The following is a 114,824-nucleotide window of genomic DNA, read 5'->3' as shown; positions in this document are numbered from 1 at the left end:
TCTTAAATCCAGGTACAATTTTTAAGACAGCAAAAAACATCAGAACAAAATGGTTTAATTTCTTTTCTTCCAAGGTTGTTTGTGGTTTTGAAGAGAACAGACACCAAACTATTTTGCTGTGCTCCAAGGGAAAAAAAGAAAAACCCAGCCCCCACCCAGACATAATGTCTTCCCCCTCTTTAGGCAGGGCTGATATTCATGAAATATCTTCTTTTCACAGGGTCAATAACCATCACCAATGAGATGGAGTTTTGTGACAGATCCTCTGGCCCCCTCCGAAGCCCAGCACCACAGCACCCCCTACACCTCTCCCAGCTTGGCACAGACCCTCAGCGGGTACGGGTACCCCAACCTGGTGGCAGGGCCACCTGCTCAGCATCCCCCTGCCTCACCCCACTCCAGCTGCAGCCGTGGGAGGAAGTGGCCATTAAGGGGAAAAAGCAGAAGTACCGCCCCGTGCCACTCCCCCCGGGTGCAGCATGCACCAGGCTGCAAGAGTTGCTGCTTCGAAAGCTTTTCACTCGTCTTTATGTGCCAAACCCACATGCTGCCTTGCTGCAGACCATGGCATCTACTCTGGAGAAGTTCATTCATTCTCTGGACCCCAGAGCCCTTCCCAGGGTCCTCCAAATCCAGGCAGGCATCTATTTCCAAGGTGAGCATTGGGTACTTTCTGGCAGGGCTTTGCAAGTCCCTCTGACAACAGGTCTCCATTGGGACTGGGATGGGGGGGCAGCAGGAGGATGGTGACAGAGCTGTCTCCCAGCAGTTTCCCACCAGCTGCAATTTTCCCTGTGAAGAACTAGCATAATGATCAATGGCTTTGAAAATATCTTTGGTATGGTGTGCATCTGGTTTTGTCACAGGCAGTGAGCAAGGAGCTGTAATTAGTCCTCATCATATCCTGGAAAGAATACTGGAATGAGTCATGAATTTGGTTTGCACTCATGCAGAGCCATCAGTCCAGCAATCACAAATCACCTCACAGAGGTTAATTGCTTAAGCCTAGCTCTGCTCTTCTGGGGTTGGCATGGAGAGGTGCTGTCTCAGAAATAAAGAACCAGGGAGTCTGGAAAGTGACTGTGAGGGACCATAACGTTTTCCTGAAGTTCTGCCCTGCATTTGGGGATACTTCAAGCGGTGCAACAATACAAAGGGATGGGTATGAGCCAGACAGGGTTTTCCTGCTGTGAATCTTTTTCTGATGTTTTTAGTTCTAGGCTTTCCTTGTGCTCAAAACACAGTGGAAGGGTGGTAAAGAAAGAGGCTTGCACTGGAGGGAAAAGTTCTGCACTCGGTCAGGGCATGGACTTTGTTTAATGACAGTGAAAACAGCATGTCAAGCCCATGTACCAACCTATGAAAAGAAAGTTACCTCCCTGCCACGGCAAGGGAAAATGTGGGGTCACATTAAATAAAACAGAGAGGGCTTCATGAAATTAACTGAAGCCTGTTTCAGCTTCAGCCAAATACCCACTTCAGGATCCACAATATCTATCTTTACATTAGTCTAAAAATCCCCATAGTGCTTCATAGTAGGAAAAGAGAGGAGGTGGCCGCTGTTCGCTGTGGCCGTGGAAGGTTTGAGCTGTGATCAGCAGCTGTGGCCGGAGTGGGTGATTCTTCCCTGTGTAAGAACAACCTCTTGGGATGGAAAGAAAATGGGAATGGGCAGAATTAAGCTGAGATAGTAGCGTACTGTCCATGTTCTCCTGATTGCCCATCCTGGCTGCTCTGGAAACTGCCTAGGATGCACGAATAGTACTGATACACAAAAATACATTCTGGGAAATAAACAGCCAAAATTACCAAAAACTTTTGAAAATATGCTTTTCCCAACCTTTGACATGTGGCCTGTCTAAATTTTACATTTTAAACTGGCCCGAGAACTTGAACAGAATTAAGTTCTTGGTAAGGAGGCTATTACCTCAGTGATGAAGAGGGGAATTTAAAAAATAGGAAGATCACCTCCTTAAGTTAGAGTAGCCACCATATTTGTCTCTTTCCACACACCTAGGAAGCAGAGGTAATATAAATAGAGACTGTATGTATATGTACATGTATATATGTGTATATGTGTACACAAAATACTGTGAGATATATATGTATATACAAAATGCTATGACAAAATTGTGGTAGCCCAGCTGTCGTCAGGTTTCTGAGTTCCTACAGTCTGCATCCTACTGCTAGTGGATGGTAAAACTCATACCAGTGCATCTGTGGAGCCAGGGTATTCAGCTTGTGGTTCAATTTACTGTGTAAACCCTTACACACAAGCCAAAAAAAAACCCCAGTGAAGACAGCCCACAGATCATTCTGCAGCAATGTCCTTGCATGTGAGAGACAGCTGATGAATGTCTACAATAAAAGAGCCTGCACAGCCCTGGGAGGGGGTGGTATGTGCTCTAGAGCCAGGAAAGTTTGCACTAAAAGCCAGAGCCATTGTGCTGCCCCGATGCTTCTTCAGTCTTCAGCAGCACACCTCTTCCTGTCCTCTGCTCCTGGTGGCTTCCTCTCAGCTGTGCTCCTAGGTGTTTTCACCAGCAGGCTAGATGCAGCACTAACATACATGCAAGTGTTTCTTGCTTATACAACCAGTAAGGCTGAATCAGACATGTCACTTGGGCCTTTGCCCTCACAGTCTGTGTATCCCCAGAATGCTTGAAAGTACCTAGAAACACCAACATCCACTAGCAGGTTGTGTTGGTTCCTCTCTCTTCTTCTTTGCTTCAGAGGAAGCTTGAGATGCTTGAGGCACTGTGCCTGATAAGTTTGCAGGATCTAGGGCTGCAGAAGACCTTCTCAGGCCAAACTCTCCCTTTTCCTCCCTTCCTCCTTCCCTGAGATCTCTGTCCATGTCAGACCTCTCCCGAACACTTTTCTCCCCTCCATACCTGGCAGCAGGGGTGAACACACTGTTCTGTGATTGCATTATGATTTATGTTGCATTTGCTGAAGCGAGAGTAGTACTTCAGACAGAGTCTGAGGTAACTCCTGTTATATTGCTAAACAGCAGAGTGGACCACTTTGTGCACTTTGAATTTCCATTAGGACCATTCTTTGGTCCTTCCTCAGGCAGATCCTCCTGTGCCCCCAACAACCCTTTTGATTTCTCTTACCACATGCAGTACACCGGCAATCACATTGCGGGTAATGGCAGGTCTATTGACAGAGAACACAGGTTTATTGCTATGGTTGCAGGGACCAAATCAGAGCATTTGTGCACTGATTGTAGTAGCTCCCACACAGCTACAAAGTCAGCCTTGTCAGCTGAGTCCTACTTGGATTAGTGGTTTTATCAAGTTGGATTTCATAGGAATCTTTAACCATTCTTAGCACAACAGGCAGATAGTGAGGGAGAATATTAATTTTTAAAGCATTACATGGGATTTTTTGAAACTGTTCAGTCACAAGAGATAATTAATTTTCTGGTGTAAGAATTTAAAATAGCGAGAATTTTTACATATGTACATGCTATGTATATTCCCCTCTCAACAACCCCAGAAAAAAAGTGCTAGGTTTCTTAATGTCAGCTTAGCCAGGTCCATAGAATGGCTAATGGAGTAAATAACGGTCTACTAAATCCATTAGAGCTGTCACGTCAAAGTTGTACAGCCAACCAAAGAAAGCTATAGTAATTATGTGGTAAGATGACAGCAGTGTAATTCATTCACTGGTCTTCTGTGGTGGACTATGTCCTGTGGGGATGAAACTCCTCATTTACTCTATCTGGAAGCAACATTTTGCACACGCTGCACTTAGGTCTAAATGAATTTGCAAATATAGGACCTGCAAATTAGCCACACTTTTCTTGACAGTTTTTCAGTACCTCTGGAAGCATAAGGAAAGCATAATGCTGGAAGTCTTTGTAAGGATGGATGCATCTTTTTCCGTGTGGTGAGGTATTTTTATTAGAAGCTGCAAAGTCAAGCTCTAGGGAAAGAGTGGGAATTTGCTTGCTTTGGGCAAGGTGAAAGGTCTAAAAGATCCTATTCTTCCTTCATACCCATGTTACACCAAATGTAATCCAGGACTCTGTTTTGAGACCCAAGTCTTCCTGATGCAGTTCCTGGTGGAGAGTAAGTTGAAAACATATTGCTGCATGCACCCATTCCACCATTAATCTACTGGCCAACAAAAAATTATGTTCCTGCTGCTATTAATGGAATTGTGATATATTTAACTGTAGCTCCCCAAACTGCAAATGCACAGGACTTGCTTCCATTCAAAACACTTTCAGCTAGAGAAGCTGCAGGCAATTGACCTTTTGCTGTTGGTAGTGAATACTATGACCAAGACACCTTTCTGAGGAAGTTCTGTTCCTGTTCACCTCGCTGCCCTGAAACAGAGGAAAGGGTTTCTCTAGGATGACATCAGTGTTTTTCAAGCTATGCCTGGACTTTGGGGGTTGGTTAAATCCTTATCCTTGTCTCAGGCAGGATAGTCAAGGTTTGAGAAGCTTCTTCATACTCCCATGTTCCTCCTCCCCTTTCCATCCAGCGGTGTGTGGCTGCATAGTCAGTGCCCCAGCCTGCAGTCACCACCTACAACTGTCTGGCACTATGCAGAGTCAGGAGCATGGGAGGTTAGTAATAGCCCCAAGTTCTTCTGAAGTGCTTTTCATTCATCACACTCAAAGGACCATACAGAAGTAGAGAAATTATTGTCATCTCTGGTTTGAAGGCAGAAACATGGGTGAAAGAATAGGGTGGTTCTGCAAACACCAGGGATGCCTCTCAGAGCAGTTGTTTAGGACTTTGCAGTCATAACATCATTGCTACAGAAACTGGACTGTTGAATTTCTGGAGGGAGTAGGGAGGCTGATTATAAAATGAGAGCTAGTTTGCCAGATACAAATATCTTGGTAATCAGCACTGATTAGAAAAGAACTACAGTGCAGACTGAAGTACGTGACAATTTAATAGCTCATTAGAATATATTATTAAAAAAATTAAACTACTGAAAATCCATTGGAAACTGATTTGATTGATTGAATATCTTTCTTTGAACATTTTAGTAAATATTGATGCTTAGTGAGCTGAGTACTGTATGACCACTGATTTTTACAGATAGCATGCAAATATAGGCTTTCATCTTTATGTTGCAAAAATTATGTCTGTTTTAATACTGATATAATTATTTTATGGGTAATTGAATTTAATATTATGCAGGCTTAATTTAACCAGTGGCAGGACAGTAAAAAGTGTCAGATTTTAATCGTGAAAAATGCAAAACTGCTCAAGGTACCTATTCTGTTGGTGTTTCTTGCCATTAGCCATGTTCCCTACCCACAGCCTTCCCGTTTTTGCTCCACCTAAATAGAAATCCCACATTGCCTTTTTTTATTCCCCTAAAGCTAAATGCACACATCAGCAATGGGATTAGGGCCCCAAGGACTGGGGCTTGCCAGAGTACAGCAAGATTTGGTAGCTCCTCTCTGCAGTTCAGCTGTTCAAAACCAGCATGTGTTGTGTAAATCCCAGTGCCAGGACATGTCCTTATGACAGCCCCGTGAAGCACATCAGGAAGGCGTACGCTCTGCCCTCGTTCTCTGAGGAGAAGGGAACTCTAAGCCAGCATGCTCCACCTCTGCAGGTTGGGAGTGCAGTGAAGCAGCATGCTGCGAATGTGGTGTTCCCCTCTCTGCTGCATCTCCTGGGGCTCTGGAAAGTGCCAGGTCTCTCCACACAGGGAGAAAATGGTGGGAAGAGGCAACAGTGGGGTCACATGCACACCTCTGGTTAATGACCTTCCAGACCTAAGGGAGTTAAAGATGCTTAGTATTGCCAGGTGGGGATCCCCCCTCTGGGCAGCTGCTTGGTGCTCTCTGACAGCTGCGTGAGGGGCAATGCCAAACAAAACCGCTTGGTATTTTCTCCTTCTTTGGTAACAATGAACAGTTCCATTTCAAAACTCCCTTTGGTGAACCATAAAGAACATGAACATGCTTAGGCTCGTGGTTCCTCTTGACTCTCCTTTGCTGGCTGTGTATCCATGTCTGCTCACCCTCTCTGCAGTTTCAATTTCACTCTTTCTGCTTCTGTTACTGGGAAATGGCATCTTTCCAGCATGTGCTTCTGTGAGCCTTTCAGGGGAGTGATGGGTTCTGCTGGCCATCAGCAGACTGCAGGAACCACTTGCGAAAGTCCTGTTAACCCTGTGACTGCAGCTAGGCAAACTGAATAGAAGAACACTTGTATATCAGGTCCCAGCTGCCCAAGTCCTAATTTAGACAAGAATAGCTCTCAACACTAGAAAACGATCATGTACGATTGCTGCGACGGAGGGAAGACACAGTCACTCAATATGAGTGATCAGCAGACTTCGTTATTGTCTCTTACAGTCACCTTTTATGCCTTGTTATAATTAGCTCATACATATTACAAAAGTTAAGCTCATTATTGGTTAGTTGCCTAAATACCAAGCCCGCCCCTAGTTTCTCTTCTGTAGTTATCTGTTCCCACCTGCAACATTCTTTTCCCACCGCAATCTTCCTGTTACTGTGTAACAAGAACAGCCAGGGATAGTGTATTTTTGCTTTACTTCAGATAAGCTGAGAGCGATGTGCATTTTTGCCCAGCCAGCTGGACTATGTCTATGTGACCCTTTTCAGCTAGCCAGTTACCCACATACGATGGAATGATGTTTTACTGTTTTTAAGACAACCTGAAGGGAACAAATTCTGCTCCCTTATCAGTGTGAAAAGCCAGTGAGTCAATGACAGCTAGAATATGCACTCTGTAATACATACGAATATAACAAGCAAGCTGCCTCTTTAGGATTAATAAAGGCACTTTTACTTATAAAAAGCAACAAGATAATTTAAATATAGGCTAAGGCATGGACAACTTTGAATGGCTTTGATGAAGATAGTTAGGGTTATATTCCTTAGAGGTGGAAGATCAGTAAAAATGACCTATGCATTTACTGGGGGAACTCTCAGCTGAATGCATGCCAAAGGGAGAATTGCACATGAAATTGGTGACATTTGTGATACAATGTTTGCACTTGCTAATTTGTCTCATTTTTTTAGAGACAGAAGCCAAATGTGTCTGTAAAAATGAAAGGGTTTTTCCCTTGAACATAGTTGTTTCCCTTCCTCTTGATTGAGCAGTTAGGAGCAAGAGTTCTAGGTACAGTCAGAGTAACAGATAGTTTGGATTCTTTTTTGCGGTCAGCAGCTGGAACATATTGGTAAATTTTCTCTATTAATATGTACCACTGAAACTCTCCTGCACTTTTTCAGGCTGATTCAAAAACATGTTTTATTCTGAACAAGAAGGAAAGTGCCCTTCAGTGAATGCAATATGAGAACAAAACCTGACTTTTATGGGTCAAATATTGCTCGTTTTATTCATGCCGCTGCCCTCAATGGATGACTCATCCAGACACAGTGAGAAAAATCTGACCCTGGGTAGCTGGTGCTGAGGGCAAAGCTGTTTCGAGGATCTCCTTGTGGGGATTTCCTTTCTGTGACATTAAACTTTGGGCCTTTCTGTGGATAGCATAGGAGATGGGCAGAATACCCAAACTGCCTGGCTTGCCTCAAAGCAGGGGTCAATCCTCTGCCTTGGCTTACTGAAGCTGCCCTCAATGTCCTGGGTTCCTGCAGTGCAGACGGCTCCCCAGCTGTTGCACTTTGGCCTCCAGGGATGCAAGGAAGAGGTCTGCAGCAGGAGGAGCCATGTTTTCCTACACATGAACCTGCTATTCTATAAAACCACCAAGACAATTTTCACAGACTTGGGCTCTAGGAAGATAAGGGGACAACTATATCAAATGACAGAGTAGGGAAGATCCTGGGATAAACATCTCATGATACACAAGCCTATGACCATGCACCATTTCTGAGTCTCAGGGCTTTTTGTAGGGTATTTTTTTCTTCCGTTACCTGGAGATCTATGCACGTTGGAACATGGCATTAATCCAGGTTCACTGTTTCTGGTTAGCTCTGTTGGACGCACAGTAATGGTACAAGAGGCAGCATGCTGTGACCTCAGAAGGGCAAGATGCTTAAATATATTTCCAGTTCTGGGCTTCACGTGTGAAGTGCTCAACACTCTGGTCTGATCCTGCAACTTAATTTAAGCAGTCTTCTTAAACCTAGTACAACAAATCACAGATTTTCTGTTAAACATATACTTCAATAAACATCCTTTAGGTCAAAGTAATCAACGCTGCAATGAAAATGAAGAAAACTAAATAAATCACAAACAGTGAAAACAGTGACTAATGCTGTTCAAAATCAGCTTTTAGCATTCTCTTGTCTGCTGCAGTAATTCTGACTTGTGTGGGTAAACCCAAACAAAAGGTCAAGGGTGTTGCATTTGGAGTTGTGGTTTCACTTGCTCTTTCTATTATAGTGGGTGCTGCACGCACAGAGTTCTGCTGCCACATGCAGAGTGTGAGCCCTCTGGATAGATGAGAATCAGAAGGAAGTATAAAAAAAAAAAAAGCATAAACCTATCAGGAAAGCAATAAATCAGAAACTGCAGAAGTAATTTTTTAAAAAATTCCATTATGATTGAAATGGCTTAAAGCACTTGACATTTAAAGTTTGACTCTATATGGCTAAAGATAAATCTTACAGCTTTTGTTTTTTGATGGTTTCGTGCTGGCAAAAATCAGACCCTCTGCAGCCTAATTAGGTATGATCAAGACAAGATGCCTTCTTTGTGCAGAGCCTTTTGAAGGGAGTTTACCCCCATGGCAATTCAGCAGCTGAACTCCTCGGAGGATTTGTGTCCCAGACTGACCAAACCTGCACATTTTTGTTGCTTAGGACATGTTAGAGAGAGGAGAGCTGTTACAAACCCCAGTAAGTTGCTCTGTCACTTGATAGAGGATCTTGACGCAGATTCCTACCGACTTCATGACCACTGCTAGCCCTGGGCCTCTGGAGCACCATGTGGGCATGGGGCAGCTGGGCTCACCGGGGTCTGGATGGGTGCACCTTCTAGGAGTAGGGAGGAAGGGGTGGATAAGAGCCATACACGTACTTTATACTATTTGCAGCCACCCTCACAGCCTGGGATTGGAGAAAGAAGCTAGGGCATGCTTCCTGCTTTGCCTGCCGTTGTGCGTGTGATAGTCAGCTTCTTTGTATCTTCCCCACAAGGTGTTAGTTCATTCAGGTTTAGTGGGGAAAGGCCAGTGTGCTGATTAGCATCTTTGGTTCGCAGGAGGTATCTGACTGAAAAATAAGGACACCTAACTTCTCACCATCAGACATCGGTTGCTTTTCCCTACTGCTTAATCACAGGATAATATGATTAAAGTTATTAAGCAAAACTCTCCTCCCTGAAACTTTAAAATAGGTCTCTCTTCTTGCCAAAGAGCATAAACTCTGAACAACTGGCTAACCCCCAAATAATGTCCATAAAGAATGATATCTTTTTTATTGACGCTAATTATAGATACATTATGCCCTTCATATTACTTTGGGAGCCTGCAGCAGCCTCAATAAAACTGTGATTTCAGCTGAGCTACGTCGTAGGGGAAAGCAGGCTATTGCAATTCTGGCTGAATGGCTGCACCAGTGGGTCGTGCCTTTATGCCAAAGCAGAACCATTTCACCAGCCCCTGAAACAAAGCCATCTCTGATCTGGGAATACAGCACCCATATGGGCAACCGATGACAACTTAATAGTGGAGAAAGGAGCACTGGGAAACGGATGTTGGGACAAAGTTCTACTCTTTCAGGACACATAGGGAGATCTTTCATCTCCCTGCAAAGCAGCCAGGTTCCCGATTCTTTGGATCTTTTTTCAAAGACCGCTCAGCCTGCCAGCTGCAATGAATTCAGTGGGTGCTACCGAGAGACGAAAGGGAGAATTTTCTCCTTCAAGGATTCAAGCTCACGGGGCTAGGGAGTCAATGCCTAGTGTTTGGCCTGCAAAGTCATTTGTTTTTGTTAGGAGAAAAGCTTGGTCTTTGTTAAAAAAGAAAAAGAGAACGGGGGATATTTGGAAGTGCTTAGCAGTACCCTGTAGCAGACAGATGGTTAGACTGGGAGTCAGCCAGCCTGGGCTTGAGCTGCTCCAGCCCTGCTGAATGATCCTCTGTGCCACCTTAGTCAAGCCTTTTGTCTTGTTTGCATTGCTCTCCCCAGCCCTCCTCGCTAAACTGCCCAGAGGCGTGCAGCGCGAGAGGGATGTATTATTGCTGTTTAGTCATGGGCCTGATTTTGAGCCATACTTGCTATCAGCATCAGTGAAGCGTTCACTCTGAGAGCAGTCACCGAATGGGCCTCTAAGCTTCTGCAAAGGAAAAGGGCCATATGACTGATATATTTGCTGTTCTATCAACCATTATAAAATATTTCTTTCAATGGTACTGTCATCCGCCCTGACATGAAGAATGACATTCTCCATCTCAGGCTTTCACTGTATTTTTGTTTTATATTGTTGTTTTTAATACAGAAAGACCCTTCTCGTACCTATAATGAGAAATAAAGGCTCATGTTAGGGCTCATGTTAGGGAGCATGGTGGTATGGCTGCTTAGCATTTTAGGAAAGATGGAGGAAAAAAGTATTGAACAAATTGTTATGGTTGCTTTGATGTGATCACAGCAGTTGCTAATATGGATTGTCAAAGTAGAGATGAGCTTACGAAGGGATAGAAATGTGTTTTTTATTGAACAAAGTAGCAATCCAGAAAAGGTGGTTTCAAAGGCAACAAACTCTTTAATTACAGCCTTCAGGGGCATTGCTTGATCATTGTAAATAAGCTGCTTTATTCTGGGTTCTGCTAAGATGTTTTTTTTGCATTACATTGCATACCTCTTTCTCAAATCAAAAAGATTCAGTCCTTAAGGTTACTCGATTTACATTTTCAACATCTTACACTTTCTTTGTGGCTTGAGTGGGAAAAACAAGTTACCATTGTGCAACAACAAATATATGTGCTAAAAGGTCCGTTTTGATTTTAATTTTATTTTTCATTATATCGTGTTTATCAGTCCACGTCACACAGCTGAAGTAAAATCTTTCAGGGTCACATTGTCACACAGTGGGTATTTTCACAATGTTTTAAGACTAATTATCATGGTTCTTAAAGGAAAAAGAATTTTTATTGTCTCTTTTGAAAATCATGCAGTTTCCCTCCTTCTCTTTTATCAGCAGAAATATCTGCTGCAAATGCCTAGATGACAAATCACACAGGTAACATTTTTCTTGTCTGAATGTAATCTTCATTGTACTATTCCAGGCAAACCGCCAAGCAATGGCTGAAATAAGGGCTAAGGCCAGCTAGCTGCAGAAAAATACATAATTACAATCAATAATGTAAGTGAAATTGCACCCCAAAAAATGAATCTGTTCTAGTATGGCTAGCAGAGTTTCATTTTTTAATGGGGTGTGTGTGTGTGTGTTGGTTTTTTTTGTCATTGTTGTTTTGTTATCCTGGTATGGTTAAAAATGAGGCTTCTGCAGTCATGGTCTCAGGCCATTAGCCATCCTCCTCCCAATCTCGCACCCTCATAATCTTTCAAACTTTTGGTCTATTTCAAATGAATCTAATAAAGGAGGAGGTAATTAAAACACTACAAATTGCCCATGAAAATGGTCATCTAGGTAGATATCTATCTACGTGTATATATATATACATCTATCTGTCTGTCTGTCCACTCATATGTATGTTTTACTTCTGATAAGCTGTTGGAGGTTGGTCTCTGACTCCTTTAATTGGATGAAAAATGTGGTGGCATACCTCTGTTATGAATATGTTATATGAATAATTTGTCCAATTTCTCTTCTGGGATGAAAATTACCATCCTATGGCCATGAGTCCTGGGATTCTTGGGCACTCTCCGTTTGTATTCTGCTAAAAGCTTTCCTCTCTGCTAGAAGACTTAAAACATCCTTCCTAGCTGCTTAATACCATTTCCCTTCTTGATGATGCCAAAATATGCATATTTTTTTTCTTTCTTCTTCTTCTTTTAATTCTAGAAGGCGTTCACTTTCCTTGGTATTATTACAAAGCATTATCTCAGCCAGTGCATTATGTACCCATATAATAGTTTGCAATGTAATTTCTTTGACGGTAAGACAACCAGCTCCCTCGATTTACTTTTTTTGTTTCATTTTAATCAAAACCATGACTTTCTTTTGTAAGTTCTAATTTTATCTCACTTTTTCCTAGAACTGATACTTTTAGATATATGATCCATTTGTTTTCCTCAACAATGTTATGTTTTGTTCTCATGAAAGACCCTGAGAGTTAAGGTGCTGTGACAGCCTTGTGTGTCTATTCTGTGCACACTCTTCTGTGGCTTGCAGTGTGGCATTTATAATCCATCTTTTTTCTGAATGCATTATCTTGGCCCTTGATGTTTCAAACAGAGCCTGCAGCTCCATGTAATGCTTTTTGTAGACTCCAGCTTGCACTCCATATGCTTGTCTGTCTCAGGTACTTTCTCTCTTTTATGAGTGCAGATTTTCTTTTCTTGTGTATTTTACCCTTTTCTTGTAGTGTTTTAGATTCCCCATCATCTGTACAGTGCTAGGCTACTGTTTACCCTGTGTAGGTTGTTACCTGCATTTCTCATGGTTCGCAAATTTGGATTGCTTTGTCAAAAGCTAATTTTGGTGTCATCCAATCATCTATTTTTGAGCGTTTAGCAGAGCTAGTCTCTTCTCATGCGTATTGCCAGGCTGGATCTTCAGTCTTGGACCTGTCACTAACTGATCAGTGTTTTTACTTTTCTGCAAACTCCATTTATACTTTTTAATTTGCAATGGAGAGCAGGACTACTCAAACTCTCTGCCGTACAATTTGTAGTTAAGCTATTGTGTCTGAGGAAAAGTAAATCTGATAGAAGCAGTAAGTCCTTCAGAACCATCCATGATCAGAGACAGGGTACTCCTCTGATTTCTCTATTTAGAGGAGTCTATATAGAGATGACCACTCTGCTGCAGGTATAGACTGAAGTAGTGGCTAAGTATTCTTCAATCACACCATTGTTTTGAGTGGTGCAGCCTCTTAACTGCTCCCTTCTTCCCCTCGGGGCCGTTGCTTGGGTTGCTCTGCTCCAACTACCATGTTATTTGGAAATCAGCCAGAGCAGGGAGGTGGGGAACCCGCCTGGCTCAGTGCCTGTGTGGTATGGAGCAGCACCGCCTGCACCCAGCTGCATCAAGGGGAAAGCTTGCAAAGTCTGTCTAGCAGAGATGAAAGCAAACGTGCCCGAAACCCATAATTAGCGTAGCTACTGTCACATGTTAAATGATTTCTAGGGGTCTATTTTCAAGTGAGGTGATCTGGAGAAACTGCATCTAAACCTGCACTGAAGAAAAAAAGCCTCTAGAAGCCATGAGCTCCCATTTTGACTAGATTTTCACAAATGTTTTTTCAGAGGTGAGAATATTGGAATTCTTTGCTCATCTCTCCATGTTTCTATAATGCAGAGCTCATTGCGCTGGGTCCTCTGGGATTCCCTAATAATATGGTTGCTTGTGATCTCTACTGTGTCTGATGTGAGGAGCGAGGTGGTTCAGCACAAAAGGAATATTACCCTCTTCACGGCTGCTCAATCTTTATCTCCCTCTCACTCTAATATGAAATCAGTATTGCACATACACTTTTCTGACTGTCATAAAATATCCTACAGAGCTCAGCTAAAGCAATGAGAGCTATGATAATTCCTCATGTGTTTATTAGAGCAGCAGCCAGCCTACTGATGGGAGCTGCAGCAATATCCAGTGGAGACATCTGAGTTACTCAATGTTGAATTGCTCAGGGACCAAAGGGAGAGCAAACAACTATGCACTATCTTTACAATAAGAAAACCAGGCTGTTCTTTTTTAGTTAAAGGGAAGCAGCAATCTTGTCTTCTGCTGAGGTACCAGATTGGTTGGAAGCATGGATAAACAGCGTATTTCTTCACCTGGCTGTGGTTAATATTTGCGTGGCACTATAATCCAGAATACCTCTGTGCTAATCATCATCCTGCTGTGCAACAGAAAGTCAGTAGCCTGGTGTGGGAGTTCAGAGCCTAAGTACAGAAGTCCCCTTGATCCTATGTAGGGTTCTCAGCAAGTGAAACCAGGCAATGTTGTCACATCCAGCCTGCCAAAAGCATCTGCCACACGATATTTAAAAAAAAAAAAAATTAACTGGGATTCCTTCGACACAGGGTTTCAAACCTACATCAGTACCTGTCTTCTACAGGGGAGCAGCTGGGGATTTCCTGGCATCCGTCTCATTTGTGAGAGCATCGCACAAGTAACAGACAGGTTTGCCTTGGCATGTCTTCACAACAGACTACACAACCTGTTGATCATTGTTACCCTCCTTCATCTTCCTGTCCTGACACAAACCCATTGTTCTGTGGTGCCCTACTGATGCTTTGAGTTTAGCCTAAAACCAGAGCAACTTATGCTCAGGTCAGACTCCCAGTGACTTCCAGTGAGGCTGGGATGGTAACCAAGTGGTTGTCACCTGCAAGTGCTGCAGCAGAATTGATAAATATATCCCAGACTCAGTAGGAGATGCTTATTAGCCCAAGCTGTGGTCATGAGTGGAATTGATCTAATCTTGAGTAAGCATTAGGAAAATCATTCAGCTATTAGTTGCATTTCTGATATGACATGTGGAAAAAAAAAAAAAAAAAGGTGCCTTTTTTTTTCTCCCCACCAACTCAAGGAGAGCTGTGAGGTAAAGAATGTTACTTTCTGTGGGAAGTGAGTTCTGCAGGCAGTGGCAATACTTCAGTACAGGCCATCTCAACTATTAGTTGCTACTACACAACCAGAGGTCAGGTTTTAAATATTTCATTGCCTGAGACTGTTCTGGTTACTTACGTTAAAAGGAAAATAATAAGAAAAGACTTCAAACTGAACAAGATTTGAGAGAGGACTACTAAAGGTATTGTGAGAAGGGAAATTGGTCTTCTTAGCAGGTGAAAGGAATACGTTTCTTCTAAATTTTTGTCAAAAATGTGACCAGAGAAGGGCAAAACTAACCTTGCAAACCCTTTGGGAAAGGGAGAAATGAAAATGAGAAAAAGAGCATTTTCAGTAGCAGAGCAACATTAGTAGCAGAGCAAATGAATACACCCACCAATACACTGGGAGAGGAAATGAGAATAAGGTTTCTCACCACAAGGGAAATGAAATTCTGAGACGGGATTCCAGAAAGGGTACTTCTGTACTTCCACGTCACTTCAGGACCAGGCTCGATAAGTTCTTGGAATGAACTGCACGGTATTGCAAGAGCAGCAGCTATCATTAAAATCAACATTCTGATTTTCTGGGCTCAATGCAATTCTACCTACAAATGGAACACCATTTGTAGGCTGCTCTGCCTTTATATATAGTTAGTTGATCCCATGCCTCAAAGCTGCTGCTAACCTCCTGCAGCAACCAGGATGCATTTTCCTTCTGCACAGCTTGGCTTTTGGTTTGGTTTTGCTTTGTTCTTCTCCCCCTGCCCCCACTTCCGAAACAGCAGAGACTAACCACAGCTAGAATGGAGAAGGGAGAGTTCTTTTTGGCAGGGCAAGCTGCAGTCCCAGGTTTTGCTGGGGAAGCTCTGAAATACTTGATTGGATTGCCTTGTTCCTGCTCTCAAACTTCTGAACATCACAGACAAAAACCAAATTTTTTTGCTGCTGGGTCAGAATCAGTAGGCTTGTTTCAGTATGGGGCAGGGATTACCACTGTTAATTTGCCAGTTTTCCAATTTCTTATTCTTCAGGTTTTCAATTCTTCAGGTTTTCTGTTCCTACAGAAAGCTCAAATGCTGGTTGCACTTTGATGCCTCCTGGCTTCTCCCTGGGCACCTTCTAAGGTCTATTGGTTTTTGTCTTCTGATACAGTCTGTTGTTTCCTATGGGATATATTATGCCCTGCACCTTTCCTGCCCAAGTTCCACTGCCTGCTGATTTCAGGAGGCAGCTCCTGATGACCCAGGTGAACCTATGCTCTACCTCATTCTGTTTTGGTCTAAAGCTTGGAAATGCAGGTTTTTCAGACTTTCTCCTTACATGAATCAAAGAACAGTGTACACACAGAGCTGACCTAGAGATCACTGAAGCCACAAGATGGATTTTCTCATGACACTAAGGAAGAAATGAAAATTAGGTTAGTTATCACAGATAAATATTATTTCACATAACTTATTTTAAGTATTTTTTGCTTTCATTCAAAGAGGTAAAGACACTTGACAAAGTGAGAAAAAGCCAAATAATGCTTTTCTTTCCTTTTGTATTCCTTTTCAGGCTCCATCTATGAAATGTTTGGAAATGAATGCTGCCTGTCAACAGGAGAAGTCATTAAAGTTATTGGCTTCAAAATTAATAAGCTCATAGCAAGTATCTGTGAGAATAATGAAGTCAGCCGGTTTTCAGCCAAAGTGGAATTACCACTAAATTTTCCTGGTACAGTATTTCATCAATACATGTTTTTGAGGAATCATAACCCTGAGTAATCACCTTTGTTAATTATACTGATTTGCTGTCTTGATTTATATTTTTTCGACGTTACAACTCAGCTGTCAAGGATACAACTTTATCAGATGGCACAGGACACAATGAACTCATTCGTAAATTTCAACTTTTACGGTTCTTTTCAAGCCTGGATAGAAATTATTAATGTTATAGTGTTTGGTAGTAATGCTTTCTATATTTGAGGTCACTGTGTAAGAATTACTACAAAAATCTTCTTTTCAGTTCTTACGACTTTGCAGAACCTTGTCTGAGCTGAAATCTTCCTTTCTGTGTGCACAGACTAAAATTTCTTTATTATTACTATATTTTTATTTTATTATTTTGGTTATAAAACATTTTTAATGCTTTCTTACATTTTGTTTTTATTTTAATGATTTATTTTCATTCCAGTGGCCAAAGTGGCTGCTCTGTGCCTGGAAGAAGTATTAGAGGAAAATGGATGTGGTTTTCTGATTAAAAAACACTTCAGTTGTTCCACAGAGAAGTCCAAAAATATTCTTATATTGGTCTTGAAACCTGGCGTGTGGTACTGACTTGTTATTTGAAACAGATCTTCCTCTGTTCGTGTGGCCTTGTTAGGGAGAGCTTACCAAGCACTGTACCTAGTTCATCACATGTCATATTTATTCATTTTTCAGTTCTGCTCTCATCTCAATTCCTCTGCTGTTAGGGCCCAGCTGTGTTAAATAGGGAAGTGATTGGAGTGCAGAGGGAAAAGTGCTGGACTGTGATTATCCATGTCTAGGTTAGGAAACTGATAGAAAAAGACTGGACCTCAGAGCAGGGCAGAAGCATGAAGATTTGACATGCAAAGATCAGGGACTGGAGTTGTTGGTGGAGGTGGTTACTGGCACCAGAGCAGGACTACACTCACACAGAAATAAATACGTAGGGCAATTCCTATGCTGGGATTCTTGCAGGCAGCAGAGGTAATGGGAGCCCCTCAGGGAAAGGAGAGGAGCGGGCTGGAAAATAGCATGAGGAGGCCAGTGGGATGTGGGAGGGAGCCTGTACAGTAGGAAACACTGGGACAGAGCACACACAGGACACAGCAGCCCTCAAGAGACTGCATCCAGAACTCACTTTGGCCAGCAGTCTAGCTAATGCACTGAATGAGACTACAGTTTTGTAGATAAAGCAGAATGTAAACACTTAATTGACACTGTATTGTACTGTAAGCACATGGGAGGTTAAAATGAGACTGCACAGGGAAACATAATATGAGTGTTTTCTAGTGTTTGAGTGCTTGACTTAGTAACCTCATAGATGTTCTTCTAACATATTGCTGGGCATGTGAGAATCTGTGCACATGCATAAAATATATATTAGGTTATACCACTGCCCAAACTGGTACGTGCTTTTTCTGCAGAGGGAGACAAGACACACTTCTTGAAGCAAATAAAATGTCAAAGCACATGGGAATGCGATGTTTCATCTGAATTCCACAGGAAAATACCTTCTACCATGCCTTCATTTTCCATCTCCAAAATACAGATTTCTCTCTGAAACAGTCCTATATATCTTTTTCTTTTCCCCAGAAGATCCTCAATTTACTTTCATGTTTTTCTTACTCACTGAATCAGAACCATTTGTATGACCACTTATTAAAAGACTTTTTTGGAATGCCATTTTCAAGTGCTAGTAGGGCCCAAATGTAGCGATCAAAGACATTTTAATTATCTATGGCTATCTAGAGATATTGAAGTACTGCTGTACTGTGAACTCTCAAGATACTTGGTATTTTTCTTGAAATCCAAGCTTCTTTGCTATTATTAAAATTTCTTCTACCTCTAAAATATTTACACATATAGGAAGTAATATTCTAAATCTTGATTGGCAGATGACTTAACATTTTAAGCCTAAAATATCCAACACAACTGAGTGATAAAAATAATCCTATATTTATTAATGTTGAATCTCCCGATTTTTAAAACACAATGACTTGTGATTTCGGGTGCTTGAATCTGGATTTGTTTGTATTCAAGTGATCAGTTTTACAACCTGGCACGTGAATGTTGTTGCCCTACTGAACACATTTTCAAATTCGGTCTAATTGCTACAATTTGTATGCATTCTTATGAACTTTCCCAACCACTGTTCTAGAAAACTAGGGTTTTTTCACTAGAAAAATAAACTCGGAGTTCATTTCACTGAAATTTATCATTATCATCCTCTATATGACATGTATTACTGCACATCAGCACTGAAAAGGGGCATAAAAACACTTCTTATTAGCCCAACAGGGACCACTACTCTCGTTTCTCTCTTTTTATGTACTCTTACACATTCCAGAGCTTTTTTGTAAGATGTAAATGTCATTTCTCTAATTCAGTTCTTAGCAAAGAATGATTCTGCTTTACAAAAAGTCAAGATGTCCCTGTCTGCTTTTTCTCAACCTTCTTCCTTTTCACTTTATTACATACACATGCTAAGCTCTGAATGAAACATCATATTAGAGCATTGCTGGTTTGCCCCTGTCTCCAGAACAAAGCACAGAACCAAACCGCAGATGATCTTTTTCACACTGCCATTGACTTACTTCAATAAAAATATTCACAGGTCTCTAGGAGGCTGGCACTGTATTTACATTGCATGTACAGCACTCTCTTGTCAGCATTGATGCAAAGAAATCTGTTGCTTTGATGTTATTTTCCATTTTCTCTCTTGTGAGTTATCATTTGCATGTGATGGGCTCATGTATCCTTTCACCATGTGCATACTGGCATAAGTAAGTAACACTTCTATTTAGGTTACTCTGGGGACAGCATCTCTGCAAGTGAAGAACTGGGCTCACTGGCTTTAAATGAGCCTTACCCTTTGTCTTTTTGAATGCATTTGCAGTCTACAGAATTCTTTTTTTTCCTGCTCTGGCAAATCACATCCTTGATAAAAGCCTAATCTGCCCTTTGCATTAGAGAAACCACTGCAACCGCAAGTTCACTGTATTATTTCATTTGATCCTCATTCTAATTTGTTCTTTTTCATGCCTCGGAGGGCCAGGCTGTTCTTTCTATGCTCATACACTGGGTAAAATGGCTACGTGTAACAGCCTTTTGAACCACAATTTTCACTAACAAGTTAGCAGACAGATAATTTGCACAACACCTGAACTGTGTGCCAGCACAGTTTTTCATGTTGCTCTGTTATATTCCTTCTTCTGCCAAAGTATTGCTGGACTGTCCCTGTTCTCAGGGGGTCCCTGGCAGCTGCTGCTGCTCATTCCTACATGGTCTGACAGACACATAGCTGAGCACAACTGTCCCTTTGAGATCTCAGCCTCTGCGAGCCACAAGACAAGACACTTGCCTGTGGCCATGCAGCACATACATGGAGGAATAGGGGTTAAGTGCTAGAAGGCTCATCAGGATAGGAGATGGAGAGAGGGCCTTTGGGGCAGGGTGGGGAGAGGAGGATGCTGGAGCAGAGGAGGTAGCAGAGTGCATGGTACAGGTAAGGGAAAGAGAAGAGTAGCAATCTAGTCAGCTCCAAAGAAGTTGGGAACTGAGCTCTTCCCTGTCTTTTGCATTACTTTGGGGAACAGAAACTGCTAGTCAGGGACAGAAGGTTGTCATGGTTTAACCCCAGCTGGTAACTAAGTACCATGCAGCTGCTTGTTTACTCTCCCCAGCCCCCTCAGTGGGCTGGGGAGGAGAATCAGGGAAAAAGGTAAGACTCATGCATTAAGATAAGACCAATTTAATAATTGAAAAAATATAACAGTAATAATAACAAAAATAATTGTAATGAAAAGGGAAGAGAAAGAGATAGGAATAAAACCCAAGGGGAAAAGACCCAAGGGATGTACAATACAGTTTCTCACCACCTGCTGACCAATGCCCAGCCAGTCACCCAAGAAGCAATCAGCAGCTCCCAGCTGTCACAGCACTATCAAAACTACCCAGCTACAACAAGGCTTTTACCATCCCACACCAGGTTAACTTCAATAAGTAGCTCCCACACCTTGCCTCAGTGCAGCCACCAATACCCCATAAGGTTTCAAAAGTTCATCTACTGTCCATGCTGTTTCTTCATCCTCTTCAGGCCAGTCCACCCTGCTTCTTGCCTCTGTTGCATCTGGATTCTTCTTCTCCAGGCTCCTCTTCCAGCCAGCCTCTCCTCATCCAGGCCTCCTTCTTCTCCCACAGCCTCTCCTTCATCCAGGGTGCAGGCTCCCTCTGCTTCCCCCAGGCCTTTCTTCATCCAGTGCTCCTTTTTCATGCCCCTTAGAGCCATTTAACTACTTAGCAGGAACCAGCCACAGCTGCACCTTATCCACGTCAGCCAACCCACTGCCCCTGATGCCAGCCCACAGCTGTATATTATCACTGTTAATTAACCTGCCTTCAGTCCTCTACAATTCCTCTACACCTGGCAAACTCCCCCAGATTATATACTGAGCATGACATTCTGTGGTATGGAATATCCCTTTGGTAGTTGAGGTCAGCTGTCCTGGATCTGTTCCCTCCCTTCTCACTGGCAGAGCATGGGAAACTGAAAAGTCCTTGATCTAGAGTAAGTACTACTTAGCAACAACTAAAATGTCAGTGTGTTATCAATATTATTCTTGTACTAAATCCAAAACACAGCATTGTACCAGCTACTGAGAAGAAAATTAACTCTATCTCAGCTGTAAACCAGGACAAGATCTTTCTGCTGTTTTTCTTCCTTGAAGGCTGCTTGCTGGTATACTAGGTGAGCCTAACTACCGGCTTTCTCAGTTTTCTGTGGGGAAAAGAGGAAAAAAATAATAATGAAAAGGATACTCCTTTCCTTCAGGACTCTTAAGACTAACAATGCACAGTTTATAAAGCTACAGGGAAGTATACTTTATCAGTCCATAACCGTTAAAAAAAGAGAGCTGAATATACTGTTCTGTAAAAAGGTGGTAAAAACATCTGTCAAAACATGCTTTCCTCAGCATTAAATGGGTGATCCTTGGGCTATATTTTTTCGCCCATAACGATTCAGAGTCCCAAATCCTCTCTCTCTAGCAATGTGTATGTCAATGCCTCAAACTTTTCTTGGAAATGATGGGCTGATTAGGCTTGGGGCTTACTAATTACCAAATTATGGCTAGGTAGACACTTCACCTAGAGATATACCCCTAGGTGCAGAGGGTTCATTGAGTGTGACAAGTATTATACATTCCTGTAATAATTATGTATGCATAGTTATTCTTGTCTCTATCTGAAATTTTCCCCAAAACTATTGGGCATCAGTGCCCTTTGGTTGTAGACCCGATTACACTTAGAAAGTGCATCTATGAGCCATAATGCCAGCTCTCAGTAAACCAGATGGACTTTTTTCCAGGTTTGCTATTGCCATCTGTCTTTCTCCCCAGTAGTCCATCAAGCTCTCTTAGAGAAGTCTGAGTGAATTTAAATCAGTCACTTTATGATTTATGAAAAAGTACAAAAATATTTGTGTTTGACCTCAAAATGTCCAAACTTTAGCATCTCAAACTTACCATACGTCTCCTACTCTAGATATTTCCTTGCTGTCTTAGGTTTGGAAAACATTTGGGTTTGTAACTTGATTCATATTGATTTTAGTAAGGTTCTGAATGGTTCCAGAAAATATTGTTTGGGGTTTGTGTTTTGGGTTTTCTTTTTTGGGTTCTTTTAAATATATATCATAGCAAGGAGACCATTTATGAGAAAATACCATGGCAGATTATGGCAGTTAAATAGGACCCACAGTGGTTTTCACCCATCATACCAAAACAACTTTTTATATATTCACCTATTTTCTATATAGAAAGAAGCATATGGAACTTAACATACTCATAAGCATGCCCCTGCTTCGAGTATCATCAATACAGAAGCTAAGCACGCAAGGCCACATGGCTTTTTAGTTGGCTATGCAAGCATTCTGTTACCGAAATTAAGAAAACCAGCAGAATGGAAGGTGAAGACTTTTCTGCTCCCAACTCTGACAAAATCAGTCTGCCTGGGCCCATGGGGAAAATCAGTTGTCTCATTTTGTATGAGATCTTGTAATTATGCTTCCATGTAAAACCTGCTTTCCAACACAGGATGCTCATCAGTTTGTTGCCGCAATAACTGGCTTTCAGATAGCTCCATAGTCCCAGCAAAATTAGTAGAGCCTGAGTCTACTGTCAAACTCATAGAAGAGAAGAATATTTATCATAGCTGTACATTGCCATTTTGTTGTATTTTCAACTAAGAAGGCTTTTTTGACATAGTTTATGAAGGCTTTTTAATGCAATTCTGGATGTTTTCTAGGGGCAGTACATGTGCTCCTGTGTCACAGATGGGTAAACATAGTTATTGCCCTTGGGATACATCATATGTAGTTTGAATACATTTTTTAATGAAGAATATTCCTATTTGCTTTTTCCCAGCACTGCCAGAAGACGATGCCCATCTTGTGCTTGCAAAGCATGACACCAGAACGCTGTTTGGGGGATGCTGTCTTTTCCGCAATTTCAGTTTGTCGTTGCTGCCTTGTCACTGTGATGTTTTCTAAATGCTGGTGAACCAGTTTGTCTTGATCTGCACTGACAGCTCCAGTGGTGATTAGGACTGCAGTAGCTAACTTCCTTAATAATTGTGTTAGAAAGGGCTGTGAGGAACATTGTAAATACTAGTAAATAAGAGGTGCGTTGAAATTGTACTTTGTACTTGAGCAGCTACATTCATGGATGTGGCTTCCTTGCAGACAAGAAAAAAAGCCTGGAGACTTTCCCACAGTGCTGCAGTGAGGACATAATACATAGAGGATGTATTTGCAAAAAGGTACTAATTTCACAGAGGAAAAGCTAGCTGTCATATGCACAACTGTGAAGGAACAGACTGCAGAAAGCAGTTACATAGGCACAACTAGTGACTATTTCTGCAGTAGATCAAATAGACTACTACTGTTTAGGCTGCTGACAAGCCCTCAGAGCTGTTAGTTCCCACAGTTACTAGTGGCATTACAGGATACCTAGAACCAAACATGCATAATCTGGTGATAAATTCAGTAAAAAGCTACTCAACAGACAGAATCTTAATAATATCTCCTGTAACAAGAAGGGTGTTAAAGCTGTGAAGTGAAAGCAGCAGGTTGTGTTACAGTGAAGCCAGAACCACAGTAATCTGTGGCCAAAAAAAATATGGCTTTGTGGAGAGGGGAATGCTTTGATATATACTTTTTAAAGGATACAATCTTAAGGAACCCCTGCTTCCATGCAGGCCCCTCCGTTGTGTTGATTGTGGTCAGTGGTGAAAGTTAGTAAGGGAAAAGGTATAGGAGAAAATAAGCAATTTGGAGGTTATTTTTAATGGAAGCAATCCCCCACTCTAATTTGTTAAACAATCCCACAGTCAGGGGAGGCCTAGAGAAGGGAGTGAGTGTCTTTTCAGCATCCAGCAGGAACTGTGTTCTGGCAGAATCCCACCTTCCTGAGAGCCGGGTATCTGCTGGGTCTTCCTTACAGTCTGGTTCCCACAAGAAGAGAGCCATAGCCAGTGTGGGCTCAGTTCCCACACTGAATGACTGGGGGAAGTTGAATGGGACACATAAACCCCTGCAGACATGGCAGGAACCACTCATGGGAAGCGGAGCTGCCATGAAAGAGTTTCTAGTGCTGCCAAGCAGCACTCCTTGCGTGTCTATCCCGTGCCTTCTCCATAACTGGCAAGGTGGGAGTATTCCTTTACCACAGAGACACAGTGCCCTTTGTGTGGGCCAGGGGAGGCAGGAGTGTGGGACAGCAGGGACGTAGGATTTCTGCTAGTTGGCTTCAGGGGAAGGAAGGCGAAAAGGCATTGTATCTCCCAGGGAGCTTGGCTTCTTTGCCACTGTAGCTACTGATTAATTTGTGGCTAGCAAACCTGGCCTAAAAATAACCTCTACATTGTTACGTTCACTGGGAAGCAAGCCTTAGTCAATGCCTATCCCAGGAAACTGCAGCGTAATTCCTTGAGGCAGCATTCACACTGCTGTGCCTTGGGAAGAAGACAGCTGAATCACACAGTTCAGCTAAACCCTACTGTTTAGTCCTCTAAACCATCCACTTCATCTTCTGCTATGAAAACACTTACGCAAACGTAGAAACGTACACGTTTTTCTTGTGATGTGAACTCCTAATGAGACAGCTCCAAGGGGCATGATTAACATGAAATAATCATGTCCCTAGGGGATAGGGAAGCTCAGATGCAGCTTCTGCCTTGTAGAACTTGACCACCTTAATTGCCTTGCGATGGCCAGAGTGCTACAACACCCAAACTTTGAATTACTCCATCTGGTGGTCTGGACTATCAGATATGCTAAAAACTACTTCTTTTGCTCATTCTTATCTGTAGGTGCTACTTTTTCTTTTGTGGTGTATATTTAAATATACTTGGTCTAGGAATCCCCAGTCTTGTGTGTGGAAGATATATAGCACTGATGTTTAGGCAGAAACATCCTGCATTTCACTGATAACAGTAGTCTTGCTCTTCTTCATACCATGTCTGCAATTATTTCTTAAGGGTTGTTTTCCTGAGAGGAACAGGTAAGAATTTAAGATGATTTTTCTTTTTTGTGTGGTAAAGAAAAATGTTAACGTGGACATAAAAATGTTGGATGTCAGAAATTAGATGCAGAGTAGAAAGGGCTAATTCCAGCCACCTATACATTGTATCACATAGTTGATTTTATCTTCGTAGAGTCACATTTCTAGCAACCAAACTATCAGCTATGAATTGTTTGATGTGCTTTGCTCCCCATTTTTATTGCATTCACAGTCTAAAAATTTGTCATGGCTTGCTTTGCATGTTTCCCTTTTTATAATGCAAGTTTTCTGTTCTTAGGTCTTTATAAAGTTGTGGCAGATAAAACTCCATATGTCAGCATTGAAGAAATTACAACAAAAGTCTTTATTGGGCCAACAAGATTTGGCCATCCGTGTTTCTACAGCCCTGAGGATATAAAACTGACAAACCTCACTATCAAACACGGTGAGCAGATCACCTTCAACTCAGTGGAAGAGGTCAATGGAACGATGTCTGTGAACTGTGGCATAGTCAGAAATAACCAGTCTCATTCATTTACTTTGCCCCTTTCACAAGAAGGAAAATTCTATGAGTGCGAAGATGACCAGATATACACCCTAAAAGAGATTGCAGAATGGAAAATCCCTAAGTCCAGAGACCGGATTGTCAAACTTTCCAATACTTTACACATATGGGACTCCTCTAATCCACTTCCTGAGAATTTTGATGGCTGCTTGATTCTCACACCTGTCTATGAAGTGCAGGCAGTAATGAAATGTAAGTAGGAATCAAAGTCAATGTTCTGTTAAACTCAGTATAACAAAGTCCCCTTAAAGACACAAAACTTGCTTAAAATAGTCAGGAAGGATTCGGTTTGGTCAAGGATTCCTGATCTGTATTTGCCACTGATGCTAGTTTCAAGATGAAGAAAAAGAAAAATAATATTCCCTTTTTTATTCCTTTATCATCTGTTAATTCATATAGTTACCTTGCATTTCTTTCTGTTGCCATTTTATTAACCACTACATTTAAGTCATTATTGCAAATAAAATATATTGCATAGTGAAAAAGTGCAGCTTAGGAATTCTGTTCAGTTCTCAGATTCTGTTTCTCAGACTTTGGCCACAGAAAAGCCACTTGATCATTTATGGTTATGGCTAGGAGGTAGAAAAAGCATATAGATATACATGTTGTAACACACTCAACTACTGTTTATTTTTCAGGAGAAAGCAAACTCATATTTTTTTTACTCTATTGCAGAAAAAAATAGCGATAGAATATAAACAGAAAAGACTCATGGATAATTTCTGAAACTCCTAGGTTTGAGGAAACAGGAAGATATTAGAAAACCAATATATTTAAAAGGTGTAATTTGTGTTATCGGTTTTGATTAATATGTAAATAAATTATTTTTTCCATGTCACATTAACACTGTTCTGGTTGTTCCACCAAAACATTGAACCTGCTGGATACTGTTCTTAACAATGTCTATAACTATGTCTTACTTTAAACCTGGTTGTGAAATTAGTCATGGGAATAAAATTAGAAGGTGTGCAAGAGTAAAGACACACAGTGGAAGGCTCCTGAGTTATGGTGGCTTGAATAGCCGAGCTGCAGTAATAACCCGTGTGTGCATGTGTAGCATAACCCTCTCTGAACTGAGATATCTACCTAAGCAAAAAAACTTAAGCTAAAATGTTTGACCTTGCTTGAGGACAGCCTAGGCAGTAGCTGGAAATGTGATGCAATTCTACTTGTGATGCAACCATCCTGTTAAAAGTTTGCAGGATAGGAGCTTAACTCTTGGGAAGGTTTTGCTGTCTGTTACATTTACTAGAAGCAAACCAATGAGCTCCATAGAAGTGAAATCCTAACAGAAATATGCCATTCATGGGGATATCAAGCAAGAAATCTTTTCACAGTCGAGCTTTCTCTGATGATTGTTGTAAGTAAATGGATAAAAGAGAAAGAAGTAAAAGTGGATAAAGACTGTTAGCACAATACACTATAGCTGTTAAATGCTTATCATGAGACATTCAGCTGTGCTTGCTATGCGATTTAATGTATGAGTTCGGAAAGTATACCTTGCAAGATAAAATACTTTGTTTTCTACAACACTAGCTACATTCAGGAATCTAGCCCATCTCCTGAAGCTGGGTTCACTTAGGTGTGTATTCCTATGCCTACTTAGATATCTGTGTAGAATCAATAAGAATTCAATGTTTCTAAAAAGCTTTCTGAAGGTTCAGAAATGTTTGGTATTCACTTGTCTTCCAGATATTCCAGTAAAAGTTGCATTTGTTGATTTCATTTTCTGTTTCACAGTGCGTTCAACATTTAAGCAGCATTAAATATGTCCTAAATAATTATTTAATGCAAACTTGAAAAGTAGGCTTCATGGTACATCATTAACTATTTTCTTGTGGACCATGAAAAACAGATTATCACCATTTTTAGAAGACCTATAAATAGACACAAGCAAAAGTATAAGAAATACTATCCATGATTCAATAAAAATATTCCTGATAAGAGGGATAGCAAACTACATTTTCACAGGCTGTGTGCAGGAAGCCTCTATACTTCTCATTCTTAATAATGCACAAATTATGTGTGTGAAACTCCCTCAAACACCCATAGAAAACTTTCATTTTCACTAGTTATTCCTCCTTTATTGGCTTCCCTTGTGTACTAAAGATGCTTGTCACCTGAAGGTGTCCAATAGGATAAAAGCAGAGCTGGAATAAACAGATCCTGAATCACTTATAAAAATCTGTCATAAAATACAACTGATACTGACTTTTAAGCGTAAAATATTGGTATGTCCTGCTACAAAGAAGTGTGAATCCAGGATATACTATCCTTGTGCGCGGGTCTATGCAGAATAAGTCTAACTGAAGAGAGTCCTTAAATATTATTTGCTTGTTAAATCTTACTGCCCTGGTCAGTGATCTGTGATGTCACTGATTTGGAGCCAGATTCTTAAATAAGTCTTAATTGCATAGTCAGATTTGTGCTTGGAAGTTTTACATACAAAATTTTGCAGGTTTGGTTGTGATAAAAAAGTTGTTGCTCCCTGTCAGACTGTTAAATGCAATGGCATGGTTCTGATAGTGAATAAAACCAGGTGCCACAGAAAAAGATGTAAGACTTCCACAGAGGGCCATCACAGCAGAAATTTCTTCATTCATTAACAATAAGCTTATGCTTTGTTATACAAAGGTTTTGCCTTTTTTTCTAAAGTGATATTATTTCCTCTTTCTTATGAGGAAAGGCTGAGAGAGCAGGGCCTGTTTAGCCTGGAGAATAAAAGGCTCAGGGGGACCTTATCAATGCATACCAGTATCTTAAGGACAAGTATATCAAGAGGACGGGGCTGGGCTCTTTTCAGTGGTGCCAATGACAGGACAAGGGGCAACGGGCACAAACTGCAGCACATGAAGTTCCACCTGAACAGGAGGAAAAACTTCTTTACTTTGAGGGTGACAGAGAGTCTGTGGAGCCTCCTCTGGAGATATTCAAAACCCACCTGGACATAACTCTATTCAACCTGCTGCAGGTGAATCTGCTTTTGCAGGAGGTTGGACTAGATGATCTCCAGAGGTGCCTTCCAACCCTGACTGATCTGTGACTCTGTGACATTAATAATTATAAATGTTTTCATTATTAGATATCAGAATAACTTATTTCTCCCAGACTGGCCACAGCAACAACATCTGTTAACAACCGGTTCAAAAGCTATTTATTTGTTAAAAATGTTCCCTCCCCCCATTTCTTTGGAGAAACCATAAATTACTGTGAAATAAAGGAACAGAACTACATCTTGTACTCAAGTAAAAGTTGATACAATAAACAGCTGATTAAACTTGGAGGTGCTGTGAGAAAGATAGTGAACTTGATATTTTACCGTCTCCTCTTTTTTTAAATTTTATTCACTTGCACACATTATTCTTATCTTGTTTCTCTTTTCCTTTGTGAGGTCTCCTGCATATCTGATAGCCATATATCTCAAGTTAAAAATTATATTTTGATTGGCCCTATTAATTGTGCTGGTTTACATATGAACGTGCATGCCCCAGGGAAGGTATTTTTAGTATCTGGCCAACAGGCCATGTGTATTTTATTCCAACGTCAGTTTGAAAATAAAAATTCATGTATTTCTTTTTCTTTTCAGTTCGAAAGGACATAGTTCATATCCTCTCAGATCTAGATATCGAGGTCAAGGATATAACAGACTGTTATGATATTAGCTCTTTCCTTCAGCCACTGTCTTTGGAAGATGTATTTGAGAGAACAAGCAAGGAATTTCCTATGACTGCTGAAATAATGGACGGGCCTTCAGGAAGCCAAAAACCTTGTAACTTACTGCATACAGGGAAAGAGATCGTCATCTACCAAAAGCACCAGGCAACAAGAGTCCTAGCCTCTGAGATCAGAAGCAATTCCCCGAAAAGACATTTTTTAATCCCTATGAGCTACAAAGGAAAGTTTAAGAGAAGACCTCGGGAGTTTCCAACAGCCTATGACTTAGAGATAGCAAAAAGTGAAAAGGAACAGCTTCATGTTGTAGCAACTAAAGCCTTTGATTCCCCTCATAAAGAGCTTTATTCTGTTTCTGTTGGAGATCAATTTTTAGTCCAGCAATGCCAGACTAGTGAAGTTCTGTATGAAGGAAGAAAGAAACTCATAGATGTTTTAGCTTGTGAACAAATACTGAGTGATACATACAAGAAAGTGCTCCTCCCTATGTACATGGAAGGTGGCTTTGTGGAAGTGATTCATGACAAGAAACGGTACCAGCTTTCTGAGATTTGCAAAGAATTTCGTCTGCCTTTTAATGTCAAAGTGTCCGTGAGGGACCTTTCTGTTGAGGAAGATATCTTGGCTGCCGTGCCGGGTCTGCAGTTAGAAGAAGAAATCACAGACTCTTATCTGCTGATCAGTAGTGCCAGCAGTCCAGTGGAAAGCTGGGAGATTCCTGTATATCGTTTAAACATGTCAGTCCATTTGCTCAGCAAAGATGTCCAGACAGTCGTCCCACCTGTGACTAAGACAACAGTGGAAGAAATCAGCGACGAGCAATACTATATGGTGCGAAGATATGAAAACCAAACCCTTCATCCACCACCCAGGCCTCCCAAAAAGCCAACAACACTTGCACCAAAACCTGTTTTTGCAGTGCCTAGGCAAGGTGTGTCTGATGTACTACAGGCTCCAAAGGTAAGGTATCACACCTTGTCTTCAAATGTCTTACAAGCATAGGTCATGTTCTGTGGGTTTACAGTCTCCATTTCACTGGCGTATCCCTATGGCATGTACACAGATGGCTCTCAGTTCTCTTTAATAGGCAAATTAGCCATTATAGACAACAATGGCTAAAATCTCCAGTGTGTGTTAATTGATCCATGAAAAACAACGGAACCATGCCAACTCACAGCAGAAAGCTTGGCCGTATAGTTTTGTGTGGATAATCCTTTACTGCACCAACGCAAAAGTGAAGGGGAGAGACTTGAAGTGGCCATGTTCAAATCTTTATTAAGAGAAAGCATATGTTTTCATATTATAAAGATAATATTGCTCAGCTGGAAACAGTAGAATTAAATTCACAGGAAGTCAGGTTGTATAGATATTTTTGACTATATGGTTTTGCACTTACCCAAGTGGCAAACAGATCGGAAGCAAAAAGGGCAGCTGTTTTAGAATAGCACTTGATGTGAAGAAAGAAGTGCCCCTTCTAGGACAATTTTCTTTGTGGTTAACCTAACACAATGCATTTGTTCATAAATTTTTGTGTTGGATCTGGCTGAGATGGAGTTGATTTTCTTCACAGCAACCTGTAAGATATTGTGTTTTGGATTTGTGGCTAAACCAGCTTTGATAACAGAGTAGTGTTTTGGCTGTTGCACAGCAGCTTACTCACAGTGTCAGGGCCTCCTCTTTTTCCCAGGCTGCCCCACTCCTAGCCAGTAGGCTAGGGGTGGAAAAGGGGTTGGGAAGGGACATAGATGGGACAGTTGACCCCAGCAGAACAAAAGGATATTCCATGATGTACCATGCCATGCTCAGCAATAAAAACTGAGGGGGTGGTTGGTATGGGAAGGTGGCCATAGCTCAGAGGCTGGCTGGACATCAGTCTGTTTGTGGGAGGTGGTGACTGACTGCCCTTGCATCACTGGGGCGGGGGGGGGGTCCCCTTTTTCCTTCATTTACTAAACTGCCTTTATCTCAACCCATGAGTTTTCTGGCTTTTGCTTTTACTATTTTCACTCTGAAGAGATCATCAACTTGATGTCAAGGGGGAGTGAGCAAACACCTGGATGGGTGCTTAGCTGCTGACTGGGGTCAACCCACCACAATTTTCTTGCATACATTGAAAGAATCAAAGAAAAGCATCTTGATGGACTTTAATGAGAGATCAGGAGATATTTAATTTGGGTTGCAGTTGCGGTCATGTGCAAATACAAATTCCCTACAGGGGAAGAAGGAAAAACATTGGAAATACTTTCAGGTCTCTGTACTGTGATTTTGCTGCACTTTAATTGCAATGTAAGTAATGGAATTATATTTTGGGGAGTTCAGGAAAAGTTATTTTTTTGTGTTGCTATCAAATTAAGTTCCAGTTGTAGCTACCCTGGAAGGGGAGCTTTTGTGAGTACCCCTCCTTGCCTGCTGAAGGTGTTCCTCCCCTGAGTGCCAATTCCAAGCCTACACGTGGGCCCGCAGCTCCACATAGTCTGGGAGATGGTTACAATAGACCATAGGAGGAGTGAATGGGTAAGGCAGGTCACTCAGATAAGGGTAATACAGCAAAAAGCTGCATAATTTTCTTGTGTCTTTACGTGTACTGTGGAAACTTCTTTTCTGCTAATTTGTACAGTGAACTTTGCGGCAGCTTTTAAGCCATCCTGTTAGGCTAGGGAGGATATGCAATAAACTGGCTCCTGGAGCTAACAGGCAAGCTGTCAGCCTGGTACTGGCCTGGGGTACAGAACTGGGGAAGAATTCCCTAAAGTTGTGTTTCAGGTGAACCCATACCCTAGTCAGGAGGACTCAGACCTCCTGCAGTTACTGATAGCTGTGTGGAGAACAACAGGTAGATGCTCACTCTAGACTAGACATGCAAAAGATATTATTTTCCTGAAGTGAGGAGGGAACAATAAGGGCAGAAGAGGGATGATCTGAGGTTCCTTTGCACATCAATGAGCCAGAGCAACCTTAGACTGCAGCTGTCCAGACAAGAAGCACATTTAAGTAGCCTGTTCCAGAAGACATTTTTTTTGTCACATGCTTGTTATAAATAAGTAATAAACTGCTTAGTTACACAGATTTGTAAATCTCCTTCCCTGGAAAGGTGACACAAGTAGAGATCCCTTATTCATAAGATTAAACATCCTGAGCTGTAACATAACAGGTTTAAAGTTGCACAGAACGCATTATCTTTTCTAGCCCAAGCACCATGAATCCTCTGAGAGGATGTGGATGGTAGCAGATAGGCTTTGCCTTGGCCTCTTTGCCAGCAGTAGTGACAGGGAAGACTGCATTTTCTTCTACATGTATCAGGGATGTCTGAAGGGTTCAGAAAATTGGAAATTGTGCCAAAATGATAAATGGTCCTCTTTGCATATTTTGTGACTATGCATAGACTTATTTGCATAAATAACAGACGAATGTCCTAATGAGCTGAACTTAAGCCTGACAAGGTGGCAGCCTGGAATAAGCTTTAGTGCTGCATGAATGCCCATGCTCCTCCTGCAGGCAGCTCCCTGCCTGGTGCTTAGGGACTCTGGCTGCTTGCTGGAGGATGGTGAATGTCTTCCTTGCCCAATACTTGGGAAGCTCTGCTTGGCTTGGTGCTCCAGGATTAAATGCTGCTGCTGCTGCATGAGTCCACAGAGGGCTAAGATCTGGCTGGTTTATGCCAATACCTGAGGATGCTCTGCAAGGGTGGGTCACCTCTAGCTACAGCTTGTGCTTTGATCGCCTCTTTGCTCACAGCGAGGCTGTGAGGGCAGAGAGGCTCCAGCTGTCTCTGCCTGCTGTTCTCTGACCTTGGTAAAAGGGAACGCTAGGGCCAGGAGCAAGACTTATGTTCCACTGTGTACTTCTGGTCATGTTAGTCACTGAATTGTATGAGATTAGCAGCCAGCACGGACTGGAACCTCAGATGAGTGTAAGAATGGCCTCCGCTTGCATGCAAGGTGCAATGCTGCAGAGACATGGATATTTGCACAGTTCAGCAAAGTCCAGAGACAACAGATGAATTCTCAAATATAATATAGCTGCGTGAACCAAGCACTCTGCCCAGTCTCTTCACAGGGCTAATTAAGTTGTCTTGGCTCCTGCTGACACAGCTTTCACTTCCACAGCCTGGGGTTCTCTCCTCTTTCCTCCACAGTACACTGTAGACTTTCCCTCTCATCTGATCATTTTGTTTGGGTAAGAAACCTCCAGACCACATATGTTTGCAATTTTGTATTATTTACTAATTAAATAAACAAAGACAAACCCCAAGAAACTATATGCAAACTAAACAAATAAAACAAAATAGTATGTATCAAATGATGAAATTAATCTGCTATTTCAGATATCAGATATCTATCTAATATCAAGACCAGATGGCAGATATCTGTCTAATAACCAATACCACCTGTACCCACAGGCACCCTCAGCTGAGGACAGTAATGACAAAACAATTGTACCCTTTGTCTAATGGTAAAATGTAGGATAAAAGCAGTCATTCACAAGAAATCCACATTTTCCTCACTGGAATCATTGGAATAAAGTCCTCAGGGGGCTCTAACTGCCATGTTGAATTAAATAGCTTAAGCCATTCAGTTTCTGATTTGTGAGCTTAGCTAGAAAGTGAGAAAGACCTAATAAAACCCTAGAAGTTAATGCTACTGACTTGATAATGGAGCGCCTCACTCTCTTGCCAAATTGTTCCTGGAGAGAAGCTCGGGTGGGAGGAACCAGTCAGGACCTTCTTGAAATTAAAATTATTTTTAAAACAAGCCAGAAGTGCCTGTTCTTTCCACAGTTAGAACCACCATGGTGAATATAACAAACTAAGTTTCCACTTAGTAACTCCAGAGTAATGTTTCAGGTGGGACCCTGAACGAGAGAGGCATGAAAATTTTTTTCTAAAATTTCCTTAGGCTTTTTAACTGCTATCTACTGTTTCTTACCCTTCCAGGGGAATCAAGCAGCAAAAGTTTTCTAGCTTTATTTTTGCCTATCACTTCAAGCAGTAAATATCCTACAGATTTAAGGTAATATATGTCCCTCAATGGCTTTGCTTTAAATTGAAACAATCAAACAAGGGCTCATGCCAAATATTGCTCAGTGCATGTTAATACTGGGGGGACCGTAATCAAGGCATGGAAGGCCACAGTTCAGTCCTGCTACTCCTAATACCCTGAGGGCACTAAGTGCACTGCTTAAGGAATGAAAAAAAGGCAGGTTTTGGCTCCTGATCAACAGGAAAACAGGTTAGCTCCCTCCAATGCTATTTTCAGTGGCCTGCTTAGGCATGTATCCAGCCTGAGCAACAGTAGAATCAGTAAAATACTCACCAGCTTCAAGTTAGGATTGCTGCTAAATATCTTTATGAATGTGGAACTAGGAAAGTCAGTCACAGACAGTAACCTGCTCGGCGCTGGCAAGAAAGCTGAGAGAATTCCAGCCAGGGAAACAGGAATTCAATAAAATGGCAAGTATCAGAGCATGATAGTTAATAGTCATTCTGTGCTAAGGTCTATTATCCTTCAAAAAGTCATTACAGTGTTACGATATCAGGAACTTTCTTGCTTTCTTGCTTTGTATTTCAAAATTAAAATGAAAGAAAAATTATCACTTCCATCTGGCTTTGCAATTCTACAAACTGAACTATCGAAATCTTCCATTAACATATTTATCGCATCTGTCTTCACAGCAAAATGAAGACTTATCTGGAATTAAATTGATAAGACATAAGCTGCATTTTTCAGCAAATGAGTTTTCCTGCAGCGCCTCCTTTCCTTCCTCCTATTTCTTTTCTGCTTCCAGAGCATTTTTCATGTTTTTAGGGCCTTCATAGGGTAGATTTAACACAACTATTTCTGCTGTGTAGCAAGAAACTAACCTTCCTAAATAAATACATATTAGAAAATGCATATAGGACAGCCAGGAAGAAATAGGTAAGAGCAAGACTTCAGGAATTAATAATCTTTGGCACTGGAAATGAGGGAGGAAAGTGTGGTTCATTAGCAGATGCAAAAATGTGCATATGCAAATGTAAGAAAAAGGGTTTCTCTCTGACAGGTGCAGCACTGTGGATGCTGAGGTTGCAGCTGTGTTTCTTCCTGTCTCTTTTTCTTTGTCCTCACTGAAGAGGTTTCCTCTCTCCCTGGAGTCTCACCTCCCACCCCCTCTGTCCCGCTCCTTCCTCACATCCCATGTACTCTTTCTCCCTGTTACTTCCCAATAGATTTGTAAGCCCCTAATAAACAGCATGGCAAGGCTGGAAGTGCAGCCCTTACAGATTAATGACCACCTCATGTTACCATTTTCTTGAAGTCTTTCAAAATCCCATCCCCACCACTGCCTCACCCAGGAGTCAGGCCCCCAAACCCTCCAAATTCTTGTGCTGCAGCTTCATGCTCTCTGACCACCACATCCACACTGTGCCATAGGGTCCTTTTCATCCTAACACCTATCCTGTGCCACCTGTGCCTGATTTCCCCCAAACCCATGTGCCCTGGGTACCCCAACACTATGTTTGTCCTGTGCCCTTCAGCCTCCCCCAGCTTATATGACCTTGGTTCTCCAGTCTTCTCTATTGCTTTCCAACAGGCTTTTCTTTTCCTCTTCCTTGTTTCTTCCCAGCACATCTCCCCTGCTTGCTCTTCTCTCATGCAGTGAGATGAAGCCAAAGACACAGGCATCATCAGGTAGTAGCTGCAGGGACATCCCAAGTTGCACATCGATTTTCATCTCTTTCCCCAGCAGCACCTGTTCCAAACCTCAGCAGAGCATCAGTCTTCATCTGGGTTTTGGGGAGTAAAACTGGAGCAGGCTGTAGGTGCTGACAAGTGTCAAGCCATTTAATTCTCTTGTAGGCTGGACAGTCAGAGCTGAAGGACTTTGTATTGATGCTTTGTTGCAGAGATCCTTATAGTTATGTCCATAGCTGGGGGCCATATTCTGGCAACCTTTTATGCATCCAGATACTGTGCTGGGCTGAAGCCTGCATGTGTGCCATCCCACCTCATGTCCTGGGTTTTTCTGTGGCAGAAACTGAGCAGTGCTGGCTGAAGAAGCACTCTAACCTGGATGATGGGGGACCAGTACTGCTGGCTACCCTATGGACTCTGTATGAACCAAGTGGGAAAAGCAGGAAGCACTAAAGCCCCAGCTAATAAATGACTGGAGTTTTCCTGATATGCTCAGCATGGAGAGCAGGCATTAAGACCTCCTTCTCTCTTAAACAATATGACAAGCTTAAAATTTCCATAGAGAAGCATCAAGTCTGTATTAGGCACTTACTGTGGGTTGATGTTTCTCTCAAAACCATGATACAGTGAAGATAGCAATGTGCCTGCCAGAAGGACAGGCAGTAGATAATTGCCTGAAAAACCAGCAGGGCAATCTGAGGTGTAAGTCTCATTGCAGAAAGCCATTACTGTTACAGGAAATGCTGATATAGTACATGAAATTAAGGAAGGTACAGATGAACATTTGGATATGCTGACTGATGAAAATGCCAACTGGTTAAAAGCAAATTGCTTAATTTAGAGGTAAAAATGAATTACTCTGAGAGCAAAGAGAAAGGAAATATCAAAATAAAAAGGATGCCCAGAAGAAATAAAAAATTGGACTGTGTGAAAATATGGAACCCTTGATAAGAAGAAAGAAAACCCTGCACAGAGTGTGTGAGCCAAAACCCATTGATGTCAGTAAGAACAGAACTGGCTGGTACATTTTTTTCTCTCTTGCAGAAAGTACATATTATAACAAAACACATAACACAACAAAATAACATCATTATGTTTAATTATGAAGCAGGCTAAAAAAGTAAAAAAATAAATCAAAAATTCTAGGAAGCACTGCAGCAGAATAACGCCTCAAAAACATTATTTGGGGGAGGACCCGAAATGGCTTTTTATCAGCTGGGGTTCCAAGCAGCCTGACTTCCCATGAGACTATTCTCCAGGCTGCATTCTATCACTTGCCCTTCTCCTGATGGCAAGAAGGTTGTAAAATTAAGTTTGTGGATAGCTGATCAGTGAAGCGCTTCCTATTATGGCCTGTATTTTGGTCTGCTTGGAAGTTGTCAAAGAGTTTTCCAGTTTAAACTGGCCAGAGATAATCTAGACCACAATGAATTTCCAGCAGGAAGCACAGTCCCTGCAGTGCGATGCCCACCCGCAGCAGCAGCAGTGACCTGCCCGGCAGCTCCCGAGGCTCCCACAGAGCCAAATGCTGGAACTCCAGGCAGCTCCCGGGCTCTCTGACTCCATCCCTGCCCAAACACCTCCCTCCAGGGACTTTTCTGGGCTCTGGAGGCCAACTAGCATGAGGTGGCTGATGTCTCTGCTAGTAACCCTTTTGGTCTCCTTACTTGTGGACCTGCTTGCAAACTGTGTACGGGGAATGGGCCTTGGGGTGCTCCAACCCCCAGATCACGCCTAGGAGCTGTTTGGGAAAGCACTAGTTGGCACAGGCTGCAACTGAGCCCAGGGGTGTTTACAGGCGCTGTGTAATCAGCTAATGTTTCCACAGCCTCTGCTAAAAAAGAAAAAAGAAAAAAAAAGAAGGATGCTCATCAGAGTCAGCAGTGTTGTATGTGGTCAATGTAAAAGAAAGCACTGACAATGCCCATTTATGTTATGCCTTCCCTCATGAAATTCAAACTTTTGCAGCAGTCAGCCAGGCATCCTGGAAGTGAAAGCATCCCAGAAGGCTGGGATTATGCTTTGAAATATGTTGTTCCATGAAATGAAATAAGGAAGTTTCTGTCAGTGTGACAGCAGGGTCAAATCCCAAAGGACCTGAAGGCATGACTCACATTTTCCAGAGAGTCCTTGCAGTGAGGAATTGAGTGATTATGAAGAAACAGAGAGTATTGTGGAGGGGCTCATTAAATCCATTAAAATTTGTAAAGACAGCGTGAGCCCTGGGACTTCCCTCTCTGCTTTTTTAATGTATTAGTCCATAGCCATGACATGAGAAAGCATGTTGATAATGAAATGAATACTGAAGTTTATCAATTATTGTATGAGGGAGCTTTTAAAGGCTGAAGAATAATGTATATCGTTTCTATACTGAGAAAATTAATTGCCCTTCTTTATGGATATAGAGGTGTATAATTTACACTGAACTTTGTCAAGGTACTTAACAGCATTATGTTCTTGTTCTATCTCAGGACATGAAATCATTTTACCGATAAATATTTTAAATGGCAAGATGTGATGCTGTTGTTTAGGTTTTCCTACCATAGGGTTCTTTTTCTTTTTCTTTTTTCTTTCTCTTTCTCTTTTTTCAATAACAAGTAACAAGGGATTTGAGGAGACACTGGGTATTCAATTATATTGTGATTCCCATGGTGCCACTGAAAAATCAGAGCAACGATCCCAGGCTTGCAATGACTGTAGGCAGTCTTGTATCAATGGTCCACCTGAACTAGTGTGATGGAGTCTTAGTAGAGTATCACTTGATAGAGGTCACTGGAGAAAAAAAAGGAAAAAAAAACTCTTTTCTAGCTGGTGTCATGCCAACTCTGGCTATAAACCGCTTACACTCCGCACTAATTTGGACTCTAGATTAGCTAGAGTTGAAATCTGATGAATAAAACTAGATAAAGCTATTCCCAAAGCATCGCTTTCTTTTAAACTTTAAATTTAAGTGTCTTAGAAAAAGTAAATAATATTTTATGTGTGAAATGAGGAAACCGTATCTGGAAGCTATTTTTACTGACCCATCTGTTTTGCATAAGTGGTATATGCATGCTCTGCAGTATTAATGAGGAAAAGAGTAGCTGAGTTTGCTTGTGAGTTGCTCTCATTTGAAGGTAGATGTGCCAAGCAGTTGAACAGTAGCTCTAAAAGAAAATTCTGACCGTGCAAGGAGTGGGGTTTGCTGGAGCTCAGTGGGTCTGGTTTACATTCCCACTTCTGTCACATGCTGCTTCAATGACACCAGACAAATCACATAAAAATCACTGTCTCCAGAAACATGAAGAAACTGCTGTGTGTGAAGACAGAGTGTGGATTTACAGCTCATTAGTTACTTTATATGGATGCTTAAATCTCAGGTAAATGCAAGATACATTGCCTCACTTTCAGTAAGGGTCAGAGCTACCTCACATTTACTCTGGTGCAATAATCACACAGACAGTTGCCATGGAGTAGTTAATGAGCTGTAAATCCATGCTCATTTACTTGGTGGCAACTTGTTCATGTAGCTGTCTCCTCTGTATGAAATGGGACACAATGCTTCATTTTCCTATCTTGGATATTTCTAGAGACAAGCATCATTTTTGCATGCACGCAGCATTTTGTGCACTGGCTACTGCAATAGGAACAAAGGTATCAACATACAAAAAAAGTATCAACAATGAAATTCCTGGACACTAGTACATTTTAACCGTGTTTAAAAGTTTTCAGCTGAATGTTAATGTACAGAAGAGGTGCAAAAAGCAAGTGACTTGTCTAGGACAGCTGGATTCTGAAGTGTGGATATTTGAAAGAGGAAGAAACAAGAGAAAAGAACTTGTGCCTTTTAACATTGAAAGATGTTAACCTTGAGGCTCACTAATGCCTTTGTAAGCCTGGTCTTTTGTTAACCACTTCACAGTTTATTCTTATAGTAGACATCAGCCTTTGTGCTTGCCTTCTGCACCTGCTGTGGTATATCCAGTGTCTTAAGCCTTGCCTTCACCTGTTGGCTTACAGAAGGTAGCAGTTAGTTTCAAGACATAAAGGGTTATGGATGGAAACTCCGACGCTTCTCAGAATGACTCCATAAATTTACCCAGTCTGTGGAACTTAGACAGATGATAACATTAAGCTAAAAGGTGTATGTTAAAGGTTAGTTTGTGCAAGCATGCAAGGTGTCAGCAAGGGAAGAAAATAAGGAAAGAGACTACTACAGTATGGGTTATATATGTGGTTTTTTATATTGATAGATTATATTTGGGTAAAAAGTAAAAAGTAGTGGGACATAACTGATGATGTATAAAGGAATGCTGGACTAAAAGGCCATTTTTCGAAGTCAACCCTAGCATACAGCTTTTACAGCCAAATCATTTATACTGCTTGCGGTGATGGAGCAGCACCACCATTTGGATGGAAGAGTGGATTAAGGAGGTAGGCTAGGAAGGTAAAATTGAGAACTAGTGAAACAGAAAAATGGAATATCCAGTTATCTTCTATCAAACTGTGAAATGGGATGGGAAAGCAGAATTTATGTAAGATGGAGGGAATTGCATTTTTGTTATAGAAAGCCTTCTCTGAGGGGAACAATTTTTCTTTCTAAGTATGTTCTTTTTCCTTTGTGAATATCCTAATTCACAACTATCTTGCCCTCATTGTCTCTCACATAAAAATGAAAATTAGTGTACTGTAAAAAATATCTGCTCTGCTTGAACCACACAAAGTTATTTTAAATTGCATATGGCAGTGGTGGTGCATTCCCATGCAAGCCACAGTTTGTTAAGGACACAAAAGCCACAGGGCAAGTATAACTTAGACTCAATTTAAAATGCATACATACATGGTGGTTAATGTGAAATACCAGCTGTTTATCTGCTGCTTTGCACCTTGCTGAACACAGATGCACTGGAGAGGTTTGCCTCCTACTTGTACTCTATACGGTCAACATCTGATGATTTGGACACCCAGGCTGCTAGCCTTCTAACACCACTGATATTCCCTCACTGTTCTCATGGTTCAAGGTTCAATTGGAATGTGGATGCAAAAATATGGAAGCTAGAAGGAAAACAGAAACTAAATCCTTAAACAGCAGGGCTTAGATTTTGCATAAGGCTTTTTGTTAGTTTACAGCTTCAGAAAACACAGAGATAAAATCCTCTCGTGAAATATTGAAGCCCTTGCTGCCCCATACAAATAGCTGAATGTGAGAGATCTCCCTCTACCCTCCAAAATGGGAAGCAAACCTTCTTATGAATGTTATGAGTTATTGAATAATAATATGGCAGTGGTCTGATGCTGCTATTGTTGAGCCTAAATGAAAAACCTTATTAATCATGGATTTGACAGCTCATTCAGTTATAATAATGTTTCCTGTCAATCCAAGCTCTCATTATAATTGGATCTTACTTAGACAGGAAGATGCTCCATTGACTGCTCGAATGGAGGAAAATACAGGTTTGAAAATGAAAATATCAGTCTGAATGCTGTTTCCAGGGAGCCTGCTTATGCATGTACAAGTTGGATAACACTTTAATCCTTGCTGTGTGTCACATTTGGACGTTGCTATAATAAGATTCTCTCATTGACTAGACACTAGCTCTAGAGTCATGACAGTGAAAGTGAAAGGAGGAAGAGTAAATGAAACTTCTCAGGGATGCTGGTATATCATCACTATGACCTAGTTGCAAAGAATTAACTGAAATAGATGGCTTGTCTACATAAAGAACTGTGCTAGGCTGTGAAATTACAGTTAATTTGGTTTTCTGCATGGCCTCTTTTGTGGTTACTCAGTATGCAGAAAGTATTAGATATTTCACATGGCATTGAGAGAGGATTAAGTTGCTTCAAACCAAAGCAATTTAGTGTGCTGTAGGAGTGTTTACAAAGAGAGTTAGTGGCAAGGAGCTGTCAATTCTTACCCTAACTTACAGCACCCTATCTTTATAAACGAGGCCAGAGACAGGACAAGCAGCTGAGAAGGTTATAAAGGCAGATGAACATTCAGGCTGAGACTGAAAGCACTTGGAAAAGCATCTCAACCAAATGTCATTTAGAAAAGACTCTGGGCAAAATCTATAAACCGCATCTTGGAGGGGCAGATTCCATGGGTGTAAGAGGGAGGTGGTGCATTCCCATGCAAGCCATGGTTTGTTAAGGCCACAGAGCAAGTATAACTTAGACCAGAGGTCCTCAAACTGTTTAACCAGGGGGCCGGCGCGCGGATGCAGTGGCAGGCAGCCATCTGCGGCTGCTTGGTTTCCCGCCCCAACCCCCGGCGGGGGGGTCTGTAAGTACCGGGGGCCAGACTGAGGACCCTGGGGGGCCGTATCTGGCCCGCGGGCCATAGTTTGAGGACCCCTGACTTAGACTCAACTTAAAAAATAAAGATTTTACAGAAAGAGCTTTTCAAGGCCAGCTGAAATTATAAGTCCCAGAAAGTGTTCTTGTTAACTGATAAACTAATGTCATTACAATAAATGGGAGCTTAAGTAGCTTTCTAATGAGTAGTATAATGCCAGCAAACATAGAGATACCAAACTATTTTCACTGTCTAGCAGGACAAGAAGCAAACAGTCTGGTAACATCAAGCATATGTACAGATCAGAAAATGGTTACGAACTAGGAAAGAAACTTGTTTATAGATATGAATAGTAAGCACTCTCTACAAGAAATCATAGAGGGACCTGAAAAGGTAATTTTTGATGCAGCTTCTTTTGAGGAAAACAGAAGTTGGAAAAAGTCACCAATCTGCTACAGCAGAAAATAGAGAGGCAAAGTAGCCGATGGGAAGCTGTTGCAGATGGTGTAATGAGTATGGCAAGTCCTTTTTCAGCTCTCATTTGGGCATGCATGTGTCTGACTAATTAACTGAGGAGAAGCAAATTTCTGTCAGCTTCAAGCAGCCCTCATCTCTCCTTCAAAACACACAGTTTAGGGTCACCAGTGTGCTAGGATATAAAAGCCATTTGAGTATTTGAAGTAATGGCAATGAAAGCTTTCTTATTATGTCCCAAGAGCTTTTTACTCATGACATGACATACAAGTGTAGTGGGGCTAGAAGGCAAGTGGTCCTAACTGCAGCAAAACCAGTCTTCCTCAATATACTTGTTGAGAAAGGTTTTCCTAAGAAACCAAATGATAAGAAGTAGTATTCTGATGCAGAATTAGAATGATTTTGTAATAAACATTCAATAATGCTGTTAACATCTAGTAGGCTTTGCATGTGAAAAAGAAATCATTAAATTAATTACTTAATTCTCAATTTTCACCTATATCCTGGTTTCAGCTGGGCTAGAGTTAATTTTCTTCTCAATAGCTGGTACAATGCTGTGTTTTGGTATTAGTATGAGAATAATGTTGATAACAACTTTAGCTGTTGCTAAGTAGTGCTCAGTCGAAATGAAGGACTTTTCAGTTTCCCCATGCTCTGCCAGTGAGGAGGTGCACAAGAAGCCAGGAGGGAGCAGAGCCAGGGCAGCTGACCCCAACTAGCCAAAGGGATATTCCATACCACAGAACAGTATATAAACTGGGGGAAGTTGGCTGGGAGCCACTGATCGCTGCTCAGGGACTGACTGGGAATCAGTCAGCGGATGGTGAGAAATTGTATTGGGCATTGCTTATTTTTTTTGTTTTAATTTTTCCCTTGAATTTTATTCCTGTCTCTCCCTCTCCTCTTTGCTACAATTATTATTGTTGTTGTTGTTGTTATTATATTTTAGTTCAATTAATAAACTGGTTTTATCTCAACACATGAGTTTTACCTTTTTCCGATTCTCCTTCCCATCCCACAGTGGGGTGGGGGGGGGTGGGGGAGGTGGGCAGTGGGAGCGAGTGTCTGTGTGGTACTTAGTTGCTGGCTGGGGTTAAAGCATGACAGTCCTTTCTGACATTCCACATTGGGTGCCAAAAAGGAATGTCATGGTTTAACCCCAGCCAGCAACTAAGCACCACCCAGCTGCTCACTCACTCCCACTCCAGTGGGATGGGGGAGAGAATCAGAAGGGTAAATGTGAGAAAAGTCATGGGCTGAGATAAAGACAGTTTAATAGGTAAAGCCAAAGCCGTGCACGCAAGCAAAGCAAAAGAAGGAATTCATTCACCACTTCCCATGGGCAGGCAGGTGTTCAGCCATCCCCAGGAAGGCAGGGCTCCGTCATGTGTAACGGTTACTTGGGAAGGCAAAAGGCTGTAACTCTAAATGTGTCCCACTTCCTTCTTCTTCCCCCAGATTTATATGCTGAGCATGACATCATAGGGTACGGAATATCCCTTTGGCCGGTCGGGGATCAGCTGTCCCGGCTGTGTCCCCTCCCCACCTCTTGTGCACCCCCAGCCTCCTCGCTGGCGGGGTGGGGTGAGGAGCAGAAAAGCCCTTGGCCCTGCGTAAGCGCTGCCCAGCAACAGCTAAAACATCCCTGTGTTATCAGCACTGTTTTCAGCACAAATCCAAAACATAGCCCCATACCAGCTACTATGAAGAAAATTAACTTTACCCCAACCAAAACTAGCACAACCTAAAACCTAGCCAAAATTCTGAAATATCTAGCATTTTGTGAATTAATATGCCATTCTTGGAGATTCATTTGCAGTGGTGGATATCTGTTTTTCAGAGTACATAGGAACTTTATCTTGTAAGACTTACGTAAGTTTAATTTAATGTAATTCTTTGCATGAGTGTAAGGGCTTACTGTTTGTGTGCTTGATCCTATGGCAGATATAAGCACTGGGAAGAAAACAGTAAGCAATCTTTTCTCCCTCAGTGACTCAATCAGTTGAGACACAGAAGAGAGAATAAGCTGCAACCCATACCAGAATTTAGTAGCCATACTGAGACAATATGCTTTCTTCCATTATTTGTCTTTAATCATTGCACCTCAGCACTATCTCTTACTGTACTTTATGCCAAGCAGAGACAACTTAGTCTTCACTGATATTGCGGTGCCTGAGAGAAATAAGGACAAGGCTAAGAGTGAAATGCTGCAAATGTGAACAGGAATAAAATTGCAAGGGAAAGTCAAAGGTGCTTATTTTGATTTTGTTGTGCATTAATTTTTAAAGTTTTATGCATGAATAGCTTACTGATTTCTCATCTCTGAATGAATAAATAAAAGTCAGGATTTGTTTTGGGTGAAAAGTTGATATCAAAGGGGATTTCTTGTATCATTGAAGTGCAAAGATCATCCAGTCATAGACCAGAAGTTGTCATACGCCTCTACAACCACTCATGTAGTGTAAATTTGTGGAGGTTATGCAATGGTTTGTAGAGTGCTTATTAACATAAAAAAACATAAGATTTGCCATGGCAATATGTAATTTGTATGGTGGCATAATATTTCAAACAATGCGTTTCACAATATCTAACTTGATCAGCAGCTGTTGAATACATAAAATTAATATTTATATTCATGGCATATCTGTGAAAAGGTCAAGTAGGTGACGTTTTAATTCATGATTTCAATTTGTAGCTATGTTTTTAGGGTAATAAATCATAGTAGCTTTCAAAAATAACAGCAGCAACAATAATATATGACTCTGAAATTTCTATGGACTGTAAATTAAACTACTTTGCTTTTCCTGAGCACCTAAACACATTTTATTTATTTGTTGGTTGTGATCTCTTATGTAATTACAAAAAGAGATTTGATACTTAGTGGCAAAAACATTATACTAACCATTTCAGATTAATGGGAACTCCCAGTTTATTTCAAGGGACACATTGTCAAGTACTGCCGTCATATTTTTCGTAACTTTTTAAAATGTAAATAAATTTTCAAATGTAGAAATGTAATTTGTGTTTACAATTTTCAGTTTAAGTGTTTTTACCCTGACTGCAGGTACAGCACAGTTGTAATCACACTGCAGTATGCAACACAAATTCATTGATTTAAAAAATTCTTCACAAATGTTTTACATGCTTACACATTGTACGCACCCCTAACCAATATGTCGCGCTTGTGTTTGTCTCAATATATAGTGTCATTCAGATGTAACCACAAAAACCTCTGCTCCAATATGAAAATGCTTGTCAGAGCATTTGGTTTTTCTAGCTGACACCATTCATTAGGCAGCACCAAATGGTTTCCTTTCCAAAACCTGCACTGCAAGTGCTCCTTCAGCTGCTCTGCCGTTTGCCTAGCTGCTCAGCTGTGACTATGTTTTGATGCCTATGTTCTGTCTTAGGCTGTCTGTGCTTGGATAGATGGACCTCACAGGACATATGCAGACTTGGTTTAAGGAAATACAGCTCCATTCACTTTAATGGAACTGAAACTTCTTCCAAGAATTTGGAAGATTTGTTCCGGGAGAGGAAGGTGGCATGTGTCTTCCTTCAGAGCTTGGCCAGCATGCTGCAGCAACTGACGGGCTGGGACAGCTCTGCTCCAGAGAAAGGCACCTTTGCTTAGGTGGCCATGTGTGCTGTATCTCTAAGCTCCTGTTATGGCCTGTACCGTCAGCAGTACCTCAAAAGACAAGTAGACACTGTGGTTAGCTGAATCACTTTTTAACTGTATTGATGAGGTTTTCTGACTGCAGTCAGAGCGAGCACATGTGGAGCATACAGAGAGGTACATGTAGTTACATCTGGTTTTGTGACTCCCAGAGCTGAACTCAATCCATGGTGTAGTAATTAACCCAAACTGAATGATTGGTGTCTTTTTTTATGATAGAGCTGTGACTAGTACATTTACATAGAGAAAAGCTCACCACATGATGGCTGCTGGTACGCACAAAGCCCATCAGCGGTTCAAGCGAAGCCCTGATGCCATGGCTGTGTTGACTGGAACACTGCAGTGTTGTGTGAGTACAAGGCCTGAGGGATGAGGTGCAACCCTGGTTCAGAAGAAAGCACTCTGGCAGGGAAGGATGAGGTTTAGGAGTCCCTGTTTCATCCAGGAACTTACAACACAGCCATCTGTAGAGGAAAAATCACATTCTCAGGGAACTGTTTTCATCCCCAGCCTACAAGCTTGCCTTTTGGCTCTCCTGAGTACGTGGCATGTGTCTTTCAGCCTTGTTCAGGAGTCTAGAAGTTTGACCATATGCATATTGAGGATGAAGTTCATTCCTGAACAGAAACAAGCATAAACACAATTTAATTTACAAGTAGATCCTCAAAATAAAGGTTTGAGGAGCCATGCTTTCCTGTTGTGCACATTTCATTCCTACCAAAGTGTGAAGCTGTTCAGAGAAAATGCATAAGTAAGCATTTAACAGAATTACGCAGTAGGGTTGGAAACATTTTGGGTTTCTCAGATTTGTTTCTCTTACAATCCTTCCTGAACAAAGAGATAAAGTAAGAATTCAGATGTAAGCTAGTCCTCCTGTTCCCACAGCTCTTGCAGTGCCACAAATTGAAGGGCACACTGGATTGTGGGATGCCTAACAGATCCTTGTTTTCATCCACCACTTTGCTTTAGTAGTATTTTTTATAACAGGAACAGATGAGAAGACCCATGCATGTTTCAAAGGCATAAGAAACACTGACCACTCAGAAGTGACAGCTGTGGCTTTTTTCCTTCAAACTCTTGTTTGGTTTTGCTTAGTGGTCACATCTTTGAAGTATTGAAATTCTTGAAAAGCGTCCTTTGCCCTCTGCAAGCATGCAAGCACACAGTAAGTCAGAAAAGATGACAAGTGTTTATTCTGACAATCTAAGCCTATAGCATGCCCCACGCTTTTCTTACAACAAGGTGAGAAATGGCGAGTTCTGAAGACTTCATCTTCACTGTTGGTGGAGGTCTAAAAGTACCAGCTTGAATTAAAAAAAAACAATCAACACAATTCCAGAAAGTTTTAACATCTTTATCGTGACAAAGAAAACTTTAATTACATGACTTTACATTTAAAAAATCAATTTAAATTGGAAGAAATGTGTATGGTTTATACTCTTGCCATAAATTTTGACTCATATACTGAAACATTGCACTTGTCAATGTGTCTGTTCAGCTTCTATTTCAGGTGTAAGAGAGTGCCCATGTGCCATGGTTTTCCTTTCCTCAACGGTACAAAAACTGTAACCATTTGCTAAAATTCTGCCCCACACATATAGGGCTGTATAATTGAATATGTCCTCTCCCTCTCCCTCTACTTCTCCTTCCTCACTGGATATTGTCAAATGCATGAAAGAAGTACACAATTTTTGAGCTTTCCTTTTCTTTCTGAACCGTTTCATTCATGCTTATTACACAAGCATCTCACTGTACTGAACTTCTGTCCTAGATAATTTTCAATGGCAGATAAAAGGAATCATCCACAGAATAATTTTGTACTGAAATTCTTTTTTTCTTCAGTATTTAATAAATGTGTCCCCAGCTACTAGTCACACAGGGTCCATATTTTCATTAATAGGTGCAATAAAGCAAATTTATATCTCTTTCATGTTACTTTCTGATCTTTATTTCACTAAAATTTCTCTTTCATCTGGAAGATGTATGTGAATAGATTTAATTTATAGAGAATTACAATTTACAAAACACCACACCATATTGCGAGCCCTCACCTAAAGCCTAATAAGTTAGGGTTTTCTATTAATTTATCTGAAATGGTCATAATTTACAGACTGAGACAGACTTGGACAAGGCTTTTTTTCAAATCTGAAAGGATTATCTACTGATACACAACTACTAAGAGCATTTTTGTGCAGCTATCATTACATTACATTTTAAAGCTTGTTCAGTTAAGGAAAGATTCCATCTCTACTGTTTCAAACAACACTTTTGTGGAGAAAGAAATCAAACCAAGAAAAAGCAGACTTTTTCACATTAGAGTTTGATTCACTTCTGCCTAGTCTAATAATAAATGAATATTCATCTGCAAAAAAAAATTTTAGTCACTTAGCCTGTGTTCCACACTTTACAATAAATGGGGTGATATAAAATCCCTATTTTGTAAATTGATCAGTCTGAGAAAACATTGCTGTCCTTCAACTTGCAGAACATGACTGATGAGTAAAATGTTCATAGCGAAGTGTATTCAGTAGAAGTTCAGAGGATGAAGCACTTGCTAATGCCTCTGTTCACACCATTACCTAGTCTCCTGCCCACAAATTTTTTTCTCTTTAAACAATTAAAGGTATATTTTTAACATCACATGCTTCTTGCTTTTTTGATTTGCTTTTTGTGGACCCGTTTGGATATATTCCTTGAGAAGACAGGATGCATCATCAGTATTTTGAAAGAAATGAAATTAGTGCTGAGAAAATAGGAGCATAGCCGTCGGCTTCCTAATATTCCACAAGTGAACTGTCTTGATGCATGTCAGCAGGTAAAAGTACCATTACTTAATGTCTCCTGAGAAGAAAAAAAAAACAAACAAAAACACAAAAAAACAAATCAGCAATATTACATCAGTTTTGAAGGACCATCAATGTATCACTGAAAGATGAATAGCCCAGTTGTCCCTTTGTTTGAAGGGATCATAACTGGTTGTAATAAAGTACAAATGCTTTGGCTCCAAGGCAATGCTGAATGCAGCCACGTCATTGAGTTCAGTGATCTTGGCGGACAGTATCTCAGATCCTCTTCTCAGAGTTTAGAGGCACAAATCTTTCTGGCTGTAATTTGTACCACTTTAAATTTATTTTTGACAAGGCTTTACATTCCATTACAGCAAAAATTTATTTTTTACCACTCTTTTGTGACTGATACACATTCAGGCAGGAGATTACTTCCCATGTGTGGATGTTAACAGCATGTACTGTACCAGTGACATGAGGAGTGTGCTCATGCCTACCCTACTGCTTGTTACTTCTCTTCAGAAAGATCTAAGTTCTCCACCCAGGGACCTGAAAGCCCAGAGAATACACTGGCTCTGACAATATTTAATAGTCAAGGAATATTTTTGCTTTAAATGTGAGCATATCTAAAGTCTATGACCATTTTCCTTGCTGGTGTTCGTGGTCTTTAAAGTCGAAATTACAGGAGTTTTACATAAGCAGCCTAGAAGCCTTGGTTATAGAATTCCCTCATTCTTCATGGTTCATCCCTCTGTTTCCACTTCTTCAGAGCTGAAAGGACTGTTCCTATCGCTTTATGAATCTATATATGGATTCTCCAGATGTACAAATGTAAAATCATTGAGTCACTGGAGATTCCCAGAGGATTAATAATTTAAATAAAAACAATCAGGACTGACTTGGTGTTTTACAGTCAAAAAATGTCTTTTCCCCATACTATTTCCTGTTCTGGTGCATAAATAATTCCTCTAGCATTAGCGGAGCTATGCTAATTTATACCCACAGAGGACTTAGTTTCAAAAGTCTGATTTAGATGACAACACTGAACTGCAGGGACTTGCCATTTTTATTTGTATGTAAAGTACCAGGCACTTAAGCAGTCATATGTCATTAAATTATTTCTAGAAAATAAATTGTCATTTGGAAGGCTTGCTCTTAGGTGAAATTACATCTTTTTGTATGACTTAAGACAGATGCAATGAGTTAATTTGAACCACCCCTCTTCACTTTCCTAATTTTGTTCTCTTTCCTATCTCCTGTCTCTCCTCTGCTAAGCATGCCTTCTTCACTACATCTGACTGGAACAAATACATCCTTGGGTGGTAGCTCGTGTACTTCATTGCAATGTTCCCTTTGTTCTGAATGGCCTTGTGAAAAATGAAGTAGTAGGGCATAAAAGTGGTCGATGTCAGCTATAGCTCCTGGGGCAGCTAAAAGTTGGATGATAAGAAGACTGTTTTAAGCCATCAAAGCTCCCTCTTCCTCAGCTGTAAGTTTTTTGTTGCACAGCACAGAATTTCACCCTAGGGTTTTTGACTGAATAGTGATGGATTTGACAACAGTCTCACCTGCACACTGGACATGTAATCATTAATGGGGCACTTCACTTCAGAAGAACCATGCAATTAAGATAGCTGATGTGCTTCTACTCTTCAAGTCTCATGTTAGTAATTTCATAAAGGCTGTATTCTGGTTTTGGCAGTCAGTTTTCTCCTCAGCATAAATTGCTGGAGTATTTGCCTTAGCTGTACCTGAGGCATGCTTCTGTGTAGCCCTGGTTGAGCTCTGATGCTGCCATTCTTGCACATTAGTCTTTCCTTCTGACAAAATTAATTTGGAGTCAGCAGGACAGCCACGTACATAGGTAAACACTGCTAAACATGAGAAAGGGCTGCTTTGTTTGCAAACGGAGATGAGATGATCTTTGCCGAAAGAGCTTGCCATCCAAAAAAACCAAATATATGCAAAAAACCTGTGTCAAGGTTAAGGCTGATGTTACATTTGATGTAATTAACATGGAAAGCTTATGTGACCTGTAAAGAGATTACAGGCAGTGGGGTAAGCTATGAACTGATCCTATTGCTTACTGGTATATGATTCTGTGCCTGTCATTTAATCTCAATAGTCATCAATGCTTACCTGCCTCGTGTATTCCTAGTGGAATACAGTGTACTGCATTCTGCTTTCAATTTCGTGTAAGACAGGTCCCCATGGTGTCTCAGATAACCTTGTAAGCCAGCTGGTAATTATTGTCATGGTGACCAGGATATACGGTGAACTCTCACAAAAGGCAACTCTTTGTCTTGAGGAACCAGTTTGACATTTTCTCAGAGGTTTTAATATATTTGGGTTCAGATAAGCATACTTTTGCAAGAACACTGTTTTTTGATGATAGACTAGTAGGTTGCTGGAGACAGAAGTCTTTCAATAGTATATGTAGATAAAAATAGTTTCCTTTATTGACAGACTATATTTAAATCAACTCATCTTTGCATCCTTAACCATAACTTCACGGAATTTTTCTGACCTCAGACCTCCGCTTCATTTAGACAGTTTCCAGCTTTCTATATTCAAAAAATATATATATTATAAATATAAAAATATTTGTGTGTGTGTGTGTCTGTTTGGTCAAGACTAAGGCAAGCTTGATTTTTTTCACGTTTTTCATGTTAGTATTGGCTATACAAGAGGACTGTATAAGGGTAGTATGAAAAGAGACAAGAACAAAAGGCTACTGCTAGCTGTAAGGATCCTGGGGAGGTATTTAATGCTATTGTAGCTGTCTGTATCTTCAGTTTCTAGGCAGCTGGAGGGCTTCTTACACCTGGGGACATGCCTTGGCCAATCACTGGAAAATAAGAGTAGGATATTTGGATGAAGTGAAATACCACTAGGAAATGGTGTGCTGGTAAAGATCCCTTCACTGATATTTACAGTCATTGTATCACCTACAGGCCCATGTGGAAGGAGGGTCTTGGGGTCTCCGAGCGCTGCAGAAACATGCACTGAGTGGCAGTCCCAGCAGACACGCTTATGCACTAAATAGATGGAGAACGCATGGCAGAGGGAACAGACAGCAGACGACTTGCCGGCAGTCACTCAGCAGGTTAGCAGCTAGGTTTCTTGGCTAGCAGACCTGTTTTGTCCTGAACTAAATCCCTTGACAGGAATTTTTCTCTCCAGTTTTTGGGGAGAAAAATAAACTGAGATCCCAGATACAAAGTTTGTCAAATCATCAGCCTACAAACTGCATTCATAACAATTGCGTAGTATTTTTTATGTCAATAGTTTGTTGCTCAGGTTGAATTGATGCTGTCCTTGGAAGGATGCACTTGTCACAAGGGTGTAATGTGTCCCTATACATCTACATCAAAGCCTAGCAAGAAGTTCTGTGTTAGAATAACCTTGTAAAACACTGTTAGGTGTTATTTTTGTAAAATGATTCTAAAGTAGTTGGAGATCATCACCAGACAGCTTGTTCTTGAAAGACACCCATTTTTGTAGTTGTAGCAGGAATAAATTTTCCACCTTACTCTTCTGGAAGCCACTCCTCTTCCTCTCTTTACAGTGGAAGGATGAAATATAGGCAGGTAAAGAAGAAATCCTGGAGCAAGTGACTACTGCATTCAGTTCTCCTCTGGAGCAAAACCCTCAAGGGACCCTTTTGTAACAAGTGTGTGTTACAACTGTTTTCCTGGCCCAGAACATTGAAATCCACCATGGCCATGAGAGAGCTGAAGTCAGAGGACTACCTAAAATGAAGGATTTTGGTCAGGAATGCAATAAATGTTTTGGAAAGGCTAATTTTAAAAGGAAATATTTGAGATGGGCAAAAAACTTTGTTTTAACAAAGGGTAAAGTCTACTCTCCTGTACTACTGCTTTAAATCTTTAAATGACTTTGCAGCCATTTATAATGAGCTGCAGTGACAAAGCGTGTGGCTCCATTCCTCACTCCATGTGTTATCTGCTAAAATCTGATCAATTATTGAGGAACAGTGTCGGGGCTTGACCAGCCGCTTGATTTTATGGCTCTGTAACGCTACCATGCTCAGTAAAGTAACACCTGCCTACAAAGGAAATCCACTACAGACCTTTGGTTTTGCTTTGTTTTCCACTTAGGGCTGTGACCTAATAATTACCAAGTAAAAGCAGAAAGAAACTGGTTGATTTTATTAAATACCCATGTGATACATTTCTAACAAATAATAAATAATCAAACAAACCTTTTCATCTATGAAAAGGAAAGCATCACTGATCTTAATGTATTTACTGGAACCTGGATTGATCGTCCTACTTTTATCACTAGCAAGACAAAAGTAGCCATCAGGAGGAAGAGATGTGCAAGATTCTAGCAGAAAACAGAGTATATTAATGAAATGTACTCAGCAGAGAGCCTATTATGGTATCTGTCCTCTCTCCTGTGCCACTGCAGAGCTAAAAGTGATTGATAATAACCTTGTAGTTACTGTACAATTTGCCTACAATTTTATAGTTGCAGTCATGGCATTGATCTACAGTTAAATGAGATAATTCCTGTGTGCTATCTTGCCAGTCTGCCAGGAGCAATGTACCAATTGTACCTGTAAAGTCATAAAAAATGAATACCTGCTTGAATCCAGGGCTTAATATAGAAGTTTTAGATAGCTACATTAGGAAATTGCTATAAAGAATATTCTCAAGTTTGTAAGAGAAATGTGATGAGGACTATTTAAACCTAGAAATTTCTATCCGTAATACTGCTTTTATCAGCAGAGTCTTTTATAGCCTCTGCTTTCTTCTTCTCACTATATGAATGTTGCAAACCATTTTTTCGGGGAGTGGGGGTGTGGGGTAAAAAAAAAAAGAAAAAAGAAAGTAAACTTTGCAACTGTAGTCTTACTGATATTAAGTTCTAAGACATTAGAAAATGCTTATGCAGCATTTAATAAATTAATCTGGAAGACTGGTAGACTACTACAAATACTGAGATAAACTGGTTTAAAATACAAGATCTTTTCCTTCTGCTTTTTCTTTAATCTCACACTTGCATACGATGGATCAAAATTCAACCTCTTAGAAATTTTACTGGAAAATTCCATGGAAATCCTACTTTGGACTAGAAACCAGGCAGTTCAATGAACACTTCCTGAAGCTTTCAAATACATATGTACATCTTTCACTTGATTTCTTCCAAAATGCCTTATTTCACCCAACCCCCAAAACTTAAAATGAAACTTTTGGGTCATAAAACCACATAGATCACCTCCTGCAAAGGTTTGCTGAAAACAGAGCATGGTGAAACTCAGTGGCTTCACAGAGCTCTACACCGCAAACGTGGCTTCTTACTCCTCCCTGGGTCTAGCTCTTGGCTTGCACTGAAGCCTCTTTGAGCTATGCCGATATAAAACAGGGCCTCAAAAGGGAGCTGGTTACTGTCATGGGGAGTATGTTTCCCTGTTGCTAACATGCTGGTTACACAGGTGGCCAAATGGGCTATTAGGAGTCAGAAGTTGCTGACCCAATAAATTCTGACTCAGAAAGAGGCACTGGGGGTAACCTCAGGTTGCCTGTGACAGCTTTTTAATCCACGGCACTTTGTTTCTATGATTTCAGTCAGGAATGCAGAATTTGGGACTGTATGTCTTAGGAGTGCTGAAGGGAAGGCTTCTGCTGGCAAGCAGGGTTGTGTCATCCACAAACTGCTGCTACCTTACAGATGCTCCCGAATGATCCATGCGAAATTAATGAGAGACTTTAGTCCAACTACAGGTAGATTAGGGAATTTTCTCCCAAAAGCCATTGTCACAGGCAGTGTCGCCTGCTGCTGATCTTATTAGTTATCCAAGAAGCTGAAATAAGTGTTGGAGGGTGAGGCTAACCTGAGATCTGCATTACTTACATAAGCTTTCAAATGTCACCAGGCACTCAAAACATAGATTTGTTAGTTTTGAAGTTTTATACACCTAAGTAAATAAAAGACTGTTAAACCACAGACCTAAAGATAACAAGCTGTACATTCGTATTTTATTCTTGTTAACCTTCTTCTAAATCCCCAGAGAAGCAAATAAATAAATTATGCCAAATTATTTTCTCTATTTATTATTTGAATTTCGGTAGCACCCACAATATGTTTAACACTGACTCCATCTGTGGAAAAATATAGTTCCTTCCCTGAATACTTTTCAGCTTAAGAAATACAGGATTTGTGTATCTGATAGATTATTTGGCTACATTTTGTCATTTTCTTAGTGCCAAAAATATGCTTTGCTGTAAAAAACATTGAGTCCAAGGTCCTGATCTTGCCAACTGTTAGGCTTGTACAATACCATGGTGAGATTTCCCGTGTGCCAAATGGGATTGTTCACTATAGTAAACTTAAGTATGTGTGAACGTATTGGCAGGGTCAAAGCCTCTAAGGCTCTGCTCCTGTAAACACTTAATGCATGTTCATAGCTGTACTCACATGAGGATGCACACTGATTTTAATAGTCTAATTTACTCCAGCTGATTAGATATTTTTCTTGCATTAAGCTGTTTCTCACTGGGTCGAGAAGACAACAATGGCCAAAACCAGCCAAACACTATTGAGAATTTGTGTTGCTTTCATTAAACTCTCAGCAAGCCGTTTTTCAACCAACTTGCAACAGCACCGGCCACCTCATCTTTCTGTGACTTGGCTGGGGTCATTTCAGGTTTGCCATTTTATTTCAGCTCAGACAACTTCTGCCACATGCCTCTTTGTATGCATGATCTACAGCAGTCCTGATCTGCTCATGGATGCTGGCTGAAGGCACAGCTGGGAGACAGCCCAGTCTTTCTGGTACTGGAACATTTTTGTATGTGCTCCGTGCCATGCCTCTCTGCAGCACTGTACTTCCACAAACTGTGTTTCTGGTGAAAGACATAGAAAAGAACAGCTCTGGAGGGAGAAATACCTCCTCACAGCTGGCTGTGGTGAGTGTCTTTTCCTCAAGCCCCACATTTCTGGCTGGCTGCACCGGGGAGTTTCCTGAGGCAGCAACAACTAACTCCTGCCACCTCAGCCAAGAGCTCAGCCTCCTCCTCTCCTGCTTGCCGCCATTTTGCAAACCAGAGGAAGGAAATGAGGGGAAGTTGGAGATCAGCAGTCATTTCAGCTGAGGAAGAAAAGTCCTGCTGCTGTTAACACTGTCAGTTGGAACAGACACACTCTCCTTTCTGCTCCTGGAGCTAAAGCATGAGAGCAGTGTTGGTAGATCTGGGAGACCAGCCTGTGATACTGCTTGTAAGATCCTCTGCCATGTGGGGCATGAAAGCTCTAATAATGTGACACGTGACATATACCATTGAGGGAAGATGTAGTCTGCATGTTTGAACTACTTGCTATTGGTAAGAGTGAGAAAGTTGTCTTTCTTGTGCAGGTGATAGGAGGACATGTATTACCTCTCAAGACTGGCACAAGATTAATTCATAATAATATTTTTTAAAACCTTCTGTGACTTGCTTGGGGTCATCTCAATTTCCATGTCCTTAGAAGAAAGTATTCACACCAGAAAAAAAGACCCAGCTGGCCATCTGAATGTTGAGCACGAAGCCTCAGGAGAAGACAGAATTATATTTTTAAAGGCTGGCTGCTGAACTGAAAAGCAAATGAACAATTAAGCTTGGTTCAAAGGTTGAATAAGATCAAACTTTAGGCTGCAGAAATAAAACGTTTTCTGAATTCCCAAGGTAATCCAGTGGACTGAAGAAACCAAAGGAGTCCTGTGTGATTAAACTCATGAGAGTTACACAGGTTTTTGTCCTCAGAGCAAACTGAAAAGCACTTTCTTGTCAATAGTTTGAAGCATTGTCTACCAAACAATTATTTATTTGCTCAAAGAATCTTCTATATGGTATATATCTGTGATCATCATGGCAAAGCCCTCTGAAGATGCATGTAGTTGCACTGACAGCTCAGAATTTAACAGCTGTGTGTCTATACCTAGACACAGGACACAGCAGGACTATCCATGCCAACAGCTATTTAATGCATTGGTCCACTGCAACAGTGCTTAAATACCCACCAATGTGGATGTCTTCTTGGGCTTTGTAAATGTAGTATGGGAATCATTTAATTCATTATTTTGGTTAGGAAATGCAGATATTTATAATTTTGACTATCTTCTGCACATAGGTCTTCCAGAAAAATCTTAAAGTGATTTAAAAGGCCTGGTTTAGTACACTGAGACTATATGCAAAGTTCAGACAATATTTCATGAAGTTGGACATACTCTGTACATAAATGAATGTGTACTGGGGAGCAGCAACATCCACTATCAGGGCTGCATAATCATTAGTGTCATCTGCAGAACGGCAGAACTAACAACTGAGGTTCTGTCATGGTATCATTAGTTTTTCAGACAAATGCATACTTAACATAGCTGAAATTTCATGCTCTCCTTTTGAGCTACTACACTCAATGAACAGATGTGAGAAAAAACCTTCAGTGAGATTACTGTAATCTTGATTCTCCTATTTTTAACCCAAGCACGCCAACCACTACTATAGCTGAAGTATTATTATATAACAAAGAGATTGCCCTATATCAGAAAAAGATAACCAGTGAAAGGAAAGGAGACTTATTTGTCAAGCATGCTGTCTGAATAAGGGTAAAATCTGTCATAAAGGTCTAAAAATTACCTAAACATTTAAATACCTTAAACCACAGGTGCTTGCTCCTGTAAAAACATGATTGTCTTAATTATACTTGCAAAACATCAATATTTACTTAACAGACTGTTCACATTCAATCTTCCATAGCTGTAATAAGAACATCATCATGGATAGGTGAGCTACAAAGAAACTATGCTCAAGACAGGTGACTGGGAACATGACTGTGCCTGTAAAGCAGGCAGTGGTAACCAGTTTGCTGAAATATGCTTGATTTGAACACATTTTTGTCAGCTTCACCATCAGTGCCAGAGGAGCTCACCAGGAGTCAAGGGGGGTCCTGATAACGCCACGAACTGAGAACATAAGAGGTTGCCCCAGGGACCAAGAATGAAAGAGATCTTTTGGTCCTTCCTGTAGGCTTGATGACTGGTATTTCCCACGGAATGTGTGAGAACATTAACAAGATCATTAAACACAGACCATATATTCACCATGTGACTCACCCAGGCCTTTTGTCACAGCTGGGAGTACTTGCCCGCCCTGCGTGACACATCCAAAAGATGAAAGCAATTAAGACACACTGTTTATATTTTCAAGCTTCCCTTAATTTCCTTGGTGGTCTGCAGGAGCTGACCTGTTTCCACTGACCAGCCAGGGGCACCCTCCCCTGTCTCACCACAGGGCATGCTATCTTGAGGCTGGCAGTCTTGACAAATGAAGTGATCCATGCTGAAGGCTGGCTACAGCTCAAAGCTCCTCAGACGGCTTGTTACCTGCTTGCAAAAGACTGTACCATTACCGATCCCCTCCACAGTCCTGCAGAGGTGTAGAGGAATGAAGGCAGTGGGGTGATTAGCATTGATAACATGCAGTTGTGGCCTGTGGAGCAGGAGCAGGAGCAGGAGCAGGAGCAGGATGGTCTGACCTCTGGAGGAAGGAGATACAGCACAGACAGTAGAATCTGACCAATGGTAAAGCCTTGTTGCAGTCTGCTAGTTTGTGCTGCAACACAGAGGGAGTTTGAACTGAGGTTCAGCAGTAGCTATGAAGGCTTGAGGTGTCATTGCCCAACATTCACGATCGGATGCTTCCACACCCCAGTTCCAATAGTTCCAAGAGCTTAAAACATTGGTCCCTGATCCTCTCCAAGAGCAGTAGTATGATAGCTTGGAGTAACAGGCTACAAAATGGCCACACGGCTTTAGCCAGGCCACTTGAGCTGCTGGCCTGTGTCCTCATAGACTTGCTGAAGAGATCTGCTTGCTGTAGGTCCCATGTTGGCAGCTCCTCAAGAGATCTGCTTGCTGTAGGTCCCATGTTGGCAGCTCCTCACAGCACACACAGCCTTTGCTTTTCACCATGAGCTCGGGGAGGGACTGTGGTGCTTCTGGCAAGCCACTGTGCTGTCTCCTTGTTAGGCATGCTGTTTGCTGATCATGCAACACAATTAATATGTAGCATCTGCAGGGGATGGAGGGAGGAGGAGGTGGTGAGCAGTTTGGAGGTCCATTTTCCGCTCCCTTTTTGAAATGTTCAGTTCCAAACATGGAATAGTATGCATGTTTGGTTAACACAAGAGCATTCCCGTTCACAAAAATGTGATCTATTTCCAGTTGAAACAACTTTGAGGAATTGTGTAAAAGCAAAAACTTTTCTTTCCTAACTTCTTCTTTCTTCTCTCCTGTATAGTTTTTCCATTGTTTTATGTGCTTTGTTGTGAAACAATTTTGATTTAGATTGGGCTTAATCCTTTGTCACCTGATTTATCTCCAGTTTAAGTGCAAAAGCCAGTATAATTTTAAGAGGCAATACTGGGAGAATTTTAGTTTACCTGTATTTTACTCTAGCTATAACTTAAACCACAGTTCTTCAGTACAGATGGTAGGTACATTTTTATGCTCGTATTTTTAACAGTATACCAAATAAATTGAATACATTGAAAATTAGTAACTACTGTCTCCAGAACAGTTCCTTTGGAAGCAACAGAAATGCGTGTCAAGGATACCATCACAGTCACGCAAGGCAAGAAAATTGCCACGTAATCTCCAGGAAGAAGATACAGGAAACAAAGCACAGTGGTGCTGTGTTGGAAGAAGCCTGTGGTATGGCACATCCATCTGTCCTATGAACTAACCCACTATGTATAAATATGAGCACATGCATTACAGGCCTTGACTTCCACAATACAATGTGAAATGGCAACGTCATATGAACCTTCTTCTGCTACTCAATATTTCTTAGTGTACGAGCGAAGTACCACCACCACTGTTTTCCACATTGCTTACTGAGATGACTTCTGCAAGCCAAGAAATAACAGGTTGGGATTTGTACAGATCCTGTCTTCTCAGCTGTCTTCTTTTGATTGGGCTTTAAAGGCCTTACAAATGCCACGGAGGCATAGCTCTGAAGACCACCAGAGTGTCAGGTCTGTCCTACCAACCCAGCTCTCTGGAGAGGAGCTAGAAAAGGAACGATGTAATAAAAGTGCTGGAAAACAGTTATAAGCAGAGGAGGACGTTTAACTGTCATCCTCACAGCTTGGTATTGAGGCAGCTCATGGTTTGAATCTATAGCCTGGCTCTGAAGTGAGCTGGTGACCAGGGTCTGCCATTTGCCGTAGAGAGAACTCAGGGAGACACCTCAGACCTCCCGCAGCCTCAGCCTGCTCCAGTGCCCAGGAGGGAGCATGGATCAGGGTGGGAGGCAGGAGGCAGGAGTGGGCGCATTGTATTAAACAGTTTCATTTTGCTACTGGGGAGCAAATGCCCTTGCATGCCTTCCCTCCCCTTATTTTTTGTTCCCTGCGCTGAATTGAGGAATTTCAAAATCTAAAAGGCCAACAAACCGAAACAGACCAAGAAGTCCACTTTTAATAGTTTTGTAAGTACTTGTAATTAGAAGTGAAGCTTTTCTCGGAGGTAGGTACTTCCCAATTTGCCAGAAGTTCTTGGATGCAAACGTCCTTTCTGATGAGGAAGAATGCAGCTCCTCCCCAGGACATTTTTCAGTATTGCCAACAAACCAAAACCCCCTGTGACTTGACCAGTTTTGCTAACCACTGGTGTGCAGTTTAACACAGCTGTGAGTGAATTTAGTGTCAGAGGTTCAAAATTATGTCAGAGAAAAAGAACAAAGAGGGAAGTGAAAAATGGGGCAGAATAGTTTCTTTCTGCCAAAACAGACCAGCTTCTAGTGGGCAAGCTGAAATATTTATACACTCATACCTCTGTGTACTTTTATATGTGTATATGTGTGTGTGAAGGCAAAATTCTTGACGGGATCCAAACGTTGCAGAAATACCTGTTAAAGCAGGAATGCATTTTACTAATGAAATAACCCATTTTTTCTTTTACTCCTGCTGTTACATTCCCCACTATGGCCTGGAAACCAGATGATTTTGAAAAACAAGAAGCCTGATGCTGAGCTCAGGCATGACTGAGTAAATCCAGAATAATGCTTCCAAACTGCAGGGAGTGACTCCAGATTTACACCAGGTTTCTGAGATCTGAATCTGGTCTGAAGTATTTAATTCCTACCAATGCGGTGTCCTGCTGCTTTCCTGAGGCTGCTGTCTGCCACGCAGAGCGTTTGCTGTCATGCAGTAAGAGGAAGCGCAGCGTGAGCTCTGCAGCTGGACTTGCAGACTCATGCTAGGAAGGGCAGCACAGCAGTAAGAACTTGAAAACAATTCATTTTAAACATCTTGCCCCCACCCCCTCCCCCCTCTCTGCAGGACCACAATTAGAGGAAATGGGGCAGGATGCAGTCAGACCAAGGGGAGCCAGGACAAGGCTGGGAGTGGACCAGGAGTTCAAGGGGACACTGGACAACTACTTGGAAGAGAGGCATTTTGAGGGTCACTAATAGGCAAACCACGTCAAACTCAGGAAATTCCACAAGATGAAAATAGTAAGAGGCTGAGAGTGTATTCAGAAGTAGCAGATCGCCTTGCTCTGTTCTTATTCTTCCTTGGTGTCTGCTTAGGGCAATGGTGAAGAAAAAGGACTGACTGAGATGCATTTTGACCTGACACAGTGTGGCAGTTATTTCATTTTTTAGGGGCAGAGAAGTCCTGAGGACTGAGTGAGGGACAGCCAGGGGAACGGTGCAGCAAGGGGTGCTTTGCTTGAGGTTCTGCATCAGGAGTTACAGGAAATTTCGTTCCTCTCTTCATTTGGTTTCAATTCAAATTTTCCCCACGGTAAACTGCACTTATGTTCACATTCAGCTTCAACATTCAGATTTCATTCTGTTGAGTAGATTCCATCTGCAGTTTGGCAAACCCGCAGATAATTAGCTCTCCCTTGTAATTATATTTCCAGTTAATGTCCCATTAAGATAAATGAGAAGAATTCGCATCTTCTGCTTAAGTGGTGATTTCAGAAAACGCAACATTTCATAGTCTTTGAACAAACAATCCCCTCCATTTGTTGTGGTGAGGTGTGTTTGTAGTACAGAAGCAGATCTTAATAATTTACATCTTCAGATGTACACCTTTTTTCTCCTGAGAACTTCGGTGCTTAGTGGGTGAATAGCCCAGGAGAAGAGCAAAGCCTGCCTTGGGGTTAAGGCATCAGACTCTCCCTCAGACAACGGGGTCCACTTCTCGCTTCCTTTTGCGGTTGCCTTCTCACACCGTGAGTACCATGCAAACCAGGCTTTTCACAGGTTGCTACTAACTGTGTTTCATTGCCCAAAGTGAGACAGCTCATGCCTAATTCCTGTAGCTGCACACTCATGAGCATGACTGCAGTCACCGAGCAGGGTGGGCTGGCAGCGAAGGCAGTGTGGCGAGGAGTCAGGGTACATGGAAAGGTGACAGCTGGGGGCACCTCGCCGGTTCCTACCCACTTCCTGAAGCTACATGGAAAAGAGCACATTTCAGTTTGCCAGCTCGTAAAATGCAGAAAACAATACTTACCTTTCACTGCACAGTGTGTTGAATAAAGAAAGTGCTGTTTAAGACCAAGTCCTCAGAAAAAGGCAGGCCTTAAGATAAAGGCATATCTGCAAAAATAAATCTAATGCTAACTTCATATAGATTACAGTGAAGATGAAAAAACTGTTCTCTGCTCTGAGGCTCTGGGGATCAAGTGCTCCCCGGGGAAGAGATGGGGCTGGAAGGACACTGTGCAGTTCCGTATTTTGCATTTGAACTATTGCTAAAAAGATTTTAAAATACCCTTTTTGATTTGCAACACCAATATCTGAAGGTGTAACCCTGGTGATTTTGCGCTGGCTAATACAGCATTGTTTTGTCCCAGGGCGCTCAGGGGTGCCCAACATCATTTTCTGTTCTCTTTTGCTTGTACACACAGGAACAGGAGAAAAATGTCTGGGAAAAGAGGCTGACAGCTCTGGTTACCCATTGACATAAAAGACCCTTTGGTAGCAAAGCTTCATTTTAAAGTCTCTTGAGACGTACTCTGCATTATTCTGGGGCAGATTTTGGAAAAGAAAAAGATCTCATTCAACAAGAAATGATTAAATGAGTACTGTGAGCAGTGAATAAGTGCACAAAAGTCATTGGATTAAGAACAAAAAGCTCGGGGCTCTGAATTTCTGGAGCAAGCAAAGAATTTTAGCTGAATGTAATGGCAGTACATTCTTGCATGTATTTATTGATAACATAAGGCAGCCCGTTTTGTCTCCATCAGCTGTAGAAGATTTACCTGAACTGTGGGAACAGTCAGTGCAGTGGCTGCGTTTCATTACCTCCCCAAAGCCCCCATGAAATTGCATTGAAAAGCCCGTAACCGCGGCCGCACGGCAGCCCCTCCTCAAAGGTCACCGCGGCGGCCGCCCCCCTTCTGCCCCCCGTTTGCTACGTCCCCCACGTTAACCTCACGCCGCTCACGCGGCAGATTCTAGCATTTCACCCCGCAGAGCCGCCCCGAGAAGCCAGCAGGCCCGCCCCGGGGAACCTGCCCTCGGCCCGGCCGCGGGGAGCACCGCGGCGCTCGCTGCGCTGCTGGTTACGCACGGGGGCAGGGGCGGCCCGGCAGGCGCGACCCCCGCTCGCCGCTCCCGCCCCCCGCCCCGCCCCCGCCGCGCGGGCTGCACGGCGCATCCGGCGGGGCAGGCAGCCCCCTAGCGGCAGCCGCGCGCCGCCCGCCGCCCGAGCCCCCGCCGCCCGCCCGCGGGCCGCTCCCGCCGCCGCCTGCGCTCGGTCACCGCCGTGTCCCCGGGACGTTTGCGCCCGTCGGGCAGAAGGCCGGGCCGCCCGCGTGCCGCTGAGTGCTCGGGGGCCGCCATTTGCTGTCACTGTTGGGGAAAGGGCCGTAGCTAGCGCACGGCTTGCTGCGCGGCTCGCTAGCTTCAATCCAAATACTCTTCCTCGGGCTCCCAACAAGGATGAATTAATTCTGCCCCTACCGCAGGGAAAATACCGCTTTTTAAATACGTTATCTGAACCCGACGAATGAGCCTACCGTGGGGTCTGCCTGCCATCTGTCCCGACTCTCTCATGACACAGCCACCTGCTTTTTAACCCTTGAGAAATCCCAGACTAATGACGACGAAAGTCAAATTAATTGTCTTACTGGCGGCATGTACAGAAAGTACCTTGTGAGGGGGGAACCCGTTAAGAGTTTGAACCTTGATCAAAAAAACTTAATTTGATCAGATGTTTCGTGTCCCTTTTAGGCAAAGGCTAATGTGATTTTGTTCCTGTCTTTGAAATGATATAACCTTGACCCCTTCTTCGGCAAAAAATAATTCATCTGTAGTTTATAGTACCTGAAAAGTTCTGCAGGCAAATAGTAATTCTCCAAAGTGCTCCCATCCGGTATGTTAATGAGGCTAAATGAGGATCCTCTTTATTGCCCGTGGCCTTTCTGAAGCATCTTCTAACTAGCTCTTCTACTTTTCCACACTCCAATGGACTGTGGAAAATGAAGGCTTGGTATCATCTACGGGAATCAGCGCAATGGGGAAGACCATTAAAATTCTTTACTACAAAATCATAGGCCCTTGTCAGTATCCTTAGCTGTGGGTATTCTGTGCCCTTGCAAAAATCACCCTGACGTGCAAGATAAGTTGGCTTGCCCATAGATCATACAAGAAGCCTATCCTGGGATACCGATGAGTAATAATCTAAAGGTAATTGTTTCCTTTCAAGTGGAATGAATCAGTCCTAACTTTCTGCCACAGTGATGCAAATTTCCTGAGAGGTGTCAGCAGTTTCCATGTGTGTGTTCCCATTACTTAAATTTGTGTTCCCCATCTGTTAGGTGGAAGTACCCGTTTCTACTTCTAATCATACAGTGGGTGAAATTCTGCTTTGACTAACACCGGTCTAAATCTGGCCAACATAGCCCAGAACGTAGTAAAAGAAATTTTACTTTTACTGACTCCAAAAGCATTACTTTTGCTGACTCCAAAGTAATTCAGATCTGTGTTTCGGTGTGGCCTGTGGCTCTGATTGTCATAGCACTTACCCTGCTTCTGTATTGATACAATACGGAAATTAAAACCTGTGATTCTTCACTGATTCGCTGCAGTTCCAAACTGTCCCTGCAGAAAGGCACGCACGTATAAGGAAGGTTGGGACAAAATTATATAGGTAGGTTGTCATTCTATAGGTTGCTCTGAAACTCATGAAGTTTTCTCTATAAAGCAGCAACTACAATACACTGTCTCACTTAGACAGATACATATCCCTCTCTACCTGTCTCATAATTTCCTTAAAATATTCTTCAAAATATTAAAAGCTAAAAGCTTTATTCAGCTTTGTTTGGGAAGTTTGGGCTTCCCCATGATACAGTGCTGTGTGAATATCAGTTTGGGCTTCCCCATGATACAGTGCTGTGCGAATATCTTGAAGAATCTTCATCTGTAACTTGCGGGGATAAATTGCCTTTTTTGTCTGGAAACAGTGAAGTGTGTTTGGACTGCAAAATCATTCATCACACTTTCATTCTATGTATACAGGCTTTTTTCTGGTGGAAAGATGCATGCAGCAATTAAGCATTTTACAGATAAATATACCTGTGCAGTATATGTCAAAGCAAAGATATGTATCTAGAGCTTTGGCTTGGGTTTCTGAAAGCAGCAAAGAGTGCCACTCCAAGCTGTCTTCGAAGACTGCAGTAAAAGGTTTATGATCTGTATCTACTAGCATGGGTGACTCATAATAAATGTACTCCAAAGGTGTAGTGCCATGTCCAGCACTGATTGCTCTGACAAATGAGTACTCCTCTTCACTAGAGTAATTTGTAATCATATAACAGCTTGACTTTCTGTCTCCAAAAGCATAGTTTTGTCAGATTGGTTTATGCCACTACATCTCTCACAGCATTTTCAGAGACTATGACAGCTTTTGGTTTCATATTTACTCCCACATTTTTCTGTACTTTAAACAAATGTTATTTCACCTTCTTTACTCTGAATGTTCTAGATGCCGTTGAAGTTTTCTTTCCTTAAATAAAAAAAAAGTAAAGAAGAAAGAAAAGCAACTGAAACAATAATGTGTATTATGAAACATGTATTAGCTTCTCTTTTTTTTTTTTTTAGCAGTCTTTTTTTTTACTCACTTCTTTAAGAGCTTCTTTCTGCTGTTCTGTCTCAGAGGTTACGCTACTTTTGCTGGGCAGCTCCGAAGTGGTGGTGGTTGTTTTAATTGTAAGAACTCCTGTGCTATTTTGGCTTAATGAGTAGTTGTGACCAAATGCTGCTGTCTGAAGTCCGTGTGGTATATGGACTGCCTTCAGTAGTTTTGGATTCTATCCTGCAAAGAAGCAAGAATTTCAAGAGCTGGTGCATCATGGATTACTTATTTGAATCCTGTAAGAGGAAAGATTAAATAGACCAGAAACGCTTCAGCCTGAAGAAGAAGTGACTCAGCAAAAAGAGTAAAAACCGGAATGCAAGGAGAAAATTAACTGTGAGGAATTATAGCAGCAGCATGAAATTCTGAGGTAGGGCAGTAAAAAAAAAAACAAACCAAAAAACAAACCAACACCAAAGGAGATTTTACACAATGAAGAAGTAAACTCTGGAACTCATTGACACATGATGTTGATAACAGAAATATAAATGAGTTCCAAAAGCAATTAGACACAGAAAGGAAAGAAATATTCACAGGGAGACAACTGTTAATAACCCAAATTTCTGAAGGCAGAGGAGAATGCACCTTGGAACTGTGAGAAGGGGAAGCTAGCATACACTTAAATTGCAGGGGTAGTTGGCACTTTTGGAACAGGTTTTGTGTAGCCGGGGCTGAAGACAGGAAAACCGTTACTATTTGTGCAGTGCCATTCGTAAGAATAAAAACTGCTGTCGGATTTCACTGCTTCTGGAGCTGACAAATGGAGGGAAGGAAGCCTTGCTTGCAGAAGAGAGCTCAGGCACACATGCACACAAATGCAGTGCATTAAGCTCTTCAGGTAATCAAAGGAAATAAATTCAAACCGTTCACTCTGAAACTCAGTTTGCTACTGCAGTGTTTTCAGTTCGTGCATCTTCGATAAACTCTGCACTCACTCAAACTTCTGCAGAATGCTGAAACTTCTGTTCTTACTAGAGTGATTTTTCTCACCTTAGCTCTCACACTTTTTTGCATCCTGTTTGATGTAACTCCTGCTATTTCCTGAGAGGGACTGTGCAGACTTAGGCTACCTTACCTCTTACAGCTTTGTGCTTGGTCTTCTGAGTTGTTTCTGGCCAATAAGTGAACCTAGAGATGTGATGGACAATGCTTAGACATGAGGTAAAATTTCAAGTTCATGCACCTGTAGCTGTTGGTTGGATTTTCCATATGCTGAGATTTGGGGTTTTCTCATTAGTAGTCTGTTATAACAAATTACTGTAGTTCAGATCATGAGTTTTTACCTGAATTAGCGTTTGTTGTGGCCTTAACTGAAAACCATGGCTGATATCTTGACGTCTTTAAATTAGTGGAACAATGACTCCATGTAGATGGAAACCCTATGCTCTTAAGCCTGCCAATTATTTGAAAGACAGCTGTAAGACTTCACTCATATAGTTTAACAAAGCATCTTATCTCTGTTGGTGTCTAGTATAATTGTTATTGATAGTGGTATTAAGAATGTTAAAGTGATACCAGATTTCAGCATATAGTGAAGTGACAGTTCAGTTTCTGTAATCCTGTTTCGTTTTAAATATTTGAGTTCTGCATATTTTAATTTGTTTGCAAGGTGCCCCAGGTAACCACTGTATCACAGTGTGTGATTTTGCTGATGACTCTTAAGATTAGCACAAATTTCAGCTGCCTTCTTCATAACGAGGGGATCTTTCTGTTTTGATACCAAGGCTTGGTTTTAGTTAGTTAAGGCAATGCAAAATAAACAATCTCAACATGCTTGTTCATTATATCGATTGCTATGATTAATATATTAAATAATAAACTGACCAGAAAATAAGAGAATTTTTTATATTAAAAAAAAAAAACTTTTTTATATCAACCATTTAAATTAAGGTTCCCTTGTTACCTGAAATCTGACTTTTAAGTAAAAGCTTTCTGTGTGCTAAGTGTGCCACGTAACCTGGAGACAGGAAGAATTTGCTTATGAATAATAATGCTTCCCTGCCCTTCCCAAGACCTTTCATTTGTGATAAACAGGTATGACTGGTACTGAGGATAGGACAAGTTTAGTGACAGCTTTGAAAAATGGTTATTTAATCATGTATTTTCCTTGAGCAGAAGTGGACATTTCTCAGTAACTATCTGTAAAGTGTGTGTTCATATTACCGGGCCAGAATGGCAACAAACAGGTGGTGCACAGGGGCATGTTTAGGTGCAGATGATCGAGAAAAGAACTGGAGAAGAAAGAAAGGCCACGCTGAGCTGGTGGAAGAAAGGAAACGGTCCTGTAACCTCAGTGAAGCTATTCCACAACACACCAGCCGAGTATCGTCCTAGTTTGAACTGTGCCTTTTCCATTGGGTTATTTTAATTCTCTTCTGTGAAGAACTTCTTCTGACATTTCTGCCCTCATTGCAAAATGTTTGTTAGCTGTGTTTCTTTTTGTACAAATCCCTGAGGTTTTGTGAATGACATCACTGCTTAAAGCTTTGCTTGACCTCAGAGGCTTTTCTGCAATCAAGAGCGCTAGCCAGCATTGCACAACCTGTACTGCACAAACATGCATTGAACACTCAGTCAACCCCTGCGATCGAGCTTGCAGTGTTCATGTCAGAAAACAGAGAAAACTACCATAGATTCTTCTAACTGAAAAATGAGGTCTTCTACTTACATCACATTGTGACCCACCCACTGAGGAAAATTGTCCATCCATTTTACAGATTTCGTCCTCATCTGTTCTTAACATACTCTCTCAAATTTTCTATTTCAATTACCAGTGACTTTCTTGTTGCTCACTGATCTTTTTTCAAAGGGGGCAGATTTTCATAACATGTGGGCTTGTGCTGTGCTTTTGCAAATTGTGGGTTGATTCTGAAAAGATCAGGCACTATTACTGCGTAGCTACTGTCAGTTTTACCAACATGACCTCTCTCTGAATACGATGTTCTTTGTCATTGCTGAAGAAAATCTACATTTGATTTTGAATGGAAAATCTATACTGATTATTTTTTAAAATATATACTTTCTGGTATAATTATGGTAATTGGACTGTACCTGCACTGCAGCTACTATATAGCTTCACTGAAGGTATACTTTTTGACACTTCAATTGACTCTTATTTATCAGTTGAAAAATATGTATTTGATGGAAAGTAATTATGACATAAATACCTCAGAATTAAAAAAACCCACAGAATTATGGAAATGTATGTATCAAGCCTGAATTTCAAGGGGTGCAAGTATTGCAGCCATATAACTTTCTGCAATGTAATAACTCTATAGTTAATTATTGCATAATTGTCTGTTCATATCATCTAACTATACTCACTATGCTGTGAATGCTACTGGATAAATGTAATTGAAATGTCAAACTTTATATGAATTTGTGATGTAATATGTAGCAGAACTCATTAAATGAACAATTGATACAATAAAAATAGTTAATTGGAAAGAAATCTGTATCGACCAAAAGGGATACATAAATCTCCCTCCTTGTGTTTGCATGACTCCATATACCCAGAAAAAGAAAAAGAAAAGAAAGACTGGAGACATGTTTTAAAGGTAATTTCTTCACCTAGAGTGCCTTCTGGTCATGTTGGTTTGTGATGTACCTACCTGAAAAAGAAGCACTATGGTAAACATGATTAATGACTTTGTCAAACAGAAGATTTGTGGTTAAAATGCACAGAGGTAACCCAAAGAATGTTGCTTTTGAGTGTTACATTTCTGAAAGCATCCAGTTTGGAGTAAAAATTTACATGTAAAATCATTGTGCTTTTCTATGTAATTTCAGAATTTCGGTGTAGACACCACCAAGAAATTGTGCTCAAATCAAGCTGCCGATGTTTCAGAATTACAATTTAGTTGTCAAAATGATTTGGTGCATCGTGAGAATAAGAAGGACATGACTGGGAAAGCTACATTAGTGGAAACCAGTGTGATTAAAGGTCAGTTAAGCCTTATGGTTTGAGTTATTAATATAACAAAGCTTAACCCCAGCCCTGATAAATAATTTACATACAGGATTATCTTGTGTGATTTCACTTGGAATCTGTGGCTTGATCAAAAGAGATGAAAAGTGAACATTTCTGTTCTTCCTCCATAAGTGCCTAAGGCATATTCACCCAAGCTCTCAAGAGCAGCGTGGTATTAAACTTTGTTTGACATTGCAGTATGAATATTCAGTAGTTTTTTGGAACAGATGTGTGGAAAAGATGTGCTTCCCTTTTGCTTTAGGATGATGCTTACACATCATCTGTTATAAAAAACACTGATTCCAACAGGTTTTAACGATGAACAAGCAATTTACATTAAAGATATGAAGATGTCGTCAACTCAGATTTTTGTATTTTGAAGAAAAAAGTAATATTGAGCAAATTACTTGACAGATAATTGTTTTTAAAGTCACCATTTGTTTGGATTCCCCAAGCATTTTTGATAGCTGGTTAGTTTTTCTACTTATCTTTCAAGTTTTTTCCTTTTTCAGAAATGAAACATACTGAAGCTGAGAAGCTAGATGATAAAAGGACAAATCCAAAAGACTTTGCAGTTAATATAAAAAATTCAATTGATTTTATTAATCTGTCAGTCATGGGCTATATCTGAAATATGAACACATCACATCAATTACAACACTGGAAAATTTGGAAGACTGAAGCACAAATACTCATCCTCACAGCATTTGTTAACAGATAACTGATACCCATATAAGAACATCCTATAAAGTTTCCCTTTATTGTCTTGTCATTCAGTGTGTGAGACTCCTAAAAAGGACTGCCTGTTTGAAACTATACATATTGAAACTTCCAAATGCAACATACACAATGTTTATAGTGAAGAATTACTGTGGCATGTTGAATATTCACTAATCCTTATTGCCATGGAAATTATTCTTTGGGAACTGGTTTTTGAAAGGCATTTTGGTATCTGGCTGCTTTGAAAGATAATTCCAAATTTGTTATTTTGTGGCTTTGAAAAATATCCCTGCAGGCTCCATTTTGTCACTGTTTAATGATTTTATTAGATTTTATAGGGTTAAATGGTGAAGCTTCCATATTGGCAGCTACAAAGTATGGTAACCTCTGTTTAAACCCCAGAAAAAAAAAAAAAAAGAAAAAAAAAAGAATACGAAGATGGGTTAGTGTTATACTCTTTTGTACCAAGGGAACTACCAGCAAATCACTGCGGTCTGACTTTGAAAACCTCTGTCCACACTACAGGGATCAGTTGGATCACTTGCATGGGTTACTGTCTGTGGGGTGAGGCAGGCAGAGGAAGCAGGGGGGATGCTCCTGAAGAAAACATGACTAAGGTACCCTTGCTGAAGTAACCCAGGCATAAAATTTATGCTGAGCACTGGTTCACTCACATGCACAGGAGTCAATGCCTGTGTAGGTGCTTTACTTAATGGATCTAGACTCCTCACACACAGGGAAAGCCACACGGGTTAAAGTCATATAATAGTTTTACAGCCAAGTTTTTTCAATTATTATTTTCTAAACACAGCCACTCTGTGCAGCAAGAAGTGGAGTCATACTGTGTCGTCCTGTGCCTTTTACAGGAACTGTGCAGTAGCTTCTGAAGTGAGATCCTTGGCTGAGAAAAGAAGTTTGCAGCTGCTGTTACTAAAGCTTCAGCTCAATAACAGAATCGGGTCATCACCCAGTCTCTCCATTCTTTGTGTTGGAGCCATTTTCCTACTGTGAGAGTATTTGCTCCTGCTTGTGTTTCTTTTGTCACTGGGCACCACTGAGAAGAGTCTGGCTCCATCTTCTTCACATCATCCCATCAGGAGCTTATACCTATGATAAGATCCTCCCTGAGCCTTCTCTTCAGCAGGCTGAACAGTCCCAGCCCTCTCAGCCTCCCCTTCTATTTCAGATGCTCCAGTCCCTTGATCACCTTCATGGCCCTATGCTGGACTCATTCCAGAATGTCCATGTCCTTCTTGTACTGGGGAGCCCAGATGTGGACTCAGCACTCTAGGTGTGCTCTCACCAGTGCTGAGTAGAGGGGGAAGAATCTCTGCTGGCACCAACTTCCCTAATGAAGCCTAGGAGGTTGCTGGACTTCTTTACCACAAGGACACATTGCTGGCTCATGGTCAACTTCTTTACCAGGACCCCCATGTTTTTATCTGCAAAGCTCCTTTCCAGGCAGTCAGCCCCAGCCTGTACTAGTGCGTGGGATTATTCTTCTCCAAGTGCAGGACCTTGTGTTTTCTTTCACTGAATTTCATAACATTCCTCTGCCGAGTCCTCGAGCCTGTCCTGGTCCCTCTGAATGGCAACACAACTATCTCAGCCATTCCTCCCAGTTTTGTATCATTTGCAGACTTATTGAGGGTACACTCTGCCCCATCACCCATGCCATTAATGAATCCCTGTGTTCTTAACAGACACCCACAAAAACATCACCCATGTTGATCTGTCCACTAAACCCTGACTCAGAAGTTCTCAGTGGGCTCTTCACCTGTCCCTAGGTAGAGGGCTGCCTCTGTTAGCTGTGCTACCAGCAAAGTTTCTGCCTTCTCCTTCACACTGTTTGTTAACTCATGCAGTTTGCAGTTCTGGACACTAGAAAACAGACTTGGACTTCTTGCAACTGTTCTTGATTTGGACCTTCTGCTGAACATGTTTTGGCACTGCTGTGAAACAAGGCAATGTTGCTGACTGTCTCATCTGCTCCAGTTGGAGTGTGCTTGCCTTCTCTCCCTTTATTCATTCCAAGCCAGAAGCAATATTTTATCCACCTCATTATGCCTTATTTTTATGTCCTTGATAAACCTTTTTCAGCATCTCCAGGAGCACTTGATTTTCATTTGCTATTTTTTCACTTTCTATCACAAGTCTATTTTTCTCAGCCAATTCTTCATTTGCTTTTAATTCTGAAACACTCTAATTGAGGAGAAAGCTTTCTCTAGGGACTTTTTCAAGTTTTAAATTATCTTCTCTTAGCTATTCTTGCTCTATTTCCTTTGGCCTTCATTCCATTAAGATCTTAACCTTTGTTGTGGTATCCCTTCTGTGAAAGTAGAGTTTTCTTTTCTGCTGGTTGAGAGCCACACATCAATCACAATGGTAGATTACTGATCTAATTCTTCCTGCTTCCAGTAGATGCATTTCTTTTAAACTTCAGGTATCCATCAGGCTTGGTTTTTTCCCATCTGTTTCCCTGAGTTTATGGCTAGAGATCTGTGCTTTGCAGGTAGCCCTAGGTGTATGGCCAAGAGTATTAGAGTATTTTGGAGAAAAAATGGTGTTAGGGCTGCTGAGGGCTTGCCTGCCTCTGGTCCTTCAAAGATTCACAGCACTAACTTCCCAGCTATCCCAGCTCTTAGCCATGTTTCTGATTTATAAGCTCATTGATCACATATCTCCTGCCTCATTTCTCATGAAAGCTGCAATTAGTTAATTTGAAGTTCATCCTACGTACTGCTAAACTTAGACTACTCACAGATGAGATAAAGAATAGACTTTGTTACTGAGCGTTTCAAACAAACTCTGTTCAGTACACACGTGGAAAATCAAAAGGTCGTATCATGTTTCTTCCTTTGCAAGGCTAAGAAATTGCTTCATGTTTAATTGCCTTGCACTATATCCTTGTATAAACTCTGTCTAAATTTGAGTATAGTGTGAGTTTGACCCAGGCAGATTTGACCTAGACCAAAGAACAGTGATGGATTGTATGCCGACATACCCAAATCAAAGCTAAAGGTTTTTCTGAAAGATGTGTGTTAGTATAGTCCAGAATTATTTGGCTTAATTCAAAGATAACTGCAGAATTATACAGAAGATTGGATTAGATGATATAGCAGTTCTTCCTGGCCAGCCAAGGGATCCCCATGAGTCCACTGTTGCGTGCAGCAAGCTTGTCTGTTCCAGAGAGTATACTCTGCTCTGCTAATTCACAAGATAACGGATTAGAAAATATGTCAAGACTAATAACACAGACACACTCCTGTGGGTTTTGAGTGGGAGGAAATGCACCATTCACTGACTAATCTTTAAACTTCCACTGATGAATGTTAAGCCACCCTCTAAAGCACAAACCTGTTTCAAATTCCTAATAAGGTTGTTGAATCTGTGCTTTCAAAAAAACCGGTTACAGAGACAACTACTATTTCTTACCAAAGGCCAGATAGTTCTGAAAAGAAAAACAACATGTTTTTATTTCATTTTTAAAGCCTCTATTGTCTTTCCTTACAGTGTTCATGTTAATAAAGATAGGATTTATTATCTTTGTTTCTAAAGAAATTGAACCTTTTTCCTCTGTTGCAATTAAATCTGAATTGGCCACTGAAAATATTATCTTATTTTCTTATATTTGACTGAGTTTGAATTCAGTAGAAACAGCAGCAATATCTGCAGGATAATAAGTTTCATCAGAAATTTGCTGCATGGGTTTTTCTTTAACCTTGAAATTTGTTTTAAGTGCAGTTTCTAACACATTACCTAATCTTGTTGCTTATGGCTTAGGTTTCTGGAATTGTTACAATCTGCAATAAAAGTGTTTATGTTGATTTTGTTTATTAATGTCAGGACATTTTAAGGAAGATATTTATATATTCTGACTTCAGGCACTTGATTTAGCAGGCTAGTGGGCTGGAGAAATAAAAAAAGGAGTGGGCCTTCTGACTGCAATTTAGGATGCATGTATAATGTCTACAAAATTTGGCAAGGGGGATGCTTTAAGAAATTTCCACCCCTGTGTTGTAGCTTGCTGTCCCATCAGTTAGGGCAACACATTTGGTTACAGGGCTGTGCTCTAAACCAAATATTAAAATGAATTAAACATAATACCCCCAAAAAATTAAAGCAAAACGTAGAATTCTGAATTATTTTTGGAAAAAAACCCTGTTTATTCTTTGGTGACATCACAGGGCTTTCATATTAGTGTTCTGAATTAGATGCATAGGGATAAGCAATATGAATTAGGAATCCTTTACTGTATGCATGTATGAAAACTCTCCAGCTTCCACACTTTATCTCGGTCTTTGATTAGGGCAAAACTATTATTAGAACCTTTGGCCTCTATGGTCCTGTAACTATCTTTAAAAAAAAAAAAAGGACTTTTTTGGGCTGTGAACAGAAAACTTACTCTTCACTGACACATCTCCAGAAATAAGTTTAAAAAAAGAGAAGAAAATTATTTAAAATGTGGAGATCACATCATTTCATAGGACAGACAGTACACTTTAGTAAATGATATTAAAACATTTTCAGCCAGCTTTGTTCTTAACCAAACTCTAACTTGTTGCATGGCAGGGGAAAGAAAGCATAGCTCTGAATCTTTACATATTTTGCTCGCTTATTAGGTGTGACTGATTCTAATTGCAGTAATATGCAGAGGATCCAGGCAGGAGTTTGTGGAAGTGGTTGTAAGGAGGAGGCATTACAGTGGTATATTTAGGGTAATTAAAGGGAACTTCAAATGAGTCACCTCTCTTGCTCTCTGGCAGCTCTGCCCCACCAGCCCTGTGCAGAGCCGCACCTGGGAGCCTGGGGGGTGCGTAGCGGTGCCCTGAGCCTTTCTTCTTGCCCCCTTGCAGGAAGGTATGATGGGGCCTGAAATATGTGATTGCTTAAAACTTGTGGCAACCATTTCTCATCTGCAAGAGCTGTTAATACACTGAGGATTTATTTTACAAAAAGAAGTAGTGCAACAGCAGAATTCATTGTCTCTAAGAATTTAATAAACCCAGCAAGATAGACTGGAAAAGAAGTGTCAAAGAAGATTTTTTTTAAAAAAAAGGACAGTGAAAGAGGTCAACAGATGTCTGTCTCAAATTTAAGATTAAACATTTCCCAACAATGTCTTAGTAGATTGCAGAGGGAGACAAACATTACCCATACATTAATTTGTAACCCTACAGTGCATATGAAATATTTTGATTGTGGCACTTAACAGTTTTTAAAGATATGCTACATCATCATGCGAAGGAATGGTTGATGGATACCAGCTCAAGGAACAGTCCATTAGTTTTATGGACCCTGATTGTGCTATCACTGAATAGTTTTCGGTGGCACTCCCTAAGGAACTGGTTCTCATTAACACTGAGGAGCATCAGAACCAGGCCCACAGCAAAGAGAATGCTACTGTTCATAAAACCACTTTGGCTTATGCATATGCCTTCAGCTCTGTGCATTTTTGCTTAAGTGACGCAGAAATAAAGATGTGGTTCTACCATGTTTAGTTCGCAATATTATTGCACATAATTCACAACTATTGTTTTCAAGTTAGGCATAAATAAATACTAAATGTTAGTATGTGGTTGAATGTTAATTTATGTAGCATAAATCCTGAACTATTTACGACAACTATAAAACTGTGTTATGGTCATGGCCAGGGGCCTTTAAGTATGCAGCCTTGTATGTATGTGAGCCAGGGTTTCTAGCACTGGTTTCCTTCAAGCAAGGGTCCTGATGGATTGGGTTAGTTCTGTTGCCTACATTTTGAAGGAGGGCAGAATGGAGAGTTACGACACCTGTTTGTGACCTTGAAATTTGTACAAAACCAGCAAGTATATTCCAAGGAAAAAAAAAAATCCTACTCACTCGAGAATATAAGTGAGATAAATGGAAATTTTTAGTCTGCAGAGCACTACCCTTCCACTCTAAAGGCAAATGTAATTATACAAATTGTTCCAGGAAGCACAGAATTAATGAAATTTGGTTTAAGTATTCAGGTCTGTTGTCCCCTACTGCTCCTCTTCCCTTTCCCTGATAATAACCAAAACTCTCCTTATGGCACTCCTATCAAATAAAAAAGAGCAGGTCTGGAGCTACGTGTGTGTTGAGTGGCCAGCCAATATGCACATGCTGATTTATCCTGCTGTCTGCTGCCAAATGGAGTGTATAACAGCTGTGTTCTGCATGCTTTTCTTTCAGTAGAGGAACTAATTCAACTCTTGCTTTTGTAACCACGTTGAGACTTCTGCCCCTTTTCAAATCTAACTGAAACTGGCAAAAAAACTTTTAAAAGTACTGGACAGATTGACAGATGGATGGATAGACAGCACGATGACATAAACCTTGTTTTCTTAGCAGGCTGAGATGGCATATCTGATTCAGTAATTCAGTGTTGAGACTAATAGATATTTTTTTTCAAACAGGGAAGCAAATTGCATTGATTTCATTGTTCAGAATCCCCTTGGGATTGTTCAGCTTGTCCCATTCATTGCTTAATGCTTTATTGAAGTGTAAATATATACATTTCGGAAGGAATCCTACCCAGGTTTGGGACTGGGGACAGCTGTGATTTAGTCTGGCCTGATGACATTAGTTTCCTTTCTCCTTGAGTGTCTTCCTTAGAAGTGTATCATTTTGTTTGCATGTGTTTGGTAAAGAAGAAAGTCTAGCTATGCCATCCATGAGCAACCTGTACTTTATAGCCGCATTAGCAAATCTGAGCACACAAACATTATTTCCTTTGCCAAATCACAAGGATTAGCTTATTCTTTCAGTGCCTGTTTTATTTATTAGTTTACTTTTACTAACATGAAACACAGCCAACTTGCAAATTAACTACAAACCTGAAAATGCTTATTAACATGATAGTGGCCACAGGTGTGAGTAAGATCTTCATTAAATAACTCATCATAGGTTTGGGTTTTAGGGTTTGGGGTTTTTTTTTCATTTTGATGCTTAGATGTTGAAATAGCTTGCTAATTTACTCATTCCTAAAAAGTAGCAGGGGGGGCTTGTAGGTAAATCAGTTTATGATAAACCTCTGTACTAGTATGGCCAGACAGCTGCTTGATTAACAATGGTTATTTCTGGCCTTTAAAAATCTGTAAAGGAAAAGATCACAACTTCAGAAAAAAAATGAGTCCTACTCAGTTTTTCAGGGAGAGACACCTCAGGCATGGAGAGTCTCAGGAGGAACACAAGTGGGGTTTGGAGACTGCCAGGGGGCAGTCAAGTTCAGGAACTTGAGCAAGTCATTTAAAATCTCTGTGAAAATCAGAACAGTGAGAAGAATGTTGCTTTCTTTGCTTTTTGCTTTTGTGGTTGTCTGTATGAACTGTATATTTTTTCACAGCAAGGATAGAGTCTTCCATTTCCTTACAGTTATTTTTTGCTAATTGCTCAGGTCTAACAAACAAGGCACTTGGAAAGTGTGAGGCAGAAAAGGAAGAGGAAGAAGAGCACGACTACAACTATGTGGATGAACACATAATTGAAAACATAACAAAAGTATTTCAAGGCACCACTGTTAGAAATAAGCATGCACTCTGAAGGAAGAAGGTGAGTGTGACCTATGATCACTTGTGAATGCAAACAAGGGCTGGCAGAGTGATTTTTCAGACTGGCCGGTAACCTTCACTCCCTAAAATGAGGGAGGGTGTCTCCTGGGAGCTGCTGCTGTTGCCCCAAGTGTTCTGTGAATAGTGCAGGAGGGGCACCTCTGAGCTGCTGCCTGTGACCCCCTGTCACTCTTAGGGATGCCACCTTTGTCAAAGCCATACCTATCATCGTTCTGGTGATAAAGTTCACAGGCAAGCTCAGGTTTACAGATAGAGACAAAACCTTGATTAGACCAACAGTCATCCTTACAAAAACACACAGCAACCCAGAGAAAGGCTTTGTATTCTGAAAGCCTGTCTAATTTTTCTGATTTGTGCCAGTGTGCTGGAACAAATTATAGTACTCTAAATGCAATTCTTTTCCTCTTTTTAGAAGTGGATGCCTTGTTGTGCATGACTAAGGTTTGTCTCTTAAAAAGCTTTCAGGAATTATCTGTGTTTTCACTAAATCCTTGAGGTTCTGCTCTGGCAGTCTGCAGACACTTAAAGTGCTGGTGAAGAGGGCCTTTGCTTCTAAAAAGCTCCAAGCATCATTTCCAGCTAAACACAGATTAGACTTTTTTTTTCTATATCTGAGTGAATCTGTGTAGTCCCAGATCTTTTCACTCACAGCTGAACCTTCTATGAACTTCACTTGAGTTGGCTGAATTGCTTCTTTTGTTAAGAGAAACCCCTGAAAACCCAGAAAAACTTGAAATGTTGTGTTTTAAAGATTTTTAAAAAAAAATCTATTATGAAGTGGTATTTTATTTTCAAATGCATTTTGTATTTATTTTAAAATGGCGTGCAACACTTCTATTTGAGTTAAGCAGGCACTGAATCTGAAACAAGTGGTGTTTTTCTGAAATGCTCAGACTCCTCAGAAACATGACATCCACAGCAGTGTGTGGTATCACTGCAGCCATCTCCTCCCCCGCTCACAGCCACAGAAATTCAAAAGTTACAGAAAAGACTGAAAAATGAAACAAAGTAGGGCGTTTCACATAATGCATTACTTCCTCAATCCACTTGCCAAGGAGGATGGGAACTTGCTCTATTGCAATAAAGAGAGAATGAATCTCTCTCTTGATTAAAATAGTCCTTTTGACTATAGGCATTAAGGGAAAAACCTAGTTTCAAGAAGCAATGCCAGCCTAGAGGGTCTACATCTAATTTTACTACTTACTGTTGTGGCATCAGTGCGCTTAAGTCTTTATCCACCTGCCTTTTAAACTCCCTATTAGTAAAGGCAAGGTTTCACCTTATTAGTTGTTGTCTTTGAGGGCTCTAGCAAAACATGAAAGGACAGACCTTTGCCACCTTGAGGGAGATCACTGTCTGTCTTGGATTATGAAGCAATACCATAAATTATCATCCTCAATGGATGACAGAGGTATCCACCCTCGTAAATCATTAGCTAGCCAAGGAGTACATAGCTCCTTCAGCCTGCTGGTGTCTCCCCAGCCATTAGAAATCGTCCATTATGGCTTTTATCTAGCACTTAAAACTTCTGTCAAGCTTCTATGCTTGCACTTGTGAGCATTTTGAGAAATGTGGATTTGATGTGGGTACATGAAATTAACCTTTAATGTGGGCAAAAACCCTATAAAATATCTTGCCAGGTAAAATGATTGATGAAACTTAATCAGCTTTTGAGCATGTATGCTACATAACTCGTTGAAGAGGCTATTAAAAATAACCAAGTAGCTGTTTTAGGCTTACTTAAAAGCAAATAATGTACAAAAATGTGTTGCCTCTTGCATCTGTGCCAAAAAAAGCCTAACATCTGATCTTGTTAGTTCTACTTCAAGAATTCATCACTCAATTATTTCCCACCCATGGTCCCTCCCTTTGTCAGGACATGTATGGTATTTATGAATATCCACTTTTAATTATTTACTATATATGGCCTATCAAAATTAAGTCTATTAATCCAAATTACTTTTAAATGGAGTCGTTAAGGGGAAAAAATAGTTTCCATGAAATACAGAAGTAAGCCTTAACAGTCAGGTGTACTTTGAGAAAATCAGTATTTATTTTTTGCAGTGTTCACCAGTACACCCCAAAAAAGTCTTTCCACAACCAGGGTCAAAGCATGCCAGGAAGATACTAGTAAGAGCAAGTCCTCACCCTAAGCAGAAGGGAGAAAGAACAGAGATTTGCCTCAGGTCATTGCTATGTTAATTTTGACAGAATAAATGTGCCCAGAGGGTCAATGATGTTAACATGACCTCATCACTCCAGAACAATAAGCAATTAAACAAAAGACTTCACTACAGATGCCTGGAGCTTGCTATAGCAACAACTATCATTAACATATTTTAACCTTTCATTAAAGATTCACGAGAAAGTAGGAAAAAACCCTGAAAACATTTAAAATGTATGGCTTTCTTTTTAACAACACAAGTTTCTTTCCTTTTACTGCCATGAGCTGGTTTTGGGGGGATTTTTTTTTTTTTTGAAGGAGAAAAGCCCTCAGTTTGACAGTCTTTTAGAAGACATTAAAGATGTAAATAGTGCTTTTTCTTAGCTGTGAAAAAAAAGAGGAGAGAGAAGGTTCATTGCAATGAACTGGAGTACCTCTGGTGCTGCTATAATGTCTTACCCCACATCCATGCAAACCAAAATGAGATGGAAGCATGCAGAAGCAGCAACATCAAAAAAATACCAACAGAAAACCAGAGAAGGCAGCTTCTGTTTCCAGTGCTGAGAGCTGCTTGTAACCTCCTGGCTGGAAAATGACGGAAACAACATGGTCCAGACACCTGGAGAGCTGAAAACGACTACTGGTGTCAGGCTCTTTGAGGACATTGCTTTCTGGGCTTGAACTTCACACAAGTGCTGGAAAAGCAATGGTCTCAGCTGACTAAGCCTGTGTGCTTATTAAACGGGAGCCAAAAAAAGGAAAAGTAGATGAGAGAGAGAGATGCTGTAGGGAATGAAAAACATATGCAGCTGTGTTTTCCTCTTGTCACAAACTCAACAGCTAAGGTGGGTTTTTTTGGACAAAGTAGTTTGCTTTGTTTTTGGTTTGCACCATTTTTTTTTAATGTATTTGGATGAAACAGATTGAGGTGCAACTTTTCCTTTTTTTTTTTTTTATTTTACCTTGGCTGTGCTGAGATACAGATTCCTGCATGACTGAAAGCTAGAGACAGTGCTACAAATGAAAACCAACCTTTCTGACCCACCACATCTTCATTAATCCTTTTGTACTGTTTTTCTAAGACATCTCACTGGAGCTTTCATACCACTGACCCTCTAAGCTAGCTGTTCCTTTCATAGCTCCCCTTGCCTCCTGCTGAGGCAAACTTTGTAGCCTCAGGGATATTGGAGTAAGGAACCCAAATCCATGACTGGAGTTGTATATTCTCAGCACTTTTGAAAGTTCCCCTCCTCTTAAGTATTTTTCAATGCAGATTTGGAGGTATCGCCTACTTTGCCAATTTTCATCGTTAGATAATTTTTCTACTGCCTGGTGTTTTCACTTTTCCCTAATGTGCAAACTGAAGCTTTTTTCCCAGGATGCAATCAATAGTTATTACTGAAGGAAGGAAGAGTCAAGAGGGAGCAAATGAATTGTGTGCTGCTCTGAGAGCTATGATTCAGTTCTTAGCTTTGACACAGGCAGGACTTCAGACAGCCTGTCTCAAAGCAGTTGCAGGTTCAGAGACCCTAAGGGCAGGGAAGAGTACCAAACCACCATGGTTATCTAGATATTCTTCCTATATGCACAGGTCTTGTCATTGCCCTAAAGGGCAGATTAAAACGTAGTTTTGTGGGGTGGCAAAGCTGGGAACAGAGCCTGCTGGTGAAGTATCAGCATGATGGCATACTGCCATTAAATATTAACTAAATTATTAATTAACTTCCCTCCAGGCCTGTAACTCTGTTACCCCAGCCCCAGGGAACACCCATTAGAAGATTGTCTCCAAGAGGAGGGTATCTGTTCTCCCACATCTGCCAGATCAGCAACACAGCACAGACATCATGGGCATAATCACACTGGAGAACCAACAAGAAAAACTTTTTGCTGGAGTCATACCTTACACTGACTAAATGAGTTCTTTCACCCTGTATAGGTCAAACTTTTCCCTAAACTGCATGAACTATACTAGTAAATGAAAAATTTACTGGTATGAATTTCACACACTTAGGCAAAGTTGCTGGCACAGCTGTGTTGGAGTCATATATTAACTGTATTTTTGCTGTAGTCTTGGGGTTGCTGGTATAATTGTACTGACAAACCATTTTATGGCACAGACAAGCCCCGACTCACAGCCGTTAATTTGACTCAAGACCTCCTTCAGCTGCACTCTCTGTGTAATTTTTAAATCCAAATGTAAAGGTTTCCTGTTTCACCCTATCATTTTGTTTTGTTTGTTTTCAGAGACATCTGAAGCAAAAGAATTCTGAAATTAACTGGAATGAAATAGGAAACTGTGTCCTTCACACATTAAGAAGAAAAAGCTGCTCAGGAAAATGTCCTTCTTGTCTCATGAAGAGCATATGAGGCTGTAATTTAACTATAATAATCCCCTGAGAAACTAAACTGCTTACTTGTCCTAAATAAGAAGTCAAACCAGCTAATGTCTTGTGACCCTTTGGAGGGACAAAGTTCTTCTGTACATATTTATTCATGAGTTTAGATAATGATGCCAAGTCTAATCCTTCATTCATATTGCACTGAAATTCCAGTTGATTTTCTGAACCACTGTAGGGCATACGCAAAAGGAATACCCCTTCCTGAAACAGCTGCATGGTAGTTTCCTTTGTTTTTGGAGAAGGGAAGGGTAGGAAGGGGAATGAAGGGTTGTCTAAGGTGAACGTCCATTTTTTAACCAGTCTCATATGCTTCAGGTTAAGGCTTAAAACTGGAAACAGCCAGATTATGCCACTCTTTCAGGCAACGATCAATGCTTTATTGCACAAGTAGTACTGTTGCACAAGTCATTCACCCTGGAAAGCAATGCCACTCCTCCCATAGGGAAGTGCTACTTAGAAAAATTGGGAGCACCTAAATTAGATAGCATTGCCATCTCCATAACCCCTTGCACAGCTTAAGTTATGTAGACTCATGCTAGAGCTGTATATTTTGCTATTATGTTTGGCAATTTGCTGCAAACGCAACCAGGAAAGGACAGAAGCTGGAGCTGAAAGAGTAGTGTTTGTGCTAGCCCTCCTCATTGGGAAAAAGGCACATGCTGCCCTCTTTAAGACGTCTGGGGAAAGCAGTGTTGAAGAACTTCACCTGCAACTTGTGGTACCTCGTATTCCCACACAAGCGTCTGGGGGCAGAGGCAGCCTCAGGTGCCTCTCCGCATCACACATGAATGGCCAACTCTACCCCACTGGAGAGAGGGCACGGGAAGGGCAGCACAATCTCTTCTCCTTTTTTAAAGAAAACAAGTGTTTGCTTTGAAGGATTTTCTTTTACTTTATGCTTCTGAAAATGAAAAATGAGAGCTAAATGCTTATGTGGTATCTGAAAGGACACAAGACCTCCTTGGCCTTGAAGGAGGGACCTCCTTTGTGCCCTGCTCCTTGTCTGTGAGTGCCGAGCAGCGGCAGGGAGAGCCTCTGCTCACACAGAAAAACATCTCAGTGGGCTTGGCAGTGAGCATGCAATTGGTGCTGATATTAGAGCTGCCATATTCCTGTCTGGGATCACTGTGTGCAATCACACAAGGTGCACAGGTGAAGTGTGCTCAACATCTTTGGGTGGCACTGGACCTAGTCCTCATGTTCTGGTCTGATACTGGTCATTTATGGCATATAAGAATAAGAAGTGGGCAGCACATGCATAGTGAGCACTGTGTGTCTAAAAGTGTTGGATCTAGGGCAACTGCATGTCCCTCTGGCAGTGGTTTGACTCTCAGGGAAAACTGAGAACTGATGTGTAAACAGACAGTTTGTGTGCCAAGAGTTTACAGACTCAACAGCAGCTTGATCAGAGTGGCATATCCAGAAATCCCAGACAGCAGGATGGAGAAAGGGAACATGTCTAGAAAGCCTAGACATACCATATTTTCAGTCCTACTGAGGACTTAAAAAGCAAATGCTCACAAAAATGCCTTAATATACTTTAAAGAAAAAGTCTTTTCATACATACAGTACAGTGTCTTCAGACTTCCCTATTAAAATTCTACTGAATGATTAATTTTCACTAATTAATTTAGAAGTTCTCAATATTGTCTCACATTAATTTATTCAAGATAAATGTTCATCCTCATTAAAATCAGTTGCAATTTAAGTATTAAGAATGTAGCTCAGAGTGCTTTGATTCCATGCATATGTAGCATGCAGCATTTTGCATATCACTAGTTAATACGGAGGCTTGCAGGCATGTACAAAACTTGTAACTAGCTGACATCACTTGTGGGTATTTGAAATATGTTTTAAGCCTTTTACACAAAAACCCTTATTTCTTTTTGTAGCATCTCAAAACTGTCCCATTCATTACGGTAGCAAATGCAATCTGGTATTTGAATAAAAGGAATTTGTTGTGTATTTTATTGACTTCTTTTTCTACTGAATGTGATGTTGTCCTCTGCTGGATGTCTGAAAGATATGATATGTTACTACCACAATTTTCTTTCACAAAGGTACCAGAAGCCTGACTTCTGCAGCTAGAAAGGAGGAGAGGAAAGCCTACAGCCTCCTGGGCTGCGTTGGGAGAGCGCTGCCAGAAGGTGGAGGGAGTCTGCTCAGCACTGGGGAGGCCACATTCGGACTGCTGTGCCCAGTTCTGGACTCCCCAGTACAAGAAGGACATGGACACACTGGAGTGAGTCCAATAAAGGGCATAAAGATGACTGAGCACTTGGAGCATCTGGCATACAAGGAGAGAGCTAGAAAAAACAAGGCACTCGTTAGTTGCTCTAGGTGTTAGGATGGGTGTAAACAGGGTGGAATGCAGTTACTTTCCCCAAAAAACCAAGCTTCTTTCAGACATTCTATAAAAAAAACAAACCTTGGATTTAGTTTGTGAACAAAACCAAGACTTATCATCCTTTTTTTCATGTTCTTCCCTTTAAAATGCTTCCGAAGAAGCAATTTCTCTTCTCTGCATAGATCCTGTCACATAAGGAATCGGGTTCTGCCACCCTTGTCATGCGCAACAATCCTGTCTTGTACATTCAGCCTCATTGAATTCAATGAGTTTTATGCATCTGAGTAAAAGTGGCAGATTTTATGAACCCTGTAAATATATTAGTAGCAGAGATGTCTCTGGTATCTTTTCCTCAGGCACATGAGCCAACATCATATCCTATCACAGACATGAGAGCTAGCCTGGCTGTTCAGTTTACATGATGCAGAAGGACAGTGGCATTTGCATTCAGTTCTTGGCATGGAAGGGAGGCCATGGTGCTCTTCTGTGAGGACAGGACATCCAGTCTTGCTGGGGAAAGTGAAGGGGAGGGAGGAGGCATGAAGTAAGAGCCTAGTAAAAGGTTTGTGTTTGATGTTTAAGACTTTGTAAGTATTGTGACTCCCTTATGTCATACAGATGACCACAGTGATTTCGCACTGTTTGCTAATACATGTTTGACAAAGCTATAATGTCATCACAATCCTTGAGGGATCTGGTTATCGTTCCCAGACATTAATGCTCAGGAAGACGATGTTTCAGAGGGGAAAGCCATTTTCAGCTGAACACAGACTGCAATTGCTATGCCAAGAGAATACAAGTGTATTTCAATAATAAGATATTTGCTTTGCAAAAGACTGGCACAGCAAAAGCTTTTGCACAGACTTGTTAGCTTAAAGGCTTATCTCTTTTAATGCTAAGAAGTATTTCCAGAGAGTTCTCACTGAAGGCCTGCTCAGGAGCAGCTGCTTCCGCAGCACTCCATGTGTGCATAAGCCCTTAGTGAGATGGCATTTTCTGTTTGAATGATCAACATGCACATTTTTTATATATCCAGCCTTTGTGCCTGGGAAGATAAGAAGAATCTTCTCCCTGCATTCTTCTTTAAATGCCAAAAGCTCTTTTGTTTAAATACAAAGTGTCAAACAAATGCTTATCTATCCCACTCCTCCCAATAAGAAGCCACTGTTTATTCTTGTTATCTTTTCACTTAACCTGTATGATACTTCTCCTACCTCTGCTAAGACTGCCCAAGTGTTTTGCTAACATTTTTTCACTTTGATGCGCCTGTACCATGTTAACTTTCAACTTCTTGACACCATATTAAAACTGATAGTACAGTCTCCAAAGAGAAAGATTTTTCTTGCTTCGACTTCAGGTATTAGTGGCAGGTTGTTGCTGCTGTTTTCTTTAATTTTCCTCTCCTCTCTTTTTTTTTTAATGTGCCTGTGTGCTGGGAGTCTTCCTGTGCTTTGCAGTAATACACCTCTTTGATGAGCTTCCTCTGTCTCTTTTCTTGGGTTTCTGTATTTTCTAGGATAGCCTTTTACTCTGAAGTAAAGATAGACTCTTTCTCTGGGACTGATGAACCATGTGGGTCTGGTCTAAGCGCAGGCTGCCAGCTGCCAGCAGGCTGGGTGGGAGGAGGGGGTACCCTGCCTTTGCCTGGCTGCTGCTGCTGCTCTTGCCCCAGTCCACTGCTGCCAGCCACCGCCAGGGAGGGGGTACCAGAACGGATAGCTCAGTCCAGCCATTTTTATGTTCTCATGTAACTTTAAATCCCTCCTGTATGTTTAGATTTGGGAGTATGTGGAAGTGGCTACATGGTGTTTCGAGGGCTTGAATCTGCCAGGATTTAAGAAATGCCTGTACGTACAAGTGCCTTATCCACAAGTTCTCAGTGACGCTGTCCTTGAGGCTCTGGGCACAGCAGTGCTGGCAGCTGGTGGCTCAGGCCAGCCTCAGAAAGCAGTAGCTCTTCCTAGGGCAGCCTCAGAAGTTACAATCTTTCTTTCTTGCAAGTACACTGCTCCTCCATCACCTCCCTGGTCCCCATGGTGCAGAGGAAGGGTGTGAGTGGGGCTCAGGGGGTTGCCCCATGGGGTACATTCTCAGCAAAAAGACTTTTCTCCTTTTTCTGCCTTATTCCAGGTGCCTGTTCTCCTTAGGTTCAGTGATCACTTCTGTTAGTATTTTGGGGCCTAACATCGCACATTTCTAAACTGCTGCTTTTTTCCAGTTTGCAGTCCTTCCCTGCAAACGTACACAAAAAGCAGTTCATTCAGCTCTTGCACAGCTACAAACGATTTGCGAAGGAAGTGAAAGACATAAAGGATTTTATTTCATTGCATTTTATGTCCTGGAGAGTTTGGTTAGGCATGAATCAGTTAAAAAACATTTTAAAATTATCACGGGTTTTCTAGATAAACATGTGACATGAGTCATATTTTAAGTAGGTATAAACACCTCGTAACAAATCTTTATCTGATACTGCCTCCATTCCTTGTCTTCCAAACCCTATTTTGAGTTTGACTAACCTGATCTCCTTCTATGACAAGGTGACCTGCTTAGTAGATATGAAGGAAAGGCTGTGGATATTTTTTACTTAGACTTTAATAAAGCCTTTGACACTGCTTTCCCACAGCATTCTTCTGGAGAAACTGGTTGCTCATGGCTTGGACAGGTGTAGTCCTCACTAGGTAAAAAACTGGCTGGATGGCTGAGCCTAAAGAGTGGTTGGGGATGGAGTTAGATCTAGTTGGTGGCCAATCACAAGTGGTGTTCCCTGGGGCTCAGTACTGAGTCCAGTCCTGTTTAATATCTGTGTCAGTGATCTGGATGAGGGGATCAAGTGCACCCTCAGTAAGTTTGCAGATGACACCTGTGGTATAAGAAGGCACAGACCTCAAGTGAGGTCCTTTATTGCATACATAATTGCTGGTTATATACAATCACTTATCCACCCAGGTTCTGCCCCAGAATGTGCTTATGTGTAGTGAAATACCTTTCCAGCCAGTTCACACCCCACTGAACTGTTCACTTTCTCCATGCTCATTTGACAATATCTCTTCTTCCCAGATCAGGATTTAAGGTGTGGGAGGCTTTGGGCACACCCTCATTGCAGACAGGTGTGCACAGAATTGATTTGCAGGTGAGTTCAGAGAGCCAGATTTAGTGCCAGTTGTTTCCTCACTACATTTTAAGGTATAATCACTCTGCAGCCTGGCACCCAGACAATGAACAAAGCCTTTTCTTTATCTCCACATCCAAGGCTTGGGAGCAAGCCGGAAAAGCCTGCACAGGTTTAAGAAAGAGCCCTTATAGACACCAAGCTGGAGAGGAGCGCTGATCTACTTGAAGGTAGGAAGGCTCTGCAGAGGGATCTGGAGAGGCTGGACTGATGGCCCGAGGCCAGTTGTATGAGGTTCAACAAGGAGAAGTGCCAGGCCCTGCACTTGGGGCACAACAACCCCACGCAGCACTACAGGCCTGGGGAAGAACTGGCTGGAAAGCTGCTGAGTGGAAAAGGACCTGGGGGTGCTGGTCAACAGCTGGCTGAGTATGAGCCAGCAGTGTGCCCAGGTGGCCAAGGGGGCCAAAAGCACCCTGGCTTGTGTCAGACACAGTGTGGCCAGCAGGACTAGGGAAGGGATTGTCCGTCTGTACTCAGCACTGGTGAGGCTGCACCTCAAACACTGTGTTCGGTTTTGGGCCCCTCGCTGCAAGACAGACATTGAGGTGCTGGAGCGTGCCCACAGAAGGCCACAGAGCTGGGGAAGGGTCTGGAGCACAAGTCTGATGAGAAGCAGCTGAGGGAACTGGAGCTGTTTAGCCTGGAGAGGAGGAGACTCAGGGGAGACCTTACTGCTCTCTACAGCTGCCTGAAAAGAGGTTGGAGCAAGGCAGATGTTGGTCTCTTCTCCCAAATAACAAGTGATAGGACGTGAGGAAACAGCCTCAAGTTGCACCAGGGGAGGTTTAGATTGGATATTAGGAAAAATTTCTTCACTGGAAGAGTTTTCAAACATTGGAAGAGGCTGCCCAGGGAAGTGGTTAAGTCACCATTCCTGGAGGTATTTAAAGTATGTGTAGATGTGGTACTTAGGGATATGGTTTAGTGGTGGACTTGGCAGTGCTGGGTTAATGTTTGGAGTTAATGATATTAAAGGTCTTTTCCAACCTAAATGATTCTAAGATTCTACTGTTCTACAATTCTATGACGTCCATACCTGTAGGCCCTGTAAGTTCTATGTATTGATACCTAAGAAAGCTAAAGAAGTGACTGCTGATACCTGCTTGCAGCTCTGTGAAGACAGAGGCATGTTTCCTAGAGAAAGGGAAGGGTGCCATTCGTCTTATGGAAAAAAAGAGAGATTGCTGAAGAAGTCAGCCCTTACATGTCTATTAATATGACAGTGTAGGACAGTGTTTGGTAAAGCACAGGTCCATTTTACAGTGGCTGCACTGCCAGTTGCAAACATGTAGACAAGGATAAGAACCTCACTTCTGACCATTCCTCATAAACGTGATTATCTCAGAAATAAGGAGCTGACGTGCCTAAAATAATCGTGGATGAACTTGGGTGTGAGTAGAGTAGACTGAAGAGGGGAAGGCCATGGTTCCCCCATCAGCCCTGCAGAGCTGTGGGAGGAGCATGGGGTTCAGTACCATTGCCCAAGCTTTCAGGATGGACAGGCTCCTTCCTGAGATTGTTATTCTCCCAAGTTCTTTCTTCATTGTGTACTACATTTCATTTCTAACTTTCCCTCCCAAATGCTGTTTGTTTCAATTCCCTTAGCCTTGCAATTTGCAAACATGTACAGAAGTTTAATTTCTTGGCTTTCCAGAGCTGCAGCCAGTTGTATTTATGCTTTCTTCTAACAGCACCTCTGTCAAACAGGACCTGGCCCTGCTTAAGGCTAAGCAGCCCTCAGCAAAGAGATTACACGTGTAAAAGGCATGAGAACAGGACTGCAAACCCCAGACTAATGCTGAATAGGAAATACCCTTCTGTTTTGTGAGTCCTCCTTGCTGGACAAACCCCTGCTTTGGTAGATATCTTTTGTTAGCTCTAACTAATAAGCAGACTCCTCCAGTGCTTTCCGATCCTTCTCCAGAGACATCCTGCCATACCTGCTCAGCCTCCTGTTGATAATTTTCTCTCTGCTTAGTTTCTGATACCTGCATGTTTTCTTACGAGGATGCATCTATTCTGTTTCAAGATACCTGGCTCTGCTCTACTTGTAAGAACCTACCATCCTGTGTTTTGCCTGAGCATTTATATGTCCTTCAACATCCAAAGCACAATTGCTGGCCAGTTTCTAAAGCCTTTACCTGGCTGGCTGGCATGCTGGATTAGGACAAAGTGGCAATACATAAATGATCAGTGCTGTGTTAAGAAAGATGGTTCTTTATCAAATTATTGAAGTATTTCCTAATATTGTCATAAATTCAGGTAAGGAGATACTTGCTTTTTGAAAATGTGTTTTACAAATATCCCCTCAAATGCAGCAGTTTACAGTTTATAAATTTGTTTTCCCTATTTGTGTTAATGGCTCTTCTTTTTTTCTCAAAGTGTGTCTTAGGTTAAATCCAAGTTAACCACAGAAAAGGTCAAAAAAAATTTCAAACTTTTCTGGAGCACAACTAACTTAATATTTTAACAGCTGGCAGCTGTTGTAATTACTTCTAGATTATACCTAAAGTCTGTTGGAATCTAATTACTCTGATCTATGAACCAGGTAATTAAGGTAAAACCTCCCATATTTTCTTAGACCTCATTAATGCATTTCCTTTGAAAATTATTAGCTAATGATGGTACATTAAGAGTTTATCCATAAAATGACAATGAGTAATTAAAACCTTTGTCCTGGGACAAAATAGTGTTTAACTATTAAATAGTGTTTAAGGACAGAATAGTGTTTAACTGCTCAAGGTGTTGATAATTATTTCTTAATTTGCCATGCAAATACTATGCAAGTTCAGGGAGAAAGGACCAGTCAAACTGGGAAAGTGGCACGGGAAAACACACATCACTTTCTTTTCCTTCGTTTTCTTGGTTAATGGGTCAGGAGGCGTGGGGGCTCCCGAGGAGCTGATGTTCCTCGGCTGCCTGGAGCTGCGGAGCTGCACTTGCAGCACAGAGACGCCGCGGGCTGGTGCCCGGCGGGCGCGCAGCGGCGGAACGCTGCACACGGAAAGCGCTACCGGGGGCAGCAGCCCCTTCCCGGCTGCCTGGGCACAGCCGCCCCGGCACGGCCGCCCCGAGAGCTGCTCTGGGGGCCGCTCCCCCGACCCGGGGTGCGCCCTGCCAGGGGCCTTGCTGGAAGTGCCATCGCGCAGCTGCTAACAAGGCTGAGGGAGCTTCTATCAGCCATTCTGGCGCTGGAGGAAGAGTCTAACTCTCACCCCTGACGTCTGTGGGAAACCTTTGACTGCTGTACGCGTTTCAGAAGAGCTGTTGCTACAATGGCTACAGATGTACGTGAGCACAACAGGGCGGAACCGTGTGCTCCAGCAGAAGAGCGAGTGGCACTTGCCTTTCTCCTTCCAAGCGAGGTGTGTGGGGCACAGTTACCAACAGAGATGCTAGGTGCAACAGAAAATGTGGGGCAGACCTAAACTGGTGGCTGAGTGCTTTCCCTTATTTTGACTTATGAGTCTAAGGCTTGTGTTATTTTTAACTATGCTGTACTGCAGGATATAATGTGATAGGATGCAGAGGCAGAGGCCACCCACTGCTCACCACAAAAAGGGAGCTCCAGCCATGCCTGGTCTCTAGGGGAAGTTTTCATAAGGATGGATGATTGAAGTCAGCAGATTTCCTAAGAATTTTCAACCCCTGTCTGCCTGCAGGACTCCTGTCCTTCTTCCCCACAACCTCTGATGCCAAGTTATTACAATAAACTCCCAATATGTCTTATCACCCAGAAGACTGGGATCAGCACTTGGGTCTGAGTGTGCCAGGTGCTGGGAGTGCGAACAGTATGAATGCATCTCTTCCTCAGTAATCAAATGTAACATATGACACGCTGCAAGAAGAAGGTATAGATATGGGGGAATGGAAAAACAGCCCCTGGCTATACAGACTATGTAATCACATAAATTGATAGATCAATGCTTTCTTGAGGTAAGTGAAATTAATCAAATACCAGAAATCTCTGTTGGTCATGTCCGAGCTGCTACAGAACAAGCTCGTTTGCTTCAGGACTTCTCAAGGCTGGCTCCACAGTACCACAGGAGGCACACACTTGTTGCAAATCAGCATACCGAGAGGATCCATCTATACTCTAGTACTTGATCTGAACAGCCCAAAACCTTCAAATTTGATTGCCGCTGGTCTGCAAAATAACAGCTGTGGTAGGAAACAGTCAAGGCATTGGTCTGGGATCAGAACTTCAAAGAAAAGTTTCTGATGTTCATCTGTTAGACCATCAAGGACCTGAGTAATTACGTATCTGGTGTGATCCTTGTATACAAGGGGCAAACCAGTCTGAAACAGAATATAAGTTGCCTTTATTTAATTTTGTCTCCAATAATGATACATTATATAGAAAGTCAAAAAAAGTAATAAAGTAAGATTTTCTGTGAGGTCTTTTATTTATAAGGAATTGATTTAAAGAAATAAGTTAATTAGAAAAATTAAGGATAAAAATATTGATTCAGTGTGAGAGAGATGTGCGCATGGCTACTCAGGAAATCCTGCTGTAAGGAATTACCAAGGCCAGATTACCAGACACATATCTGCTAAAAGATTAAATCAATCAATGTTGGAACTGCTTTTCCTCAAGAAGCTGGGCACTGTCAAATCGGCTCCTTTCAAATCATTATGTATTCCCACTAGGTCAAACTTCTGGCTCATAGCCAATTCTTCAATCAGTTTGCGGCCCATTTTTCTTCCTGCTTCGGTAGACATAGCCTTTTGCCAGAGCTTCAACAGCAGTCCTCCTTGGAAAGAAACACAACATGACATTGTCAAATTAACATGGAGCACACACAGCTCGCGGCACACCAGGGACGAAGCGCATGTCTGGCAACAAACACCCAATGCTCTCCTGTAGACAGTGAAATGTAGACAGAGCTGGAGCATGCCGATGGGGTAAGAACTATCTACAAATGTGTAGGGAGAAGCAGGCCATTCATTTCGCTTAGGATGCTTTGTATTGACAGACAACTGGGCTTGTTCCCTTGTCAACAGTGTTGCAAGTCAGAATGATTGAAGATGTGTGTTAAGGTCTTGGTCTGCAATTGTACATAGCTTCATGTCTTATGAAGCAGTAGCCTGGTAGTTATAATCACACACATCTTTTTTTTCACTCTAAAGCAACCAAGAATTTGCACTTTCTGCCAGCTAAGGCCTCAAGCTAAAGAAGCAAATGATCCTAATACTTTCATCCAAGAAATAAGCAGTGGGTCTCTAGGAAGCATGCCTGACCAGTCCAGCATTAGCACCCGTTCACAGGGTAGTTATTACTGGCTCCCCACTCCTCTCAGTGCTGACCTTTATGGTAGATAAAGGGCCCACAGAGGAAATCTGAAAGTAAAAAACGGCCTGCTAGAAAAGCAAGAGGAGTTTATTCTCCTGCACAGTATACTTTTATATAAAATTGGCAACAATGAAGAACGGAATTTGCACAGTATTGTACTGCGGAGATGAGGAGTTAAGAGGAGGCAACAAACAGCCCTCTTGCCTAGGCAAGATGGACCACAGGAAAGATGACAACAGCGGGAAAGGTCTTGAATAGCAAGGCATCTGCTGTTCTGCCTGTGGATGTCAGTGAGGGGCAGAGCATAAAAAGTAAAGCTTCTGACTGCCCTTAAGTTGAGAAGCTTTAGAGGTAGCACAGCACTCTCTCAGTACTGGTCCCTGCAGGACTGGCAGAAGCATCTAGATGAAAAAGGAGAGTAATTAAACTCTGAATCAAGAGATTAATCTCACTCTGGTTTGGACAGGGTCCCATCCTATGAGGTACTGAGATGCTCTATCTGCTGTTGAAGTTTGTAGTACCAGAAGAGCACTTCACATGTCACAGGATATATTTAAAAGTTTGAGGGATCCAACTCTACAAAAATGGTATGTCACGTTACATGAGTTTTTGTAGCAATAGGAACTAGTGTTTCAGGTCCCCGCTGAAGCTGTGGATCCAGACTTAAGTAAAATTTACTTTAAAGCTCCTTTTCTGATCTGCAAATCAGTCACCAGGTCAAGTTAGCTGGCATTTGACTCTCAGCTGAATGCAAAGCCCATCCCTTCAGAGTAAGGGAAACCTCCCACCTGCAAAGCAAGGTATTTCAGCTACGGACATCATTATTATGGCGGCACCTGCATGAAACTTCTTCATCCCTCTGTTTGCTTCCCTCTACCGTGTCTCTTTTCCTTTCTCCCTCCAGTGCTGCTCTCATCTGCTTTGCTGCTCTGGAGCTCTGCTTGCTCCGCGGAACCCACAGGTTGGGGTTTTCCTTGCTGTGTCCCCCTCCCCCCCGGAGGCAGGTCAGGAAGCCCTGACTGTGGCATAGACTGCCAGGCATGGGACAGAGGTGTTAAGGCCCCTATTCAAACTGCGAGAAATAATGCTGTGTGGAGGGTATGAGGTATGTTCTCACTGTGATGCTCTTTTGTAAGGCTGAATAGCTTCATTGCGTGTCTTTTCCAGCTACAAATACAGTTAGTGAGGGAATTTTCACTGAAACGTATGGACAGGAGAGGATCACCCAAACAAATTGCATAGCTCAGGATACTAGTTTTTCAGTGTATTTTTGTATTGTATTTTCATTTAAAGGTTCAAAATAACTTTCCTTCATAAAGGACAGACAAAAGTATCGACCCCAGCAGTACCGACGACTGAACTGAAACCTCAGAAGAGTGTCATTCTGTGTGTCACCGCTGGATGGTGATGCACAACTTATTTTAGTGAACGCGATGAAGCCAGTATTGTTTAAGGACACAGTTTTGCCGGGACAGGTGCTATTCTCTGTTAAACAACAGGCTGAGACAAAACAAAACAAAAACAAAAAACCCACAACCCCCAGGACACACACAAACTGTTTTCATGATTATTTGCCCATTTTTTTGCAAAGACCTCAACTGATCTAATAACTTAATTTACAGCTTTTATGGTTTCAGATTTAACTGGCAAAACACAAACTGGTGTCTGTGTCCTGTGAAAACTACAGGAAAAAAAGTAAGATCATCTGCTCCAGCAAACGATGCATTTGCCTCGTGTGAAATCCTCACTGTGCATCATCAGTGTTATCCCATTGCTGCATTTGCTCTCTCCTGTGGTGTTTACTTATGGTTGTATTCTTACTGTTAGTCTCTAGGAAGTGTTTATACTATTTTATATCAAAAATCCCTGTGTTTGTATGGAGAAACTATAGGAAGAGAGAGCAAGATATTGAATATTTACAGACTACAGACATTTGTAAGTGAGGCTCGTACCTGTTAATCGATTTGCTTTGTGAAGAGCTCTCAGCGAAAGCAGGACACTATTTTGCTGTGGACTGAAGTCACTAATGGATGGGAGGGCATCCCCTTCAATGAGCATCCTCTGGGGCAGGAAGGCCTGGAAGCTGTGTGTAGTCAGTAAATCTGTAGAGAAGTGTGTGGCTGCAATGAAATCTACAGCATTAGCCCAGTCTTCACCAAAATTTTTTTCTGGATCAGAGAGATATTTTAAGCTGAAAGAGATCAGAATAAAGATGTAATAGGTAATTGAAACCCTTTGTAGAACACATTAGTCAATCTTTTATCCCAAGTGTATTTTGTTCAGTATAAAATCCTGAGTGGTTTCAGTGCCACAGTGACTTAAAGTCTCCTTCAGCACTTCACACCTAATTTCTCCTGGCATCGCTGCCCCTGCCCAGACTAAACAGAGCTCCTGGCTCCCCGAGAGGAATCAGCGTCTCATTTTAAGCCCACGCAGCCTGGGCAGCCACCTCTCCTGGTCATCCCGTGTTCCCAGAGCGTGGAAGGAAGAGCAGAGCCTGAAGAGTAGAGGCCTAACGTAAGAAAGCTCATGCAGGCTTTGTTGTGGTACAGTCCTTCCAAAGAGGCGTGTAGGTGGGAAGATCCCCCTTGGCCACCTCTCTTGTAGCCGTACCTGTCCTGAAACTTGGGCAGTGCATAAGCAATGGAGGCAACATGCGCCTTCCACATGAGATGGAGGGCACCATCCAGGCTGAAGGAGGAGAAGGTTGCAGAGCTCACGGCTTTGTGTTCTGTAGATAACAGGTACTGCAGCAACAGGGAGGAAACAAGGTAGAGAAGTGGGGGGAGGTTTAGACACAATGAATTTTTTAGACTTATGTACATACCTCATAAAATAGTAAGTTTGCAAGCTAAAGGAAAATGCTTTTGAGTAGTTAGAATGTGCTGCTTTGTAAGTAACTGTAATGTCTGACATAGGGACAAATAGATGATAAGCACAGATTATTTATCAAGTGAATACATATCCCCACTGAAGTTAATGGGAGTTGCTGTTCTTTGACTTCAACAGAGCAAGGGCTTTATCCACATAGTTTAGGTATTCTGTCACAATAATTCAGTGGACTTTTGTATCTCAGTGCTGTGGATGCTTCCATGCTGAAACACTAGATTCCTTGAAAACATGTTTATACTGTTTTTGCCACAGTTTTCTGAGGGTTTTCAAAAAATAAGAAAATGGTCCTTAATGTTTATCATTATGGCTATTTAAGGAGTGGGTCTTTTATAATGGCTTCTGAAACATACCGCTTAGGAAAAATCTTAGAGAAAACAAATCCAGTCTTGCACCTGAAACCTCTACCTTCACTCACAGTTGCCAAGAGTTGCTTATGGTTTAAACTTTCTAATCATTATCAATTATTTAAATACTAACAAAAACATTGAATATAGAAGTCTACCTATGAAAATAGTATTGAATCTATGAAGTTACAAATCTTGTCATCTTTGGGATAGGGAATGGCTGAATGAGGAGGAAAGAGAGTATCTACTTGCATATATAAGTGTCCTTCTGAATGAAGCTTCCACATTCTCAGTTTTTCAGATGTTCAAAGGAATAAATGGACCCTATAAAACCAACACAAGGCCTTTCTCAAAGGTAGTGTTCTATCTCACATGCTTATTTTGCATTTCTAACATAAGCAGTATAGGAAGAATACAAATATAACTGTTAACAAAACACTCTCTTGGGAAAGAGTCCAAAATACAGAATTATCTTAAAGGAAGGAAATAAAAAGCCATAACCTGTAAAAATCCTGGCCTTCTAATCCCTGACTCACTTTATGTTATGCTTTTCATTTTTTCCTGCTTGTTACTTTTATACCAAGCTGTTATCGAAAGGAAACCAAGCTGTCTGAATCTTACAAATAACAGTAATAATAGTTGTAAAAGGTAATATTCTGGTATCTTTTCTTACAAAATATGAAAAAAAAAAGTAAAATTATGTACTTCAAAATAGGCCTTCCAGTCATCCATGAGCTTGGGAATGTGAGACCGGCAGTCAGCAACACTGTAACAGAAATCAGCTCTTCGCTCCTCTGGTGGCAATATTTCTATCTCGTAGGGCAGCTGCCCAAACAGGCCAGCCTCCACTGCCCCCAGAAAGGGGATGACAGCCAGGTAGTAATTCATACCTGAAAGAATAATTGAAAAGGAGGAGGTGTTAACCACAAGCAAATGAAAAATTCCCGCAGAGAAAAATGAACACCCTCCCAAGCCAAATACAACCTTGCACTGATTGCCACTGATACAACTGCATTCAGCAGTGGGACGTGTACTGAAACACATTAATGATGATCTCTGTATCGACTGAGATATGATCTGTAATATTAATTTATATATTTTCTGTTAATAGCCTTGTATGAGCTGGCAGTGTGCTATACTTTGCAGGAAATGACAAACAACTGACAGAAGTTAGATCTTTATAGGTTGTCACGGACAGGACATCAGAAGTCTCTCAAATATTAGTTGCAAACTAAGTACAGAAAGACTAAGGGGTACTCCATGAGTATTGGTTTCCTACAAAACCCTCTTCTATGTATCCTAGGCATATAAGAAAGGAAAAGGCTATACTAAAATACTAGTGATGTTTTACTGTAAAATAGTAATTTTCCTTTTAAAAAAGTTTTTTCTCACTGAAAAGTGTTTGGAAGTTACCCCTGTGTGTTTGTTTACATTTATTTTAGGATGATGGCTTCCTTTGGTCTGGTCTGTAAGTTGGAGCACTCAGACCCAGCACGTAGGAACCCAGGTTCAGTTCTCACCTGTGGCAGACCACATCTCCAGTGAGAGTGCCCATAGGGTTATTTGATATTCCTCATTTGAAAGGAGGGTTTTAAATTCTCCTCTTAATTTTGCTTGTTTCATAGAAATAAAGTTTAATAACTATAAGTGAAGAAGGTCTTGGAAATGAGCTGCTCTCCCTCTTGAGTGGGTACTCCTGACCTGTCGTGCTGAGAAGTCATTTGCTCACGTTTGGTCTCAGGGCCACGGACTGCCTAGGTATTTTGTATACAGTCCCAGCAGTGAGGACCAAAATCAACAAAACCTGACCATCTACCATGTATCTCTGTCCTTACTCATGGGAAACCGTTGTTCCACCTCCTGTAAGTGGCCCTGGCTGGGAATTCAGTAGGAAACGTGTGGCCAGTCAGAAGTGCAAAGGAGAAGTCTCAAGTGATGAGAAGTGTCATGCTGGGAGTCGTTGCTAAGGTGGGGCTTACTTCTTCACTGTTTTCATGAGAAGTGTTGAAACCTGGATTTCACATCAGAAAGTACGTACATTCTTTTAAGTGGGCTTGCATATATTACTTATTTGTACCTGCTTGGGTGACTCAGAGGGCAAAAAACAATGCAGGAGAGGACTATACTGAATATGATTCTAGGCAAAAAGGACAGCAGGTCTTAAGCACAGAGTGTCTCATACACCTTGGGGCATATTAAATGTGAGTTACTGGTCAAGCTCATTCCTGGCCTCACAAAACTACTCATGCCATAGAGGGCTGCCCTGAAGGCCAGCCAAAACTCCTTACATGCTCAGAACAGAACGACTTTTTTGTGCACTCTGAAAGGCTTTTTGCACATTGCTGCTGCAATAGGGTAAATCAAGGCTGAGTTTATACATATTCTGGAGGCAACAAAATAAGTATCAAGCAAATGTGCAGTGTTTAGAAGTAAGTGAGGAGCAGGAATGCAAACACCGAGAAAGTAGGGGTGGTGGTTTGCATTCCAGGAAGGTCCCCTGCTTGCACAGGGCTATGCAATGACCCTTGTTACTCATCACTGCTTGGGACACCTTCGCACAGAGCACCTAGTGCTAGCCACCCAGAGACTGGAAACTGAAGTTGGAGTATCACAGTGAGCTTTCATTTTACTTTACATTTACATTTTAAATTTAATCTATGCTTACGCTTTTGTTTGCTTGAAGATGTATACATTTAATTGCTGACTCACAGCCAGAAGCTTCATTCAGAGGGCCTCTACAACAAAGTGCTTATGTCACAGGGAAGGAACGGAGCAGGTCTGGTGGAAAGGGGGACTTGTTACAGGACAGCAGGGAAGCTGATGGAGCGAGGGACAGAAGTGATGGAGGGAAAATATGCTATAAGAAGAAGGACATGAGGCTTTCCTTTCCCTAGGAAGGGAAAGAATATTTAAACTAAAAAAATCCATCATTTTATTGCCTTTAGATGTAAGTAGGGATTGTAATCTATAGGTTGGTCTTGTCTTTCTTCCCCCCATCCTATCTATCAGTTCCATTTCTTTAAAAATAAACCTTCTAAAATAGTCAGAGTTCCAGTTTCAGAAAAAAGTCTGAAATTGAGTCTCTAAAAATACTGACTTTGATGCAAATCAGAGAAAAAGGGTGTGTTGTTTTTTGTAATAATGTGTTCATTCAGCTTTTGAAAAACGGAAACAAAAACATCGTTTGGAAGATTCTATTTGGACTGGTTAGGATAGGTTGTTCAATTTGTGTAGGCAAATTAATCAAATATTTTTGATTAATCAAATGAGAAAATTTAACACTTTTTAATGTTTTTTCATGGGCTCAGAAAAAATTTGCCTTGTAAGATGAACTCTGTGGAAATCTAGGTATGCATTGTTGTTTGAGGAGCCTGTTTCCATATCAACAGTAGCTGTAAAAATACCAGAGGGAAATAGGCTACACATGTTCTTGCAGTTGAAACAAAGAGCATTGTAGTATCAGTCCTTTTTCTATTAATGTTACAAGTGTTATTCATTGGATTGCTCTGTGCGACAATAAATGGATACCCTTGAGTTGCATGTAGCATTCCAGATTCCTTCCTTTCCTCTTCTGCAAAGCTCTTAGCTAGAAGTGGATGTAAATGTTTTTTTCCTTTCTGTTTAAAAACCTGGTTATAGTATCCTGTCTTACACACTGTTATTTCTCCCATCATCCTGGCAGTGGACCTACCCTCATGTCCCACAGGAGGATAAGGTGCTCTGCCACATCTACCGGGAGTGATGCCAACAGCACCTATGGCTGAGTTAGTTCACAGCTGGTCCTTCAGCAGGCTTTGTCACTTTGCCTTTTCTCTGCGCTGCCTAGTGCAAAAGTGGTTCCAAATCTGATACCACTGTGATTGAGATGGCACTGCTTCCTGCAATGTATATTTGCTTTGGTGTAATGGATAGACCCTTTCTCCTGTTACACCTGTGATACGCATTTTCACAAATGAAATTCTAGTGTCTCTCAGGCTAAGAGAAATCATGTATTAACTGGAGGGATCCAGTTCAACAGAGTAGCATATGAGTGGCCTGAATTGGCAAAATTAACAGGAATTTTGGATGTTTCCATTTTGGGGAAGACTGAGTTTTCTGGAAGTGTATTTTTAGAGATATTGAGGAAAACACTGAAAATGTCAGGGGCATTGACACTGGAAACTCAAATCTTTACACTTCTCTCTCTTTCTGCCATTGTCTTCGGTTTGTTGTTACTTACTAGAATAATGAAAAAAAAATTAAACAACATTTTAACCTACCAGAACTCCAGTGCCAGTACTGAAGTGAACAGAAATTGCCTCATAGCTCATGTACACCAGGCCAAAGGATTAACTAAGTTCTAGCTGAATATTGAAGGCCTGATGGGTAAATGTCAGTGTAATGAAGGTAGTGAATTTATTTGGACATCATGGGCACAGCCTCCCTTTATTTCATTCTGTGTAGCCTACCGACCACAGTGAAGTTGTGGAGGTGCAACTGAAGGCAGAAAGGTCCTGTCAGATTTGTATTACCAAGTGTGATGCAAGAACCACAAAGATTCCTGCTTGATATTCTCACACTAAGTTTTAGTTTGAAGTACCAGCATCTAAACCAAATAAATCTGCTCTGGAGTAATTCATAACTAATTTCTACTAATGTCTACCCATATAAACACTCATCATGGTGTTTCCCACACATTATTACATGTATTTTTGCAGTGTAAACATTTTTAAGGCTGCAAATTTGCATTTCAATCCTTCCTCAAATAAGTTATTGAAGTCAATTAACTTTCATTTACTCACACTTAAGTGTCTTGCTGCAAGTTTTTGATGGAGAATTATGTAGCACTGAAATTACTTTGTAATACTGAAGTCTAAGGGGAAGAAAGATTCTAAATTGCCTTCTAGGACACTAATCATATCTTGGAGAAGAACATTGTAATAGCATATACTTACAGGACCACCAGCTTCTTACAGATATGCACAAGAGGTCTCCATCTTCATAGCCACAGGAAGTCACGCTGGAAGGATCTGCTAATCTGCCTGAATCAAATGAAATAATACACCAAATACTTCTCAGTCTTTTTCACACAAGAAATCCCAATGTGGTAAAAAAAATGTATAGGAGTAAAGCATGCAGAATTTTGCTCAGAGAAGCAGAACAATTACTGTTGCTTTGCTTCATGAACTACTGTTCCTAGAGCAGTTGAATTTCTCGGTCAATACTTCATGCAGTGCATAGTAATTTGATTGTGTTTTACAGTTCAATTTATTCCTCACTGTAAATGTATTCTAAGAATTTATGGAACTGTCTGAAAGTAGGACATTGCAGTGATATTTTTATGGAGATATAAATATACATGCACATACGGACATGAACACATGCACAGCTGATGCAACATTCTCAATAGATGCAAGGCTGCTGGTGTAGGAGAGCTGCGTAATGAGCAGAATAGCACAAATTAAATGTGCTAGTAATTGTGTCTCACCTAGCTGGGTTGTGTGGTACAGAATCCCTTCCTGTTCAATGACGCATACAGACATGCCTTACTGTGAAGCTAAGCATGTAAACGTTGTTGTATCTCATTAGCAGGGTTCTCAAGCATGTGTGCTTTAGCAAACATGCAAGACATTTCACAATTATTCATGACAGCATGTAAGGCATATTTTACTTTAAGCACGTGACCTGGAGAAACAGCCTAATTCCTGAAAGCATAATGTACATGTACATTATGTGGTAAGTAATCATGTAGTGAGTCAGAAAGTCTGCTCTAAGTGTATGACATGAAATTACCATGGTCAGGTCCAATGACCTGAGTTACTCCAGAAGTTTCCAAGCTCGGTACTGCAGAACACACTCTCTGATGAGTCAGCTGAATAACGACTGTGTCGTTTCTGACATCTAAACCTCATTACAGTCTTTAAAAGCCAAACCAAATTTTCTGATACTTTTTACTTGACAAGAAGAGATGATCATGAAGCATGTGCATACAGATTATCCTAATTATCTTCTCTAGCTGACTGGACAGAGCTTGTTCTTTGGGGTATGCCAGCTGCTCAAGGCTGTATCTTTCAGTGGCAGAATGCTGAGAACATGAACTTGCAGTGGTGAGGAATGCAGTTCAACAGGATGGGGTTTTTAAATGAAAAATGGTATTTTTTAGTATTTACAGAAAGACAATTTTTTTTTCCAAGATCCTGCTTCCACAAAAGGAGTCAGAAATAGGCAGCAGTAGTTCACTGGTGTACAAAGGAGATGAATGGGAAGGATAAAGGAAAAGAAGAAAAAGACGAAATGTTGCAGAAGAATTGTATGCGAGATTTACCAAAAACTGTTAGCATACGTGTTTTGGGAAAATGAGGAGTCCCAGGCAGTATTAGTGATAATTATAAGACATGTATGAATTACTTGGAGCTGAGAGCACTAACTCCAGTTTCAGGTCTACACTCCAGTTTTGTTCTCTCCTCCCTCCTATTCCCTGTGCTTAACACAATCGTTAACTTCAGTCTTCAGGTACACCAAAGCTATTTGTGTCTTTCTTTATACTGACAGTCCCTCCCAGCTGTATGTTCTTAGCAACTATGTGCAACGTCATCAGCAAGATTTCTGTGCTTTTTTTTTGTGGCAAGGTTGTAATGAGAAAGCTAAACGCAGCTGTTGTGCTTTGATTTTACAAAGGGAGGAAATGCATTTCTGGACTTTGATAAAAACCACTTATATCATAAAAGAAGATATCAAGTTAGTCTGACACAACCTACCTTTGATTCACATAAGCTATGCTTTATCCCTTTTTCTCCATTTAGCTCCATTTCTTTAAATATTCTTTCCTCTATAGTTGTTCTAATGTATCATCTACTGCTGACGCAAGAGAAAAAATGTTTTTATGTCCTTATCCCTTTTTTCCTTTTTCTTAAATATAGGTACAACCTTTCCCACTCTTCAGACATACAATATGACCTGAGTCTTTCTTAAAGTTCTTGCTCCTGGATTTGCACTTCTGTATGTCAATTCTTCCAAGTGGGGATAGAGACTATCCAGTTTCCTCAGTCTGTACCCTCACACTCCTAAGTGACAATTTCTACTTCCACAGTCTCATTTCTGTCAGCCATAGGTGTCTCAACATTATTCTCTATTGTAAATTTAGGAAAATTACTGATTTAATTTTATTTCCATGAGTGGATTATCAAAAATCTTTGCACCGCTCCTATTAAATAGCAGCTTCACTTGCTCTTTATGGTTTACATAGGGCCATATCCCTAAAAATATTTTCTCAGCACCATAACTGACAGACATAACCAGACAGAATTGTTAATTCAACAGCTTTTGTAGTATTTTGAAGGACCTTTTGTCTTGCACCATGAATTCAAATCCTGCTTTTGTTTGCCAAAGTTTATTATGTCAATATACAAGTGCTTTGTTCATTCCTCACTAATCTAGTCCAGCTGCCTATCTGTATTAGGTTTAGCTAGTTGCTAACCTCATTACTGTATGCACCAAAATTACGTCTTCCTTTCCCCCTTGCCCATTTATCTTTCAACTTCTCATATTTTTTACTGTAAAACTCTTTCCAACCATGTGATATTTTTCCTTCTACTAATTTTTTAACCTTCTGATCACGTAATTTCAAAAATATATCTCCTTGTCTAAGGACCAGCCCTATGACTCTTTGGCAGGTCACAGTAAGTTTTTACCTGTCTGTGCAAACAGGTGCAGATCTTCCTGTCACCTACCGTATCCCTCATCTCTATTTGGGAACCGTCACTGCCACCAGGCATATCTTCGCTTTGTGGATGAGTCTATGCTACATAACTAGACCCTTTCCAGCAGGTCACCACTCAAGTGTAGTTCTGCATCCAGTCATCTTTGCCTCTGCCACACATTGGGTCAACTCTCCTGCTGCACCAGCCATCCTCTTCATCTCCTTTCTTTTCCTGTACATAAAGGAGGGAAAGAGGAAAAAGCTTGCCTAAACTCCACCAAATTCTTCTTGCTGCTATATGTTTGCCAGCTAGTTGCCTGCTTGGATTTTGCTTACTCTACCTCCTTTTCCTCCTTTTGACTTAGCAGTTAATTTTCCATTAGATGTGACTAAATGCTGGCAGACTTCCTTCACCACCAGCTGTGGCACCTCTGTCTTCTTCCAAATGTACAGCTTCAGCCAAACCACCACCTCATGAAACTACAGATTACAACCAATAAAGAAAACAACAGGTGGACAGATGCATTTGCTCATGCTTCATTACCACCAGGCGCAAGTTCCTGAAAACATCATTGATTCTTATTCCCTTCTTCCCACCTCTCATGGTTGCTAGAACAAGGCAAGTCAACTCTAGCATTGAATGGAAAGCTTCACTGGCTCCTGCATGTGAAGTAGCGTGTGGGAGAAATGTTCTCTGATAAAGTCCCTGATAAAATATTGCAGCCTTAGCCTCAAGGGACTTTTCACATGTGTTTCTGTTTCTGCTTGCCTGGCACGGCCAACAAGCAAACATGCATGACTGCCCCAGATAACAACTGGCTTTTGGGGGATGAGACATTAGAATTCAAACATCATTAAAAAGAAAAAAAAAAAAAAAACACAAAAAACCCCCACAAAATCCAAACAAAACAACCCCCCAACAAACAGAACAAAATTTATTTTTTTGTAAAAAACATATTTTGAAAATAATGAGGCTCCTCCTAAACTGATCAAAAAGGGCAAATGGAAACAAATTGTCAGAGGGAGAGGTGGACTTCCAACAATCAAATCACCAATAGAAGATCATAACATTAACAATTTAATTAGTTAACAATTTAAAAACAGCACTGCAGAGTGCAGGCCCTGAAATATACCTACTATAAAGTGGAGCAACTGGGAATATCTTTTCAAAGATTTTTAGTTAAGCAAAATATTGCCATTCTAAACCACAGATCTTCTGGATTCTGACCAGTCCTATGTGGAGCAATACCTTTTCCTGTCAGGAAGTTTAATTGCTATTGCTCAACAAGGCAAGGGCGTTCCCTTCATTCAGAATTCCTTTTTCAAATAGGCGTCTTATCTCAGTATCCCAAAATTTACACTGTCTGAGACTATCCTGGGCTTGCAAGGCAGAACCCTTGGAAAGGATGACCCAAAGTGGGTCTGGTAAACACTTTGTTGTTTCAGCAGCATAAGGACATAACTCATACCTGTACGAAATTGCCACCCATGCTGCAACGGTAATCCCCAGAGAATATTGCCAAAATTTTGGGATCCAAAGGCAGTAAAATATTTGGTTGAAGAGTTTAGCAAATTCTTATACAGCCCCAGTCGTTCTTGATAGTTCCAAGCATTGATGACAATTTTGTTGTCCTTTACTAGGAAATTCAGCAGGCTTTCAGGGGCAAGGTCCCACAGAGGGGGATAGACATCTTCTCTGGTGGCATCATTTTTACTCTGTCCTGCAGCAGTCACTGGACTCAGGGTAATAGTCACTATAAGAAGAGCACGTATGCTGAAGTAGGGCTGCATTGCGGAGGTTTGTGAGCCAGCTGTTTGTGGCTGCAGGGCTTTTATCATGAAAGGTGAGGGCTGGGCAAAAAAGGGTGACTCAAATGCACAGGTCTTTGTTTCCCTTCCCTCTTTTCAGTGACCCTGAGGTGGAGCTGCCAGATTAGCAAACTGTGAGTAATGCTTTGTCCTCCCAGTTGGATGTGGGGAGCAGCAGCAGATGTCTAAGAGGGATCAATCTGACCAGAAAACGTCCAAGTCTATGCTGCCTGTGGCACATACCCACTCTCCCAAAAGGCTGAGGTGCTGCAGTAGGGATTATACAGTTGTGTTATCAACCTTTTTGTCCCTGTGTTTCTTACTAGCTGTCATCTTCCCTTTCCCTGCTTACTTCCTTTGGATAAAGAAGGGACAGCAATGCCACAGAGCTCACACCACAACAGGCACAGGCAGGGTTAGGTCAGGACTGAGGTACCCTGAGGAAGGCTCCAGGTTCTGACCAAGGGGCAGCAGTGACCATACCGCACCTTTGCTTTTTGGCCTTTGGACAGCTGCCTGCAAGCTTCAGGTCGTAAGAGTGCTGGAAGCAGCCAAATCGGGCTGGCTGCAGGCTGTGCAGCACCTGGCTGGCTAGCTGTATTTTTAGTGTTTGTTTGTCTTGTGTGGAAATGGTCATTATAAAGATCTAAAGTCTCCCACTAAACCTCCATGATCTTGTAGACTCCGAAGGGAATACAAAGGCCACCCCTTCACTGATAAAATCAGTGTCAAAGTTATACTCCAGCAAAAATAAAACTGTCCAGCTACCTTCACCTCACCTAATTCTAGGACTTTATAACCTTCAGCTGCTTTTTCTCAGATAAGCAATGGTTACAAAAGAGCACTTGGCAAACAAACACATCATTCATTATCTCTGTGGTCTCCCTTTCGCATGGGAAAAATCACAAGTGCCTGTTTTCTTTGAAGTGAGTGAGTTTTGGTTGTGCTTAAAGAACTTTAAACCCTGGATCAAAGCTAGTCCAAATTGGCTGCAAATATTTGACAGTAAATTTAAGATAAATGTATCAGCTCAGTTCAAACTGTTTCCATCTTCTCTATTTATTAAGGATACTTTCTAGTAAATAACAATTTTTCAATAGTTACTTTTTATTTTTGGCTCCACTCTGTTGAGAAACAAACCCAAAGGCTTTTAAAAAACAGTGTTCAACAGAGATTAGCACAGATCTGAAAACACTTTTCCTAATCATGCCGCCTCACAGAGGTTTCAAATAATCAAGTTGTTCTTTCATTAACTTCCTACAGATGGCATTTATCTAACCTAACCGTGGACATTTCAACATTAACCTAGCTGTGTAGATTCCTTTGATAGCTAAAGCGGAGAATCAGGCGTGTCCAGAATGTAACTCATTTAAAATACACCAAGATGTATTGCTCTTGGCTGACTGTAGAGGGAGTTGAAATTTCAAGTTTAGCTTTAGACACAGAAAAATACTTCTAAATAAAATCAGTATTATTTTTACCTACTTTTATATAATGATTTCTGAAATGTTTCCAAAGGTACTTGTTTTTTCTTGAACGAAGACATTCTATAAAATAATCCTGAGGATAAAAGCCAAGAATTGTGGTTTTATATATATATATATATATATATATGGCTCTAATTGAGGTAATGGGCAGTAAGGCTCACCTCAAAAGCAAAGATTCTGAAAGGCACTAGTTAGGGCACAAGGCATATGGAAGAAACCTGTGATTCTATGAAACAAGAGGCACAAAGGTCATAATCACACTAGGGCAGAAATTGGGGACACAAAGGAGTGAGTAAAGGTGGGGGTTATTTTTACCACCACTGAAAGAAGTGTCCAATTTGGAAGTCTAAACTCTCTCTGCCTTTCTATAATCAAGGAGGAGTGTTTGAATTCTCCTAGTGAGAAGTACCAGCCATTTGTGTTTCATGAGTGATTTCACTTTAGGTCCCTAAGGTAAAGAGACGTGAACAAACATCTTAATTTTTCACAGAGGTACTATACATTTACATCCTCATGGCAGATTATATGTAATACATTGACTGGTTTCATGTTTGTGCGAAACTTCATCGTGCATGAAAAACTGTCCTTCTGCTCTGCCATCTAGAAAGGCAGACTCCTTTAACACCAGTCTGGGCAGGCATACAAATATGAATTACTAGTCTGGGTGCAAAAAGATACTTTCTCAAAAGACTTATAATAAAGAATTAAGATAAATTAATGATATAATGCTTGCCTTATGTCATTTTTGAGCCATCTGATAAAAAAAAGGTTTGTGCTATATACCAAATGTTAAGTAATGCACGACAGACTCTGCTGAATTCTTTCACTTTTTGAAGTTTGAGCCTTTTGCCTTATTATGGTAACAAAAGGACTTCAGCATCTCAGATAATCTTTAAAGAGTCAAAATAACTCTTTAGATTAACATAATAAAAAAATATTCCTGCAAAATATTATAATTCATTTTATAGCTCTGACACCATTTCCCCACTTACCTGTATGGGCAAATAAGTTGAAGTTTTTGTAAGACTTTAAGGACAACAACTTTCCTTCAAGAAAGTTTGGCACTGGTGTTTCCAGCTTGGAATCCAGTCCTGTTAGTTTGCTGCCTTGAGCAGGGCAAGGGGAGAATTCATGTGAAGTCATCTGGACTTGAGTGGTGTTGGTGTCAGGTTTTGAGTCATAGCATTCCTTAAGGGATGTCAGCATTTTAAGTAAGTGGAAGATTAAGGAAGACAATTAGTGATGTCAGCATCACTATTCTGTTCACCACTCTCTTAGTAAGTGCTCTACTGATTACTCAGTACAGCTGTGCTCTTACAGACCAGCAAGTCCTGGAAAAGACTTTAGATAGTGACAGATCGTAAATTCAGGTCTCAATAGTTGTTGCCCAGTTTGAAGAGACAACACTAGCTGTCAGCTGGGCTGCAGAGTTTGCTTCAAGGTAACTGCAGAAAATCTAACAAACATCATATTAGTTGAGGTGGTTATAAGAAGAAATGGCAGCCAATGTTTAAGTCCCCAAACTATCAAAACATAAAAGTTCCTTAGTTCTGATGGGACATGCTGAGGAAGGAACTGGCAAGCCACTGAGGAAGAGGCATCAGTACCCTCACTGGAATGAACTCAGAACAGACGCAGAACTTTGCAGGTGAGAAACCTTCAGGTAGTCAGGGGTGTCACTATCCTACAGTCATGTAAAACAGCACTAAAAGGAAGGGTTTGTTACCGACATCTCAGAATGAAAAACTTATCAACACCAATGTGATGTAGATAAGCAGACACTTCTTTATTAACGGCCGGGTGCGTGAGCGAGTCCTCTCACGATCAACGCACGCCAGGTCTCAAAATCAGACACCATATATAAAACGTATTCATACATATTCATTAAGTATTCATGCATAACCGTGATATTTCCCGTAAATCGTTAACATATTCTCCTCCTATATCCGATTCTGTGCAGTAGAGCTTAGAAAGGTCCAGAAATGGGTCTGGGGTACGATTTGGGTAGGTGGTATATGAGTCGGTGGTCGCGATCTCCCCCTGCCGGAATTACCTTTTACTAAAGTTCACGGTTTCTTGGCAGGTAACTACAAGCTGTTCCAGTCGACTCTCCCCAGTTTCCATTAATCTCATATTCTGACATTTCAATACACGTCTACATACAGAAGACTGGTCAAATACAAAGAAACCTTTCAAACCCTAAAGTTATTACTTAAGTTTTGACAATGGTTCCAGCCCCTTCTTCTAGCCTTGGTACAGGATGTACAGAAGATCTCATAGCAGCTTTTACTGTGCAACTATAAGTTTCATTAAAAATATTTCTTATCCTTCTATTTTTCAATTTTATAAAATTATTTTATAAAATCAATTAATCAAAGTCAATCAATCTTAACTTATGAACAAATCAATAACAGGTTCACCCACTTTCTTTTAGGGCAAATGTCCTAAGGGGAAGAAGAATGAGTCTTCATTTAGATGGGATGTTGGTCTGAATGAGCCTCCCTGGCACCCCTTTTTTCATGCCCTGACACTTCCATCAGAGATTGTGAGCCATTCCAGAGTGAACAAGACCACACTGTAGCTTAAAGTTATTCTTCACGTATTGCACTGGATAAATTTGTAGCAGTGAATATATTTAGGTTGCTTACCAACCTCTGTTGCTATTGTCTGCAGCTTCTGCTTTGAACAGACTTTCTCTTTGTCACAGACCTTTCATATTTGTCAGGGAGGGTCTCTCTGGCTGCAGTATCCTCCAGCAAAACCACATGACGAGGCTATAAAAGGGACTTTAAACTGCTACTTCACCTCTTTTAGGTGTGGTTGGAAGTAAAGGTCATCAGCCAAAGCCCATGGCCACGTGAGTGGACTCTACCACTAATGCAGCAGCACATGTTGTGGTAAGAGCATCAGGCATCTGAGGGGAACCTACATTGTACGTGTGGTGGACCTAGCAGGAGGTGCTGTGACCTCATATCCTGGCTTCTCCATATATCCATGGACATAAAGTTTCTCCTTCTTTAGAAAACATCATTCTCATGTTAGCTACTAATCCTGTTCTCCTCACTGCAGAAGCCTTCCCATGTTATCTGCCGATCATGCCTCATCAGAAAGAGTAACTGAGTAACCTGCGCTGCAGATCCCAACAATGCAGGCTTTAAATTGTGCTAATTAAACTTGTTGATGAAGAATGTTCACAATAAAATATTTTTCTTTTGTTTTGTTTTTTTCAACAGAAGCAATCTACTGAATTGGGCATACAGCAGCACAAGAAATTATTACATTTAAATAAATTGATAATGAATAATGTTCCAAATCCAGTCCAATGACTCCTATTTTAGGAAATATCAGATTCATAGCTGTGGGGGGATATTTACCATATACAGTTTTTCTTTCCTGGATGAAGCAGTCATTTCTGCATGAGGCTGACTGGATAAATGGCTGCAAAAACAAGTGTAGATCCAGTGTTTCCATGTCACAGCACTCTCCAAACTATCAAGCTACAACAAGGTCTTTTACCACCTCATACCAGCGTACTCTTCATGCCAATCCCTCTGCTGCCTTCGCCTCACCTTATCCAGGGCATGTGCTCTCCCTGCTTCTTCCTCTCTCTCCCCTTCTCTTCCTCAGCTGCTCTCTCTTCATTGGCTCTCAACCACTTAACTTAACCAGCCACACCTGCACCCCATCTACATCAGCCAACCTGCCGCCCCTGAGGCCAACCCACGGTTGTATATTATCAATGCTATATTAACCCAGCTTCATTCCATTACATTTCCAGAGTTCTGATTCCTAATATTAAAAGAAGATCAACTACCAGCAGGGTAAAGATACAGATTTAGGGGCAAGCCTACACATGAGATGTGTAATGAGTACCTGATGCTGTCCCAGATGTACTCTTTCAGACCAGAGTGCTCCAGAGCAGTAGTACAGGCAGCACTCAAATTTCCTGAGCAGGCTTGCTTGCAGGACCAGTGTTAAGGTATATATACATAAAACCAACCAACCAACCAAACAAGCTCCTCTCCATCAGTCCTGAAAGAGGAAAAACTGAATTAATGTATATTTTTCATTTTCACAGTGATATTATGGAGGTATATTTACCTTATAGGTTATTTCAAATGGTACTATAACCTTTTTGTTATCCTTAGCTCAGAATGTGAAGGTGAACTGATCATGGAGTTGGATATCTTTAGTACTTATCACCTACAGATACATGATCTTCATCATCGCCTCTTTAACAACGCTAACCACAAAAGACATCAACTTTATTTTCATAACATGATGGAATTCCTTCCTTTGAGGCAGACCACACAAAACCACCGCTCACTGAAACACATATTTAAAATTTGGTGAAACCAAAATAGGTAGATATATTCCTGAGAACATCAGGGTTGTAAACAATTGTCTAATGTAGGAAGAGGATAGTAAATTTTTAATATAATATGTCTATTTTCTCTTGGAGATAGTTACTCAAATACAGCCTTAAGTCTGCATGTAAATTCAAGGAAATCTTTTCGCTGTTTATTTGTATAACACTCAGGAAAGAGCAAACTGCAGAAAAAAGTACCAGAATCACATTATGAGTTGGCTTTTTTCAATCTTTCATTAATTATGCATCCATTTATAAGACAAATTAACTGAATCTTCACTTATATTTTTAGCATGGCATTTTAATTACATGAAAATGAGAATAAGTGGGAATAACTAATTATAAAAATCAGCATAATGGCAAAGATTCATTAGAAAAAAGGCACAAACATCCAAAGCAGTAAATCTGTAGCTAGATGCTAGCGCCCAGATTAACTGATGTGAAGTATGTAAAATGACAGCATCAACTAGGAATTTGGACCAAAACAGCTTTTTTGCCATTTGGAAGAAATAAACAATTAATTCTGAAATTTAAGTCAGGAGATATTTTCATCACTTGAAACTCAGAGACTGCAGAGAATATTTTCAGAGGACTGTGATCCACCTTCTTCCAGCTGCAGCCATTTTCCTTAGAATGAAAAAATAAAAGGGAGGGGGAGGGGAGAAGCTCCCTTGCAAGAAAGAAAAGGGGAGCTAGGAAAAATGCTTCTCAAAGAAGCAGATTTGTCTTTATTCTGTAAGCAGGAAAAATAAATTTGCTACAAGACAACTGGAAAGAAATGTAGTAAAATAAAAGACGGGCGATATAAATTATCCTTACATTTATTGTGTAATTTTGCTTCTGTCATGGGAAAGAATAACACTTTTGTTGCTTCTAATTGATATTCTGTGGTGGTATACAACACAGTAGTTTTGTTCTGCTGTTTCATTCACAATGACAGAGGAAATAAGGAAGATTTTCAAGAAAAAAGAAGATTTCAGTCTTGTTTAGAGAAGTGTGAATATCTCACTAGAAACAAATCCCAATCCTATTTTATTAAATTAAGATGTATATTTAACATATACTTCCTACAACAAATCAGTCGTTTCTGAAATGTAATCATAGTACTGTAGGCCTAGGAAAGGTTTCTAAGAAGGAAGCAGACATGCATGAACAGATACTAAGAGAGAAATGACTGGGTATTGACACATACTTGCACAGCAAGGCTAGCGTTGTTTTGAATTGAGACCTAATGATAGTATATGTTGTGATGTCACATCAGAGACATGACAGAAAATACATTTTTTAAAACATAATATTTTTCTGGAAACATACTAAATATTTCCATTGTCCATCTTTTCATGCTTCTGTTTCACTTTTATTTCTTTTTAGATCGCAACCCGAACTCTGGATGCTCCCCAAGGACTCTGCTTACGAGATTTCTCACGACATAGTTTCATACACACCAACATCAATTCCGTAATACAAGTGTCCAATGCATAAAGATTCATGTGAAATATATTTCCTGTAGCTGACTGCTATCTGCTGACGTTACACAGCAAACATAAACATGATTAAGTGCCACAAGGGCCGCCAAGCTTGGGACCTTAATGCAAACCCTGAGGCGCACAACTGGGCAACTGTCATGGGGCAGGGCTTTCTAGTCCATCGCCCTGTGACACCAAAAATTAGGTCTTGGATTATCAAAGGGATGCAAGAGAAACACAGATTTTTGAATGGAAACATTTTGCTGGAAAAAATGTCCAAATTCCTAATTTTTTCTGGCCTAATCCAAAGAGCCATTTCCTCAAATGAATGTGGCACATGACCTTATTCAGCTTGAGTAATTTAATTGCCACGTTTTATTCTCATCAGGAAGATGAGAAAAGTCTTTGTTGAAAAAAAATATGTCTCCCTCAGCTTCCCATCCTGCTCTCTGTCCTGTTGCCACCTTGGTTCCCAATATAACCTGTCTTCATCTTCTCCCTGCCTGCACTGCCACATGGGTCATGCTCTGTGGTCTTTGTGGGGGGCCACAACACAGTGCTCACTCACTGTGGGTGGCGTAACATGGGAAACCATCCAGCAGAAGCAGCTGGGGAACTAAGGTCTGAGTTTTTTTCTGCTGTTCAGGTAGTGAAGAGAGCTGCTGTGCTCCCTAGGAATAATGAAGATTGCCTTTTCTGAAGAGTGATGAGACCTGTTAGAGATGACTAGGAATACCATGGACACAGATATAGGAAAGACTTACACTATAGCCTAGATTTAAATGAAAGACCAGGGGTAATTTTACTATGGGTTAATTTACACATGCTAACACAGTACACAGTTAAGAGCAACCAATATTAAAATCTTGAAATCTTAAGATGTTAAGGAGGCAGAAGACAGAACCC

General features: G+C 41.1%; 2 protein-coding genes and 1 long non-coding RNA gene across 8 annotated transcripts; 1 reads left to right on the top strand and 2 right to left on the bottom strand.

Moving 5' to 3' along the window:
• Nucleotides 1–462: 462 nt before the first annotated feature.
• On the top strand, nt 463–85,035 carry THEMIS (thymocyte selection associated). 6 transcript variants are annotated; one of them, XM_005236992.3, is made up of 7 exons: nt 472–655; nt 16,220–16,378; nt 25,246–25,704; nt 29,099–30,144; nt 70,024–70,177; nt 78,324–78,478; nt 82,907–85,035. In XM_005236992.3, the coding sequence occupies exons 1-6, from the start codon at nt 565–567 to the stop codon at nt 78,467–78,469; spliced, it is 2,055 nt and encodes a 684-aa protein (XP_005237049.2). In that variant the 5' UTR covers nt 472–564; the 3' UTR covers nt 78,470–78,478; nt 82,907–85,035. The 6 variants fall into 6 exon arrangements, with proteins under 6 accessions (XP_055666584.1, XP_055666586.1, XP_055666588.1 ...); XM_055810609.1 differs by lacking the exons at nt 70,024–70,177; nt 78,324–78,478; nt 82,907–85,035 and adding exons at nt 52,026–52,177; nt 52,640–53,892 and having other exon boundaries at nt 463–655; XM_055810610.1 differs by lacking the exon at nt 16,220–16,378 and having other exon boundaries at nt 470–655.
• Nucleotides 47,619–69,993, bottom strand: LOC129784890 (uncharacterized). The gene is made up of 3 exons (XR_008748095.1): nt 63,566–69,993; nt 62,608–62,693; nt 47,619–49,126 (listed from the first exon to the last, which is right to left on the bottom strand). It is a non-coding gene; the product is annotated as an uncharacterized LOC129784890 (long non-coding RNA).
• A 7,882-nt stretch (nt 85,036–92,917) lies between the features above and the next one.
• On the bottom strand, nt 92,918–106,578 carry C7H6orf58 (chromosome 7 C6orf58 homolog). The gene is given in 7 exon segments (XM_005236991.3): nt 92,918–93,210; nt 93,213–93,334; nt 95,826–96,064; nt 96,487–96,620; nt 97,815–97,999; nt 102,044–102,130; nt 106,257–106,578. Coding segments are annotated over 7 exon segments (1,149 nt in total). The 3' UTR covers nt 92,918–93,150.
• Between the last annotated feature and the right edge of the window lie 8,246 nt (nt 106,579–114,824).

Source organism: Falco peregrinus, chromosome 7 (genome assembly GCF_023634155.1).
Source record: "Falco peregrinus isolate bFalPer1 chromosome 7, bFalPer1.pri, whole genome shotgun sequence".
Taxonomy (NCBI): domain Eukaryota; kingdom Metazoa; phylum Chordata; class Aves; order Falconiformes; family Falconidae; genus Falco; species Falco peregrinus.
Note: the sequence above shows the minus strand (reverse complement) of the source record. Positions and strands in the feature narration are given on the sequence as shown.

Excerpts from the sequence above, each read along its gene's own strand:
- THEMIS (XM_005236992.3), top strand. The coding sequence starts at position 565 with ATGGCATCTACTCTGGAGAAGTTCATTCATTCTCTGGACCCCAGAGCC. Across the intron at positions 656-16,219 it reads GGCAGGCATCTATTTCCAAG|GCTCCATCTATGAAATGTTT; the intron begins GTGAGCATTGGG and ends ATTCCTTTTCAG. Across the intron at positions 30,145-70,023 it reads ATGTACTACAGGCTCCAAAG|AATTTCGGTGTAGACACCAC; the intron begins GTAAGGTATCAC and ends ATGTAATTTCAG.